Here is a 144,179-nt window from a genome sequence, read left to right as displayed (position 1 = left end):
GATCTTCTATCTCCAAATTCCCAATAGCCTAAATAGGCTAAATAAATACATAGGCTTACATAGGCTACATAGCATACATTAATAAATAAATAAAAAACTTTCTCCCTCTCTCTCTCTCCCGATCCCTCTTTCTTTCTCTCTCTCTCTCTCTCTCTCTCTCTCTCTCTCTCTCTCTCTCTCTCTCTCTCTCTCTCTCTCTCTCTCCTCGCATGGCGGACGCCCGACATAGCCTAAAATGTAGGTCTAACAAAACGCATTTTTATAATCATATAGGAAAATCTCTGGGAATTATTTTGTCCATCCCGAGAGGCTATTAGCCTATCAGAGTCTCTGCTGGCCAATCCAGGAAGTTTGACAATACTATTTGGACCGTTTCATTTGTGGCTGTGTGAACACAAACGAACCAAGGCACAAATGCAACAATTGTATCAATTAAGTACCTGAATCGGAACAAAGCAAACGACCTACAGGTGTGAATACACCCTAAGACAGAGCTTTCTCGCGGGTAAAAACACCAACGCTGGCGCCAAGCGGCAGGATGTGACGCAAGATGGAGTGTGTTCAGTCAGAGGCTCCAGCAGCTCTCCTGCACTAAAGAGCGTTACAGGACAACAGAGTGTGTTCAGTCAGAGGCTCCAGCAGCTCTCCTGCACTAAAGAGTGTTACAGGACAACAGAGTGTGTTCAGTCAGAAGCTCCAGCAGCTCTCCTGCACTAAAGAGTGTTACAGGACAACAGAGTGTGTTCAGTCAGAGGCTCCAGCAGCTCTCCTGCACTAAAGAGCGTTACTGGAGGTCTTTTGTGCCCACTGCAATGAGCATATATAATAAGTCACGTACATGCAGGGAGAGCAGACTCCTCCTTTCACTCCCTCTCCCTCTCTCCTCCACACCCCTCCCATAGATAGGCTGGTGAACCCTCATTTCATCATTGCTATTGCACAATCTGTATGCCACTTTATAATTATAATGATGTTGCACAATGTCCATTATGGCCACATAGAACATGTGTGACATTGGTTCTTTCTTGTGTGTGTTTTACTGAGATGTACTGACATTGGTTTCTGCTGTAACACAAGAATTTCCCCCAGGGGATTAATAAAGTACTCTATCTATCTATCTATCTATCTATCTATCTATCTATCTATCTATCTATCTATCTATCTATCATAAATAGCCCAATGGAGAGTTTTCCAATCTTGTAACAGCAAGGAACATTTCTGGTGGATTATCATCAGCATATTAAACAATGTGCAAAGGTCTGTGATTAAGACTTGCTCTGAAAGGGTCATTTTACATGTCGCATTGACTCAGCATAAACATGAAGAGAAGACAGAGATAGTGTATGTATGTGTTAATACCTGTTAGGTATTAGGGGCACGGTGGCTCAGTGGTAGAGCTGTCGCCTCGCAGTCAGAAGGTCCTGAGTTCGATTCTCGCCTGGGACACTGTGGGCGCTGTGGTTGTGTTCCCCCCCATATCTTCAGTGCCTACTGCCCAGGTGGGGTATCTCGTCGTAAGGGCCTTTCTGTCTGTGTGGAGTTTGCATGTTCTCCCCGTGCTCCCCCAGGGGGGTTCCTCCGTATATAACCCCCCCCCCCCCCCCCCCCACTAAAAACATGCAGAAGATCAGATCGTCATCGTCATCCGACCAATGACGACAACATCCGAAGTCGGCCCCCGGGCGCTGTACGAAAAAGCGACCACTGCTCCTGGCCTGCCCCAGGAGGAAAGGACAAAGCCAGGATGGGTTAAATGCAGAGGACAAATTTCACCGGCCACCGTCAGCATGTGTGTGTTGTGGCCCTCCGTGCATGTGTTGTAGTGTGTTGTGTGACAATAAAGACAGGCTGCCGTCTGAAATCGTTTTTTTTTTTTTATCGTTTTTAGGTCTGCGCTGTCCTCTGGGACACTGCCCTCTGCTGGACAAAAAGTGTCTCTACAGAATTCCTGTCAAGCTGTTGTTTCATTCTTCACTGATGGTGGTTATAACTGATTGATTTAACTGATTGATTTCCATTGTACTGTGCACCAAATGTAATGTATACATGTTAAAGTGATGTACTTAATAACACAAAATAATGATCCAGTGCTCATTCCTTTTGTTTGTTTTTAACTGTTCATTCTTTGAAAGAAAAACCCCTTTGTATGATTCTGAGGTGACACTAACTTTGTTCGTTGTTATATCGTCTCATAAGCAAATGTGTTTGAAATAGGCTCTTCTATACCTTTTTTTAATTCTCACCTACATAATGTGTCTGTGTGTTTGTCACCTTTTAAAACCCCTGATGTATTTGCATAAGCTTTTTATATGGTTTACAAAGGTTTCAAAAAGTTCATTATAAAATGAAGAATGCAAGATTGAATTCAATACACCCAGTATTTATGAAAAAAGCAAATATGGGGCAAAAACATTAATTCCAAAAGGAACCACATAAATGTAGCCTACACATTATCAGTGTGATTATTCAGGCACAAATCCCCCATGTGCCTGAAATTGACTTTTCACTTATGCTGGGATGTTTTGTGGCATGAACAATAGACCCTTTTCACGGGGGTGTTTTTTTGTGTAGAAAAGGCAGGGTAAACACAGGTGCAAGCAAAACACTAGTCTCAATGCCAGACGCATGAGAGTTCTTACGCTGATACACTACGTTACTGCATGCTGCAGATCTCTCTCTGGGTCTGGGACACTTTCCCTCAGCCGGCTGGTTATGGGAGGGAACCGTTCACTAGGCCAGTGATTGGCCAGTGGTGGATTCAGTCCTCCCCAATCAGTAACGACTTTGCGATCAGGCGACACGCCCATTTTTTAAACTGCTCTCTCATCGGTGCTACAACCTGTCACTCATTCAATTTAATTCAACAGCAGTGGCTGTGAAGTGGCACAGACTCATTATGTATTATGCGGAGCGCAACGATTCAACGTAATATTTGAGTCTGGGGAGAGACTAGCAAAACACTAATGAGGGTTTCCAACTTCCATGATTGGAAGTTTTGTTTGCACCTGTGTTTACCCTGCCTTTTGGACACAAAATGGCCACCATGAAGTTGAAAATAAGTCTGGGAGCTTATTATTTCACAAGATAAATATGGTACACTTTTTTCTCCAAATGCTAAAATCTATCTCCTCCATTTTCCTCCTCAGTAAGTCAGAGGTCTTCCTGCGGTGGAGGAGGCAGAAGGTTGTTGTCATTGGCTCAACGTTTCCGCCATAGAGTTGTTGACAAAACTTCCTCCAAGGAAATGAAATTTTCAATCAAATTGACATTGTGAACGGCATATGTGACCTGCTCTATAAAAATCAGTCACATTGATCGCAAAACACATTTTGAGTTTTATAAACTGTTGGAAAGAGGATAATGTAAGCTTTCTGCTGATATCAAAATGATCTTTGTACTCCAAATTGAGTGAGATAGTTGGGCTACTATAGAGCCGTGGGGCCTGCACTTTAGCTTTGAATGGGAGAGTCATGCTGGAACGATGTGTATCTAGTCTGATAGAGAGAAGCAGCCCAGCAGGCTCAGGCAGAGGGAAGCAGGGAGGGAAGGCTTCGGGCTAGGCTTAGGGCAAGGCAAGCCTCATGCAGCCAGAGAGAAAACAAAGATTGTAACTCCATCAGCAAACAGAAGCTGCCGTGACAGAAATACTGGCTCAGATGACTCATTTGGGAAAGTATCAAGTGGAAGAACCTTGGCCTTAAGGAGGGATGTGAGATATGGAGGCAATATTAGATTGTTTATAAGCATCGTTTGATGTGCTCCCATCTCCCCAAAATATCACCCCAAAAAGACAATGGTGTCTGTGTGTGTGTGTGTGTGTGTGTGCGTCTGTCTGTCTGTCTGTCTGTCTGTCTGTGTGTGTGTGTGTGTGTGTGTTTGTGTGTGTGTGTGTGTGTGTGTGTCTGTGTGTGTGCGTGCGTGCGTGCGGGCGTGCGTGTGTCTGTGTGTGCGTGTGTGTGCGTGCGTGTGTGGCTGGCAGCATGTGTGTGTTGGGTTGTCACGTGACAATAAAGATGGGTTTGTTTGTCTGACTTTGATTTGATGGATGCAGTGTATCTGTCTTCTTCCTGACACAGTGTTTCCACTGATGGAAGGAAATATTGAAGACAATGGCACTTTGTCTCACTCAGAAATCACACACACACACACACACACACACACACACACACACACACAGACACACACACACACAAGGCTCCCCCTCTTCTGTTGTCTCCCCCTCTATCAATCTCTATTGTTTCTCACCTAAAATCTGCCTGTTCCTCTCTCTCTCTCTCTCTCACACACACACACACACACACACACACACACACACACACACACACACACACACACACACACCAATGACGTTGGTTGTGTGGAGATGTTACAGACTGAGGCCCTCTGAACACTGGGCCCTATTCACAACCTCTCTCTCTCTCTCTTTCATATCTCTACCAATTTCTCTCACTGTCCTTTCAATTCAATTCAATTCAATTTTATTTGTTCAACAGGGGACAGTGTACATTAATGAACATTTTAGCAAAATGTAAATGCAGGACAATTGCAGTCACAAGGCTGATTTTCATTGTTAGTCCCCCAGTAGGGAAAAAGTGCATGGTGCAAATATACAGGATTAAAATAACATCTTATCTCTAAAGACAAGTGCAGCAAGAGAGAAATATAGAGATTTAAACAACAAATATGAAAATATTTTTTTTTTTACAGCAAACTACCAACATAGCCAATACAGTAGAACCGTTCTTGTTCTTTACCTCTTTACCTATGTGTACAGATTTGAGTGGACTTCAGCCATCTCTTCATATGGCTTTTAAACATGAAGTCTGGATCATGTCTGGCTAGCCAGAACAGGATATTTTCCGGTTTTACCTTTTTAAACATGAGGGGTCTTTGTTTAGAAACAACTGGATATGAGCCATTTTTTCTGCCAGTGGGCGGGGGGGGGGGGGGGGGGGGGGTGCGGTAGCATGTATTGATAACAAGAAATGTGATAGGAAACAGCTTTAGCGAATTTGTAACTAAACTCCATTCAAAAACATGCCATTTTAACAGAGGGTCCATTCCTGGCATTGTGCCAAAATGAGCGCAGTCAAAATAGTGGTCGCACCATCGTCAATCACTGTGGGTGATTTATTTTACAAGTGGCATTCAAGTCATATCTGACTAGTTTTAAATTTATTTCTCCCCACAAAAGTTAGGCTAGGCCTATGTCTCGATATAGGCTGTCAGTCAGTCAGCTCCTCTCCGCAGTGTGGACGCTCACAGTCACACAACACTGCCTGCCTCAAATGGCTGCCTCACACAATAGACTTGGCTGCATCCAACTCGAGAAAACTTCTCAGAAGAGACTAACGTTAGCGACAAATCTGGAGACTTTTTCTGACATGGGAATGATGGGATTATTACCAGCAAGCAGCAGTAAAAGCAGGCAATGACGATAGCTGGGTAAGTCCCGCTAGCATCGATGCTAAGTTAGCAAAGTAGCCTACAGCAAGAGCGCAGCTGAAGCTAATTAATATGGACATCCATAATATATATAGCCATGTGCTTGCGCGATGACATCATGTATTGGCGATGTCAAAGGGTGGCGATTGACGATCTGACTGAGGTCAAGATCGCGCAACTCTAGTAGGCTATCATCTCTCTTGTTGCATTTTTAAACTGGCAGATGGGGGATTCAACTTTTAGTTGTTTACTCACCTAATTTGGCTGTCTTCCAAATAATCCAGCCACGTAACTAACGCTACGTCCATTCATGAAAATAATGATGGGACATTAATGGTTTGTAAAGTGCCACCACCCGCCCACATAACAGCTAGATGATCTGGATCACGAGCTGCCAGAGTTAAACAGCAGCCGTTTTTGCGCTAATGCGGATCCTACACTGGGGACCGAGATGAATATGATACGGACTCGCGGGAGTGCGCGTAGGCCGGCTAATTGTTGTTTAACATGCAGGCCAACCGGCTAGGAGCGGGTTATAATATGGATTCCACCAGGGGTGAAAGTGGTTTGAATTTCTTGCAGGAACTATAGGCTACTACCCCAACCTTCATCGTTTCATATTGTTCTCCTCCCACCCCCATCACCTGTTCTTTCTTCTGAGGAGGGACCTGCTGCTTCTTGTTGAGTCTCCTCTTCCTCCCTCTGGCCCTCAACTGTTTTAATTAAATTAGAATAACATTTACAACTAAATTCATCAACAGTCAAACAGTCTCTGTCTTTGAATTGTCAGAACAGTGGGCAGATAAATTAATGACCAGATTATTAGTAAAATAAAATATCTCAAAATGTATCCTACAATGTGTAGGATACATACAAAATGTTGTACTGTATGCACACAGACTGTGTTCTGAGTAATCCACTGTCTAGTTTGCTAGTATTAAGCTAACTTCATGTCCATTCTCTGGTCTAAATTAGCATCATCACCTGTATTTGCATCTGAGGGTGGGTTTTAATTTTGCAGAGGCTCTGCCTCTTCCCTCTGGCCCTCAATTTGCTCTCTTCTTCTAACTTTAGCCCATTATCTGCTTCTTTATCTCTCTCCTTCCTCTTAAACATTTGAGTTATTGTTCGTTGCATGTATCTGCTCCTTTTGTTCTGAAAACAATGGCAAACATGTTGGGCTCGTTTATTATCCATCCTTGCCCGCTGCCCGGTGCAAATTGCATTAATAAAGTAGGTGCATTTGGTCGCAAAATGTCCGGGAACAATAAATCAAACGCACCTTTATACCACAGTTAGTTCCAGCCGAGTAATTTGATTGGACAAGAGTTGCCTACCGCCATCCATTTCACGTTAACAGTGCTGGCACTTCACTGTGTGTGTAGGCTATCACTCCATTTCACAGCGCTTCGTGTGTATCACTCCATTTCACTGCGCCTCCTCCAGCCTGTTAGCTTAGGCTACTCGCCCCACAATTGCCACAAAGTAAACCCATGCCTTGCGGCACATCGCTGCCTGCCTGCCTCTCAGTGGTTGGAAATATTACCGTTTCTGCTTGCTTGGGAACTACACTCGTGCAATCCTGGTGGAACTGTTTTTGTTGGCGGAGCGGAGGCAAGCCGCAAGCGAGACTAGACTTGACACAGCCCAGTGCAGGCAGCAGCAGCGCAGGCAGCAGCAGCGCATTCAGGAGCTGCGTGTTGGAAGCGCAAATCAGCATACACAGCACGGATTAAAAACCACTGACAGCCAGGTCTAATACACGGCACAATTTAGAAGCAATTTATGAGAGAGACTGTTGTTTATTAGTAATGTCATAACGTCAGCCATGCATTTCCTTGTTGGAAATTATGGATCGACTGCACTCTGCAACAATCGGATTTTGATTGACAGGCAGCTGCATGTCTTCCCCCAATGGCGTTCAGGCACCGAAAGTCTTACCGGAACTGCGCACCGGACGGTTCCGGCCCACTTTCACCAGTGGATTCCACTGCATGTTAAGAAGTGGCTCATTTGACCTTTAAACATGCTCATTCCTCTCAGACATCTCTCTCCCTCAAACACAAGTCTCTCTCTCTCTCTCTCTCTCTGTCTTGAGCTCTTTCACACCCATACTTGGAGTATTTGCAAGGTAAATAATATTGATCCAGTCTCAAGATCAAAGATCAACATAACCAGTCGCCTGAGGGATGAAAGCTGCTCTCGGCGACTTCAATTTCCATAGGCTACATCCTGTAGGATGACATCAGCTTCATACTGTGTGTGTGTGTGTGTGTGTGTGTGTGTGTGTGTGTGTGTGTGTGTGTGTACCCGTCCTCTCCTCCACACAGTTGCATCAGTAGCAGAGGTGCAGCGAGTTTGAAAACAGTGAAGTTCACACTCTCCCTTTTTTCTCCCGTTTATATATAATCCAATCCCCCCTGCTGTCCTGGTCGTTGCTCCACCCCCTCTGCCAATCTGGGGATAGCTGTAGAGACTATAGCACATGCTTCCTCTGATACATGTGCAGTCGCCAGCTGCTTCTTTTCCCCTGACAGCGAGGAGTTTCAGCGGCAGGATGTAGTGCATGGGAGGATCTTTAGGTTTAGTTAGGGTGCTTTCACACTGGCAGCCAGCTACCGTTCCCGAACACACATGTCCCCAAATTGACCCCAGTTTGACATTTGACGAGTGTGAATGTTGCGTTGCGTGTGAAAGCCAACCGTTCCGAACCACATAGACAACACACGGAGCAAGGATACACTGCAGGCATAGTTGATGACACAAGTGCACTCTGTTTAGTTTCCGAGCGCGGAAGAAATGTTGTAATGTGAAAGCTGACCAGCGGGGGGGGGGGGGGAGGGGCGTAATCGTTCCTGGGTGCAGAACGGAATGGAACGAAAGCAATCGTTCCCAGTGAGAAAGCAGCCTGGGGCTGGCCCCTCCCGCTCGCCGCGATCCCGGCTGCGACAGCAGCGGCGTGGCCAGAGCCAGCAGCAGCAGAGGCCGGCTGCTGCGGGTAGGGCGAGGGGGCAGAGCCGTACCTAGTTGGGGGTCAAGCCCACCGTCGTTTGGACTCAAGGTCCCACTTCGGTCTGGAGCTCCCAAGAGGACCTTGCCTTTGGAGTGCCCCTTGCCAGCAAAAGCCGCTCGGTGCACGGTGCCAGCATCGCCTCACACCTTTTACCCCCTCACAGTCTCCCCCAGCCAGCGCGTTGAGCCATCTCCCGATGGCCGACGACACAGACCGACTGACGCGCCACTGCCTCGAGGGGCCTGGCCCATTGCACGCCACTGGTTGGTCACCGGTATCAGTGTTGTACCTCTGCTTCCCGGCGAAAGGCCATCATTGTCGAGCAGGCTCCCTGTTTGGAAGCGAGTCTGCTTCCCCACCCCGTGGATTTTGCGTACCCTGAAGAAAGGCTACGTGTTGCAGTTTGCCCCCACCCCCCTCCCGCTTTCAATGGAATTCCCGTTTTGCAAGCGGACGAGGGTTCCATGGCCATTTTACGGGAGGAGGTCTCCTCTCTCTTGGTCAGGGGGCGGTACGCCTCATACCGGAGGCGGAGAGGCACTCGGGGTTCTACTACCACAGGTACTTCGCCGTGCCCAAGAAAGATGGATCCATGCGGCCCATATTGGACCTCAGGCCTCTGAACAAGACGCTGAGGAAGTTGCCCTTCCGCATGCTTACTCTTCCTCGCCTTTTCAACGCGATCAGGCCTGGGGACTTCTTTACTTCCGTCGACTTGAAGGATGCCTTCTTTCACATTCCCGTGGTGGAGAGACGCAGGAAATACCTCCGGTTTTCTTTCCTGGATGTAGCTTATGAGTTTTGCGTCATGCCCTTCGGCCTGTCCTTGAGCGCGCGGATGTTTACCATCTGCGTGAATGCGCCGTTGGCCCCCCTCCGCTCGAGGGGGATACGCATCTATGTTTACCTCGACGAAGCGCTCCTAGCGGCAGACTCGAGGGACCTTGCCATCGCGCAAACCAAAGTGGTGACAGACCATGCACCTGCAGGCCCTGGGTTTCTTAATAAACTGGCAGAAGAGGCCCTGTTGTCCCGGGGCAAGTTGTGACCTTCCTGCGACTGGAGCTGAATTCCCTGTCCATGCGGGCGCGCGTTCTGGAGGCAGCAGGGGCCCTGCGCCGGGCGCGCACAGTCTCAGTGCATCAATGCTCAGTGATGCTGGGACTCATGGCCGCGGCAGCCGCCGTGATCCCCCTCAGGCCGCTACACATGCGCCCGTTCCAGATCTGGTTTCTCAGTCACTGCCTGGACCCGGCGAAGCATCGCCTTGGTGAGTTGGCGCTGACGGACCATGCGCGCCAGGCTTTACCCACGTGGACGGACCCACATTGGCTCTCATCGGGCACTCACCGACGCCTCCCTATGGGGATGGGGTGCAGTGTTCAAGGGACTCTCTGCAAACGGCCAGTGGGAAGCCTGGGAGCTTCGCCACATAAACATGCTAGAGTTGGAGATGGTTCGCCTGACTCTACGCCACTTCCGGGATCAGATACATGGTCACCATGTACTGATAAGCTCCGACAACACCGCCACGGTCGCTTACATCAATCACCAGGGCGGTGTCCGGTCTCGGGCCTTGAACCAGTTGGCGACGGAAATACACCAGTGGGTGCACGCCCATCTGCTCTCTCTGTCGGCGGCCCACATACAGGGCCAGTTGAACTCGGGTGCAGATCTGTTGTCGAGGGGCAACCTCCGCATGTCAGAGTGGTGTCTCCACCCGCAGGTGGTGGAGCAGATCTGGGCCAGGTTCGGCCAGGCGCACGTCGATCTCTTCGCATCGCGGCGTGAGGCACATTGCCCCCTGTGGTTCTCCATCCATGGGGACAGCCCCCCTCTGGGGCATGATGTTCTGGCGCACGATTGGCCAAGAGAGGCCCTCTATGCATTTCCACCCATCCCCCTGATCCCGCAGGTGCTGGACAGGGTGAGGGAGCGGGGCCTGCAGCTCACACTGGTGGTGCCACTGTGGCCGACGCAGATCTGGTTCGCGGACCTGCTCTCCCTGGCGCAGGGGTCGCCGTGGTTGCTGGCGCATCAACCGGACCGGCGGAGGGGGAGATACTCAACCCTTCCCCCCACAGGGGGAAGCTGGCAGCTTGCTTCCTGAACGGGACCGCTTACTAGCTCAAGGCCTGCGGTTGAATGTGGTGAAAACTATACAGAGCACTAGAGCCACCTCTACTCGCTCTCAGTACGCATATAAGTGGCGGGCCTTCACGCGCTGGTGCGCAGAACGGGAGGTGGACTTAGTGTATTGTGGCGTTGAACCCATTCTGTTTCCTTCAGAGCCTGCGCGACGCGGGCCTGTCCCCTCAGTCCCTCAAGGTTTACGTGGCTGCGATATCCGCCTGTCACATGGAAATTGATGGCAGGTCGGTAGGGAGCCTCTTCCTGATCTCTCGGTTCATGAAGGGTGTTCGCAGGTTACACCCGCGGACGTGGAGCGTTTTTCCGAAATTGGACTTGGTCACAGTGCTGGAGGGGCTCTCTGGTTCTCCCTTCGAGCCCGTCGATACCATCAATTTGAAACACCTGTCCCTGAAGACTTGATTGCCCTCTCGGTGCAACAGTCTTGTATGATGTTCTCTGATGACAGGCACAGGGTTACGCTGCGGCCTAACCCTGCTTATCAGCCTAAGAATATCAATGCTAGTTTAGGGTCTATGGTCATAGACTTGGTAGCCTTTTGCCCTCCTCCTTCGGACCCGACGGAGGAGCAGCAGTTGCAGACGCTGTGCCCTGTGCGGGCGCTCCTAGCCTATGTGGACAGGATGTGCGCGCTGCGCACCTCAAACCAGCTCTTGGTATGCTTTGGGGCCCGTGCCCTGGGCAAGGCCCTGTCCAAAGAGCGCTTGTCACGCTGGATAGTGGAGGCCATTGCCTTGGCCTACTCTGCCGCGGGGAAAGTTCCCCCGGAGAGTATTAACTCATTGAGTGCCAGCCACTTTTGGAGAACGGACCGTGCCAACGGACAGTGCCAGAGTTTCAGAGCGTTTTCAGTGATTTCTCGAGGCCCACAGAATATTGTGTGATATTACTATGTAAACAGCGAATACGCCCAAAGAACGATGAGACTCTCTTCTATCATCAGCAAAAAAAAGTTTATTGATATCATTTTACGTTCTTTAGTTATCAGCCGGAGAAGATGGGTTGATTTGAGCAAAAACAGCCGTTTCAAACTAGAAGCTGAGATAATCACACTTTTGTGAAAGGAAACATTTCAAGCACATCACTGACTCTGAAGCTAATATTTTCTGATTTAGTGACACCTAAAACATTTGAACAGTCATTTCCTTCAATAAAACAGCAAAAACAAAGGAATTTTGATAGCAAAATATTATTTTTTAGCTGCAACCAGCAGCTCTGTGGGATCGTCACTTTGGCTGTTTCCAAAGTTTTTATTGAATAATTCAAAAACCCCTTCACCAAAAAAATTAAAAATTTACATACGGCAAGTAGAGACCATGAGTGACTATGCCAGAAAGAATGGCCAGGATTCATCCATAGGTGGCGCTATACACGTGTGTACAACACGTGTAAGCATTTCAAAATGCACAACTTTCTTGAATAATTCAAATTCAAATCCCCTTGACCAAAAATGTTCAAAGAACAGTTCAAATGGTAACAGAGGCCGCCGGTCCCATCTGTTTACCAGTAGTACCATCGTCTTCATCGATCACTCTACGCTGAGAGGAAAAGCGCGCCGTGCTAACAGAGGCCGCCGGTCCCATCTGTTTACCAGTAGTAGGGCTGTCACTTCTTCCCAAAATAAAGTTCGAATGAACTTTAATTGCCCGAAATTCGTTCGAATATAAGTTTTTTGGTAAATTAAAAAAAAAAAAAAAAAAAAAAAAAAAAATTCAGTCCAGGCCACCGGGCATCAGCCCGACGTGTTAGCTTGGACGCTCACAGTCACAACACTGCCTCACAAACTTGGCTGCATCCAACTCGAGACAACTTTTCAGACCCTGGAGACAATCTTTCTCAGAAGAGACTAACGCGACAAATCTGGAGACTTTTTCTGACATGGGATTAACATTACCAGCAAGCAGCAGTTGGTTAATTTTGGTTCATAAAAAAAAAAAAAAAAAAAAAAAGAAATCGAACAGTCAATTTACATATCGAACACGAACCCCTCCCCCACATTCGAAGTTGCATTCGAATTTCGAATGAAAAGTAACAGCCCTAACCAGTAGTACCATCGTCTTCATCGATCACTCTACGCTGAGAGGAAGAGCGCCCCGGTCTAACGTTAGCTCTGGTGGTGGGTGCCATGGTAACAGAGGCCACCGGTCCCATCTGTTTACCAGTAGTACCATCGTCTTCATCGAACAATTCAAATGTTCAAAGTACAGTTCAGTTATTTTGAGAAAAAAAGAAAATAAATTTGTACAGTTATGTACTGTATGTATGTACAATGGGATGCTGCAATGATGCAAGTCCAGTTCAAAGTTATTGTTATGATGTACAGTTATGTATGTGAGTAGTCCAGCTGAGTGTGGTAAGCTATGAAACACACTCCTGAGTGCAAGGGGACACAACAGGTCTTGCACCATATTTTGGTCTCGCTGCGCTGGCCCCTGCGTGCGCAGACCCTATACCTTCTTGCTGGTGGGCATCAGGTATTCCAGAATGTGTTTGCCAATCGGGATATTGAGCCTGCAGTCTGGGTCGGTGTTGTATGGTGCCCTGCGTGCCCCACCCCCCTCAACTGCAACTTCCTCCTCCTCCTCCTCCTCCTCCGGCACAGGTAGCTTTGAGGTCCATGACTTCACCACCCTCCGCATGAACTCCAAGAGGGTTTTACACTCCCCTGGGTTCCTGGCTTTGTAGAGGATGTAGGCGTTGAAGATGCACACTTGGAACAGATAGGCTACAAACTTCTTGGGCCAGTTCAGTGTCTTCCGGATGAAGGGGTAGTAGGCAATGTTTTGGTCCAACCTATCCACCCCATTCATGGATGAGTTGTATGCCACAACACACTCTGGCTTGAGCTGAGCAACTTTGTTTGTCTGTCCCTTCTGCCACACGTCAACGCTCTGCATGCTGTCTTTGTGGCAGGTTGTCACCATCTTCACCAGCCGTTTGTCCTGCCAAGCTAAAACCATAACCCTCTCATTGTGACGCACAACTTTTCCCCCACCCCCAGGTCAGCCTTTGTCACCTCCCTGATGATCTGAGGTTCCCCCCTATTCTTCCTCAGCGTTCCACACACATTGGTTTGTGCTCGCAGTAAACGCTCACACAGTGCAACAGAGTTATAAAAGTTGTCCATGTAGAGCGTGTAACCATGACCTTGAAGACGATCAAGGAGCAAGAACACAGTGTCTGGCAGAGTGCTAGGTACCCCAACATGGTTACATGCTGCCACTCCGACGTGCTGCCACTCCGACGTTCTGCCACTCCGAAATATCGGCACTCAGAAAGGGGGTCTATATTCCCCGTTTTTCACTAACCTCTCCCAGCCCCCACGCCAAACCTAACCTCCCCCCATGCCTAAACCTAACCTCCCCCAGACCCTAACCCAAAACCTAACCTCTCCCACCCCCACGCCTAAACCTAAGGTCGGCATTGCGGCTTCTAAGGTGAACGACCGCCAGTCCGAATAATGGAAGTTAACGTTCGGAGTGGCAGCATGTCGGAAAGGCAGAGGAACCCCCCCCAACATAAGGCTGCATGTTGAAGCAGTACCCTGTGGCAGAGTCACACAGTATGTATGATTTGATGCCATACTTCACCTGCTTCTGTGGGTTGTACACCTTGAAAGACAGACGGCCCCTCCACAGCATCATACCCTCATCAATGCAAATGTTTTGACCTGGTTGGTACAGCTCCTTGAACTTGTTGACAATATAGTTCAACACAGGACGGACTTTAGTCATTTTGTCCGTCGCATCCTGTGATGCATTGTCATTGTAGTGAAGGAAGCGCCAGATGAGTTAGAACCGGTTCCTTGGCATTGTCTTGTTGAAATAGGGAGTTGCATCTATTTCGTCTGTACTCCAATACAGTGCAATGCTTGGCTTCTTGATGTAGCCAGTGATGAACGAAAGTCCAAAGAATGTTTTCAGTTCTGGGACTGACACTGGTTTCCAAGCATTACCTCTGCTATGTGGCAGACTGTCCGGGTGTGCTTGAAAATAGTGAGTGGCAAAATTGTTTGTCTGTTCCACAATGTGTTGGAGCAGCTCATCCGTCAGGAACAGCTCCAGGAAGTCAGCTGGCAGGTCGGAATCCAGCTCCGCAGCAGCATTCTGGGGTCCACGGGTTGCAGTGAAGGGGATCTGGTTTGGTTCCCAGTCTGCCTGCTGCCAGCCTGTATCTTCCCCACCTCTGCTCGATGCAACTGTAAATGATTGAAATATATATAATTATCAAATACATTTTTTATTGCTTGGTTATGATGTGTAGATATATATATATATATATATATATATATATATATATATATATATATATATATATATATATATATATATATATATATATATATATTTTTTTTTTTTACCTTTCTTCCTTGAACTGCATGTGGGAGTGGGAGTGGGTTTTCTCCTCGATGTTGACGATGTAGGAGCAGTAAATTATTGAAATATATATATAAATTATCATAAATACATTTCATTATTGCTTGGTTTTATGATGTGTAGGATATATATATATATATATTACCTGTCTTCCTTGCACTGCCTGTGGAAGCCGTGGGAGTGTCTCTGCTCGATCCACAGTCTGTAGAAATATATACAATTATCAAGCACAATTGACCACAGTTTTATTGCTGCAGTTTTACTGACCATAATGCCTGAACCTGCTCAATCCATGATCTGTGGAAATATATCTACCATAAATATACATTGTGTTATTGCAATGTTATGGCTATTTAGAAAAAAAGTTTTACCTGCTCTGCTGCGTGTGTCAGGCGACGAATCTCTGCTACCTCCGTCAGGCGACGAATCTCTGCTACCTGCAGATCCCCATTCAGGCAACCACTCGTCGGACGAATCTGGATCCGGCTCACTGAATTCATCCGACGTATCTGAAGTTTCAGTTGTGAGCTGAGATTAAACTATGTCCGATTCTTGACCAGTACCATCGTCTTCTTCATCGCTCACTCTTTCCTCTGCACGCTGAGAGGAACCGCGCACTCCACCATGCTTCACTGTAGTGGGTGCAGAGGTAATAACAGAGGCCGCCGGTCCCATCTGTTGACCACCATCATCTTCATGGATCACTTGTTCTTCTGCACGCTGAGAGGGAAAGCGCACCCGCCTAGCTCTACCACGCTGCACTGCGGTGGTGGATACAGAGGCCGCCGGTCCCATCTGTTGACCACCATCATCTTCATCGACCACTTTTTCTTCTGCACGCTGAGAGGAAGAGCGCACTCCACCATGCTTCACTGTAGTGGGTGCAGAGGTAATAACAGAGGCCGCCGGTCCCATCTGTTGACCACCACCGTCTTCATCGATCACTTGTTCTTCTGCACACTGAGAGGGAAAGCGCACCCGCCTAGCTCCACCACGCTGCACTGCGGTGGTGGATACAGAGGCCGCCGGTCCCATCTGTTGACCACCATCGTCTTCATCGACCACTTTTTCTTCTGCACGCTGAGAGGAAGAGCGCACCGGTCTAACGTTAGCTCTGGTGGTGGTAACAGAGGCCGCCGGTCCCATCTGTTTACCAGTAGTACCATCGTCTTCATCGATCACTCTACGCTGAGAGGAAGAGTGCCCCGGTCTAACGTTAGTTCTGGTGGTGGTAACAGAGGCCGCCGGTCCCATCTGTTTACCAGTAGTACCATCGTCTTCATCGATCACTCTCCGCTGAGATGAAAAGCGCACCGGGCTACCGTTAGCTCCACCAAGTTGACCGTGGTTTCTGCAGTGGGAAAAGTTTTTTCCTGGTCGCCACCAGAAGTGGTGGCACCGGTACCACCACTAGTGCCTTCTCCAGCGATCGCCACACGTTTAGGCACAGAATACAAGCTCTCTTGCAGAGTAAGCTGCTTGTACTTCTCGGGTTTTCTCTTACGCTTCGCCATGGCTGTCTCATCAAAGGATCGCCGCTCACTACAAAGAACCACAGTGTTTCCGTTTCCCCAACCACTTCTTCTGTGTTTTTTCCTCAACTTTCTCTAATCTGGAGAGCACTGTCGCCACCTAATGGGTCTGTAAAATAGGTTATACACCTCCAATAGCTACAATATTTGTACAGGAGGCTTTGATCCACGTCCCACCGTCAAAATACGCATTTGACGTCGATCGACGTCCTTGGCACTCTACGTCACTATTTACTTTGACGTCGATCGACGTCCTTGGCACTCAATGAGTTAAAGGCCCACTCCACAAGAGGTGTCGCGGCATCATGGGCGCTGTTGTGCGGTGTGTCGGTGGAGGACATGTGTGCTGCGGCATCATGGTCCACTCACCACACCTTTGTGAGGTATTACAGTCTGGATGTGACCATCTAGCGCGCCGTTCGCGCACGCTATCTTGTCAGCCTCCAGGCGTTAGTGCCTTGCGGTCACTCGCTGTGCTGTCCGGGTTGCCTTGACCTCTGGTCATGTGCCCCGGGTTGCCATCCGTGGGTCTCAGGGTCTGTAACGACGCATTATGTAATAACTGCACATTATGTAATAAAATGCCAAAATGTAATAACATCTCACTTTCAATATGTAATAACGGCGCATTATGTAATAAAATGCGCAATATGTAATAAATCGCCTCAACGCAATATGTAATAGCGTTTGACGCATTTTGTAATAAATGTATTACATATTGCGCAGATTATTACATATTGCGGCGGTTGCATTTTTTCTGGTTGGCAATGTAATAAGTGGCCGCATTATGTAACAAAATTAGAAAATGCACTGACTTTGTCATGGGGGGGGAAGTAGGCTAATAAACATATTATGTGTCAAAACCAGTCAAGCAACTATATATCTAATAGTTGTTATTTTAGGCTACTTTATTTGATGTTATGGTAATTATTTTACTTATTGACTGTTCTACGCTAAGGAGATACTGTGTGATACGGTGTTATGTTATGCTATTGTGTTATGTGGATATTTCATGAGTGCGAGCTTGTCCCAATTTTACCCCCGGGGTGCATCAGTCCGCACCCGACTTGCATTTCAGTTCTGGCATTTACAAGTGATAGAAGCGTGGTTGACATAGCTGCATTTACTGCCTCAATCCATAGATTACAGGGCCATTTAAACATAGGAAATCCATTAAGAGTTGAGGATTGCAGAGATGTTTATGAATTGTCTGATATTATGCACGTACAGTTTTTTTGGCTGCACAATTCTGTTATTCGGCCTCTCCGCACCGCCCCCATGCTCCCCCCGCCCGCCCGCTCTACTTTGAGGATGGAATTGAGGATTGCAGACATGCACATTTGATTTAAATCGGCAAGCATTTAGACATTTAACTGCTGCCAGCCAGCAACATGTTATGGTTTTTTGTTCATTTAAAATTAGTTTTAATTCTATTTTGTTTGATGTTGCAGATGGACTTTGGCTGATCAAGAGGATATATATTCAGACTAGGGCTGTCACTTTTTCCCAAAATAAAATTCGAACGAACTTTAATTGCCCGAAATTCGTTTGAATATATTCGAAGTTTTTTGGTTAATTAAAAAAAAAAAAAAAAAAAAAAATTCAGTCCAGCAGCCTGTTGCACCAGCTGAACGTAAGTTCTGTCTTAAGTTAGGGTGTAAAGTCCACACTAACTGCTACGTTCAAACTAGTTAGTTTGACACTAAAGTTGTGTCTTTGTTTGGTTGCACCACAGAGACGTAAGGTACATCTTAACTAGTAGACCCTAAAGTCCATACTAACCAAAATAGTGTTGCAGACAATGACGTGTACAGTATCTGTGACCAATCAGTGAAAAGCACGGTGGAAACGGTGTTTATTTACGGTTGTTTAAGTAAGTGGAGTGAAAACAGGACATGTTGCCCACCGCAAATTAGTGCTTTCATATTTCATCAACACTAATCAAATGAGAACGTTATTGAGTAACGTTCGTTTAGGTTCATATTACTGTTCATATTAACGTTTATCTGTGAGCTCTTCATCAGTATTGTAGGCTATACCACCATCCTGCCTCACTAAATTGTTGCGGTTATTTTAATTTGTATGCAGTGCTGCAGCTTGTGGGAAACAAAAGCGTGAGTCATAAATATCAAAGGGTGTAATTTATCACGGAGAGCGCGTTGCGGACGCAAAACAACGATGCGCCACGGTGCCAAGTTGCAATCCGTGCCAACTGCTATTTTACGGAGGACTTTACACCTTGTAAGACGTAGGTGTAAATTTTAAGTTCTAACTTATGCCTACGTTGTAACTATTTCACTTAGCACAGCTGGTGCAACCCACTGCAGGCCACCGGGCATCAGCCCGACGTGTTAGCTTGGACGCTCACAGTCACAACACTGCCTCACAAACTTGGCTGCATCCAACTCGAGACAACTTTTCAGACCCTGGAGACAATCTTTCTCAGAAGAGACTAACGCGACAAATCTGGAGACTTTTTCTGACATGGGATTAACATTACCAGCAAGCAGCAGTTGGTTAATTTTGGTTCATAAAAAAAATAAAATAAATAATAATAATAATAATAAAAAAAAAAAAAAAAAAAAAAAAATCGAACAGTCAATTTACATATCGAACACGAACCCCTCCCCCACATTCGAAGTTGCATTCGAATTTCGAATGAAAAGTGACAGCCCTAATTCAGACTAAATCCTTCATCAAAACTATTGGAGAATGGGCTCCTGCCGCTCCTCAATAGGCTATGCGTTTCTCATGCGTTTGGCCCATGCTACACCCTTCCACCAATTTTCATGAAAATCAGTAAAACGTGAAACCACGTAGCTGCTTTACACCATCGGTAAGAATATTTCAGTGGTACCATCATCATCTGCCATCATTGTCTATCAGTGTTAGGATTTCCCCCGGCCATGCTGACCCATTGACCATGCGTCTATGAGGAGACACCTGAACGAATGGCTCTGGCAAAGGCAACATGTTGAAAGGCATGTGAATAAAATGTTTATCTGCAAAGCAGGATTTCGATTTAGAGATTTGTTTTTATATTTTAATCGAGCTTTGCAACAGGGTGTGTGTGACATGGGCAGACCATCGTCTGTGACAGCCTGTTGCGGTCCATCGGCATAGGTGCTGAAATGTACATCAATCGATGCATGCTTGCGCTGTCCTCGGTGCTGAAACATCTGAAGCATGTCTGTAAAGCGTCACTGTCCGCTTTCTTAGACATAGCCTACTGCATCACTTGGCTCAATACCTGACACATTGTGTTTATGGATAGGACAGGGGACATTTCAGCAATTTGATAGTTGTGACTTTTAAAAGACTCAGAAGGGCCCACTGAAAATGCCCCGCCACCTCTGGGCTGAGTGTAGCTCCACCCCTAGCTGCTTGTGCTCCTATAGGCTATTTATATATATATAAATATACTACATCTGCAGTGTAGCACTCTGTTCGTGGTATATATGTCAGGACACACACACACACACACACACACACACACACACACACACACAGGCTATAGCTGGTTAGAAACACATGTCACCTATAACATTACACTGATTTGCAGTGATTTACAAACAGTTTTGACTCACACGGTGCCGTCTGTCTGCCGAGGCCAGAAAGACTACAGACAGAAAAGCATCAAGCTCCTGCTGCTACTCATGAGAAGAAGAGGTCAGGCTATATCGATAAAACACATTTCTTGGATGATTGCATCATAGCCTTTGTTTTTGTTTGTTTTATTGCTGTTTAAATGTTATTTCTGAACGTAAATTCAAACCTGAACCGAATTAATTAATTAATTAACAAGTGGTGAGGCTCTCCTCACTAACTTTGCACTGTAAGCACAGACAGCAGTGCATAGATAATTATTTTGAAATAAACGTCAACAAAAATTATTTTAAAATTAAAAATTTGTTTGCTATAAATATTTTATGTATGTAAAAAATGATTAAATTGATCATTTTTCAATAGCTACATTTTGACTGGGTTTGTAAATATTCTATAAGGCCGGAATTCTGAGAGAGAGAGAGAGAGAGAGAGAGAGAGAGAGCTGCTCTGTCCCCGGCTGGAGCTGTCCCTGCAAATGTCCCCGATTTTGGTCACAAAGTCAAATAATAATACTGGCAAGAAACTCGATAACAGAGCATTTGCGGCACCACAACGTGCCGTGGTTTTCCCAGGACCCAGCCGCCCGCAACTGAAGCGGCCCCAGAGGTGACGAACGAGAGGCGGCATCTGCTTGCTGCTTTTGCTACCGTCAGTAACGTTTGTATGTACACCAAACTCCATTGAAAAAAATGTCAATTTTTAACATGATTGGCGATGGATCATTGTTATCTAGTCATTAGCCTACTCCCTAAATTGGCCTTCAGCCATCAAAACTTTGATAACCCCTGGTTTAAATTAACACAATTAATTGAATTGAAACCTTTATTTATCCCTGAGGGGAGATTCAGGCGTCTAAAAACAGCAACAGCAGCAGGGGTTAAAAATACAGAGCAGACAGAAAATAGTAGGAGATAAATAAAAACAGATAAAAACAATACAATTTAAAACAATAAGTTAGTCTATGTGCAAAGTCCGTGTTTTGTAAAGTGCAGGGCCATGGCCACTTATGGTCATATTTATCTCTAGATTACAATTTTAATCATTAAAATTGCCTTTTAGTATTAACATGATTTTTTTAATTATTTTGTCAGCATTTAATATTAAATTAGCAGTTAATATGGTCATGTGGCCATTGAATACTTGAAACTGGTGAGCGACACCCTAAACTCAAGGAAAGTGTTTACTGAGGTAATAAATCACTACTGTAATGTTTTTGTTTTGTGTAAATAAATTATCCACCAGTTGGTGATGTTAAAGAGAGAAGTTGTCCCTCTCTATGTTCCTGCTACTCTACACAATACACCAGTATTTCCCATGAATACTGGTCTAATTTGTGGTAAAATGTGCTAGATAACTAGTATGTAAACTGCTTCTTTTTCAATTGTTTCAAAATCACAAAGTTCTTCATAGATCTAGCCTCTTACTTTTGCTCTCAAAGTGCACCAGATTGATGCATTTTACTGTAAAATGTACACAATTTTTACTGCTGTGAAATAAATCGGAGCGGCCGAATAACAGAATTGTGCAGCCAAAAAAACTGTACGTGCGTAATATCAGACAATTCATAAACGTCTCTGCAATCCTCAACTCTTAATGGATTTCCTATGTTTAAATGGCCCTGTAATCTATGGATTGAGGCAGTAAATGCAGCTATGTCAAACACGCTTCTATCACTTGTAAATGCCAGAACTGAAATGCAAGTCGGGTGCGGACTGATGCACCCCGGGGGGAAATTGGGACAAGCTCACACTCATGAAATATCCACATAACACAATAGCATAACATAACACCGTATCATACAGTATCTCCTTAACGTAGAACAGTCAATAAGTAAAATAATTACCATAACATCAAATAAAGTAGCCTAAAATAACAACTATAGATATATAGTTGCTTGACTGGTTTTGACACATAATATGTTTATTAGCCTACTACCCCCCCCCCCCCATGACAAAGTCAGTGCATTTTCTAATTTTGTTACATAATGCGGCCACTTATTACTTTCCAACCAGAAAAAATGCAACCGCCGCAATATGTAATAATCTGCGCAATATGTAATACATTTATTACAAAATGCGTCAAACGCTATTACATATTGCGTTGAGGCGATTTATTACATATTGCGCATTTTATTACATAATGCGCCGTTATTACATATTGAAAGTGAGATGTTATTACATTTTGGCATTTTATTACATAATGTGCAGTTATTACATAATGCGTCGTTACAGGGTCACATCACATGAGGTGCTCCCTTGCAGCAAGGATGGTTGTACATCAGCATATGTGAGAATCTTCCCTCACCCGCTGCTTATGTGAAATAAAATCCTGGTTCACCTCAAACTTACTAAAATTAAACAGCGATAAAACGGAAATCCTCCTCATTGGCACTAAATCTACATTATCCAAAGTAAACAGTTTATCCCTCACCATCGACAACTCCTCAGTCTCCCCCTCCCCTCAGGTTAAGAGTCTGGGTGTCATCCTTGACAGCTCACTATCATTTCTTACACATAATGTCACCCGGTCTGCATATTTCCACCTACGCAACATAAATCAATCGTCTCCGCTTCCCCCCATTTCATATTGTTAACTTTACTCTGTTGTTGATTGTATTTGTGTTGCGTTCCCTCTATTGTTGCTTATTGCACTTGTTTTTACCTTGTAAAGTGACCTTGGGTGTCCAGAAAGGCGCTTATAAATAAAATGTATTATTATTATTATTATTAATAATCCGAGTTCGAAACAAAGTAAAACGTTAGGGTTGTCCTACAACCCAGGTTTTACGAGCGAGAACGAGGATTCTCACAAATTCGGCATTGCTGCCCTTGCTCCACTCGGGGTGAGGCTGAATGCTTGGAGTGACGATCGTCAGCCGGTCTGCACAGGTCATGTCAGAGACACGGGGGCGGTTGTGGGTGGCTGCGCCAATCACCGGCTGAGGTGTGCCAGAATGCCATGGGGGCACCTGGGTGGTTTTAAAGGTCTTTTTCAGAGGTAAAAAAGAAAGGCATTCAGTTCAGCGCCGCTAGGCGGGCTTCAGCATATGTGAGGATCCTTGTTCTCACTCATAAAACCTGGGTTGTAGGACAAACCTAATGTTTCCATTGTAGTCCTTGGTCTCTCCACAGATCAAGGACCATGCTATTTCCCCCAGGTTAGGTAACCCTAACTTTAACCTAACCTAACCTTAACTTTAACCTAACCATAACCTTAACTCATTGAGTGCCAATGACGTCTAAAGACGTCAATTCAAATAGTAACGTAGAGTGCCAATGACGTCTAAAGACGTCAATTGCGTTTTTTGACGGTGGGACGTGGATCAAAGCCTGATGCATCTCCTGTGAAAGTATGGTGGATGTTGAAGGTGTACAAGCTATTTTACGGACCCATTAGGTGGCAACAGTGCTCTCCAGATTAGAGAAAGGTGAGGAAAAACAGCAGAAGAAGCCCCGTGATGAAATGGAAACCGATGCTGGAGACAGAGCCGTATAGATTGCTCTGGCTGGAGCTAACGTTAGCTGCGAACAGCAGTCAATCCGCTCCCACAACTGAGCCCCTCTGTCTCTGCTGCAGAGTTTCTCCACACGATTAGCCGCCAGAAAAGCAGCACCCGACGCCGAAGGGCCAAACCATTCTCAGCAGTCCGGTTTGGCTTTTCGGTGTCGCGCTGGGAGCCGGCGCACAAAAACGGAGCGCTCCGAAAATAGACGCTGGGTGCGTGTTAGGCTGTGTGTTAGTGTGGGGATGAGTTTCTCCCAGCATCGCCGGCATGCAGGCTGTGTGTTGGTGTGGGGGTGAGTTTCTCCCAGCTCTGGCATGCAAGCTGTGTGTTGGTGTGGGGATGAGTTTATTCCAGCTCCATGCAGAGATTCGTCGCCTGACGCAGGTAGCAGAGATTCGAGCAGAGCCACCAGAGACACTCCCACGGAGGAGGAGGTTGCAGTTGAGGGGGGTGGGGCACGCAGGGCACCACACAACTACACCACGTCACTACATCAGAAAATATTAGCTTCAGAGTCAGTGATGTGCTTGAAATGCTTCATTTCACAAAAGGCTCATTATCTCAGCTTCTAATTTGAAACGTCTGTTTTTGGTGAAAACAACCTATCTTCTCCGGCTGATAACTAAAGAACGGAAAATGATATCAATAAACTTTTTTTTGCTGATGATACAATAGAGTCTCATCGTTCGTTGTGCGTGTTCGGTGTTTACATAGTAATATCACACAATATTCTGTGGGCCTCGAGAAATCACTGAAAACGCTCTGAAAGGGCTGGCACTGGGAGCATCCGTTTTCCAAAAGTGGCTGGCACTCAATGAGTTAACCTAACCTTAACCACTGACACAAAAATCACCTTTTTCACAGCTTCAGTCCCCAATTGACAAGCAGTCCCCATTTAACTGGTCTTAAGTCTGTCCCCCAATGTAGCTCACAAATACCACAAAGCATTCTCTCTCACTCTGACTCTGTTTCTCACAAACATCAACAAACTCTCTTTTTCTCTCACTCACTCACACGCACGCACGCACGCACGCACACACACACACACACACACACACACACACACACACACACACACACACACACACACACACACACACACACACACACACACACACACACACACACACACACACACACACACACACACACACACACTGTCTCTCACTTACTCGCCCCTCCCTCAGTGCCAGCCTACACACTGTCACAGTGTCCGCACGCCTACACCCCTGACTGGACAATAAACACACACACACACATACACGATGGCCGCGGTCTCTGCTGGTCTAATGCATTGGACCACCATCGTCTTCCTCCTGTCAGGTAAGACCAACTCACAGATTATTTTTGAGGAAAGCTACATTCTGAACACTTTTACTTCTACTTGAGTGAACTTTTACTTGACTGACTTTTGAATTCAGTTCTATTTATAGCTGCTGGGCAGCCAGAGTCTATCAGTCTGACCACTAATAAGACTCTAGGACATACGGCTGATATTTCGGGGTTTCCGGTGTAGAGCCGCCCGCGCCATGGCTTTCACTTCCGTGCACCGCGGTCATTGTTTACATTCCAATTGACGTGAGAATGGCATTGGAGTTCATCAATCAATACTTTTGGTAGGTGTTTTAGTTCCAGACAACATTTGGGCTAATCTCTGTAAACAGATAACTGCATATGAGGCGTCATCGGATTGTAAACAATGACGGAAGCGGAAGTCTTGGCACAGATGTCCGCTCTACACCGGAAACTAGGGGTCGACCGATATGGCTTTTTCATGGCCGATACCGATACCGATTATCGCGAGTCAAGCAGACCGATAACCGATATTTTGGAACCGATATATATTTGCAGTAAAATAGAAAATCTTGGTGTCAAAATTTTGAATAACACGACCGATTGTTAAAATGCATTTTCTTCAGTTTATCCAACTGCAATATTAATTGAAAATAGTCACACTATTAACATTAAGCAAAGTGGTGTGTGTGTGTGTGTGTGTGTGTGTGTGTGTGTGTGTGCTCAATATAGTGGAGACTTGGGCATATTATCAAGATAAAGCTGTGGACTTATACTTTTAACAAACTAACACCGACTCACTACAGTAACAAGATAATAGAGGGTTTCCCTCGCTTACACCTGATAACCTCACCCCCAGGCTCTCAAAGGAGAATACTGAAACAAACATGTTCATCCGTGCATCCTCCAAACAAACAGAGTCTGCTGACGAAATGTCTCCTCCTCGTTTATTCGGTTCCTTGTTTCATTCCAAACAAACAGAGTCCGCTCCGCTGACGAAATGTCTCGTCCTAGTTTATTCGATTCCTTGTTCCAGGCAGAGAACAGAAAAAAAGTCCGCTCTGCAGCTTGCCCAGACATGCCTGCCAATGTATTTTTCGGACACGCAGCGCGACTGGATCAATAAAACAGCTTCGCTACTGACAACAATGGCCATTTGATTCAAAAAGAGCTACGCTACACCGTGGACACGCTACTATGGTTTATGGAATTAAAAACTAGTGCCCCAATGCTTTGTGAGGTTACTGTAGGCTACTAGGCTATTGCCTTTTCAACAGCGGTGGTGATAAGTTTGCGTTGCACTTGCACAGCACTGCAGGCACCAACGTTACTCAAAGATATATTATGCTATCAGTACACAAATAATCTCTGTTATCTTGTTATCGTTATCACTGCAACAAAGTGCATGCGCGCATTTTCAATTAAACTGCTTCATCTCTCTCACTGATAGACAGACCTCTCCACACTCCACACTTTGCACTGTGCGAGGCAGCGCTTCATACGAATCGCTCATAAGATCGTGGTGTTTTTGCAATGTCAGCGTAGGTAATTATTATGTATATTAACTTTATTACAACTTTGGCATGGCAATATCTGCTGCTTTTCCTTAACACAGTGTGACTGTTAAGCCCTTTTCCCACATGCGCTTTGTACCGCAAAATGACCGGAACGTGGTCTAATGCCTGCATGTGAGAAAGGCGCCGTGCCGGTATAAGCGCGACCCCGTCGTCCCCGACATTTCACCAGTTTCGAGCCAGTCAGAAGAGCGGTATGCTCTTAACTCATTCAGGGCCAATGACGTCTTTGACGTGTTATCAGGAATAGCCCAGAGGGCCAATGACGTGTTTGATGTGTTTTTGTTTTTATTACTGCAGGGCGTAGTTCAAACACTTCCTCAGCCTGTGACATAGTATCAGGTCCCTAGCATCTAAGACAACACGTGAACAAACACATACCGCAGCTGTTGTTTTGAAATTGAGCAAGAGGAAAAGCAGAAAACGGATAAACGCTTCCTTGTGCACTATGTGCAGACAGGAGAAACGCCATTGAAACGCCTCTCGGCGCGCTGCAGGAGCTGGTCGCTTTCCTGTGTGCCAGCCGGAGAAAACGGGAGAAAGTAATCCAGAGATGCGTTTGATCATCGGAGGAATGAGGAAATGATCGATCAGAGGGCGGTGAGGACGTGTTGAATAGCCGAGGGGAAAACGGGAACGATCAAATAGCAGGGAGGATACAGGGAGACATGGACGAGGACGGGTGGACCAGAACAAAACAAAATAAACACACAAACAGCTAACAAGCCAGAAGCGGCAGTCACAGCAGCCCGCTGTCCGTTCTCAAGAGCTATTCAGTTGGTTCATGAAATCGCTGGGCTGCGTGCCCTCCAGTGTTGCTCCTGGCCAATCCCGGCGCCACAGGGCGTGGTTATTGCTTATCCTATGTGGGGTTAGAAATCACGCAACGAAGGGGGATCGTGTGTGTGTGTGTGTGTGTGTGTGTGTGTGTGTGTGTCTGTCTGTCTGTCTGTCTGTCTGTCTGTCTGTCTGTCTGTCGGTGTGTCTGTCTGTCTGTCTGTCTGTCTGTCTGTCTGTGTGTCTGTCTGCACACTCACTCACACTGCTGTATTGTTGAATGTAAAAAAAAAGCACTTCATGTGTATATATATATATATATATTTTTTTTTCATTTGTGTCATAACGAATAGTATTTACATGTCTGATGTCAATACAGTTCAAAATAAAAGAATTGAGAGCGAGTTCTGCTTGAGAATGTGTATTTTACAGAAATTGCCTTTTCTCCTGTTTGTCATCTCAGAGAGACCTTTTGGGTGAAAACAGGGTGTATATAAATGGATATAAGTAGAGTACAGAACATGCTAAAAGCTCACTTTTTTTTTTCCTGGTGAACCCAGAGACGTACATCTTAATTTTGAGGTATTGCAAATCACTCTGGTGCTAATAGATAATTTACTGTGGGTCTTGAAAGATGACCAACAATTATGAAAATCTTTGGCCTGTGCTAAATATTGGCAGTCCTAAACTGGCCATGAATGAGTTAAGGGGACGCAAGTGGAAACGGGTCCAGTCATTTTCTGCGACAGCGGTCCTTCAATCATGGGCGAGGAGTAGCCTACACACATTGCTTAATGTTCCAGCGGGCATAATCTAATCATTCGCGCACATTAAAGCAAACTGGCGAAATGATCTTGTGATAGCCTATTAAGAGCAGTATGTCAGCTTGCTGATTTCCGAAGGCAACCCCGGACACATCAAACGAAGCCAGTCTGTAAAAAGTGCTTCAACGCGACGCAGGTGAAAGGATAAACATCGAACCAGCAACTATTTCTCTCAGACACGGATCCCAACTTCTTCAAAGTGCATCATCTAATCATTCGCGCACATCAAAGCAAACTACTTTCACATTTCGCTTCGTGCATTTGCTTTCTCTACATACATACAAGCGTTGAGCAGCTTGCAAGCCTTTCTCGCTGTGTCTGTCCGTGGCTGCTGCTCTCGAGCAGAGAGGGGAGGGGGTAAATCGGCTGTGTTTATTACGCTGGCGGCTTGACGCTGCTCTTAAGTCAAACGAGTGTGATTTATTGTGTGACAACTGACAAGCGAACTTATTTCGAGTTTTGCCGACCCCCCAAATAAGCTCCCCCCTCCCCCCGCCCCCCCAACATACAGGCAAATTAGCTGATAGATTCCCACATGCGCGAGCCGAAGTGTGAAGGGAAATGTCCGATATTGACTTACAGGTAATTTTCCGGTACGCATGTGGGAAAACGGCTTTACAGTCACAGCCAACTAGTTGAGTCCGCTGCTCTCGCTACAGGCAGCCTCGCTCTGTCCCCCTAGGCTGCGCTGAACAGAGAGCACTGAGGTGAGGTGTCAAGATTTCATCTCTGAGCCCTCTGATAGGCTATTGCTTGATGTGTAACCAATCAGATAGCGCTGTGGGCGGGACATTGCTCCAGATCACACACAGAGGGAATTACTGTAGGAGAGGATTCTTCACGAGCGTCAAATGAGCAGGAATTTCACTTCCGGCCAGCAGGAATTTCACTCGGGTTTAATGATTTTGCCTTCAAAGTAAAAGCATGATAAAGTTCGTTTGTTTTAACCATAAAAATTGAAGTAGAAATGTAACTATGTCCAATATAATGAACATACGAACACTAAGATAAACCTCTAGTTTAATGTTTGAATGAAAATAGACATACTGTACAAAGGAGACCGTGTGTTATTTCTTGAAAGGCTTAACAGGGTGTGTCGCTAGCTCACACTGGTCAATAGAGGCTAGGCCTACCTCTCACCTGATTATGGCCTCTATAGGGAAGACATCAATAGAAGAGATTATCAAGCTATAGGCTAGGCTAGGTGACCCATTATGCAAAGCATGAACAATGTGGTCTTGTGAGAAGTAGGTAGCCTATTAAATGTTCTTTGTATCCTTCTTGGGACCACAGTGGAAATCAGTTGAACAACTGTCTGTGTTCTTTATCCTTGTACTACCTTTTGTCACATACTTTATGTAATACTATTGTACTAAATATAAATCAATCAATCAATCTATCAATCTATCTATCATAGGGAAGTCATCTTGAGGCTGGATGGGTGTCAATGTTTGTGTTTTGGACATGTATGTACAGTGTCAAGTGAGCAGGAATTTTATAGCTGCCCGCTCCCATTCAGAACACCATGAAAACGCTCCGATTCCAAATAAAGATTAAAAATCTAAAGTCAATTGTTCCAGGGTAAACTCACTTGATCCATGTAGAGACATAGCCCAGCTATCATAGCGAAGTCATCTTGAGGCTGGATGGGTGTCAATTTTTCTGTTTTGGACATGTATGTACAGTGTCAAGTGAGCAGGAATTTTATAGCTGTCCGCTCCCATTCAGAACACAATGAAAACGCTCCGATTTCGAATAAAGATTAAAAATCTAAAGTCAATTGTTCCAGGGCAAACTCACTTGATCCATGTAGAGACATAGCCCAGCTATCATAAGGAAGTCATCTTGAGGCTGGATGGGTGTCAATTTTTCTGTTTTGGACATGTATGTACAGTGTCAAGTGAGCAGGAATTTTATAGCTGTCCGCTCCCATTCAGAACACAATGAAAACGCTCTGATTTTGAATAAAGATTAAAAATCTAAAGTCAATTGTTCCAGGGCAAACTCACTTGATCCATGTAGAGACATAGCCCAGCTATCATAAGGAAGTCATTTTGAGGCTGGATGGGTGTCAATTTTTCTGTTTTGGACATGTATGTACAGTGTCAAGTGAGCAGGAATTTTATAGCTGTCCGCTCCCATTCAGAACACAATGAAAACGCTCCGATTTCGAATAAAGATTAAAAATCTAAAGTCAATTGTTCCAGGGCAAACTCACTTGATCCATGTAGAGACATAGCCCAGCTATCATAAGGAAGTCATTTTGAGGCTGGATGGGTGTCAATTTTTCTGTTTTGGACATGTATGTACAGTGTCAAGTGAGCAGGAATTTTATAGCTGCCCGCTCCCATTCAGAACACCATGAAAACGCTCCAATTTCGAATAAAGATTAAATTTCTAAAGTCAATTGTTCCAGGGCAAACTCACTTGATCCATGTAGAGACATAGCCCAGCTATCATAAGGAAGTCATCTTGAGGCTGGATGGGTGTCAATTTTTCTGTTTTGGACATGTATGTACAGTGTCAAGTGAGCAGGAATTTTATAGCTGTCCGCTCCCATTCAGAACACAATGAAAACGCTCTGATTTTGAATAAAGATTAAAAATCTAAAGTCAATTGTTCCAGGGCAAACTCACTTGATCCATGTAGAGACATAGCCCAGCTATCATAAGGAAGTCATTTTGAGGCTGGATGGGTGTCAATTTTTCTGTTTTGGACATGTATGTACAGTGTCAAGTGAGCAGGAATTTTATAGCTGTCCGCTCCCATTCAGAACACAATGAAAACGCTCCGATTTCGAATAAAGATTAAAAATCTAAAGTCAATTGTTCCAGGGCAAACTCACTTGATCCATGTAGAGACATAGCCCAGCTATCATAAGGAAGTCATTTTGAGGCTGGATGGGTGTCAATTTTTCTGTTTTGGACATGTATGTACAGTGTCAAGTGAGCAGGAATTTTATAGCTGCCCGCTCCCATTCAGAACACCATGAAAACGCTCCAATTTCGAATAAAGATTAAATTTCTAAAGTCAATTGTTCCAGGGCAAACTCACTTGATCCATGTAGAGACATAGCCCAGCTATCATAAGGAAGTCATCTTGAGGCTGGATGGGTGTCAATTTCTCTGTTTTGGACATGTATGTACAGTGTCAAGTGAGCAGGAATTTTATAGAACAATTGACTTTAGATTTTTAATCTTTATTCAAAATCGGAGCGTTTTCATTGTGTTCTGAATGGGAGCGGACAGCTATAAAATTCCTGCTCACTTGACACTGTACATACATGTCCAAAACAGAAAAATTGACACCCATCCAGCCTCAAGATGACTTCCTTATGATAGCTGGGCTATGTCTCTACATGGATCAAGTGAGTTTGCCCTGGAACAATTGACTTTAGATTTTTAATCTTTATTCAAAATTGGAGCGTTTTCATTGTGTTCTGAATGGGAGCGGACAGCTATAAAATTCCTGCTCACTTGACACTGTACATACATGTCCAAAACAGAAAAATTGACACCCATCCAGCCTCAAGATGACTTCCTTATGATAGCTGGGCTATGTCTCTACATGGATCAAGTGAGTTTGCCCTGGAACAATTGACTTTAGATTTTTAATCTTTATTCGAAATCGGAGCGTTTTCATTGTGTTCTGAATGGCAGCGGACAGCTATAAAATTCCTGCTCACTTGACACTGTACATACATGTCCAAAACAGAAAAATTGACACCCATCCAGCCTCAAGATGACTTCGCTATGATAGCTGGGCTATGTCTCTACATGGATCAAGTGAGTTTGCCCTGGAACAATTGACTTTAGATTTTTAATCTTTATTCGAAATCGGAGCGTTTTCATTGTGTTCTGAATGGGAGCGGACAGCTATAAAATTCCTGCTCACTTGACACTGTACATACATGTCCAAAACAGAAAAATTGACACCCATCCAGCCTCAAGATGACTTCGCTATGATAGCTGGGCTATGTCTCTACATGGATCAAGTGAGTTTGCCCTGGAACAATTGACTTTAGATTTTTAATCTTTATTCGAAATCGGAGCGTTTTCATTGTGTTCTGAATGGGAGCGGACAGCTATAAAATTCCTGCTCACTTGACACTGTACATACATGTCCAAAACAGAAAAATTGACACCCATCCAGCCTCAAGATGACTTCCTTATGATAGCTGGGCTATGTCTCTACATGGATCAAGTGAGTTTGCCCTGGAACAATTGACTTTAGATTTTTAATCTTTATTCGAAATCGGAGCGTTTTCATTGTGTTCTGAATGGGAGCGGACAGCTATAAAATTCCTGCTCACTTGACACTGTACATACATGTCCAAAACAGAAAAATTGACACCCATCCAGCCTCAAGATGACTTCGCTATGATAGCTGGGCTATGTCTCTACATGGATCAAGTGAGTTTGCCCTGGAACAATTGACTTTAGATTTTTAATCTTTATTCGAAATCGGAGCGTTTTCATTGTGTTCTGACTGATTGGAGCAAGCTTAATATAATAATATAGAAGTAGTTAGTACTACAATACCAAAGGATATATAGATATAAATGGAATATAACCTTTTCCATGTGTATTGTTATTCAATTTGTGTGATATCACTTAAATTTGTGTATTTTATCGAGTTTGAATGATCGCTTTTATTCTGAAAAATCCTGACCGGAAGTAAGAAATTCCTGCTCAGAAATTCCTGCTCATTTGACACTGGCGGATTCTTCCAGGTGCAGCAGCCGCAAATTAGCGCATTTTTTTATTAAATTATGATATCGGCAAACAGCCAATGAAAATGCCGATACAGATAATCGGCCATTATTTGCATTATCTTAAGGTAACCCCGAAATTACTACGTTGCTGACAGCACTTGAAGGCAACACCAGTGTTGCGCAATACATGGAACAGCATGGAGAAACACGTGAAAGAAAACGCTAATCGACGGAGCTCAACTTACGTTACCAAAAGCAATGCAGGGAAATTGATGGCATGGAAGCATTTCCACGATGTTTGGATTATGTAAAGAGTTCTGTTGACAACGGCTACCGCGGTCTTCACTTGAACTGAAGTCCCAGATGAGTTCAAGAGATAGGGGCTATTGGAAATAGACACGTCAATGGTAAGACTGAAATTGTGTTATATTTATACCGATTACGTGCGTAATGATTGTGTGTGACTATGTTTAATCAGCACCCGCCGTGGTGTGTGTAGTGTATTTGCAAGTTGTTGTAGTGTGTTTGGGATGTGGCTATGTTCAGGCTGGTCGTAGCCTATTTGCTGGGTTTGATAGAATTGCGTCGGTCAACGTCATCTTATTTGCAAGTGCATTGTTGCAGTGCCAAATGCCCCATTTAGTGTAACCATGGCATCTATTATTCAGGTGTGTGTGTGTGTGTGTGTGTGTGTGTGTGTGTGTGTGTGTGTGTGTGTGTGTGTGTGTGTGTGTGTGTGTGTGTGTGTGTGTGTGTGTGTGTGTGGGCTACAGGGTAGGTAGCCACGGCTGATTGCTGATTTTTGGTATCCTCCAAAAGGTGTGTGGGCTGACGGTGGCAGTTGATGGGAGTGAGGACCTTTGCACTAAAAAACATGCTGGACAGGAACTGTCACCGAATAATGGCCTGGTGCAGGTCGGTGCAAAAATAAATAAACGCCTGCAGCAAATAGCCGCCTGGTTCTTTTAAACGCCTGGGGTCCAAATCGATTTTGCGTATTAAACGCCCGGGCTACTATTTGGGGAAATACGGTAGTTACAGTTACTAGTTACTTCTCTCAAAAGGTAATTTAATTACTTTAAAGTTACCAGTTACTTCAAAGTAATTAGTTAGTAGGGAAAGTAACTTTTGCGTTACTTTTAAAAGTCCGCTTCGATTGTTATTAATGCACACATTATGTTAGTGTTGCTGTGCCACAGTGTGGCATTGAACCTTCGCTTATAGAGAGCCGCAGGGATGACGTATTTTTGTAGGCTGAATGCGGAAGTCCCGAACTTCCTGGTTCAACACTGTTTCTGTCTATGGGATTTTTGAATGGGTTTTTGGCGCGATGCTTCAAATAAGGTCTCTGGGCAACGCAAGATTAATTAAACGCGAACCAGAGTTCCGTCGGATAATCTTCACACATGAGGACCACTTTCATGAGTTTTGAAGCGTAAATGCGAGCCCTAGAAGTAAAATGCTCGAGCTAAGCTAATCCAGAACTACACACTGTCGCATAGGCTTCCACGTCACGTCAGCACTCAACCTGGACTGTTGTTGATGTGTGCACTGATTACCTCGGGCTGAACGGGGCTGAACCAGGTGAGGGAAAGAGAATTTCCGTGTTCGCCCTTTGAAGTGGTGACGTTATTGACGTATATATCCCCATCGACTCAAAAGTGTAGTCTCATTTAGCCGTTTGCTAGCTAGCCGTCCTTTTAACGGCAAGTAAAAGCTTCAAAACTCGTAAAAGTGGTCCTCGTGTGTGAAGATGATGTTACTAAACACTGGTTCGCGTTTGATTAAGCCAGCGTTGCCCAGAGAGATTATTAGAAGCATCGCGCCAAAAACCCATTCAAAACTCCCATAGGCGAAAACTGTGTAGAACCAGGGCTGTTAGCATCGATCATTTCCGGACTCGTTACTGCGGCTCTCTATTGGGGAGGCTTATAGCCTATCAAGGTCATTAGCCTCTGGGGCTCTGGCTGCAGCTCTCTCCCCGGACTAGGTCTGAGGATCAGAAACTGGGTAATCCTCTGAAGTTGTCCGTTATTTTCATGTCCTAAAGTAACTAGTAACTAGCCCAGTTACTATTTTAGTAACTGTAAATGAGTTACTGAATTTGAAAAAGTAATTAGTTAGATTACTAGTTACTGAAAAAAGTAGTTAAGTTACAGTAACTAGTTACTTAGTAACTAGTTACTCCCAACACTGGTGAGGGGGGAGGGGGGGGCGGTGGAGCAGCTCCGAGCGAGGCGCTGAAGGGGGGGAGGGACCGGTGGAGCAGCTCCGAGCGAGGCGCTGAAGGGGGGGGAGGGGCCGGTGGAGCAGCACCGAGCGAGGCGCTGAAGGGGGGGGAGGGGCCGGTGGAGCAGCTCCGAGCGAGGCGCTGAAGGGGGGGGAGGGGCCGGTGGAGCAGCTCCGAGTGAGGCGCTGAAGGGGGGGGGGAGGGGCCGGTGGAGCAGCTCCGAGCGAGGCGCTGAAGGGGGGGAGGGCTTCTTGTGTGACTGAAGGGCAGAGAGGGCTTCTTGTGTGACTGAAGGGCAGAGAGGGCTTCTTGTGTGACTGAAGGGCAGAGAGGGCTTCTTGTGTGACTGAAGGGCAGAGAGGGCTTCTTGTGTGAACGGTTAAGCGTGAGCTCAGGTTCAGCGTGCCTCAAGCTTCAGCTCTGCTTATGTTAAGTGTCTGGTGTGAACAAAGGCTTAGTCATCAGACTGATAGAAATTAGCCTATTTCACAAAGCAGCCATTTTGTGTTTAAAATGCAGGAAGTAACACAATATAAAAATTAGATGGCATGCACTCAAACAACGTACATTGATAAGAAGTGACACTCAATAGATCGCTCGATTGCAACATCAGCACGCAGCAGCAGAGCTACGCCTCCGCCATTTTGGCCCCTAAGGAGACTACTTAAAGGGGGACTTACCCCCCCCCCCCCCCCCCGAGATATGTGACAAAACAGCATGCTGCTTGATTTGAAAAAACCTATGGTAAAAACCAAGAAATTGACGTCTCCTCTTGTCTCAATACTTTTTGTCTGTGGTAGGAAAAGGAGAAAAAAAAATCGGAAAACGACGCCATGACAGTTTGCCCACCGCCTAAAAAAAAAGTTATATGTATGAGAGCTGCAATATCTTTATAAATATCAACAACTAGCCAACGCTGGTGGCCTGTATGGAAACAGCGTTGCTCAAAATTGTTACTGAAAACTTAATCAATTTGGTCATTCAGTGGCGAACTAGAAACTGCCATTGACTCCCATGCATGTAAGTATCATTAAAAGAGCCTGCTGACGTGAGCCTGGTTATCGCCGGCCGCAGCACAGCACAACAGTCAGGACAAACCCTCCGCTCTCAACACGTTCTAATGTAATCACAATGGGAGATTTCTGCACGTTATTAACTTGTCCAACTTATCCTCTAGAACTCTATGCAGTCAGTTTTTAATTTTTGTTTCTCCCTTTTTCGTGATTCTTGTCAAAAGGTGTAGTGCGCCATCACCCACACATCACATCACCATCTGCTTTTTCCTTGTCTCGAGCGCGAGACCAGAGAAATCTCCCTGCTGTCGCCTGTCCCCACATGCCGCGCCACCTGGCATGCAAATCTACTCTGTGCTCAGGCCCATAAGAGTAGCATTATATGTAGGTAGACAGGCACAATGACCGATGAATAAAAACTTGTTACCGTAGTAAGTTGTTACCATAGTTTTGCACCGCTGTCAGTCAGAAGCTGTAATTAATCGTCCTACCTGTCCGTCATGCAGTGCTGTGGGGGGATGAAATCAATCCTTTCCAGTCTGTCCAGACTTAATACCGATCTAATCTCAATATGAGATGCAGGGAAATATATTAAATTATTATTTTATTATTTTCATTATTCAGTTTTAACCATCAATAATTGTTCCTTTTCTCATTATTTCATTTCTCAGAGTAAATACTGTATATTTATTTTGAGATTTTTGTCAATTATTTGTGCTGTTATGGTTATTATTAGCCTAGTTACTCACTTCTACATTAGCTTAGATTGTGTTACTTATGGATGGCATGGAATTATAGTGAAAATAGATTATCCCCCCTTTTTGCTGGGGACCCCACTTTGAAAACCACTGGCTTAGGCTACTGTTGCGAGAAGGTTTCAGGATTTATCTCTATGCATTAGGCTGTGATTACTATTTATAGAAATCGATAGATAAATAGATAAATCTATTTAGATATAAATAGATTCATGATAACGTATATTATGGTATACAGCCTACCTGTGACATCAATGTTTTGATTAATCTGTCTAAATGTAGCCTATTACTGCATGACTGATCCTATGATGTCATTGTAATCACACTCAGGTGTGTGTTTCACAGGACAGGTGTTGTCCATTCAATCAGCCCACCTGTCTTTATACTGGCTGTCTTGCACTGTGTTTTTATGAGACTTGACAAAGTCTACGGCCGATACTGTTGTCAAACAGCGTTAAATTACACTTTATTGCATCTGGAACCAGAGTGTGCCTTCCCCTGCACTATCAACATACTCGTTTAGTTACATTCCAATTCATCAACTTTGGAGCGTTATTTACACCCCCTTCCCGACATGCTAGGTTGACATGCTTCGTCCCAATCGATTCCTTATTTCTTCTACTTTCATATGGTATAAAGATCACCACTCACGCTTTAAAAACGAGCTCGCAGTCAGCGATGGATTTACGGGCCAAATTCAGTTTAAAAATGTGGGAATTTAAGGTTGCGGTTTTTATTAGGAAATATGACGGCATGAAACATAAATACGAAAAAAATAGCGCTGCTCGGCGAACCATTTCACAATGGCATAACCGACATTTACAAATTTACATTGGAAAATTTTGGTTAATTTGAAATGTTGATATGCTACGTATTTTGGTTCACAAACGTTGAATGTCATATATAGGCCTATCTGTGGTTTGCAGAAACTGACAACATTTTATACTGGTGACATGTTGGTCTATCACTGTGGCTCTTTAAATGTGATTTTTTTGTGTGTTAAAATAAGTGTTATAGCTCTACATTCCGATAGCCATCACTGATATATAGTCTCACTTGCCAGACTATCTCTGTTTTGCGCTGTACCCGTGCAGGAGAGAGTCTGGCTCCTCTTACTCTCACTCTGGTCTAGCGGGTAAAAAGGCTCTGTTATCTTTACAACATCCACCAAAAGTACCAAGCAGGTCTGCTTTATTGCACAATCCAAATCTTCGTCAAAACTTGCCACTTTCAGTGTGTAGCTATGCTAGCTTGTAGTTTTTTTTAACAGCGGTGGAGGCATTTGAGATGGTCGGAGCCAATAGCAGAGCTTAGACCCGAAGCCTGCTTCCATTAGTCTGGGGCCAAAAACCCTGTTCCGTGTCATCCGGCACACCACGACATCCGCCAGGAACCAAAGTGTAGCAAATTCCGCTCAATCCTTGCGTTCTGTTCAGAATACATGGGAGATGTGAGTATCTAGCTACCCAAAAAGCTAAAAAACAAACAAACAAACAGCTAAAACCAAATAAGGGCATCGCCGTCTGACACACCGGTCAAAATGGTCAAATGGGGAAACGAAAACACTGTGGCACACAAAGCGGAACGACCACCGGAACACAGGGCGGGTCTTCCTTCTTGTAGTAATGGTACCAGGCTCTCTCCTTTGAGAGAGCCTATAGAGCCTGGTGGCACGAGGTTATGCTTCCATTGAGTCAGACTCTCACTGATATAGGGTTTGGTCACTGACCTAGGTATCCCAGTGCCTCCGCTCTGCAGTAAACAGAAAATAAATTTGTGGAATCCTCTCTCCTGATTGGATAAAAGTGTGATGGGATCCCAGAATATGTATTTTCTGGATACTGGAGAGCAGAGGACCCATGTCCACCTACTGTCCAAACACTCTATATCAGTGATGGCTGCCAGAAAGAAGAGCTATGTAACACTTATTTTTTTATTTTAATATCACAGCACCTATAACCTTTCCTCTCTGTCTCTCTGGCGTGCAGCCTGCAGGTTGCTGTTGGTTTCTTCCTTCAAAGTGCCAGAGGGGGGCACAGCCACGCTGTCCTGTCAGTACTCTGTGGCGCGGCTTGGCCTGAGCCGCGTGTGCTGGGGCCGAGCCTGCGGCACCTTCTGGTGCAGCAACATCCTGGCCCAGACCGACGAGAACGGAGTCATCTCCAAGGTTACGTACCCTAACACTGTGATTACTCTGTTGTACTACGTTACTAGTGCTGGAAGAAGTGTCACTATTAATGTTATGAGAAAAACTAGGCAAATTTGAAGAAATTCCGTCAAGGCGTTCCTCAGATATGGCGTTAACGAACATCGGACGGACGGATGGACGGACGGACAACGCGGATCCATAATGCCTCCGGCCTGGCTATCGCTGGCGAAGCATAAAAACAAATGTGAACAAAACATTCACTTCAAACATCAGAAAATGCTTAAAATATTATTTTATTTTGAAAGTTATAACAGGAAGTGGTGGTGTTTATCTTTGCTAACTTGGCATGGGTCAACGTGAGTCTACTAAGAAGAACTTAGCGGCATGTGTCAAGTGAATAAGAATACACAGCCACAAAGGAAACTTTTCCAGCTTCATCATGTGCAAAAGTAGATATTTCGTCTTTCATTCCCTGTTGCCATCTATACTATGGTCGGAAGGCTTTGACTTGGAAGGCAAGTAACATCAACAACACTGATAACTGCATCTACCAAGTATTTAATTGTCAATTGAGCTAACGTGATCAAGACCATCTGCAAGTAGTTAACGTTATGCTGACGTTTTAAACGAACAACATAACAGAATTAAATAGAATATGTAAGTGAGAAGGTCTAATGAGGCCGAATCATTCACAGACATCTAACGCTAACGTTATGTAGGCTACTTCACGCACACTTCAAGACAGGGTTATCGACATGTCCATATTATTGTCTCTGCACATGTTGTCACGGACGCTATTGTGGGGAAAGCGCTTGTAAATGCGCTCGTTAACTATAAGTTACATTACTACAGAGTCCGCTTTAAGGGCAGGCAGCTGCGTGTGTGGAAGAGAGGGAGAGAATGTGTGTGACGTCACCTTATTAACATTATATATTGAATTTCAGCCCAATTATGGCAAATTCTGCAGTATTCCACGTTTTACAGTAGATTCCATTTTTATTGGTCAATTCCGCAATTCCGTGAACGCGGAGTTCATATGGCTCTAGTAGAGGTCATGAGGAAGGTTGCATAGAATACATCTGTTCATTTATGCTCTGCCAAACTTTGCTTGATCGAGAAGATGAGGGGTTTTCAGAGTTGCTAATATTGAAAGATGGTATTTATGACCTTGAAAAGAACCACGTAATTGCCATAGACTATCCACCAGTAACGTCTGAGGTTGAGGTTAACATGCCGACACAAACACCTACATCAGTATCTAATGTGGGTCAGTCATACACTGGTAATCTACCAGCTCATACAGCCCACAATAGCACGGGCCAGTGGCCGACCAATGTGACCAGTGCACACCACAGTTTAGCTCAACTTGACAAAGGTGCAGCTAATTTTAGTGTTGAAATGCAAGCACTTGAATACCAACCGTTACTGTCGAATTATGAGGAGCTAGGCAAGAAGCTGGCAGCATGTCAGATATCACCAGCTTCAACCACACACGACAAACCCTCTTCCACAGTACATAACATGACACCTACTCACCATAACGTGACACATACCACTCTGAAGGTGCATCACACAGTAGGGCTGATACAATGTACTCCTTAAGAGATTTGTCGTTTTTGCAAAGTACACGGGGGTCAGGTAGGTGACCATTCATCTGACATCAGCTACAGCAACCTGTGCAAGCAAATTGAAGGAGGACAGAAGAACAACCACAGTGAAAGTGAAATTATTCAAGGGGTCTTCTGTATCATAAAGCCGGGGCAGTTCAAAGAAATGCTCATCAAGATGGATGATATGACCGTGACTGAATTGAGTTAATGAGAACCCGACAACATGAAAATGAGACACCTCAGCAGTTCCTTTATAGATTAATCAGACTTCAACAAAAAGTGATGTTCACATCAAGGCACGCTGCTGCTGATATCGAGTATGACCCACGTAACGTCCAAAATGTCTTCTTACGAACTCTCCACCAGGGCATCGCTTCAGAAACTAACTGAAACCGCTACTCGCTGATCACAGTGTATCAGATGAAACACTGCTTAGGCAGGTGATCAAAGTCATGAGTGATGAGAACGAAAGGCAACGCAGATTGGGTCATACCTAACGTCAGAAGGTGACAGTAGTCCGAAGTGCTCAGCTTGAATGTGCACCGGTGGTCAAACAAGAGACAATCCCTGATAAGAACCAAAATAAGACAAAGACTATACAACAACCTACCTATACTACAACCTAACAGCTCAAGTCGAGGCCCTCACCAGCGCCTTTTGACAAACAATCAAAACATACAGAACACTCATGTAGTTGTACAGACAATAGACTCTTTTACAGCCGACGTCACAGGGGTAGTTGCGCACGCATCGCGGTATGCACAACTTCGTGGAACTCAAGCCGAAATGAGAGAGATCCCCGGAATACAGGAAAAAGACGTCTTGTGCCGTATGAGTATAACCGCTGGACATTCCCACTAGGAATATGACGATGTGCGGCACTGCAACTTTGGCGATGTTTGGATCCTAGACCCATCCTGACAGTGAGTACGGGTCAAGAAACCTCACCCCATTGAAAGAGTTAGCTTATTTGTGTAAGGTAACCTGCGAAGCTTTAAAATACATAGAGGAAGCGTCAGGATATTCCATATTTAGTTGTAAAGTTGTAAATTTCTGCAACAAATTTGGCTCCGCCCACAGAATACGTCATGCTCTTAACAAACTGTAAAAGGGTCTATAGGGTCTACCATCATTCCGCAGATAATCGAGACCACGCGGATGTCCAAGGTGTGTTGAACAGGGCATCCCCAATTGTCCGCACTGTTATGGCTGTGGAGAAGTAGGGTGTTTGAGAAGGGAAAGGCAAGGAAACATTCCCGGCCCTCAGCAGAGCCACCACGGGCAGTTAATCCTCATAGTCAGGCCACGAATCAAGTCGGTCAATGCAAGGCAACCAGAGATCTGTCCCTCCCTAACCTATTGTATGTATGTCTGTCTCCACTCATGATCCACAATACTGACTTGGGAGCCTGTATCAAAGAGTGCTGTAGTAGCATATCCATTCATGTAGCACTTGAGTCGACATTTCTTCCCCACTAGTGCTGCTACTTTCACATGTATGGGCTGGGTTTCACTACACACCTGGGTTGTAGCTGTGCAGGTGGTGTTTACATTGTTTCTGACATACATACCTGGCCATCGACTCCGACCCTTGGATGAATTGATGGGAAACAAACCTCTCTCTGAACGTCTCCAAGACCAAGGAGATCATTGTGGACTACAGGAGGGGGGGGCGCACACCCCCCAATCACCATCAACGGCACAGTGGTGGAAAGGGTGGACAGCTTCAAGTACCTGGGAGTCAACATCCACCAGGACCTGACATGGGCCGGTCACACCGCCACTGTTGTCAAAAAGGCCCAACAGCGACTACACGGACTCAGGCGCCTAAAGAAATTTGGGCTAAGGCCAGAAATTGTTAGGGACTTCTACAGAGGCACCATTGAAAGCCTGCTGACTGGCTGCTTCACCACCTGGTACGGGAACTGTAGCACCATGGACCGCAGGGCACTACGAAGAGTGAGACGCGCGGCCCAGCACGTAACAGGATGTGAGCTGCCAGAACTGCAGGAACTATATAACCAGCGGTGCCTCAGGAGGTCCCTGAAGATCATCAAAGACACAAACCATCCCCACAACAGCCTGTTCTCCCTGTTACCCTCAGGGAGGAGATACAGGGTCCCAAAAGCACGCACAAATCGCTTGAGGGAGTTTCTTCCCGCAGGCCACGAGACTCCTTAACATACACAAATAGTGTAGTAGATGTACCGTAAATTCCGGACTATAAGGCGCACCGGTGTATAAGCCGCACCTGCAGAGTTGACTGTTTTTTACATATATAAGCCGCACCGGTCTATAAGCCGCGGGTGTTTTGATGTTTAATTACCATATGTAAGGGTTCGTGCACAGAGGGGATTGTCGGAAAAGAGATGGCTGTTTGGGGAAGCTCCCATTTATTAACATTTCAACAAAACAAGTTGCATATTTGCATAACGTATTCAAGTGTTACCATTTAGTGCAATAGTAGCTACAGAACATGTACTGTGCTGTGTAAATTTAGGGGTCCTTGGCATGAAAAAGGTTGAAAACCACTGATCTACATTATAGCCTACAGTAGTACCATAACAAAAAACAAAGCTTACAGCGCTTGACGAGGCAATATCAATGGCTAAATTAAATGTGTTTTTTTTAAAGTGCAAAATAAAGTGCCTGTAACACGACAGTAAGCGCGTAAGCCTAAAGTTGCAGTAACACGGCTGCTTAAAATATACGGTAATCAGCCTACCAGAAAAGTCATTAATCCTCGTCTTCATCTTTTAGGCTAAGGTGCAGTACACGGCTGTAACCAGAAAAGTCAAGTCATTAATCCTCATCTTCGTCTTCTTCCTGCGTACTAAAACCACCAAAGTCCTCATCTTCAGTGTCGGAAACGAACAGGCTCAGGGTGGCTTCGTCAGCCACTCTCCTCTCTCCTTCGTTGTCGCTCTCAAAACCAACGAACTCCTCTTCGTCACTGTCGGAATCGAACAGCCTCTGAAGGCCCTCAGCTGGCGGCGTCCTCCTCTTCATCACGCAGCAGTCCAGCCTTTCGGAACCCGTTGGTGATCGTGGATGTTTTGACACTCCTCCACGCTGTCAGGATCCACTGGCAAACTTGAGCCTTCAGTCGGATCTGAACGGCACCTCGGCCGTCTGCTCTCTGTGTCAACACCCTGATGCCAAGGTTACGTGCTGCTGCTCGATTTCCTTCTTTCCTTCTTCTTCTCGCCGCCATCGTCGTAACACAGCCAGTTCTCCATCTTTTGAAGCATGATGTTAGATTACAACGAGCTAGTTGTGTGGCTTAGCCTTCCAAAATGTTGCTGTTAGTTTTTTAGAATGTAATACATAGAATTGGGAATGTTACATTCAATTTCATTCAGACTGTCTTTCAGGCTCAATCGCTGCCTTTTTCCCCCCGGAGCGAGGGAGGAGGGAGGGTGTTTTACCGTAGTGGCTGAGAGAGCGTAGTGGCACAGTGCTCCAATCAGGTCGCGAGGCACATTTTTTGCAACATCATCCAATCAGGGTCTCGCTCTCGTAATGTCTGTCTTGCTCTCGTTCTGCCTCATACCAACATCCATAGATTTTGGAGGTTCCCGAGTGGCCGTTTGCTGAAAAAATCCATAGATAAGCCGCACCGTTATATAAGCCGCAGGGGCCAAAAAAGGCCAAAAAACGGGAAAAAAGCCGTGGCTTATCCGGAATTTACGGTACTGTACCGCACTGTAGATGCTACCATTATGTATGTGTAATGTTTAATTGTATGTTTAATTAGGTATATGCTATTTGCACCTGTACGTCAAATACGTCGAATTTAAAATGTTTAAATACGTCCAAAGTACGTAAAATATGTTGAATTTAAAATGTTTAAGTATGTCCAAAGTATGCACATGACATGTGCACCTATGTGCAGTGAATATGCCACTGTCTCTGACTTGTGTCTTATCACTCTACTGCCTTATTGCTTGTTGTGTCTCTTGTTGTTTTTGCACTCATATGCCCTGTTATATTTGTACTATGTTGTAAACGGAGTTCACAGCACAAGAATTTCACACGTTATACTTGTACTACGGAGTGACAATAAAAAAAAAAAAATCTTGAATCTTGAATCAAATTTGCTGTTACTGGTACCGCTGTGCCTTATGATGGATGGTCGAAGTGACCATGAACCTCCCCCGGCAACAGTGACCCCAGCCTATCAATCCAAGTGGTAAATGGTAAATGGTAAATGGACTGCATTTATATAGTGCTTTTATCCAAAGCGCTTTACAATGTGCCTACATTCACCCATTCATACACCGAAGGCGGCCAGCTGCCACGCAGGGTGCTGGCCAAGGACACTTCGACATGCGGACTGGAGGAGCCAGGGATCGAACCACCGACCTTCTGATTAGTGGACGACCCGCTCTACCTCCTGAGCCACAGCCGCCGCAAGTACCATTTCTGGTAGGAAATGTGTCCCTTGAGTGTCCGCTCTTGGGGTTCAATGTAGTTGAGCAGATCGCCTTGTGTCCACTCTTGTAAGCCTGCTCTGTAGTGCTATGGAAATCAAGGAAAACAAAGCCACCACCATAGTAAACTTCATCCAGACACAGAAATTCAATGGAGTTGATGAAGCGATGGTCAAAGTCGGGCTACATGATGTTATAATCCGAGCAGGCCAAGTTGCACATGTTAAATGTAAAATGCCAGCTAACCTTGACTTCACTGATCCCGTTGTCCTGTTTGAGCCAAACGAAGACATACAACTCCAACAACTGGATGTAGGAGATGGTTTGATTGAAGTCTGTAACATCGGACACTCTTTTGTCAAAGTTCCCATTGGGAATAACACATGCAAAGATGTGGTTCTGCGTCATAAGACTGTGCTTGGAAGCATCCAACCAATAGTAAAAATAATAGAAACAGACCAGCCTGAACAGCCTAAACAACCAAACAGCGCAGCAGTTAACAGTGTCAACTCACACACTGACCTGTCCTGAACAGTAACAACAGTGATCCGGCTGCAAAATGGGATCCTCTAGTTGACATAAGCCACCTTGACAAAACACAGCAAGACATTGTGAAGAAGATGCTGTTCGAGGAGTCACTGGCATTTGCTCGCGATGACAATGACATGGGACTATTCCAAGCCTACAGATGCCCATAACACTGAAGGATGATATTCCATTTCAGAAATTATACACCTCAGTGCCAAAGACTGTATCAAGAAGTCAAGGAATACATCCAAGATCTCCTGGTCAAGGGCTAGATTGTAAAATCAAAATCGCCATACGCCGCCCCAGTTGTATGCGTCCGGACTAAGGACGGTACACTCCGGCTGTGTATAGACTACTGGCTCTTAAATCAGAAAACTGTACCAGACCGGCACCCCCTGCCCCGGATCCAGAACCTCATGGACACCCTCGGGGGCTACAGCTGGTTCTCAATCTTGGACCAAGGAAAGGCGGCTTCATAGCAGAATGTTCACATCATCTGACGGCATTCATCACGCCTTGGGGACTCTACGAATGGGTCCGAATTCCCTTCGGCCTGACCAACGCCCCAGCCGCATTTCAACGGAGTATGGAGGAAATGCTGGACTCCTTGCGGGATGAGTGCTACATTCCATACTTCGATGATGTCCTCTGCTACGCTCGAACCTTTGAGGACCATGTTGAGGGGCTGAGGAAAGTCGTTCAGGCTCTACAATGCCATGGTGTCAAGTTTAGACCAACTAAGTGCGAGCTGTTCAAACCAGAAGTGTGATATGTGGGTCGGCTGGTGTCCGCTGCTGGTGTCCAGATTGATCCTAAAGATTTAGATGCCGTGCATGTACTGAAAGACAAGACACCTGCCACTGTTGGAGATGTCTGTCGAGTGCTTGGGTTCCTGAGCTAATACCGAGCATACATTCAAGATTCATCCCGGATCGCAAAGCCAATCTAAGAGTTACTGCAAATCAAAGATGGCATAGCCGATGCCCAGCAGAACAAACTCAAGAGAGGAAAGAGGAAATGTGGCCAGATACCATCAAAAATGCCGGTGGTGTGGTTTGATGAACTCTCAAAAAGTCCTCTGTAGGCTGATCAACACATTGACAAGCCCTCCTGTCCTTGCCTACCCAGACTTCAAAATGCCCTTCACCCTGCAGACGGACGCATCCGAACGGGGGCTTGGATCTGTCTGTACCAACGTCAGAATTGGAAAAGGAGAGTCATTGGGTACGGTTCAAGAACCCTCACCACAGCCGAGAGAAATTACAGGCTTCATTCTGGGTAACTGGAATTCCTCGCCCTCAAGTGGTCCATATGCGAGAAGTTCAGAGATTATTTGTTTTATGCACCACACTCCACGGTGTATATATGTGACCACTCTGTTTCTGTCCTGCGTGTTGACCCATTTATGGCACGGGAGTCGAGATGGATGGAGCACTTCAATATTTATTTGTCTGTCTGTACAGTGGGACACACACAACCAGCAGGGCAGCACTACTGCGAGAGGATCGGCAACTTGCTCCAACCACAGTTTGCTGTTGTCTTTCACCTCCCTGGACAACTCAGTAAAAATTTACAAATACGCAGACGACACCACCATCCTCGGCCTCATCACAAATAACAATGAATTAGCATACAGACGAGAAGTAGAGAGAGTTGCAACATGGTGCTCTATCAACAACCTCCTGCTCAACACCTCCAAAACAACTGAAATAGCCATAGACTTCAGGACTGCAAAAATGACACCCAAACTCCCACTGACAATATCCGACCAACCCATAACCCTCACAGACTCTTTCAAATTTCTCGGAACCCACATCAGCAATAACCTCAAATGGGACTACAACATCACCACCATCACCAAGAAAGCACATCAACGACTCTACTTCCTCAGGCAACTGAAAAGATATAGGATTAAACAACGCCTACTGCTCCGCTTCTACTCCGCCATCATACAAAGCATCATCACCTCATCCATAATTGTCTGGTACGGTTCAGCTGATCAAATATCCAAATCCAAATTACAGCGCATTATTAATAAAGCAGCAAAAATCATTGGTTGTGACCTCCCCACCCTGGACTCCATATACACCTCCCGAACCATCACCCGTGCCGAGGGGCGGACTGCATAATCGGGCATGTCGGGCAAATGCCCGGTGGCCTGGCCTGGCCTGGCCTGCAAAAAAAAAAAAAAAAAAAATTGCAGGCCAGGCCAGGCCACTCACTGAACAGCAGGCCAGGCACCGCCTACTGGTTTACTAGTGGTTTTATTACTTTATTCAGGGTTAAAGTGGGTGCATCTCATTGTAAAATTGGACTTGGCCCAAATTGGGCTTCAAACGGCCCAAATCGGGGTTCAAACGGCCCAAATCTGGCTTTAAATTACCCAAATTGGGCTTCAAACGGCCCAAATCTGGCTTCAAACGGCCCAAATTGGGCTTCAAACGGCCCGTATCGGCCTGGCCTGCTTGGTATCTAATGCCCAGCCTGAATTATGATCTCAGTCCGCCCCTGCCCATGCCTGTAAGATCATTAAGGACGCCTCCCACCCAGCCCACCCTCTGTTCCAGCCCCTCCCCTCAAGGAGACGATACAGATCAATTCCCACCAAAACTACCCGCTTCAAAAACAGTTTCTTTCCCACAGCCATACTGACTCTGAACTCCCTCAGCACCCCTCTCCCTCTCCCCCCTCCCCCCTCACCCTAACTATACGTCTATTGGTCTTGTATCCTGTATTTATGTATTTATTGTTGTCAAATTGTCTAAATGTATTGTAGCGTTCCTGGTATTTATGGAATCATGAGGCTTCTTGTTGGTACAGGGTTCTTTATTCACAGTTAGTTATCTTACAACTCTTGGCGGTTGTCACGCACATAGCTAGCTAGCTGCTTCTCTTTTGGCGGTATCTGGAGACTGACTCACGCATGCTCTGTCTGACCGGAAGTCTCCCCCAAGCATAGTGTTCCCCCCCAGTCACACTCCCACACATCAGTTCCTAGCTGCAATCGAGACACTTCTATTGCTCACCACATTATATGTAACTCTGGATCGCTACATACTCCCCGCCCAACAATAAGGCCAGCTCCCACGCTGGCACCATAACCCACACATCCCCCTGTACCAAAACACACCCAATACTCCTTTCTTTTTTTAGCAACTTTTCCTTTAACACATTCTATCCCTTCATTCTCCAGCCTTTCTCCCACATCTTTCATCCCCCACAATATCTCATGCCATGTACATTATCTTTTCTTTTTTTACATCCATTTCCAACCACCACCATCCTCTTTTTTTTTTTTTTTTTAATAACACTCAAAGTCCTGGAACCGTCCCGGAGCCCGTGGCTCTCTACGCGGCCGTGTTACTCCCTGTGATTCTGTCTCTGAGACCTCAAGTCCCTGGGTGGTGGCCGTCCGGTCATAACCGGACGCCCCTCTCTGTGGAAACAGATTCCTTCTCCCAGCACGTCTAGGTGAGACCGCAGGGTACACCCCCCCCGGTACGGGGCCAACCTGTCCCGGTGGAGTACCTTCCTGCCACCAAGTGGCATCTGCACTCGGTACACCACCTCCCCCATTCTCTCCAGGACCCTGCATGGGCCTGTCCAGTGACAGTCCAGTTTAGGGCATCGCCCTTTCTTCCTCCGGGGTGCGTACACCCAGACCAACTCCCCCTCCCGGAAATGGTTTCCCTTCGCCCTCACATCATAGTTCCTTTTTTGTCTCATGCCCGCTTTCTCCAGCTGGCCTCGAGCGAAGTTATGAGCGGACTCTAACCGATCTTGCAGCCTCCTGGCATACTCTCGCCCCGGGGGCGCATCCAGTGCGTCCGGTGGTTTGCCGAACGCCATCTCCGCTGGTGTCAGCAGTTCTCGGCCTAACATGAGCAGAGCGGGTGTGCAGGAGGTGGACTCTTGGGCGGCAGATCTGTAGGCCATGAGGATGAGGGGCAGGTGCGTGTCCCAGTCTTTCTGGTGCTCCTCGGTGAGGATGGCCAACTGCTTTTTCAGTGTCCGATTGAATCTCTCCACCAGGCCATCGCTCTGGGGGTGCAGTGCTGTGGTCCGCGTCTTTTTTATGTTCAGTTTCTCGCACATGGTGGCGAACACCCGTGACTCAAAGTTCCTCCCTTGGTCACTGTGGAGGGTCCCCGGTGCTCCGAACCTACTGAACATGCCCGCCACCAGTGCGTCAACCACCGTTCCCGCCTCCTGGTCGGCAGCGCGTATGCTTCTGGCCATTTTGTGAAATAGTCCATGGCGGCCAGGACGTATCGATTCCCATTGTCCGTGCGCGGAAACGGTCCCATCACGTCCACCGCCACCCTCTCCATGGGAGCTCCTGCTGCTAGCTGCTGGAGCGGGGCGCGAGACTGGTCTAACGGACCCTTGTACGCTGCGCAGAGGTCGCAACGGCGGCAAAAGTCCTGCACGTCTCTCCTCATCCTCCCCCAATAAAAACCCTGCCTAAGGCGACGGAGGGTTTTGTTTACCCCAAAATGTCCGGCCCCTGCAGTTCCATGGCAGCTCCCGCACACCGCCTCTCTCAACGTCGTCGGCACTACTTTCCGCCACTTGCTCTCTCCCGTCGCTGGCTCTTTTCAGGACTTCATCAGCACCCCGTTGCTCAATCTCAGGGTTTCGAACTCTGACCACAGCCCCTTGGTTGCGTCGGTGACCCCGGCCACCTCTTCCCACGGCAGCTTCTGGCCCTCTTCTACCCACTGCAGTACTGGCAACAGCTCCCTGTCGTTCTCTTGATGGGCCCTCCAATCTGCCGCTTCTGCCACCTGCAGCGCCTTGCACACTGGTCCGTCCCCCGTATGGTTAGGGCATATCCTCGCTTCCTCTTGGAGCTCTCTCTCCCTTCCTTCTCTCTTCTCGCAGTACACACACCCTCTGCGCAGGGCCGTCGTGACAGGGCCGTCGTGACAGGGCGTCTGCGTTGACGTGGCGCGCCCCTGCCCTGTGCTCTATGGTGAAGTTGTAGTCTGCCATCCTTTCTAACCAGCGGCACACCTGTCCCTCCGGCTCCCGGAAGGACCACAGCCACTGCAGCGCCGAGTGATCGGTCCGGATGGTGAACCGAGGCTGTCCCAGGAGGTAGTATCGGAAGTGCCGTAATGCTTCTACGACGGCGAGGAGCTCCCGGCGGGTGACGCAGTAGTTTCGTTCTGTTTTGTCAAACGTTTTGCTGAAGTACGCCACCACCCGCTCCCCGTCCGGCCCCGTCTGGGACAGCATGGCCCCCATACCCCCATTGCTGGCGTCCGTGTCCAGTAGAAACGGCAGTGTGGGGTCTGGTGCTCTAAGCACCGGAGACTCGGTCAGCGCTTTCTTGAGGGATTCGAAGGCTAGGTGGCATTCTGTCGTCCAGTGGAAGTCTGTGTTCTTTTCCTTTAGCCAGAACAGTGGCTCTGCGATTTTAGAAAACCCCTTTACGAATTTCCTATAGTATGAGGCTAACCCTACGAAGCTCTCGAGTTCTCCTTTGTCTCTGGGGGTGGGCCACTCTATGAGCGCCCGTGTCTTCTCTTCCAGGGTGCGGATGCCCCCCGCGCCGATGCCATGCCCTAAGAACTCTACCCTCCTCTTCAGGAAGTGGCACTTATCTGGGTGTAACTTCAGACCCGCCTCTGCTATCTTCTGCAGGACCTTCCGTAACGCCCCCACTGCTGCCTGAAACGAGCCCCCGTGTGTCAAGATGTCATCGAAGTACACGACGCATTCGGTTTGGGGAATGTCTCCCAGCAGTTTCTCCATTAATCTCTCGAACGTTGCTGGTGCGTTGCACAGACCGAAACTGAGTACTCGAAACTGCCACAGCCCCCTCTCGGTGCGGAAGGCGGTCTTTGGCTTGGCATCGTCGCAGAGGGGCACCTGCCAGTACCCGCTGCGGAGGTCTAGGGATGAGAACCAGGATGACTCCCCCACCGCATCTAACAGCTCCTCGATGATGGGCAGCGGGTACGCGTCTTTCTTAGTCACTCTGTTCAGCCCCCTGTAGTCTACGCAGAATCGCATCTTCGAGCTATTTTTCTTCTTTACCAACACTACCCCCGACGCCCACAGGCTCTCGGACGGCTCAATGATCCCCGCACGCAGCATGTTCTCTACAGCTTCGTTCGCTATTTCCCTCCGCGCTGCTGGGACTCGACGGGGATGCGACCAGATGGGCCGCGCCCCCTCAGTGTCTATTTGATGTTGCACCAGGTGGGTACAGCCCAGCTCATCATCGGACATCGCGAAAATGTCTTTATATTCCTCTAGTACTCGCCACAGTTCTTCGCTCTGTTGGGGTTCTAAACCCTCACTCTGGCGTTGATGCAATCTTCTCAGCATCTCTATCCTCTCGGTCTCCCCCTCCGCCTGTAGCGGTGGCTGAGGGAAAGTGTTCGGAGGTGGGCCAGGGGCATGGTTTTGGGGAGGGGTTTGGTGCGGGGCAGGGGTCTGGGTTGGGGGAGGGGCTTGGTTCGCTGGGTGGGGCTCGTGCTCAACAGTGACGCGGTGTACTGTGATGCTATTGACGTTTGGTTGCTCCCCTGGAGCGGTGGGAGGGTGACCCATCTGGACTACTGGCCCCCCTGCGAACGTGAGTGTGCTCTTCCCTAGGTCTACTGTGCATTGGTTTAGCGTCAAGTAGTCCTCCCCCAAGATACAGGGCCCCGCCATCTCTACTACCCATACTGGAAAGTTCACTGTCTGTCCCCCCACAGTTATCATCACGGACCCCCTTCCCCTCATCGGCATCAACTCACCGGATACTGTCCTCAGCAGCTGTGTCGCTGGCTGCTCCAGAAGCGTTCCCTCAGGCATCATGTTGGCGTTCACCAGCGTTGCCGTACACCCCGTGTCCACCAGGGCGACACAGTACCTCCCCTGCAGGTAGACTGGAACATGGCAGCCGTTCATCGTGCGTGGCCCGTTCTGCATGCTGACAGCTCCGGCGATGTCGTCTACTTCGGGGGAAGGCGGAGCCCCACCTCCCCGTTGATGTCGGTGGGCTCCCTCCCGCGACGACATGGCTGCGGGGAATATGACATCGGAGGCCCGTCTCGCCCCATCTAGACGGGCCCCGTGCCGTTTCCCTGGTTCCACGTTCTCCGGCGGCACTCTGCTTCCCGATGTCCGGGGCGCCCACAGCCCCAACAGATCATGCTCCCCGCCCCTCTGGTCCAGTTATTGTTCCGCGGGGTGGGCTGCCGAGCGGGGGTGGGCTGCAGGGTCGCGCTTCGGAGCAGTTGTTCTTTTAGCTGCTGCACTGACTCGGACAGTTCTCTCACCATGTTGCCTTGCTCCGCCAACGCCATCTTCCACGCTGGCTCTTCTTGTAACGGGCTCTCCGCCACCACTCTCACCACGGGGGCGGCTCCCTTCGTGCCGCTGCTCACGGCCCAACCCTCCACTGTCTCTCTTTCAAGCGCCAACTCCAGCGCCACCTCCAGTGTCTTTGGCCGTTTCAGCATTACTTGATCGCTTAGACTTAGCGGCACGATTGCCTGGATAAAGTAATTTCTGGCCAACTCATCCAGCGACTCTGGCAGCAGCCGGCTGTATACGCGCCGGCTGAGGATCTCAATGTCTGTTGCCAGTGCCCGCAGCGACTCCCCCGGTCGTCTACGCCTGTTACACAGTTCCGCAACCACGATGCCTTCCTCTTTGCATTGGCCGAAACGCCTCCGCAGGGCCGCCATCACCACATCTAAGTCTTTTGTATCGGCCATCGCCGCCACGCACGTTATAGCTTCGCCTTCGAGGGACATCACCAGATGACTGGCTCTCTCCTCCCTCGACCAGCCATTCATGTCCGCTGCCACGTTAAACATTGTGCAATATGGCTCCCACTCGCTTTACCGTTGTATTTCGGCGGAGTCACTTCCTTCTTGCCTCGGCGGGCGCCGTCCCGCGACGTCTCGATCCGCGCCACTTCCCCGTCACTGGCCCGCAGGCTAGCCTCGCTGGGCCGCGGAATAGCCTCCATGGCTACGGCGACAATGTCGTCTGGCTCGGTCTTCACTCTCACCAGCCCCTGGCTTCCCACTGCCTGTCCCGCTTCACTGACCCGCGGGCTAGCTTCGCTGGGCCGTGGGATAGCTTCCGTGGCTACGGCGGCAGCGCTGTCTAGCTCGGGCTTCACCCCCACCAGCACCCGGCCTCCTACTGTCTGCTCCGCTTGGATCTCTGCAGGAGCGGCTATGTCTGCCCGGTCCTGCTCCTCTTCGGACGCCTGGCTCTTTCTCTTCCCGCCTCTCGTTTGATTCTTCTCCGCTCTTTCCTCAGGAACTTGTTCACCATCTTGCCGATACGGAGGCAATATTCACAGCTTAACTTCTGACGCCAATGTAGCGTTCCTGGTATTTATGGAATCATGAGGCTTCTTGTTGGTACAGGGTTCTTTATTCACAGTTAGTTATCTTACAACTCTTGGCGGTTGTCACGCACATAGCTAGCTAGCTGCTTCTCTTTTGGCGGTATCTGGAGACTGACTCACGCATGCTCTGTCTGACCGGAAGTCTCCCCCAAGCATAGTGTTCCCCCCCAGTCACACTCCCACACATCAGTTCCTAGCTGCAATCGAGACACTTCTATTGCTCACCACATTATATGTAACTCTGGATCGCTACAGTATCAATGTCCTGTTTCCATGTTTTGCCAGAGCTATAACATGTACTGAAACTAAATACCACCAACCTGGTTGCGTGGCAATAAAAGTATCTGTATCTGTATCTGTATCTGTATTCTGTCTGACTTAACATTGTGATCGTATAGTGAATTACTAATCCATAAAAATAACAAAATCAATCTCATAACAAAAATAAATTATATTGTCTAGCCTACCAATTTACAGTAACATTTTATAGCCCAATATTCAACATATTTGATAGCTAAATAAAATGTAAACACTCCACACATACTGTATAGCCATATCAGTTACAGCAAAACAATGAAATGCAGTTTCAACAGTAGTCAACAGTCTCATCCCCATACTTGAAATGCCCATCGTTTTTTTACAAGGAAATCTAATATATCGTGCAATGCTGCCACCTTCGGTGCACAAAAAGAACTGCAGTCACATTCCACAAACAGAAATGAATGGCTTCTGCCTATTAACATAGCGAACTAAAACAACGTGGTGATGCTATTTAACATACATATTGACATACCTGTACAGTGGGACACACACAACCAGCAGGTCAGCACTACTGCAAGACGATCGGCAACTTGCTCCAACTTTGTTCAAAAGACAGAAAACCCCACATTAACACGTTCACTGCCGTCGACGAGTTGACTCGTCAAAAAAAATCCAACGGTTGACTGCCGTTGACGAGTCAACTCGTCAAAAAAAAAAAAAAAACCCATTCCACCGACCCACTAAGTGGCGACAGTGCTCTCCAGACTAGAAAAAGCCGAGCCAAAACTGCAGGGGAACGCGCAAGGAAACCATTCTCATACTGTAAAATGGATTGGCGAAAACGCTTTCGCTTTCGCGCTGGGAGCTGGCGGTGGGGGATTGCAAATTTGCATAATAGATTATGGGTGCAACACACTTTGAAACACCGGCAGAAAGCCCACAATCGCACGCAGCTTCATTCCAGCTGAGCTCACAACCGAAACGAACGAGCCCCATGCAGACTCGCCCAAAGAGCGGCCGCCAGCAGCCAGGCAGCACAGACAGGCAGAGCCTCGCTTGTACCGCTGCAGCCACGGAGGGAGGAGGAGAACACACACGGAGGGAGGAGTTTGAAGGAGAGGGGGGTGAGGGTGCTGCTATGGAGGAAATTACTGTTCAAAACTATTGTTTAGATGTCTGACGTCTTACGCCAAAAATAAATGGTTAAAGTGACTGTTCTATCGAATTTCACAAAAAGCCATTTATCTCAGCTTAAATTTTCAGACGCTGAAACCATGCTGTATTCAACTGCTAATGCCTACATAACTACTAACTCTACAAACTAACTCTTTTAGACAGAGAAAGCACACATTCTATTAGTTCTTTTGAGATATTTTGTGTTCACAAAATCTTAGCAGAAAATAATCCTCGGCTCTTGAAAGATGAGCCAGAATCCTCAAAGAAAAACCTTGGCAGAAGCTACCTACAGTAAAAAAAAAACTGCTGCCAGTGAATGTGTTAACAAACTAGTCGCACCGCAGGTGCATTACAATGCGTGCGTTTTCATCACGTTTCAATCAGCAGTAATGCATTTTAGCGAACGATCAGCTAACCAAAGTGTGGTCTACCTGAGTTACAGTAAGACACAACGTGATGCTGATTACTTTTCCACACTGTGTGATGACTTAAATTATATTTTTGACAGTTTTTACACAGCTGCAAGGAGCAGACCAACTTACCCACAGTTTGCTGTAGTCTTTCTGTGGGATTGACCACAATGCACCTGTGTAGGCGTGTCCCAGCTGTGTCCGTGCGCCTCTAGCCTATCAGCTGCCTCTCGTAAGTGTCATTTTGCGCTCTGGCGAAGATACCGTCGCTATGTTCCGAGTGTAAACAGAGGTTTGGGTGTTGCCCGTGCCAAAATAGGCGTTCCAGCACAATGTGTTAGAAAAAAGTCCTTGGGTGATCTCAATTTTAACGCCACCAAATAGCAGGTCTTAGCACAAAAAACCCCACTACGCCAGGCGTACGCCTGAGCTCAGACAGTATTCTCCGCGCAGTGCAGGAAATCCTCGCTTGGATACATTACGCACGGCACGATGTCACTCTCTCGCGCGTGGACACACACTTCCCTCCTCAGAATGTCACGTTGATTTTCAACTATAGCCTACACTGCAGAAAAAAACACACGATATAAAAATGAGAATTCGTTTGTCATGGTTTTGTGCCAAAAAGTGATTTGCGTTTTGAATTGGATTACCAGGGGAACGAGGATCTGGCGGGGCGGGAGTCTGTGTGTAGCCCGGGAAAGAGTGCTTAAGTGTGGGGTGTGCAGGTTCGGCTAGTGTGCCGGGTCCTGGAGGGGGGTCTCCCCGGGGAAGGTGGGAGCTGGGTAGGCAGGCTGGGTGTTTGGGGTGGGTCATTGCACTGGGTGTCTGCACTGGTTGCACTGGGTGTCTGCACTGGTTGCACTGGGGCCGGTCATGGGGCTCACAGGGTGGGTAGGCAGTGCTGTGCGCGGTCCCAGCAAATCACTTTTTGGCACAACACCGGCCAGTAGGCTATACAGTAACCTCTCTCCCTGCAATTGCACCATGCAACAATAGCTTAACCCGAGTGGACAATTATCGTATAGGCTATTGAAATAGGCTAGAATTAAAATCTCACACATCCCTACCCTATTAACTCATTCTCTGCCAAAGACGTACCCGGACGTACTTTTAACAATGGCGTTCTGTGCCAAAGACGTACTCGGACGTACTTTCATGTTTTGGCTGTTTACATTACATCAGACACTTTCCCAGCCTGTGACATTGTTTCAGGTCAAACTGATAAAAGGAACCCGCTAGTTTAGTATTTATGGGTGGAGCCTGTGGTCGAAACAGAGTCCAACCCAGAGTTCTCGGATGGCGACGATGGCGAGGAAGACACCAGCGTTTTTGTTGTTGCTCCACGACGGAGCGCCAGGGCGAAGAAGGCTCCCCTTCACAGCGTTCTGATCCGTCTGACACAGATGAATCGGAGGAGGAGAAATGGGTGCCACTTGGAGAGAGCGATGACGATGGTAAAAAGTAGCCTATTTTTTGTATCGCGTTGGAGATGAAATGATCACACACACAACATTCGAGTATAATTGTCACGCATTGTTTATAACTTATGCCGCCGGCATGACTCGCTTCACGTTTCCTCTTGCCAGCTCTCCCTCTCAAGGGAGAGCTCTGTCACACTCAAGGGAGGGGGAATCACATGGATACGTCAAACGCGTCAAACCGCGTCACACACCCGTCCCCAGCAACCAAGGCGAAACATGTGTCACATAAACATTTCAAAGTTTACAACACTAACGTAGCTATTGTGTGATCTTCTGTGCTAACGTTAGTTATGAGAGGTAACGTGACAGCAGGTAACGTTACAGCACTCGTTATTCCTGTGTGTGTGTGTGTGTGTGTGTGTGTGTGTGTGTGAGAGAGAGAGAGAGAGTGTGTGAGTGTGACCACATAAGGGTTCGTTCCATTTGTTTATGCTTTTATCAAGCTAAGCTAAAAATCCACATGGCAACTGTAAAAGTAAATTATTTATTTGATTTTGTGCACATATTTATCATACTTTGATAAATACTGCGGCCAAGCCTCATCTGTCAAGAAACCCCAGGGGCCAGACTCTCTCTCTCTCTCTCTCTCTCTCTGTAGCCGCTCACTGGGCGGGATGGACCGACACAGCTCCCTCAAATACATTCTCTTATTTATTTATTTTTATTTGGGAAAACAAATACTGTATAATGTGTCTGATGTGTCACTGAGGCAAAAAATAAAAGGCTCAAAAGAGAGTTCTGCTTGAAACGGTGTCCTTCACTAAAAAACCTCTTTTTCTCATATTTATGTTCCAAGGAGGGCATTTTTAGTGAAAACAAGCTAACTTCCACTGCTTGTAACTAAACAAGGAAACATGGGAGAGTTTCAGTTTTTTACAAGGGGTAAGAAGAGAGTGCTGTATATTTCATACTAATTATGAAATATGACTATGTGAAATATAGTTACAATATTAAATTCTGAATAAACTCGTTTAGCATTTGACTGAAGAAAGGCCACTCTTGACCACTGCAGGCCATACAGGAATGTGCCCTCTATTCTGAGGCATCGACAGTAATCTGAGCAGAGGCAGAGAGCAATGTATTTGATGTAGGAAGATCTCAGTGACCTCTGCCCTAGAGTAAACTAACCATAGCGTAAATGACAGTCAAAAAGGGGTTTACTGATAACCAGGATAATTTCCAGATGGCATTTTATTATCTTTAAAGTAGGATGGGTTGATAGATGGGCAAACAACTGTCAGAAGTGGCGTCAAGGCACGGCACAGACAACTAGACTGACCATTTGACCATCTGGAAAACATAACACCTTTTAGGGCAAAGTCAGCTAACTGTGACATCATTTACTGGCGGTAAAACCTACTATAAGACTGTCTGTTTAGAGCCAAGAGGTAGACTTGACCATTTCGGCCCATCTCGTCTCCTCAGCATCTGCAGCGTTGTGATCTGATACCAGTATTGCTGTTGAAGAATAAAACTATTCTGTTTGCATCAAAACTGTGTGTCGCCGCCCTGCTGAAAAAACCAGCATAGACCAGCATGAATTTATTGCTGGTCTATGCTGGTTTATGCTGGTTAGTGCTGGTCTGATGCTGGTCTATGCTGGTTAGTGCTGGTCTGATGCTGGTGGACCAGCATTACCTTGCTGGTCCACCAGCTAATGCTTGCTGGTGAAGCTGGTAAACTACCATGGCCTTGCTGGTGAAGTTGCTGGACCAGCATGGTGAAGCTGGTGGACCAGCATGGTGAAGCTGGTGGACCAGCATGGTGAAGCTGGTGAAGCTGGTGGACCAGCATGGTCATGCTGATGAAGCTGGTGGACCAGCATGGTGAAGCGGGTGGACCAGCATGGTGAAGTTGGTGAAGCTGGTGGACCTGCATGGTGAAGCGGGTGGACCAGCATGGTGAAGCTGGTGAAGCTGGTGGACCTGCATGGTGAAGCTGGTGGACCAGCATGGTCATGCTGATGAAGCTGGTGGACCAGCATGGTGAAGCGGGTGGACCAGCATGGTGAAGCTGGTGAAGCTGGTGGACCAGCATGGTCATGCTGATGAAGCTGGTGGACCAGCATGGTGAAGCTGGTGAAGTTGCTGGACCAGCATGGTGAAGCTGGTGGACCAACATGGTTGTGCTGGGGATTGCTTGACCAGCATGGTCATGCTGGTGGAGGAGATTGTGAAGTGCTCCACAATGGAAATTACCTCCTCTGTACCCTGCTGGTCCATGGCATGGATTTAATTTTAACTTTCGTGTCCAGGCCAAGCCCAGGTCCCTTTTTGGGGTGTTTTACAAAAGTTAATTGTGTTAGTGTGTGTTAGAGAAGCAAATGAAAATGTAATTAATGTAATGAGAATATAATTAGGCCTATCAAAATCTTGGGGACAATTTTTGCCCCTTGATCATGTTTTTTTGGTGCATTCTGAGATTTATTAGAGCATATTTGGCCTTGCCCCTGGCTAATTTCCTACATTGGATCATACCATGAAAACATACAGTAAGGGGTAGACATCACCTTTTCTGTCATCATGTTTGGTTCAGGAGATTTGATGCAAAAATAATTAGGTTATAGTGGAAAGTAAAATGGTCGCCATGGCAACCATGAGGAAAACATCTAAAAGCAAAAGTTTTATTGGATGGGGGACCCTGGCACAAAATTGGGGGTCTGTGGTCTAGTTTAGGGGACCTTGATGTGAAAAAGTTTGGGAAACAATCTGGCCCATCACCCATCCCCTATGGGTTATAGGGTGGGTTATATTAGCCTGGGTAAACCCAGCCTCCACGTGACCTGCTCTCAGACCTGCTCTCAGTCACTACGAGAGCAGAGCAGGTCTGAGAGCAGGTCGCGTGGAGGCTGGGTTTACCCAGGCTAGGGTTATATGCCTTCTTTTTTATATTTTGTATCGTCTTCTGGCCTCCATTGACAGCTTGCCAGATAAAATAAATGGTACAGGGCCAAGTTATAACATAAGCAACAAATAACGCAACACACAAGAAAAAAGTTTTAACCATGCCCAACAAAACACCTTACAGGGTAACAGGGTAATATAACACAATACAAGAGGCTAATGCAATTCTATATCAAGCATAGTCCTTTAAAATAACATTACACATGAATGTATTATTATTATTATTATTATTATTATTATTGTTGTTGTTGTTGTTGTTGTTGTTGTCGTCATTATTATTACTATTATTACTTTCAAGCTATGTTATGTTTTCTACTGTAACAGAGGCTTTAATTAAACTCTAGGTGGCCGTGGGTCAGACTCATTTCTGAGGGCAGTTTTCCCATATAGAGGGTATGCACGTGATGTCACAGGCAGAAGTCACTGCATGGTCACGCCCACTGAGTGACAGCAAGACTGATTTTGAATGCAGTAATCAGCCTAGATTAATGACACCTACTGCTCCAAACAACAGAGAACCTGCTGAATGTTTTAGGTTTTAGGTTTTGCCAGTCCCGATTGAGGGGGTATGTTCCAGTGGGAAAGTGACGTCCGTGCTGCATACCCTCCATTCAATTGGAACTATTTTATGGAACTGAGTATCACTACGCCTCTGATATGCTGCGCGAGACCATCTCCAAACTTTCGCGCGGCTGGACCTGTCTGCACCATTTGTCAATTCTCAGTACAGCACTCACTGCATCGGTCTTCAAATAAACTCCAGAAACAACGAACCGGCGGCTTGAAGCAGATTATTTGTGGAGGTGAGTGAAGTAGGCTTAACTTAACGACAGAAAGAGGTTATTCACGTCAATTACTTGTAAGAAGCAGAGGGGCCGCTGAGGGGGGAACACTTTTTTACCGATAGAGCGCTGCTCTCACCTTCAGCTCTGTGTGTGTGTGTGTGTGTGTGTGTGTGTGTGTGTGCGTGCGCGCGCGCGCCTGTGGTGGCGTGGCTGGGTGATAATTCTATATTGTAACAGGTTAGTATTTTGGTTTAGTATTTAGTTTAGTATTTTGGTTCAGCTGTCAATCAAATCTTCATTACAGGATCATTTTCTCTTCCAAATGAAGGCGAAAATGGCGCCTAGTGCCTGTCATCTGGCAGAGTTTCTAGCCCATAAACTAACTACTAACTTGAGCAATTATGCAAACTAAATCAAACGGTAATGTCTAAGAATGCAAAGAAATGTAACTGGCTCGTTAAAACACGCATTCCAGGAATATTATTTACATTTATAACGATAATGGCGCGTGTGCAGAAGGATCAGAGTGACGGTCCGTGCGCAGCGCGCTGAAGAGTAGAGAAGTTGGTTTGTTGTCGATACTTGTTGCTAGGCAACACTTAGTTCCGCTTCCGGTAATAAGGACGGCAGTCACGTTCCGTAAGATGGCGGCCTAGTAACAATATAAGAATGTGTCCTAGCTGTATTTGGTAGCTAAAAGTCCCTCCTGTGATTATAATCCTTTCCTGTGTGCGTTTTTGAATTACAACCACACACATCTAGAACATTGAGAGGACAGAAGAAAATACCTGTGCCTGTGTATCTCCATATCTTTATATAAAAACCCTCAAAGAAATACCCGATTCCGTGTCCTGACTCGACACCCCATGTTGATGACATCATTCCTAATCAGTGATTAATAGCGTCAGTACAATTAATGGTCCTCCGAGCCGGATAGAGTCACCAATATGGCCGCCAGTAAGCAATGGTCCAGTCTTCCTGCATCGCCAACTGCACGTCCTACACGCAGAGTTGGCAAACCAAGATATTTGGATGATTATTTAGTGGAGTTCCCACCACTACGAAGAGGAGAGCAGATACACAGGCACGAAGAGGAGAGGGAACCGCCCATTGCAGCAGAGCAGAGGAAATCACCCAGACAAATCAGTGAGCACATCCTCCCTGCACCAGGAGTTGACCGCACATGAAGCCATAATGAGACAAGCTATGGAGACAGCGCGGCAACAGAGTGAGACGGCCCAGAAGCAAACAGAGCTTTTGGAGTTGGTCCTACAGCGCCATTCCCAACCACCTTCAGTTCGATCATCAAGGAGATCATCACGGCGTCAGTCACCAGTTCGCCTACATCAAGCAGAGAGAGTAGGTGAGCTGAATCCCCTAGCCGGTATATCTCACCGTTCCCGAACTGAGGATCACCCACCAGCAGCTGAAGAACTGGCTCATAGGCTAGAGGACTTGAGTATTCACCGCCAACTGTGGCCATTACCACCACCTCCTAGCCGAGAGACTCACCTCCCTCTACACGCGCTTGATCCAAGCCAGGGCTTCCGCTCTACCCAGCAAGAGAACCAACATTTCTCAGCTCCGTTCCCTTCAAGCCCGCAGTTCATGCCTCCACCCACGTATCTGAGAGCACATCAGAATTATGTGCCCTACCCCTCCTATTCAGGGAACCCAATCATGTCAACTCCATATCCCCCCATGATGTACGCGCATGCAGCCCCCAATATAGAAGGACCCATGTTTCCAGACTTCACTAAAGAAGATAGAGCCCAGTACGTGGAGCTTCGCCTTTCGCTCAGCACCCTCCTACATCCCACCCAGTCTGAGCATTACAAGTACGCCATCCTGCTGAAGCATGTGAAAGTACCACAAGCCCATCGCCTGGTGCTAGCCCATGCAGAGTCTAGTATGCCCTACTCTGAAGCTCTGAAGGCACTGGATGAGCGTTACGGACGTCCATATCAGTTCGCTCTGAAGGAGATAGAGGACATGGAACGTTTACCCCCCATCAGAGATGATAAGGCCCTTGACGAGTTCGCCATCAGAGTGCAGTCACTAGTCGGGATGCTGAAGTCTCTTAAAGGAGAAGGCCGTGAAGAACTCCACTGCGGCTCCAACGTGAAGCGCCTTCTCAGCAGGCTCCCCAAACAACAGCAAGAGAGGTTCCGTCGACAACAATACAGGAAGGATCCTGATCAGATGAAGCTGTCGCTCATCGACTTCTCAGACTGGCTGAAAGCAGAAGTCAGATGCCTGGATATTGAGCCTTCCCTTCCAGCTTACAGCGAGAAAGACAATAAAGATATAAAGTACAAACCAAAGGTGAAGGTTACCACAGTGATGCTCGGGACAGACAGCTCCGAAAATTCCCAGTCAGACGTGACCTACAAAGCAGCTCCTCACATCCAGAACCGAGGTAAAGCTAAGATATATTGCCCTTACTGTGAATCAGAACACTATCTCAGCCAATGTGAGAGCTTCGCTAAGCTGACCAAAGCAAAAATGGTGGATTGGATTAAGACTAAGAGAAGGTGCTGGAGATGCGGTCGTCCTCACCTAGCCTCCGCCTGCGACCTGAAGAAGCCGTGTCGAATTTGCAAGTCTAAACATCTCTCCATTCTGCATGAGGTCAATCAGAGAAGCGAGAATGAGCCCGCCAGCACAGCGGCCATCACCTCGACTGCAGAGACTCACTACCTAGATCAACCAAATGGATATAGCCAAGTGCTGCTGAAGATCGTCAGAGTCAACCTGCACTACCAGGACAGAGTGTTCAACACCTACGCAGTGCTGGACGATGGTTCGGAGAGAACTATCCTGCTCTCGTCTGCAGCACACCATCTTGGAATACAAGGGGAAGCAGAAGATCTGACCCTTCGTACCATCCGCCAGGATGTCAAGACACTGCCAGGTTCACGCGTGTCCTTTGACATCGCGCCAGCGACACAACCCACCAAGAGGTTCTCCATCCAAGGTGCCTTTACAGGTGACCACCTAGGCCTGTCTCAGTACACCTATCCAGTTTCCCAGCTCCAGAAGAGATATCGACACCTAAGAGGCTTGCCGATTCCACCCATTGATGGAGCTCAGCCAACCCTCCTGATCGGATCGGATCAATCAAGCCTGATTGTTCCAATCGCGCCAGTGCTCCTAGGCCCCCCTGGTGGCCCAGCAGCAGTTAAGACTAACCTCGGCTGGACACTCCAAGGTCCAGCTAAATACCTTAAGCAACAGCTTCACTCCGCACAGTGCTTGTTCACAGCAGTTACGTCTCCTTCTGCCCAGCTGTTTAGTCAAGTCGAGCGGCTATGGCAGTTGGACACACTGCCTTTCAAGAATGAGAAGTTAGTGATCAGATCCAAACAGGACAAGCAGGCAGTGGACCTACTGGAGGCAGAGACCACCCGTGTAGAGGTCAACGGAGTGCATCGCTATGCTACTCCCCTCCTGCGGGCCCAAACCATGCCCAAGCTGCAAGTTCCGATGGATCACGTGATGAAAAACCTGCGGAATACAGAAAGGAGGTTAGTTCACCAACCACAGCGTGCATCTACCTACAAGGAAGAGATCAAGAAACTAGAGGTCGCTGGATATGCCACTAAGCTTGATTCTCAGGAAGCTGACACATCCGAAGAGTCATGGTTCCTGCCACACCACATGGTCAGACATAATGACAAAGACCGCATCGTGTTCAACTGCAGTTTCCAGATCGGCGGGCAGAGCCTAAACAACTACCTCCTCCCTGGCCCCACCTTAGGAGCTTCACTCCTTGGAGTCCTCCTACGTTTCAGGGAGCACCGAGTGGCGATCAGTGGAGATATTAAATCGATGTTCCATCAGATTCGCCTGTTGGACAGAGACAAGCCCCTGCTGAGATTTCTTTGGAGGGACCTGAAACCCGATGAACCACCCTCAGTATACCAGTGGGAGGTCCTGCCCTTCGGGACTACATGTAGCCCCTGCTGCGCGATCTTTGCGCTGCAGAAACATGTCACAGATTCCAGCCAACCAGGAGAGGACGTTCGTCACAGCGTGGAACAGTGCTTCTACGTAGATAACTGCTTACAAAGTCTCCCCACTGAAGATGAAGCAAGGAGCCTAGTGACAAAGCTGAGAGCCCTCCTGGCCAGAGGTGGTTTTGAGATCCGCCAGTGGGCCAGCAACCAGCCAGAAGTGATCCGACACCTACCTAAAGAGGCTAGGTCTGACAGCAGCGAAAGGTGGGTTTCCCAGACCCCAGGTGAACCTCAGGAGATGACGCTAGGTCTCAGTTGGCACCCCAAGGAGGATACGCTCCACTACAAGCACCGCCCGGTAGCCCCAAATCAGACTACCATGCGAAATATCTATAAGATACTAGCAAGCCAGTATGACCCCCTAGGTTATATCTTGCCCTTCACCACAAGAGCCAAGGTTTTGGTCCAGAGACTGTGGGCCAAGGACCGCGACTGGGACGACCCACACCTACCTGCCGACCTTTTGCAAGCGTGGAACATCTGGGAAGAAGAGCTCCCTCAGCTCCCAGCAGTCAGCCTCTCCCGGAGCTACTTTCCACCTGGCTTTGAAGCAGGTGCCATCACCCTCGAGCTTCACGTCTTTTGTGATGCGTCGGAGTCTGCCTATGGGTCAGTCGCATACCTACGCGGTGAAGATTCCCAAGGCCAAGTCCATGTGGCCTTCGTGCTAGCCCGCTCACGGGTGGCACCGAAAAAGCAGCAGTCGATACCGCGCTTGGAGCTTTGTGCCGCTCTGACGGGAGCTCAGCTCGCCCAGGTAATACAGAAAGAGCTCACCCTTGAGCTGAAAGAGACAGTGCTGTGGTCTGACTCCACCACGGTCCTCACCTGGATACGTTCTGAGTCCTGCAGGTACAAGGTGTTCGTGGGGAACCGTGTATCCGAGATTCAAGAGCTGACCGACCACCGGTCATGGAGGTATGTGGATACACACAACAACCCTGCAGATGCTGTCACCAGGGGGATGACTCTGTCTGACCTAGCCAAGCCGAACCAGTTCAGTCATGGTCCCGCCTTCCTTCAGCAGACACCCGGCAGCTGGCCAACCTCGCCAGTTTTCGATGACATTCCAGATGAGACAGAGGCAAAGAAGTCTTCGTTCTGTGGTCTCACATTGACCATCTCCGTTCCTGAGATCCCACCTGCCGAGAAATACTCCACCTTTGAAGACCTTCTCGAGGCGACTAGTAGGTCACTGCACGGGGCGGCCTCCCAGTCAAGAGCCCTCAGTGCGGATGACTACTCAGAAGCTGAACTCCGAATCCTACAGAAAGCGCAACGTGATAGCTTTCCAGAAGAGATTAAGTGCTTACAAGCAGGGAAAGCGGTCCCATCCAGCAGTCGGCTTGTAACACTCGCCCCAGAGTACGATGTCTCCAAGGACCTCGTCCGTGTAGGCGGTAGGTTACGCCGCTCTACCAACCTGGAGGAAGATGTTGTGCATCCAATCGTGCTGGAACCGAGACACACTGTCACCAAGCTCATCATACGGCAATATGACGACAAGCTGCTCCATCCCGGCGCGGAGAGAGTCTTTGCAGAACTCCGGCGCAAGTTTTGGATCCTTCAGGGCCGTGAAGCTGTGCGTCGTCATCAGAGATCCTGCTCAGAGTGCCAGAAATGGAGAGCGAAGCCAACCATACCCAAGATGGCAGATTTGCCCCCGTGCCGTCTCCGCCTCATGAAGCCTCCATTCTATTCCACCGGAGTGGATTGCTTCGGACCGTTCCGGATTAAGCGAGGTCGGGTCACAGAAAAGAGATGGGGCATTGTGTTTAAGTGTATGACCACAAGGTGTGTCCACCTGGATGTGCTACACAACATGGACACCAGTTCATTCCTCATGTCGCTTAGAAGGTTCGTGGCTCGACGAGGAACTCCCTTTGAGCTTCTTTCCGACCAAGGGACCAACTTCAGGGGAGGGGAGTCCGAGCTCCGAGCAAGCTTCCAGTCCATGAGTGAAGAGTTAAAGACCCAGCTGGCGAAGCACCAGATCCGCTTCCAGTTTAACCCTCCCAATGCGCCACACTTTGGTGGGACTTGGGAGCGAGAAGTCAGGTCCATCAAAGCAGCGCTATAGGTGACCTTGGGAGCACAGACAGTGAGCGAAGAAGTTCTACAGACAGTCCTCACCGAGGTAGAGGGAATTTTGAATTCCAAGCCGTTAGGCTATGTGTCTACGGATGTAGCAGACGTGGACCCAGTAACCCCCAACTACCTTCTCATGGGGCGGCCCGACTCCTCGCTCCCCCAAGTGGTTTATCCGGAGTCCGAGATCCTCAGTCGGAAGAGATGGCAGCATAGTCAAGTGCTTGCAGACCAGTTCTGGACCCACTTCTTGAGGTACTACTTGCCCTCCCTGCAGCAAAGACAAAAGTGGGTGAAGGATACAGGAAACCTCACTACTGGTACGGTGGTCATGGTGATCGATCAGCGGTTACCGCGAGCGCTGTGGCCTGTGGGAAGGGTCACGAAGACCATCACCAGCTTGGACGGGAAAGTGAGGACTGCTGAGGTTCGAGTGGATGACAGGACCTACACCAGACCAGTGGCCAAACTTATCGAGCTACCAGCCATCCCAGAGGATACTCCAACCACGGCCCCGGTGGACATTGAGCCTTCAAGGAGCTGATTCGCACGGCGAATCAGGGGGCGGCTGTGCAGAAGGATCAGAGTGACGGTCCGTGCGCAGCGCGCTGAAGAGTAGAGACGTTGGTTTGTTGTCGATACTTGTTGCTAGGCAACACTTAGTTCCGCTTCCGGTAATAAGGACGGCAGTCACGTTCCGTAAGATGGCGGCCTAGTAACAATATAAGAATGTGTCCTAGCTGTATTTGGTAGCTAAAAGTCCCTCCTGTGATTATAATCCTTTCCTGTGTGCGTTTTTGAATTACAACCACACACATCTAGAACATTGAGAGGACAGAAGAAAATACCTGTGCCTGTGTATCTCCATATCTTTATATAAAAACCCTCAAAGAAATACCCGATTCCGTGTCCTGACTCGACACCCCATGTTGATGACATCATTCCTAATCAGTGATTAATAGCGTCAGTACAGCGCGCCTCCGAGCCTGACAGCCTCCCTGGCTGTCAGGGGTCGTCTCTCGGAGATTCCAGGCGGGCGGGCAGCACCTATGAATCGGATTGTCCGCTCGCCCCGCACGAAGCAGCTGGCTCCCTGGTACTCTGCGGATCCCACTCGTGTAGCATGACAACAGGCTGAATCCCACTGGATTTGGGGGTGGAACACGCCAGGATTGGCCAATGCCAAAGCCAGTCCTCAGAATTGTCAAATCAAATCATCGACACGTATATGGTCCGCCTCTCAATTCGTTTTCAGTGTCTGACGCTCGCGCTGGTGCATTCCGTTCCGGTTCACTTCAACTTTAATGGTGGAGCTGATTTAATTACTGTATAAATATGAAAACAGGGGGAAAGCTCTACCTTACCTGGTATTTGTGATGTGTAAAGTAAAGCTAGAGAAACTGACCCAGACCTTTTTTGTTGGGTTTCACTTTTCAATTGTGCAAATATTACACTCACTAAACTGTTTCCCTGTAGGCCTGCTCTGTAGATCTTGGATGTGCATGAGAAGCCTGGTGATGCCTCCTAAAGCAGACTGGACAGAGTGCTACAACATCAACTTCTCTATACAGAACCAGCTGCAGCTGACCGTGGCCTCACCCACTGCCACATGTCTGTATGTTAACTACAAGACTTTATCCACTATCTTTCTCCTACTAATACTGTCTCCTACCACTACACCATTCCACTCCCCTCTCTATCCCTCCATTTTTCTCTCTCATTGTTCTCTCTCCCATTGTAGATGATAACGGAACGCTGAACTGCCAGCATTACTATGGCATTGGCCAGAAGGCCATGCTGGACAAGAAGGTGGGTGCTGTCATCCACGCCGTCAACCTCAGGAAGCTCCTGGGAGCCAAGTGCAGGACGATACGGGAGGAGATGAGAGCGAGGAGGTCAGTGGCATGTGTGGAAACATACACATGAGCAAAGTGCACACAGACATACCAGTGGCGCCGGAACGAGTTTGCAATTAGGGGGACATTTTTATTTTTTTTGTCAATTTTTTTTTTTTTTTTATTTTTTTTTTTTCAATGTTTTTTTGCCGGCTCCCGTCAGGGCGCCTGCAAGAAAAAATTATGTTTTTTTTAACGTCTGGATGATTTTTAGCCATATTTAGAGGAATATCTAATTTTAAATTAACATTAGGATTATACTGTAGTGATGTAATTATTCAGTATTTTCTCCTTTTCTCACTCACTTGGTGACCTGCTCTCCCTTTAGGTCATTTTACAATTACACTACAACAGACAGCAACACAGGCAGAAACACTGAACTTATTATTATTATTATCACTTCGAAACACAGTGCAAAACTTGTCATCTCAACACAAAAATAAAATAACAATAACCGTATACGATTATAGCAGCAGCCAATGACAGTGAGTGCAAACAGAGTCCAGGTCTGTCTGTCTCTCAGGTGTAATAATCCCACAATGATCACGGCTTTAACAAGTGTCACAGGCTGTGTAAACAGTGTAAAGTGGGCTCTCTGTAATTTGATCCCTGGGTCTGTCTGTCTCAGGTGTAATAATCCCACAACGATCATGGCTTTAACAAGCATCACAGGCTGTGTAAACAGTGTAAAGTGGGCTCTAAGCGTCAGGGGCAGTTGCCCCCTCAGATTAAAAAAAAAAAAAAAAAATTTTTTAGGGGGACCAAATTTTAAGGGGGACAAAATGTCCCCATGACCCCCTTGTTCCGGCGCCAGTGAGACATACAGTACAGACAGACTGGATACTTGGTGAAAGAAGAGTGGCCAACTAAGAATCTTTCCCACTTCATACAACTGCTAAAATTTTTTACCTTTATTTATCCAGGGTAACCATAATGAGATTTCCATCTCTTTTTCAAGTGGGCCCTGCTCGCACTCACACACACATTAAGGGGTTAAGGGCCTTGCTCAAGGGCACCTCAGTGGTGGTAATGAGGGAGGGGCAAGTGCTGCTTTTCACACATGCTTTTCTAATGGACACTGTCTCTTTGTCTATATACTGTGTGTGTGCAGGTTTTCGATGAGATATCATACATTGAGGGAGAAACAGCCAGTGGAGGACACACATTAATCTGTTAAGTAAGTTGAGAACTTTTCTTTTCTCAAAAAACCTATTCCTGTGGTCCTCTAGGCCCACTTGCTTTTTATCCTTTCTGGAAAGGATTTTATTTTATTTTATTTTATTTTTATTTTTTGTGTGTGCTTTGAGCACCACAACATGGCCGCTGTCTCCAAAACTCAGCAACTCACACCAAAATGATCTAGATGGACATATCCTGTGGGTGGCTGTAGTTTTAATTAAAGGTGACTGGCTTGTTAAATAAATGATTTGTGCACATAGCTGATGCCATGATCCCATGGAACCTAATGCATGTGTCACTGCATTTGGACTCTTATTTACCAAATTGTAATGTGTCTGGAATGGATGAGCTGTTTTACCAGGTTCCAAGGTGGATCAGAAAGGTGCGATTTAACGCCCCCACTTACAGTATCTGACTTATCAACTTCAAGATGAATTTTAAAATGTGTTGCGAACTTGGGACCAATCGGGCTGTGAGCCAGAAAGGTCTTTGTACAGCTAGACCCTGGGCAGACAGTACAGTGAAATAATTTTTAAAGTAGCTCATGCGTCATGCGTCACTTTTCTGTAGCACGTTTTCAAACAGCAGTTGAAATATTGACCAAAGAACAGTGTTACTCTGCCACTAATTTATCTCTGTTTGCTTTTCAGTTTGATACAAAGAATGGCTCCAGAACCAAAACCTGGGTGAAGCAGATGTGGAAGCTCGAGTGGGGAAGCCTGGATGCTACATCACAGAGAAAATAATGGACATAAACAAACAAGCAAAGAATAGCACTTGAAGGGACACTCCACCGAAAAACAATGCTGATTTATTTTGCACATAATCTCACACATATCCAAAAACTGTAAACCGTTTTGCAGGCATTCATTTAGTTTGACAGTTATTGAGAGTTGATTTAAGTTGTGATTTGTGAATGACATCACTGGTCCACGACTGAACTCAAATCAACTCTCAATAACTGAAATTAATTAATTACGGTAAATGAATGCCTGCAAAACATTGTTTTTTTCCATAAAGTTTTTAGGATTGTGAGATTTTGTGCAAAATAAATCTGCAATGTTTTTCAGTGGAATTCTCTACTTCTGATTTGACTTAAGGCCTTTGCTCCTCAAGGGAGCATAGGCCATTGACAAAATGTCGGTGGTTGACGGTTCTTCCCTGTTCTCCCCAATTGAGCCTGCTCCCAGACATTTCTGCCTGCACACCTCTTCTCCAGCTGTTCCTGGGGTGACCTCTTTTCTTGTCGGGTGATGTTGCCTGTTTGTTGTGTTATTGTTAATTAGTCAGTAGTTTTATTATTTAATTTAGTTTAATTGTAATGAGTCTTTAATTGCCTTCAGCACATTAATTGAGTTGAGTCACACTTTTACTTTTAATACTTTTGACATAAAGACAGGTACAGGCTGACTGTTCAGGTGCACTGCTGTATGTGCGGTTCTCTCCCACTCCCTCTCTGTGTTGCTTTTATTTAATAAATAATTATATTGTTATGTAAACCTGAAATAGTCTTCATTTAACTAGTTCAAGAAAGATTACTTTTGTGATGTTTATCTGGTCTGACTACTCTCAGCATGGGGTGCTGGTTAACAAGCATTCAACCATAGACCAGCATGTTGTGTTTTGACACCAGAATAGCTGGTGTATGCTGGTCACACCAGCATCTACACCAGCATAGGTGTACTGGTGTATGCTTCCCATGCTGGTCACAAGACCAGCATATGTGACCAGCATCCCATGCTGGTCACACCACCAGCATACCAGCATCATCGCATGCTGGTCACACCACCAGCATCCCATGCTGGTGGTGTGACCAGCATGGGATGCTGGTCACACCACCAGCATACCAGCATCATCGCATGCTGGTCACACCACCAGCATCCCATGCTGGTCACACCACCAGCATCCCAGCATCCCATGCTGGTACACCAGCATAACTTGTTGTGTTTTCAAAACACAACAAATTTACCAGCATCCCAGCATGCGATGCTGGGATGCTGGTACACCAGCATAAAAAGCTATGCTGGTGCATGCTGGTTTTTTCAGCAGGGCGGAGCTTCATTTAATCTCAGAGACCAGATACGATAAGAGTCTCTGCTTTATTGTGAGATATGTTGTGTAATTTTATTCCTAGCACAGAATATTCTGTGGGTCCTGGAAGATCAGGAAATATGCTCAAAATCCTGGCACTGGGAGCACACAGACCGAAATGACCCTGGCAGAGAATGAGTTAAAGAAACAAATATTTTTCAATGTGTATGTTATAGCCTATCAGTGTTGGGCAGTAGCTTGCTACAAGTAGCGAAGCTACATAGCTTAACTACATTTCTCAGTAGCTTGGTGGTAGCTTCACTACTTTTGAACCAAGTAGCTTGTTCAGTAGCTAAGCTATTTATATACCCAAGTAGCTTGTAGCTTCCCGCAAAAGCTACAAGCTACTTGCCAGAGAAAATCCATGAGCAAAGCACGCAGTGGAGATTTCTGCTGCGGTTTGGATTAAACAGGAGGAGACATTGCATATGTCAAGTGTGCCTGTGTAGCTAATAAAGCACTTCCAGTTCCATTATGACGGACAACAAGTGTTGTTGCCCCATCCTTGCTTTTTAGCATCCTTGCCTCTCTTGCAGCAAGACCCGGCAATACTCTGCATCTGATTGGGTTGGGTTTAGGCAATGAAGACTGACGATTGGTTAAGGGTAGGGCAAAATATGTCATGTGCTGGCGAAGTCACATCAGCAACGAACTTTGAAAGATGGCAGAGCCAGAGGGAGCCACTGGCAGTGATGAAGAAGATGTTCAGGTTTTATTGTCTGTTTTTGAATATTGTGCCAGTGAGTGTTTTATAATATAATAAACAATCAAAATGAGATTTTTCTTTGCCTCCTTATTTGTTTGCTGGAAAGTTGTTCTTTGACATGAAGTTGATTCAATGTAGAAAAAAAGTAGCTTTGATGTAGCAAGCTGCTTTTGTCATGTTGCTCGTAGATTAGCTATATTTAATCAAGAGTAACTGATAGCCTAGCTTACTACATTTTCCAAGTAGCTTGCCCATCACTGTAGCCTATATGAACGAAACGACTAATTACAGTATGCGCACGCTTTGGGACATGATGGGGATATTCACTGCGTAACGGCACGGCGGCCCTTTGGTGTGTTTCAAATGGATCGTTCCATCAGCATCAATTTTCGTTACGAATCCAAACTGGTTCATCCTCCAATTCTCTCCCTCTCTCGTTCTCTCCCCCCCTCTCTCTTTTCTCTCTCTCTCTCGCTCTCTCTCCCCCCCCTCTCTCTTTTCTCTCTCTCTCTCACTCTATCCCTCTGCTTGCACTCAGCAAGAAAGAAGCTGCTGTCACAGACGTGATAGACGTGATGTGGGCGGGGGCCGGGTCGGGGGGCATCGGTGCTCTTCATCACTGGTCGAGGGCTGCCGGTTGGTTTAGAACAGCTTAGGTAGGCGATAGATTAGCTACAGCCTAAGGCTGACCTGTTAGTGTTCAGGCTAAAATCAGACTAGAGCAGGGTAGGATAGGCCAGATTAGGCTGTAGATTAGCTAGATACTATGTCCCAGTTAGCTCTGGTTAATGCTTAGAGTAGTCAGTTGTCTGATCTTCTCCCCCCCCCCTCTCTCTTTCCCCCTTCCCCCGCTTCTTCCCTTCTTCCCCCTTCTTGTTCTCCTCTCTTTCCATGCTCTTTCCTCCCCCACATCCCACCGCCCCCCCCCTCCCTTCTCCTGCTCTCTCCTCCTTCTCCCCCCCTCTGCTCCTTCTCCTCTTCTCCCCTATTTTCCTGAATCCCTGCCACTTCCTGCTCTCCCTTCTCTCACATTCCCCCTGCTCTCCTTCCCCTGCACCCTCCCACCTCTCCTTCTCTGCCTCTCTCCTCCTCTCTGTCCTCCCCCCTCTCTCACATTCCCCCTGCTCTCCTTCCCCTGCACCCTCCCACCTCTCCTTCTCTGTTCTCTCCTCCTCCACATTTCCCATTTTCTCCCCACCCCCGCCCTAATCCGGGCCCGTATCCTACTCCCTCCCTCCACCCTAGACCCTACCTCTACTCTACCTCCCCTGTACCCTTCCACCTCTCCTTCTCTGTTCTCTCCTCCTCTCTGTCCTCTCCCCTCTCTCACATTCCCGCTGCTCTCCTTCCCCTGCGCCCTCCCACCTCTCCTTCTCTGTTCTCTCCTCCTCTCTGCCCTCTCCTCCCTCTCACATTCCCCCTGCTCTCCCTCCCCTGCACCCTCCCACCTCTCCTTCTCTGTTCTCTCCTCCTCCACATTTCCCATTTCCCCCCACCCTCGCCCTAATCCGGGCCCGTATCCTACTCCCTCCCCTCCCCCAACCCTAGACCCTACCCCTACCCTGGCTCTCCCTCCCCTGCACCCTCATCTCTCCTCCTCTGTTCTCTCCTCCTCCACATTTCCTATTTTCTCCCCACCTCCCTCCTCCCTCTCCCTCCCTCCTCCACTCTCCTGCTTTCTTCAAATGTTCAAATGTTATCTTTATTCTGTATATTCTTGTTACTGTGTGTTAGCTAGAATCAGCTAGACATACTTTCTGTGAAGCCCTCTGAGACATGCTTGTGAATTAGGGCTATATAAATAAACTTGACTTGACTTGACTTGATAGCGGAAGGGGAGTGATCACACACTTGTGAATACTGTTTTGGGCATAAACACGTCTATGGAGGTTTGCGCTGACATGACGCGAAGCTCAGCGGGCCGACACGCCCACACATGGGCGATTATTATAATTATTTATACAGGGGGAGTCTCACTGAGAGCAATGCTCTCTTTTTCAGGAGTGCCCTGTTCAGAATGTGTTGTCATATCCTAATAGCATTCAGTGTCTCCTATACAGTTATCTATTTGTGGAGGTACACCACAATAGATTTTGAGCACCACAAATAGATTTTGACTGCCACATATTAATTTCAAGTAGTTGACTGCAAACACCTGCTTTAGGAGCCCACTAGATGGTGCTCTGAGGCCCACCAGTGGGCCACGGTTCAGTGGTTGGGAAACACTATCATGCAGATAGAATAGGCTATATAAGGAGACAATTATTTTACGTTAATAAAATAACTTCACTGAAGTGAACTTCACTTCACTCTCCATAGTGAAGAGGATATTAATGTGATGTGTGTAGTTCTTCATATGTACTATGTTCAAACAAACTGGCAATCAGCCAGTAGCGAGCACACTCACCGGTGTTTTTAAAGTTTCGGTGCACGGCACAGGAGAATACTTTGTAGGATACTTTGTGTGCTGGCTCTCCTTCTCCTACTTCATATCTACTAGCCTCTTCATTTTGCTCTCACAGTGCCCCAGATTAATGCATTTTATTTTCAAATTTACAACATTTCTTTATCCTGGGGGGGCACAGCATTCCTATGTACATGCACTAAAAATAAGAGCTCAAAGAGTTAGAATGTCAGAACCCTATTTCCTTTTGTTGGGGAGCGTGTGACACCCTAAATGTATCATCACATTTTTGTTTTTATAGTATAGGCCGAAATTAATTTAATTGTACATGTTTCTATAGTTTCTTTAGTCTAGTTTACACCACAGGGAGATGCTGTGAATTCTACAGTGCGATCTAGGTCCCGGAAGCTGCCGTCACCTCAGAGTTGACAAGAGCAGCAGCAGAGAAACCACACTTATCTCTCTGTCTTGTCTTGTCTTTCCCCCCCTTTTCTGTTAAATACAGGTTAGTATGAAAACACACTGCTAGATAGAGAATCTAAGGTGTTATACATCATGATCAATAATAATTATACTAATAATGAATTGTATTTGTATAGCACACTTTAAAATCAAACTGACATCTCAAGGTGATTGACAAGAGAAATACAAGCACACACTTGAGTAGAGGATTAAAACAGGCCCTAGTCGAACGCAGCATGAAAAAGGTGGGTCTTTAGGCTGCTTTTGAAGGCAGCAAGGGAGTCCGAGGCCCGGATGGATCCTGGGAGCAGATTCCACAGGCGTGCCCCAGTGCACAAAAGGCATGATTTCCCATGGTTGAGAGCCTTGTGCGTGGAATTGCAAGGAGATTTTGGCTGCCATACCTGAGAGTCCGGGATGAGGTTTGGGGGGAGAGGAGGTCCCGGAGGTAGGTCGGCCCGAGGTGGTTGGTGGCCTTGTAGACGACCAGGAGGGTTTTGTAGATGATGCGCTGGTTTACTGGCAACCAATGGAGGGAGTGGAGGACTGGGGTGATGTGCTGGCTTTTCCGGGTTTTTGTGAGGACACTGTTTTGCACATACTGAAGTCTCTGGATGTTTTTGGCTGGGAGGCCAAAAGAGAAAACAGCATGCACACTGCGCATTAGTCAACATAATGTATATATATATATATATATATATATATATATATATATATATATATATATCAGGGGCACCAATTGTAAGTGAACTGGGAACTCTCTGCTCCAAGGTGGCAGACCGGTACCGGTTCACGGGAGATGTTCTGGATGGACAGATGGACCTGGCCATCCTGAACGTCAGGCAGATGGACAGTGGACCATACTGCTGCAGGGTGGACATCGATGGCATCTTCAATGACAAGAAGGTGGTCATGAATCTCCGGGTGATCAAAGGTCTGCAAACAGCCTCTGAGGTGAAATCACCTCCTAAAACATTGGGGTTGTCCTACAACCCAGGTTTTACGAGTGAGAACAAGGAATCTCACACTATGCCAGGCTGCTCCCTGCAGCGCACCTACTGGAAAATGTCTAAAATCTTCTCAAAATTGACCCCTATAAAACCATCCATTGCACCTGAAGGCGTCATGGCATCTGGCCTATGGCGCGACCACCCGCTCTGCCTCACGTCTGCGCCATATTGCCCAGATCTTCACTCAAAACGTCCAGCAACCCGCTATTCCGAAGAAAGCCCATGTCCCAGAATTGGTTTGCAGCGAGCGTAAAAAACACAGAGACATAGGCACACATGATTAAAACAAAACATAAAAACAAACACAAAGCAGCAGTTTAGAAATGCTTTGTTTTAGAAATACTGACCCAAATACTGACCCAAATACTGAGGAAGTCTGAGATTTAAGTACGTCAAAGTCACACTAAGAAGGAGTGGGAGTGTGTGGCGGACGGATTTGAAGGACTTGTAAGCTGGCCTGAGCCCCGACTCAAATCATAACCCCAACCAACTTGCTTTTGTTGCCTAAAAACGCAACCGTGTTGTTTTACTTGCCTAAACTTAGTGATGTCTTAGACTAATTTCAAGCATGTAAACCTATGCAGCCAATGCCCAATTCAGCTTATGACCCCATTCATTGAAATGCACACCCCCTCTCAGGGGCAGACTGGGACCATAATTCAGGCCGGGCATTAGATACCATGCAGGGCAGGCCAGCACACATGGATACACATGAAAAATCTGGGCCGTTTGAAGCAAGATTTGGTGAATATAATGCTAACGTGATGTTACATGGTATGTTACCTACCGTATTTGTTCACTAATAGAATTCAACATTGCCTAGATAACTGCAAGTATATGAAGACGTAAAAACAAAAACATGCCTCTGTACAAAAGCTTCACAGCAAACTTCATTTAAGGAAGAGTGCAGTGTCCTGTCTTGGCTTATCTGAGGTTAAATGCAAATACAAAAAAATCTAACTGCTTCATCTCCACTTGAAACTGTATTGTGCAGTCCTACTGATAATCCCATAAAGCACATTAATGTGAAAGCAATAAGCATATAGCCTACATGTTTCACTTTATGCTCTGAAATTGTAGCCTACCTGAAGGTTCCTGATTCTGATAAGTTCAACACCACCTCCAGCTCTGCAGGAGCACCTGCTGCAGTGCTAGTGCTGCTTCTGCCTCCTTCTCCACTTTTGTGAAGAAAACCCCAAAAGCAATCCAACCCATACTTTCAGTTTAGCCACTGCTGTTTACATTTGACCAATGGGATTTTTTTTATATAGCCTAATATAAATACATAAATAAATAAATAAATAAATAAATAAATAAATAAATAAATAAATACAAATCAGTGTTAATTTAATTTATCTCGAATATTCTAGAGGCAATAGACAATTGACCTATCACTAAGCCACGCCCCGAACGCAGACGAGCCAATCACAGCACGTGCAGCTCTACAATACACTCGGACATTCTCAGCTTAGAGTTCCATAGAGAAGCACTAGAAAAAGCGAGTTTTCTCTGGTTTTATGGGGTTTTATTATACTATCAATGGGTTTTATACATTTATAAATTGAAAAAATTGTCAAACGATGTGCATGGGGGTAAATGCAACATTACGAGGTATCCTGGGAGGCCAGGCAATTGATAATATTAAACTAGTAAACGTAGATCCACTCACATCCACAATGCTACTGTTTTGGAGTTAAATCTGCAATCGTGGTGACCGCAAGATGACGAGTCTTCTCCCTCATTTGACTTCCATGATTGATAGGAAAGGATTTTTCGGTACCGGTCCAACCTAGACAGAACTGCCCGCACCGGTCAGAAGGTGTTGACATATGTTAATACCTTTCCAGCGTGTCCAATTATTCCAGATATATGAAAAACCAATATGACAAGCAATTCTGATATTTAGAACATTATTTTATATAGTGAATATTGCATAAATCATGATACAGAGCAAGTCAAGTGATACCAATTACCCCTCAGAGATCTCCGGGTGGATTTCCAGTGGTCTTTCCTAACAGCCGATATCAAGAAAGAGACATTTGAAAACCGACCAATTCATTCTCTTGTGGTGGGCTTTTAAAGTGCATTTCCTTGGGGGCGTTGTCTTCTGGTATGGGCTGGTCTCTCCCCGAAGGTTCCTCCTCCATCTGGTGACACCCTTCACTGCTGGGCTGACATTGGTAGTTATGCGAGCTCCCCCTCTCTCACTCCTATTTGGCAGGTGTGTTTTCTCCTCCTCCGTGGTCCGCATCACGTGACGTGGCTCTTCCACAGGAGGTCACATGCCATTACTGTTCTAAACACACTCTATCATAAGAAGCCTGGCCATAATGTTTTCCAGACCTGCACTAAACAGGGATTAACATAAAAGCTTGTCGCAAATAAAGCATTGTGCAACTTATCAGCTAGACCATTTAAACCACTCTTCAGGGCCGCATGTCCCCTTGCAGCTCACCCAAGGACCTAGAGGTGTATTTCAGGAACAGATATATTTGAATTAGCAAACTATAACATCATCTCTGTAATTGCATATTTTCACATCAGCTGGGCCTCCATGCTGAGGTATCCGCCCCCTGCTGAATCCAATCTGGGCTTAATGAGGAAATGTTTGATCATAAATTAAGTTCTTATCAGGAAACCAGGGCCCGTATTTATCAAGCTTCCTAGAATTACTCCTAAGAACACTGCTAAGAGTACACTTATGAGCAAAAAAATTCCCAGCCAAAAGCTGCACTTAAAAGTCAGTTATTATGCATCTCACTCCCTCTTTCAGCGAGGTGTAGGACTGAATCCTAATGCCTACCCCACACTACAGGATAATTTGCAAGATTATGGCCAAGATTCCCCCCTCCCGATTTTCTCGGGGGTGCTCCCGATTTGAAGCGCGTCGGGCAGATAATCTTCCCAAATGATCCTGTAGTGTGTGGGGTTCAAAGATTCACAATCGGGAAGACTGCCTCTTCCCGATTGTGAATCGGGCATATCTAACATGTTAGATATTTACAACTCGACAGGCGATTGCATCTTGAGCAGAGAGCCAGTAGTAGCTGCGTTTCCATTACAGTTTTTCGCAAAATAATCTGGTCCGCGTCCGCTCGCAGCCCCGCACAGAAACAAAGAACGAGGAAATTGTCATCGAGGTGAAATACCCGTGCGTCTTTGAACGGGACGGAAAACTAAATGCTATACTGCAAAGCATGTAGCCTACAATTAACAAGCGCTTAGGTCTCAGCTTCCCGCATCGGCGAGTGTCCGCACGGAAAAGTGAGTCAAATCAGCAGACGCGCCCCTCCACAAGACACCTGTGCAGACGGTTTTCGCCTGGCCGTGCACAGTAGGCCTACACCCCGAATGGACGCGGCTGTCCGCGCAAATATTAGTTAAACAAATCCTTTCAGTGCAAATGCATTATAAAAACAAAAAATAAAATTTGTTTAGAAAACGAAATGACACTACTACACCCGGTGCGCACACTGAATAGGCATTTTAAAAGTTAACGTCGAGCCCTGCTTCCAAGGTGAATCTTCGCATAATCTTCTAGTGTGTGGGGTTGCGTTTGAACAGACGCAATTGTGTGTGTGTCCCAAGATTGAAATGTTAAAAAATCGGCTCTCTCTGTCCTGTAGTGTGTGGGCTCTCAAGATTTTTATAATCTTCAAGGATTTGAAAATCCTGTAGTGTGGGGTAGGCATAAGTGTCAATCTCAGAGCTGATTTACGACAGGTGTGTGTGCCGTAAAGGGAAATGTTGATGACGCAATTCCAAGTACACAGGAATGGCCAATCGCTGAATGGAATCCCTTATGCACGAATATCCTAAATAGAGATGATTCAACAATGAAATGCACAATGGGAGTGTAGCATATATTCACCAATAATTTCAGAAGAAATTATCAACAAAATAATACAAGATAGCCTACATTGAATATGACTCAAGAATAGGCTAAATGTTTCCTAATCCACCCAATTGACCTAATCCAAAAGAAAGCCGAATTGGAGGGAGGATGACACGCTGTGCTTAGTGGAGTTAGTAGAGCAGAGGAAACAAATAATCAAAGGAAAGTTCAGCCCAACTCTCACCAGTCGAGACAAGAAGAAGGCATGGGAGCATATTGCATTGGAGCTGAATGCATCACAAGTACATTGTGTTCGCTCACCAACAGACTGTGAGAAGAAATGGTACAGTGTCCTATCAACATTGCCCTGCTGGCAACTCCTAACCACTTAGGACACCTCCTGAGGACTCCTAAATAGCTGGGGGAGTAGGAGTGTTTCCTAGTCTTAAGAAGGTTGATAAAAAGCTTTTATTCTTAAGTGTGAGAGTAGGACTAAATTTCACAAATTCTCAGCACTTACGACTAAAATGGCACTCTGAGACGCTTGATAAATACGGGCCCAGGGATCTAAGGAGAGAAATCCTATCATGATCCAAAAGGTATCATAAAATCATCATGGTATTCAGAAAGTCGGCAAAAGAAAATGCTGAATTATGCGAGTTTCCAGTCATTACGTTATGCGCGTAATGGAGTTATTGGTGAAGAGATAGAGAGGGGAGGCTGGCCACCGAGACTAGTGAAGAGGAGACGCATTGATTGATGTGATTATAACATCGCTAGACACCAGTCAAACCCTAAAACGAGGGTATTTCGTTCTCCAAATAAATGTGAGGTAGTCTAAAGAGAAAAGATCCAGGAGGAAAACATGTTAAAAGCTGTAAGCTATGCCTCTGCTGATCTGCTACACCACCACCCATGCGTGCGTGCCGTTGTCTCGCTATGAAAAACATCTACACTATTTAACGTTTCTTGATTATACAGAGGTACATGAAATAGATTACCAGGTGCCACTCTTCAATTCGGCATATGCTATATAATCCACGGAGAAGTTACTCAAAGTGAGTCGCTTGTTTTCCCCACCCGCTACAAGATTCGCTACAGCCGTTTCCAGGCATGCACGTATCGCATTTCTTTTTATCGATAGCTTTAAATGTTGTACATTGCCCTCCATGGCATAGTGAAGTACCTTCTGATGGCTTCTAGATGATATCAGGCCTCAAAAAGTTGTGAAGAGCGTCTTGGGATATAACTTTGACAGTGACGGCTGCCATTATTCTAGTCAGCCTGCCCTGTGTTTGTCCAAGTGAGCACGGTGGGTGGGGCTTAGCGATAGGTCAATTGTCTACCACTGATATTGTAGTTTAGGCCAAGGCACAACATCCTCCTTGCTTTCCACCTCTCTGCACCTCTTTTCTTCTCCATTTTGGCACCATTGAACAGCAAGCCCCGCCCACCCGCGCCGGGGTCTCAGCAGCTTCTGACTGAAAAGTTAACTCATCCTCCCTGCCTGGCTGCCTGCAGCCTCCCTGCCTGCAATCTGCGCAACTAGGAACACTTATACATACTGGCCTGCTGTTCAGTGAGTGGCCTGGCCTGCACACAAAAAAAAATAAAAAAAATAAAAAAATTGCAGGCCATGCCAGGCCAGGCCACCGGGCATCTGCCCGAAGCGCCCAATTATGCAGTCCGCGCCTGCCCCCTCTCATTCATGCTCCCTCCTCTCATACACTCTCCCTCGGACAACAAATTCGCTCCCACAGTACAAACTCTAAACATAGATTCTCAACATAGATACATAATGTAAAGAAGATACAGTAGCTCCTATAGGACGAATCAGCGTGACACATTACAACCACCCGGAAATGCGGAACCACTGCAGCAGTTAACTAGCATGAGTTGCGACAAACAAACGTTAATCTCAAACACTATACATCTATACATCACATCGCTTATATTTTGACATTGTGAGAGCAGAAGTAGCTCAATAATCTGATGTATATGTATGTTGTGTTAAAGTTGTGTGAACTGTCGCAGTTTTTAAAATTAAGTGAATTTAGTAAAAAGCACATCCTTCTATAGTGAGACACTCAAGGCTGGCTCCATAGGGTACATATACAGTTGCCCCCACTAAGCCGTTTGTTTACCAACACTGATCCCTCGTATTGATACACTATTAAATCAATGGACACACAAAAAGAGTAGCTTCCTACTATAGCACATTATGGCGGGTTGTGCAAAATGCAATAAAGTGACCAAGTGCAGTAGAGTAATAACAATTAGCCTAATTGGAAAAAAAAGTAAGGTTAATAATTAAAGTGCTGTATTGTATAAAGTGCCTAATGCAAAGTCCAGACTAAACACTTAACAGGTCAGTAGGTGCACTGCCTGAGGGTAAAAACACCTTTCTTCGTTTGATGTAAGGGTGCAGGAATACAAATTGGTTTAAATATTTCACTTATCACCATAGCTTCAATGACATGTTAGACTTAGAGCGAGCAGATACAGAATATGTATGTGTTGTGCAGTATGGAGCATTTATTTTGAAGCTACTTAAGAGGGCGTAATTCAGTTGGAATGGCCTTTCTCTCCCTCAGTTGCAGTGACTAGTCCCCCTCCAACCACGACCACGCCGGCTCCTGTCACACAGCTTCCCTCCACAGGTGAGTGTGTACGTTTAGGGGCGAGGCTCAGCGCCAGGCCCACCGGCTGTTTGACCAGCACATTTTGTCACTCATGCAAATTAAGGCCTGCCAACATAAGCTACATTATATCAATTCGTATACAGTATGACATACTTAATAATGTAGACAATGTTTGTAGAGTACACCATTGTATAATGAAGGATACATGCTTCGTGCTCTCTCCTCCTCAGTATTGGATGCGTGACATGCACCCAAATATTTATATTTTCCTTATTTGACTGAGAAAAATCAGGACCCAGGTGATCATCACTTGGTGCTTGGGTATCGCATTTGGTTCACAATTTGGTGTCTTTTACGGTATTCACATCGTTTTTGGTCTGTCATCAAGTTTGATTTTTTCTCTGCTTTTCTGCTACATTTTATTTAATATATTTGACTAATCTCATTCTATTTGAGGACTAAGCCTAGTCTATTCTATTGTATTCTAGAAAGCAGAGCAGCCTGCAGTCATCTGTGGTTGTGTCAGAAGTGTTTTCTGTCTGTCTGTGTAGCTGACTGGAGAGCCATCCTGTCATCCCAGCTGGACCTGCTCAGGAGGAACTCCACCCCGCTGCAGTCTGAGACCATCATGGTGAGGAACCATGTAGGGATGTCGACGGTTAACCGCAGAGAACGTCTTTGGTCGGTTAAGCATGTCGGTTAAACGGTCAATTTCCATGTTAATTTGCATATAACAGTGTTGCCAATGTGGCGATTCCCCCCCCAGCAAGCAAAATTACGTCATGATAACGTTATGATGACGTCTTTCAGTGACGTTCAGGACTAGGCCGGATCACAGGGTGATTTGGGGATGATTTAGACGTCTACGCCAGGACGTCATCTAGACGACTTTTCAATGACCTAAAACAGCCCAGTTCTGTGGCCAGTTAGGGTCATTAAAAAGTCGGCAAGATGACGTCCTGGCGAAGACGTCTAAATCATCCCCAAATCACCCTGTGATCTGGCCTAGTCCTGAACGTTACTGAAAGACGTCATCACAACGTTATGACAATCTTCTTGCTCTGAGACCAAGGTGGAAAAAGTTAACTATTAACTTTAGAATTTTGCCAAAAGTAGCATCGTGTAAAAATACAACCAATAAATCTCTCAACTAGACAACTTGATGCTCATTTAGACTCAATTTAGCAGTACAGCAGTAGATTGTGAAAATATGTATTTAATCAAACTTGAACATTAATACAAATTTTCCATAAACATTTTCAACTTTAGTCAAACATGAACACCTTTAAAAGGGATGTATTTTATAAAACTTTAAACTTTTATAAAAAGTTTAACATTAATAAAACTTTAACTTTTTGAATTTGAAGATTTTCCTCCACCCATGCACCAGAGGAATATATCTAAAAGTATTACAAACAATTAGTTTGCCAAACAAACATTTAAAACAAATAAAGGGATAGTTCACATACTATATCCTTCATCCATGAACAGTGAGGGGGAAAAAAAATTGTATAAAGAATTACTTTCAGATTAGAAAGAATAACTTTCAGATATAAACATAATGTAAACAGGATATTTCACATTTTTTATCCACACATGAACCAGTGAGAAAAAAGAAGAAACATGACTGAAACAACTACCGTAAATTCCGGACTATAAGACGCACCGGTGTATAAGCCGCGGGACCAAAATTGACTATTTTTTTCTTCTATAAGCCGCACCGGACTATAAGCCGCGGGTGTTTTGATGTTTAATTACCATATGAAAGGGTTCGTGCACAGAGAGGAATGTCGGGAAAGAGATCGCTGTTTGGGGAAGCTCCCATTTATTAACATTTCAACAAAACAAAACAAAAGTCAGGTCACTAATCCCCAGACAAAATCACACAACAATAGGCTACCGTATATGTGCAGCAAACCTGTAACCAGAGAAGTCAAGTCACTAATCCTCGTCTTCCTCTTCTTCCTGCGTACTGAAACCACCAAAGTCCTCATCTTCAGTGTCGGAAACGAACAGGTTCAGGGTGGCTTCGTCAACCACTCTCCTCTCTCCTTCAGGTGCCATGGCACGAGTCCGATACCTCACGAGTCCGACACCTCACGAGTCCGAAAAAAGAGGCTAACTTCCCCCAGACCCTAACCCAAAACCTAACCTCTCCCACCCCCACGCCTAAACCTAACATCCCCCAGACCCTAACCCAAAACCTAACCTCTCCCACCCCCACGCCTAAACCTAACCTCCCCCAGACCCTAACCCAAAACCATGAGGTGTCGGACTCGTGAGGTATCGGACTCGTGAGGTATCGGACTAGGGGGCAGTCCCCGTGGCGTCATCCTCTTCATCCCGCAGCAGTCCAGCGTTTTGGAACCCGTTGGTAATTGTGGATGTTTTCACACTCCTATAATATTCCGTGATCTTCCTTTGTGTGAATTCGCCGAAGTTTGTGATTTTCTCCTGATAGTCGGGAGGGAGTTGTTCAGTAGTTCTCCCCCGGACGGACAGTCCCTTTTGCCCAGGTTACGCGCGGCTGCTCTGTTTGATCGGCGGCTGCTCTCTTTTAATGCGAGATTGACTGCTTTCAACTTGAAAGCTGCCTCGTGTGAATTTCTGCGTACCTTCCCCATGGTAAGTGAGAGTGTTGCTTCTACTGCTGGTCTTGTTGTGAATATTCCTTGATCTTCCTTTGTGTGAATTCGCCGAAGTTTGTGATTTTCTCCTGGTAGTCGGGGGAGGGAGTTGTTGCCCGAGTGGCCGTTTGCTTACCGTAATTACCATATGTAAGTGGTCACGCACAGAGGGGATTGTCGGGAAGAGATGGCTGTTTGAGGAAGCTCCCATTTACCGTATTACAACATTTCAACAAAACAACATAACACAACACCACCGTTGTTTATTTTTACAGTGCACACAGTGTCCGCGGTGTGGTGAAAAGAGGGCAAGAGAGGAAATTAAAACAGAAGTGGATTTATAGTTAGAAAGAGTGCTAAAAAAGAGAGATTTTTTTTTTTTTTTTTTTTTTTTCTGAAAAAATCCATAGATAAGACGCACCGTTATATAAGCCGCAGGGGCCAAAAAACGGGAAAAAAGCCGCGGCTTATAGTCCGGAATTTACGGTACACTATGAGGTATCATAAGCAGCGTTATTGGCAGCACTCATTCTATTATACCCTCCACCACCAGACCTCCCAGGGGCATGTTTGAGGTAGTCCCCGACGATTTGGCTGATTGCGTGGTCGGTTGCCGAGCTGTCCCACCGTTTCACAGCTTCTGTAATTGAAAAGGAGTAATATGTTGTCAGAACTTCAAAAACTAACTTTTAGCTAAAGAGCCAATCAATATCATTGTAATTACCTGAGACAGCAGAGAACAGGGTTGTAGGGCTGAAGGCCATCTTGGTCCCCGTCCCCCTCATATTCATCCCTGCCATGAGGCTGTTTGTGAACAAGCTGAAACAGCATAAAGATATCCAATAAAAACACATAACCGGAGGGAAACAATAGGATGACCACCACGAGATCTGGGTAACCGACGGAAAAGTTATAGTTTTCATGATGTATTATTGAGTTTGCATATTTGAACTTCAGTATTTAATGTGTTAAAATAGTTGCACATACCGATCCAATATGTTGGTGAGGCAGTCCCTCAGGACTTTCCCTCCCACTCTCGTCAGATAAGCAATCTGTGGATAGCAATGTTGAATGTCAGTTGATCGGACCTATTAAATACACCATTAACAATACAGACAATTCTAGTGGCACTGCAGATATATTGAAATATTAATTTAAGGACACAAATGACAATACCAGCATTTCCTTGTGTCCTGGCTCGTCTTGCAGTTTGGCCTCCAATTCCAGGAACTCCTGGATGGAGTCCATCCGAGGGAGTGAGAAGGGCGCTGCATTCTTGCCCCTGATCTCCTTGAGCAGGTCCTCAAGGTCCAGCATCTTGCTGAGGACTTTCCGCTGAAATTCTGATATCAAAATATAAATCACCATTACAGCAATACTACTCCGTTGTACTGTGTACAATATAATCATTAACCTCATTGTCTATGCATGGTTATACTTACTTTCCTCTGACATTGGGAAGGTCCGTCCTTTTGGTTTGGAAAGTGTGGGGGAGGGGAGTAGAACAACAAATAAGTTTTGCAATTACTCACAATATAGACAATTATGGCTGTGAGGGTTACAGCATTACTGTGGTCATCTGACACTTTCCGCGGGGTAGAGCTCATTATGTCATCACTGCATCTTAATGTACACTATTAACATGAAATAAAATATAGCAAAAAGGGACTGATGAATAAATATTTAAAAAAAAATCTAAGTTATATTAGCCCTTAGTTGTGGGTGTTTTGCAGGGAGAACATGGTAAAAAGATTGTTTTCTTTCTGAAAACACAAGCCTTTAAAGCCTAAATATTTCAAAAACTGACTCAGTTTTTGATATATTTTTTGATAAATTCCATTTTTAAATCTCAACCACAGAATCTAAATGGTAAATGGACTGCATTTATATAGCGCTTTTATCAAAAGCGCTTTACAATGTGCCTACATTCACCCATTCACACACCGAAGGCGGCCAGCTGGCACAGCCATCGGGAGCAATTTGGGGTTTAGTGTCTTGCACAAGGACACTTCGACATGAGGGCTGGAGGAGCCGGGGATCAAACCACCGACTTTCTGATTGGTGGATGACCCGCTCTACCTCCTGAGCCACAGCCGCCCGAACTACTACTATTGATAGATATATCAATAGCATACTAGAATACTAAATAGAATATTTATAAACATAAAATGTTGCTGCGTCTGGGGTTGCTGGTAAACGGGGGGTGGGGGGGGGGGTGCAGTGTTTCACCGTGGTAATAAAACTGCTGTCACAACCCTATAGACAATGTGGTGAAAAATGTAAGTGCACTGCTGCACGCTAGCAGAGCAGGACTCAATTTCCCCCTCGGGTTCAATAGTTATTCTGATGCAAATATGGATGCTTACCTGCCATCTTTGACAGCTTCTTGGCAGGGGTCTTCATAGGGATATTGGCAGCTGGCTGCAGGTTCTGCTTCTTCCTAGGGGATCTCCTCACTATAGTTGAAGCATAATGTACAGTGTAATGAAACTGAAGGTATTTTTATTGAGAAAAAATGTACACTGCCGCATGAGCCATACTTCCAGAGTGACGCTTACACTTGGACTTTTCTCACATGGCAGCCATGAATGTCCATCTACAATCACTTCCACAGAATTAGCTTATGTTAACTATGTGGACCCCAAGTACATGCACAGTAGTATTTCAGCATGCTGACCATCATGGCCACAGTATAGGGACAAAAAAAGTACCCTTCTATTGAAAGCTGCCCAATGACATTCCTGAAATGTTCCCTTTATTTGGGCGAATCGTAAATGAATGAGGCCATAATCTGGCACTTACATGGGATGCCCTGGGGGACTGGAGCAACTGGCTCAAACTCCAGGTCACTGCTCTCAGTCGACATACCCCTTGCTTCTGTAAGAATAGGGGGGTTCCTTCCGTTACTCCTCTATTTGAAATGACTCACTTGCTCACAACCTTTATATGTAGATAGTTTTATGATGCTTTAATCAGACACTACCAAACTGTCAAAGAGTTTACCTGAGGACCCCTTTGGTGCTGGCCAATTTGATGCCTTCTGCATCATCAAAGGCCCAGCCTTGGAGGTATCTGGAAAGACAGTAGTTGTGTCTCAAACAAAAATAGCTTTATGGCAGTAACCAACCAATGACTTCGGCAACACTCAGCCCTTCCTGCTATAGAGATAACTTCCAACACTAGTGCTGAAGCCATTATTACAAGTTGATTTTTACTGACAAAAGGTTCCCTTTAAGCCAGGAAGATTTTAAAATCTTAGAATAGGCATACTTAATACTAAATAAAATATTGATAAACAGCAAAATGTTGCAGTGTCTGGGCTTGGTGGTAAAAGGCCAAACGGCAGGGGGGCGCTAGTGTTCCATCATGGTAACAAAATTCAGTGCTGTCACAGCCCTATAGACAATATGGTAAAAATTAAAGTGCGCTGCTGCAAATATGGATGCTTACCTGCCATCTTTGACAGCTTCTTGGCAGGGGTCTTCATAGGGATAATGGCAGCTGGCTGCAGGTTCTGCATCTTCCTAGGGGATCTCCTCACTATAGTTGAAGCAGAATGTACAGTGTAATGAAACAAGCTATTTTTATTGAAAACAAATGTACACTGCCACAGTGATGCTTACAATTGGACTTTTCTCACATAGCAGCCATGAACATCCATCTACAATCACTTCCACAGTTATCTCGGCTATGTGGACCGCAAGTAATGCTTACATAGAGACAATATGGTTAAAAATTAAAGTGCGCTGCTGCAAATATGGATGCTTACCTGCCATCTTTGACAGCTTCTTGGCAGGGGTCTTCATAGGGATAATGGCAGCTGGCTGCAGGTTCTGCTTCTTCCTAGGGGATCTCCTCACTATAGTTGAAGCAGAATGTACAGTGTAATGAAACAAGCTATTTTTATTGAGAACAAATGTACACTGCCACAGTGATGCTTACACTTGGACTTTTCTCACATGGCAGCCATGAACATCCATCTACAATCACTTCCACAGTTATCTCGGTTAGTTAACTATGTGGACCGCAAGTAATGCTTACATAGAGTGGTATTTATAGCTGGCAGTGGCTCCACCCCCTTGGATGCCTTATTCTTCATTGAAGCCATAGCTTTTGAAATGTCTGGAAAGACAGGTTAAACATGAATGGCAGTAACTAGGGATCTTCGATATTGGCTTTTTTACCGATATCCGATAATGTCCAACTCTTAATTTCCGATACCGATATCAACCGATACCGATATAAGCGGGCTTTTTTTTCCACCAAAATTTCACGTAACAAGTTACATAATGTAGCTTAATGTAGCTGAAGAGTTTAATATATAATATGCATGTTGTGTTAAAGTTGTAAGTGTTAGAGAAGCGAGGTTGTGACCAGAAGGTCGTCGGTTCAATCCCCGGGACCGGCAGGATAAATCTGGGTGGGGAAAGTGAAAAGGCAGCGCTTGCCCCTCCCTCATTACCACCACTGAGGTGCCCTTGAGCAAAGCCCTTAACCCCAACCGCTCCAGTGGAGCTGCTCAGTGGCCAACAGATCAGACTGTGGTTGTACTGGTCAGCTTCCAGGTATGAATGTGTGTGTGAATGTGAACAGGGCACTCCTGAAAAAGAGAGCATTGCTCTCAGTGAGACTCCCCCTGTATTAAAAATATATATATATCGGCATGAAAACCGATACTTTCCGATATCGATTTTTTTATGCTAATATCGGCCGATAATATCGGTAGGCCGATAATATCGGACATCCCTAGTAACCAAAGCATTCAACAACACTCAACTCTCAATGCAATAGGAATAACTTGACATAATCTTACCTTTCTTAAGAACCAAGGGTGGGTCCTCTTCATCTGGCTCTTCCTCGCTGGTCTCAATCACTTGAATATATAGAGAAAGTGTCAATTTTCAGAGCGAGATCTCAAATAACTCAAGTCATTATCTGCACAACCCTTAATTTTAAATAATGGTGTCATGACGCTGCAATCAGAGTAACACTAACAATCTGTCAAAAGAGTTACTTACCTGGTTGGAGCAAAAGGCAGGCTTCAGGCACTCGTACGTGGAGCAAGGAAAACTAGTTAATTTAAAGTTAAAAAGCCTTTATTATTGCATGACTTTACCTGTAGAACAATTAACAATTAAAAAACCGACCGGTTTCGACCGACAAGGTCTTCATCAGGGTATCTTTGTAACCCTGATGAAGACCTTGTGGGTCGAAACCGGTCGGTTTTTTAATTGTTAAACATGTAAAGTAATGCAATAATAAAGGCTTTTTAACTTTAAATTAACTACCGTAGTTTTCCTTGCTCCACGTACGAGTGCCTGAAGCCTGCCTTTTGCTCCAATATGATGAACCCTTTCTTCAAGAGCACCTACGTTCATTTTCCTTGAGACACCATGAACAATCCTCAGAGCACACCACCACCTCTGTTCACAAGTTACTTACCTGGGTTGGTCTTTGGTACTGGGCCGCTGGATGCCTTTTCCTTCATTGAAGCCCCAGCTTTTGAAGAGTCTGGAAGACAAGTTTAGTCTCAAACAGGAATAACGGTCTGGCACTAACCAACACATTCAGCAACACTCATCTCTCCCTGCAATAGGAATAACTTCTACACTACAGTGTAACATCATTCCAAACTGATTTTTTTACTGACATTTTTACCTTTCTCAAGAGACAAGGGTGGGTCCTCTTCATCTGGCTCTTCCTCGCTGGTCTCAATCACTTGAATATATAGAGAAAGTCTCAATTTTCTGAGCGAGATATCAAATAACTCAAGTCATAATCTGCACAACCCTTAAAGGAACACTCCGCCCATTTTCAACCAGCTTTGTATCATTAGAACATCAGTAGTATATCAGAAAACTGTAAACTGTTTTGAAGTCTGTCATTTAATTTGACAGTTATTGAGTGTTAAAGTGTGGACCAGTGACATCACTGGTCCACACTAACTCAAATTAATAACTCATTAACTCAAATCAACTCTCAATAACTGTCAAACTATTCATCATTCATCTAGTTTGACAGTTATTGAGAGTTGATTTGAGTTAACAAGTTATTAATTTGAGTTAGTGTGGACCAGTGATGTCACCGGTCCACACTTTAACACGCAATAACTGTCAAAGTAAATGACAGACTTCAAAACCGTTTACAGTTTGCTGATATACTACTGATGTTCTAATGATACAAAGCTGGTTGAAAATGGGCGGAGTGTTCCTTTAACTTTAAATAATAGTGTCATGACGCTGCAATCAGAGTAACACTAACAAACTGTCAAAAGAGTTACTTACCTGGGTTGGTCTTTGGTACTGGCCCCCTGGATGCCTTTTTCTTTATTGAAGCCCCAGCTTTTGAAGAGTCTGGAAGACAAGTTTAGTCTCAAACAGGAATAACTGTCTGGCACTAACCAACACATTCAGCAACACTCATCTCTCCCTGCAATAGGAATAACTTCTACACAGTGTAACATCATTCCAAACTGATTTTTTTACTGACATTTTTACCTTTCTCAAGAGACAAGGGTGGGTCCTCTTCATCTGGCTCTTCCTCGCTGGTCTCAATCACTTGAATATATCGAGGAAGTGTCAATTTTCAGAGCGAGATCTCAAATAACTCACAATCTGCACAACCCTTAATTTCAAATAATAGTGTCATGACGCTGCAATCAGAGTAACACTAACAAACTGTCAAAAGAGTTACTTACCTGGGTTGGTCTTTGGTACTGGCCCCCTGGATGCCTTTTTCTTTATTGAAGCCCCAGCTTTTGAAGAGTCTGGAAGACAAGTTTAGTCTCAAACAGGAATAACTGTCTGGCAGTAACCAACACATTCAGCAACACTCATCTCTCCCTGCAATAGGAATAACTTCGACACTACAGTGCAGGACAATTGTTCCAAGTGATACATACCCTGAAATAGAAAGGTTACCAATTGTGATGCAATAACATACAATGAAATCGCCCCGAGTGACACGGCCTATATGATCAACTTAGTCTGTGTCCCCTTGCCTGACCCCGTTTGATTTGATTTAGCAAATCTGGGATAAACATGATCATAGATAAGATCACCGATACTCATGTCATGGTGTGAGGACAATGGTATGCCAAAAACAAATAGCTACAATGATGAGTTAAGACTTATTACTCGTGCTAAATGTTCAGTCCTGGTTACCTACAGTAGAACTGGATTTAAATGCATACCTTTGGCTTCATGCTCAACAAGGGGTGCTGCGAAATGCTTTCTGGGAGGATTTGGGAAAGCTGATAGTTTTCCTTAAGAAAAGAAAATACACAATAGTTCTCCAGTCTGAACAAGCAATTACAGTAAATGAAATGCAGCCCCTAATACAGTAGTATTCAACTTACTTCTTTTTTCCATCTTTTTCATGTTTTCTTCAGATAGGTCTAGGACAGACAAACATTGAATAGATCACATTAATCAATAATACTATCCTATGTTTATATAAATGCCTGCCTAAATAATAAAAAAATGACTCACTGTACTCATAGCTGGGGTCCTTTTTTGGAATTATTCTTCTCTTCCCCCCTGTGAAATAATGCATGGTTGGTTGTAGTTGTACTGCAAGTACCCCATTGGATTGCTGTACCATGTATATTTGAGAGCATACATACCTGAGGCTTGTTCTTTCTGCATGATCTGTGGAGAAATACAGTTGAGAGCTTAAGTAATTACATCAGAGTGCACCCAATTTAATCTTTCAAGATTGCAGTAAAATTACACAAATTAGTAGGCCAATGGTCACACATGCACATTCATATTTTGTTAAGTTTGATTATAACTCCGATATCATGGCATGCTTCTTGAAAATGCAAGAAAAAAAAAAACGAATAAAAAAAACATTTGCTGCCAGCAAATGGGTCCCCCCCCCCCATTAACTTCAATTATTTGCTGTAACTCAATTTCCCTGGAAACCTCAATGAATGTTTTGTGGAGTAAAAAAGTTAGTATGTTAGTTTCCCCCTGTTAGTATCACAATTGCACTCCTTTGAGTGGCACCCGGCTCTGACAGGTTATTAGGTTAAAGGGTATGGCGGTTTAAGGGTTTTGGCAGCACAGTGGTTAGCACTGTCGCCTCACAGTCACAGCAAGAAGGTTGTGGGTTTGCACGTCCTCCGTGTCCTGTGGGTTTCAATCCTCCCACTGTCCAAAGATATGCTGTGTCTGTAGTATGGTAATCCAGTCACATGTGTCGTATGTATACGATGGATGTAACCTAGGTTGTGTGTAGATATAGGATGTAGTATTACTGTGATGATGCCATGTTAAGCCCTTTGAGACATGCTTGTGTGATAAGGGCTATAAACATGAGGTGCCCTTGAGCAAGGCCCTTAACCCCAACTGCTCCAGTGGAGCTGATCAGTGGCCAGCAGATCAGACTGGTTGTACTGGTCAGCTTCCAGGTATGAATGTGTGTGTGTGTGTGTGTGTGTGTGTGTGTGTGTGTGTGTGTGTGTGTGAACAGGGCACTCCTGAAAAAGAGAGCATTGCTCTCAGTGAGACTCCCCCTGTATAAATAAAGGTTTAAAAAAAAAAAAAAACATAACGGAACTGGTATTAAGAAACCAAAAAGTTATTGTAGTTTTGAGTACGGTAGTTCATTTAGTGCATTACTATTTTTGTTAGTATCATCATTGCACTCCTGTTCGGGTTGAGCAGGCACATTACCTTAAAATTATGTTCAACCCTGCCCACATTAGCAGAGTGGATGGAGCAGCGATCGGGACCGCGTAGACAGGGGAAGATCTCATGTTGTGTACCAGGCCAACACATTATCGCTCCATGTTATGGAGAAGTGGGAAGACCGCATAGCCTTCCAAATGAGGCAGACAGACACACTTTCTGTACAGTTCCTTTTTCTGTAGCAAGCATCTTGTGGCTCCATTCATGAGGCTGTGTTCCACATAAACAACATTGATGAGCTTGGAGTTGCAGGGTTTCTTAAAAAGGTCCACCGCCTTGTCCTGTGAGATGATGTCTACAACAACGGTGCCTTCTTGTCTGCTCTCTCGGACAAAGGCAAAGTCGTCGTTTCTCTGCAGAAAACAGAAATTTAGTGGCTTGGCTGACACAAAGTGGCGTTTGTGTTTTGGGCGCAGTATGTCGCCCAGCACATGCTGCCTTTCAGCCACTCGCTTGGTGACTTGCGCAATCGGGTTGCGGCTATTCCTGACCATCTTCTTCAGGGACTGGAGGTGGTTCTCAAAGGGGAAGCAGGAGATGTAATTTAATGAACAGCCAAAAAATCCAACATCATCTGCCACATGCCTTAATGAATGTACATTGTACACAGGGAATTCATCACTGTACAGCTCTGCACTGTTGCTCACAAAATGTTGCATGAGCTGCTTGGCGTAGGCAAGATAGACCTGTCTTCTTGCATCATCTGACTCCAGGAGAATGGAGGTGGCAACTGAGAGAGTCAGAAAATGCTCATAGTAAGCATCTTCAACTATACCGAAAAGAACAACAGACCCAGTGTACAGAAGGAATTGCCGCAACTCTGTGGCCTTCCACCGGTCCAGCTCTTTCAGAGAGCGTGGCTGCCTGGCGAACTCAGCTGGCATCGCACCCTGCAGCATGACCAGTCTTTCAGAAACCTGCTCTCTTGCTCGTGGGCTAGGTTTGCAGACATCAGGGCCAGACAACAAATAATGCAGCAATCGCTTCGTCACTCCAAGGCATATGAGATGCATGTAATCCAGTGCAAACTGCTGTACACAGAGTATGCCAGCATCAATTAGAGGAGATGGCCCATGTTGATGCTCTGGATACTGGAGCTGACTGAAACCGAGATCAGTCCTGGATTCATGACTGGCTTTGGAAAGGAATGTTTGTTTGTGGCCTGATCTTACTGCATTTTCTACACAACGCTCACAGCCCTGGATGGCATTGTGGCCCTTGATGTTCTTCAGAAAGGCCCTGGCAGGAGCATCACAAAGAAATGCCCTCACTCTGAATGTATGTTTTGTGCCGTCATGCATAATGCCATGGGTGTGCAGGTGTTTCAGCTCTGCAACCAGGTCCAGAAGATAGTCTTCAACAGGCTTTGGCTTTCCTGTACCACAATAAAGTGCTACCAGAAACGGTTGAGAGTCATCGAAATGGGCAAGTATTGGCCACAACTCTGTTTTGCTGGATTTGAATAGTGGAGTCCCATCAATATTTATGCTCAGTTCTATGTCGCCTGTGAATTCAGGGCATACTGACATGTAGCGCCTAACTCCTTCTTCCACACTGTAATAGATGTACTGGCCATTGCATTTCTCCCTCACTGCCACTTGCCGAGGAGTAGCAAGAAGTGTGCGCTTGTCTTTGGGAAGGTTGTGTCCATGCCTTCTAAGAATGGCAAGGAGTACATTTAAAGCTGTATCCGTTTGCCTAGTTTCTGTGGCCCATTTTGCCAGCTCTCTGTCTATCGTTTCCACTTCTAGAGCAACGCCTGCACCAAGAAGTTCTGGTTCAGAGTCACTTGACTCAACTTGATCGTTGAAGCCATAGTCATAAATGATGTCATCATACTCAGTTGGATTTATGACGTCACCCTCATCCGTGGTATTGCCATCGCGTGCAGCCCCATGTGTGGCGTCACCTGGTTGGTCAGTTGGGGTAATGCCCTCTGGTGTATCACCCTCTAGTGACGTGTCAGTTTCATCATCTGCCTCCACAAAGGCACTAAGCCTCCTGTTAGACCGTTTCCAGTCACGGGCATAGTTGCGATCCATTGTTCAATGACACTTACCAGTCAGTAGTCTCACTCTCAGTCAATCAGTTTTGAAACCTGAGAGACAAAGAAAGCAGATGTTATAGCAGATAATTTTGTATTTGTGTTGAGAAAAAGTAAATACAAACATTTGCTGAAACATCTCCACATTATCATTATCACAGGCTAACATTAGTTTGACAAAGACAAAATAAGTCAAACAATTGACTTTCTGGGAAGTCTCATGCATTAACCTACACAATCTGGTACCAGCAAGGCTAATAGCATTGCATTTTACAAGCAGTGTTGGGAAAGGAACTTTGAATGCATAGCAATTACTTCACACTGGAAGTAGTTGAAGTACAGCAAAGCTACCCTAGGGTGACATTTATTTTGGTTAACTAAAGCTATTTAGAAAAAGTAGTTCAAACTCCTTTGTGAAAACATCAGATTAACATGTGATTTTAGATTAAACAAACTACAATACAACAAAAGGTCCCATGCCACCACAAAATGCTAAACATGCCCCCTTGTCCATGGGTCAAACAAAATAATTAAAAAGTCACTATTCATAGGGTAATAAAATACAAGTATGTTTTTCATTGCCCAATGTGCTTTTTTTAGATTATGTCAACTGCACAATAAATGGGGGGGGGGGCTACTTGAATCACCGTTCAAATAGCAATGAAGTAAAGACCCCATATGTTGAGCAGCAAGCTACTGCAAAATGCAGCTAAGCTAATTACATGTAGCGTTAGCTCACTATTCCCCATCACTGGTAACCAATAATATTAACTATTGTTACACATTGTATCAATTTAATTATGCCTAATCATGAGTCTAACGTTAACACGGCTATTGGCACGTGGTGAACATTAGCTAGCTATAGCGTGTCGCACGTTAATTTAGCATTATGGCTATTAGCTAGCCACATGGTGATTAGCCAAAGCAGCATGAATAGCAACTGAACACCATTTTTCCACAGGCACATCGGTGGACCCAAACCAAATAGTTTAACGTACCTTAACTACTTAACGTTAAACCCCTTGAGCGAACTCAGTACCACACAGTGGCAGGCAAGGTGAACACTAGCTGGTGCTCGCATGCCAGCTTGCTAGCATTAACCAGTGAGGCCTGAGCTAACGATAGTTCGCAACGTTAGCGTCTCACTGGCTAATGCTAGCAAGCTGGCGTGCGAGCACCAGCTAGTGCAGCTACTTTAACTATAATAAGTGTCACTTCCTTGCCAGTCCAGTTAGTTTTCCCATGATTAACGTTAATTTAATGAAACCATGCAAGCTTATGTAGTGGGGAATGCTCCCCAACATGTAGCGTTGCTGAACGCAGCCCCAGGCCTGACTCCACCTCTCACCATCACTTTCCACCTCACGCCAATCACCTTCCTTCCTCTCACCAATTACCTAATCAGCCCAGAGTATATAAGACACCTGTGAGCCTTAGTTTCCCTCTCCCTGCTGCCATTTGTCCCACAGAGCTCCCTTGCGGGTGCTCCTGTCTCCTGGTGTAGGCCTTTGTTCTCCCTCTGTGCTCCTCATGTGCCCTCACTGGAGCGTCCTGGTTGGTGTGTTAGCATCCTGGTTGGTGCCCCTGCCCCTATAGGAACCTATTGTCATACAGTGGCCCCTACCTGCTGCTGTTTTGCTTAGTTTTAGTTTGTATGCACAATTTTAACCTTTGTATAACCAACTGGTATAGTTATTTTGTTTAATTTGGTTTGTAGTGTTTTTCCTTTTGATTTAGTGGAGCTGAGTGCCAGTCCTCTGGGGGGGCTAGTCACTCTGGGTGCAGTCCCTTCACTGCTTGCTGTGACTATAGGCACTGGGACACACGAGTTGTTCACCTGTTTGCTGTGAGTGTGTAGGTTGTTGTGACTTCACGTGTGGTGAGTATCTGTTGAACCCCTCTACACCCCCTAATAGTCTGCCACCTCAGTTGCCGGCCTCAGCCTACTACTTTATTTATTTGTCAATACCAGTCATAGTAACCGTGAATTTGGAACACATGTTAAATACATTTTAAAGAATTGTTATTGTAATAAAGTAATACGTTTACAGTTTATAGAAAGTAGTGTGCTTCAATTATTAACTGCCGCTCTTTTGTTTTTCAGTGACTTCTCCACATTGCTAATTTATTGATGCAAAATAAAATCAAGGTTTATTTTGAAACACGTCTCTGTCCCTCAGTGAATGAATCTGTGTGTCTTACTTATGTACTTGTGAACATCAAGGGTTATTTGGTACAAAACTGTTTTCCAGTTTACCTATTTCTTGGGGTGGAAGTCCCCAGGTGGCGTAGTTGGTTTTTTCCTCATTCATATATCAAATCTCATTCCTTTGCCCGCACCCCGCCACACTTACTTACTTGAAAAGTCGGTGGACTGTTTTGCTGCTCCAGCCGGGTGTGCTGCACTCACAGTGTGGAGTGGTGCTGCCGTCCGCTGCTTTGTTAGAAACGAAACCATCTGCAGAACCGAAACCACCCAACCCCGCCCATCCTACATTCCAACTTTGAGAGAGAGCCAGCTATGAGGAGAGAGCCTGTCATGTCCAGTGCCTGATGCGAGGCATCTGGCAACAAGATATAGATGAGACAATTATCTCAACCCCGGTCGCAATGAGACTTTCCTCCTCCCACCTCCACGAAACCAAACAGCTTGTTAATCAGCGCAGATTGTTTCCAGGAGTGCTGATCAGACACTCAGATTTTGGATAAGAATAGACCAGACTGAAAAATATGTGATTTATTTTACATTGATTGCAACCATTTTCCTCATGGATATTTCAGTGGTGAAGTTAGTTGAATATGTGATACTCTTGGCCAAATCTGACTCGTCATGATTATGACGTGATCTGCCCCCCCGTCAAGTCTTTGTGGATCGCACATCACAGTGTAACCGTCTACAATCTGTATAAGCAGAACCCCGAAACACATTAACGCACAATGCTACAGCATGCAACTTCCAACTCAAATGTATTCGCCTCGCAGTGTATTATCTTTCTTTCAAAACAATCTGGCAACAAGATATGCAAGTGAGACAATTGCAGGATTCCCCCGCAATTCATCTCCTGGTAATCACACCTCCACGAATAAACAGTTTGTTAATCAGCGCAGATTGTCCAGTGTCCACATGCAAGTGCTGATCACTCGGATTTTGGATAAAAAATAGCCCAGGCTGAGAAATACGTGATTGATTGCAACCATTTAGTTATCCTCATGGATATTTCAGTGGTGAGTGAAATTAGTTGGATAGTGATACAGTGATAATCTAGGGCCAGATCTGACTCGTCATGATATGACTTGAGCTGGCCCCGATTGGGCTCTCTCGATTCGTCCGGGTCCGTCCGTGCTTGCTGGGCCCCCCCTCCTTCGTGGTCAGCAATGTAACATAAGTATATGGGCAAGTATTAATCAAGCTAGATTTGGAAATAAACACATGGTTCATGTTGATTTTATCTACCTGATGTCTGATCAAACGCATTCCGCAGCGAAGCACACACACAGCTGAACACCTGCTGCAGCCACAGTGAAGTGAGCGCACTGACTGCCCCGCCCCTCTGTTGCTCCTGTCTGAGCACACAGCTCAGATGTGCTCTGTGACCATTTCAGAATGATTAATACACCCAGCGAAACAATTAGCTCATACATGTTCTATAGTTTTGTTAACTCCGTGTGTGCTGTCATTAGCCTACTTTTTCTTCACTGTCTCATTCGGATAAATTGTTTCACAAGAGACTGCGTGCGGAGTGCGGACTCGTCTTTATAATGTTGTGGAGCCCTGCCAGACACAGAGAGCACAGCCCTCGCCGCGTGTGTGAAGAGAGAGAGCGAACGGGTGAGACAGAAGCAAACTATTTTTTGCAGATCTCAAAAGCAGGTAAACCACTGTGGGATTAGTGAGACTATTGCTAAAAGAGAAGATACTGTAGTGATGCTGCGCACTTTGTCAGTGCGCCCTGCAGCCTGGGCTGTCGTCCGCTCAAACACTACTTCACGGGGCGGCTGCGTGTCAATTGACGTGTCCTTAATATGCAATGCGTGCAGCTCTAAGCAAGCAGTATAGCCTATCAGAGGAATGTTTTTGTTTAGATGGCTGGAAGGTTCAACTTGTCTTCTCGTTTTGTTAATGTGTTTTTTTCTGCTTGTAGATGTAAAAATAAACGCTTTCTACTGAAAAAAAATCAAGCATTTGGTAGGCCTAATGGTTTAATGGGGCACAGACAGTAAAATAGCGCATTTTAATCTTCTCGGTTAACCGACAGTTGTCGGCTAATGAGTGTCGGTTGTCGGTCAAGAAAAATTATGATTTTCGACATCCCTAGAACCATGCAAGGAACTAGGCCGGACCCAGCAGGCCAGAGCTAGGTCTGGCTGACCTGGAGTGAAAACAACCATAGCTGTAGACTGACAGTCCCTGGGCCCTATCGTGCCACTGGCCTTAAATTAGAGCTTAGCGCCAGGCAGCCTATATTGGTGGGCGTGGACCGGCGCAGTGCCTATTTTCGTGTCGGCGCTGCACGCGGCCTTAAGCATTATAACCACGCCTTTTAAGAGTAGAATTATTCACACTGTGCTCATTGGAGAAGTGCAGTAAACAAATCACGATGTCCCTTTCATGTTCCATTCCACGGAGCGATCGAATCCGCTCAGAAAAGTCCGACCAAAGCGCTCTGAGCTCTCCCCTCCCTCTTTCATCTCTGTCTGTCTCCATATATATTATTCCATATTATTATGCTTCCCAAACCAATCTCACTGCAGTTTAAATACAGCAAGCATGTAAATATGCTACACTATAGCACCAATCTCACTGCAGTTTAAATACAGCAAGCATGTAAATACGCTACACTATAGCAAGATCAAACTGAAAAGAATGTTCTAAACGCATCGGATAGAAAAATATAGCCTATCCCTGGATGTCATGATGAGATTAGATTGGTGAAAGTTTGGGCAGAATGATATCGTTTTCTCTCGCTACCTTTTCTTCTCCCCCACTGCACAGGTAGGATGATGCAACAGTCTCTGAATGACGGGCTCAAAACTACGGTATAACAACTTTTTTTTCATAGGTCATTGTGCCTGTCTGATGCGCGAGAGAGAGGGAGTGAGAGAGAGGGGGGGGGGAGAATGTGTGAGATCGGCAGAGAGTTGCGCGTAATTACGCACAGTAATATCCGCAGGGCACTGAATAAGGCCTGGTTTTGAAAAGCGCTAAGCGCTAAATTAACGCCAGGGGGGAAGATAGCGTTAGGCCGGAATTTAAGGCCGAAATGCCCATTCTGGCCTATTCTGGCACTGCGCCACACCTCTTCGGCGTAAAGTGCATTTAGGGCCTAAAAACATGATGCTATCTTCCCGAGTCAGACGCAAAGCGAATTGTTTTGCGTTTAATGCCAGTTTAGCGCCTAAGGCCAGTGGGAAGATAGGGCCCCATGTCTCCAAATTGCAACACATTTATTACATGTCAGAAACTGACCTCTCCATCTCTTGCCCTCTGTCTTCATCTGTGTGCGTGTGTGTGTGTTTGTGTGTGTGTGTGTGTGTGTGTGTGTGTGTGTGTGTGTGTGTGCGTGCGTGCGTGTGTGTGTGTGTGTCTCTCTCTCTCTCTCTCTCTCTCTCAGGTAGAGGACTCTCTCCCCACTTTATCACTCCAGATCTATGTTCCGGTTCTTTCTCTTTCCCTCTGTCTGCTGCTGCTGCTGGTGGGAGCATTGCTCTTTCTGGCCTTCAAACGTATGTACATCTAAAGCTTTTCAAAATAACATGCTCATCAAGTGTTTTGTGTTTTTTTTACCTGAACTCTGACTTAAATTCTGCCTTGCAAGCTTATTCCAATATATTCTAGTCACATTATCTATTTTCTGGTTACAACTTAGTTCCCCTTGTCCGTCTCCGTGTGGTTTCATGATTCAGCTGTATATTACAGCCCACTCTATTGCCCACTTTGTTTTGTCCCCGTTGACAACCAAGAAGGTCCTGGGTTCAAACCCTGGTCCGTCCCAGGTCGTTTCTGTGTGGCTATGTTCTCCCTATGTTTGTGTGGGTTTCCTCCGGGTGCTCCCGTTTCCTCCCACCATCAAATACATGTATGTTAGGGTTAATACTCCTGTCAAAGACATGTATGTTAGGGTTAATACTCCTGTCAAAGATATGTATGTTAGGGTTAATACTCATGTCATTGCTCCTGACCAAGGCTCTGACAAAAGAACTGGAGTTGGTCCCCGGGCGCTTAACTGTGGCTGCCCACTGCTCCTAGATCTAAAAAGGTTCCTAGTAGAGGATTTGATATGATTTATTTGACATTAGGTTAAAAACACATGAAATACAAAAAAGACATGCACCTCAGGAAAACATCAAGGATAGACACAATAAAGTCAGACATGCGACCTCACCTTGGAAAGCATCAAGGGAAAGCATCTCTTAAAACCTTTCCAAACACATTTGAACTAACTCTGGTAGAGCCATGGGGAGCAAAATGAAAAGCCATACAGCAATGTGCAAACTAAACATGATTGATGTATTTCTTCATGTGTAGACTTCATGCTGAAAAATGTGGTTATATTGTGCAGTTTAGAATCAAAAGTCAATTTTCTTCTTCAGGTGGAATCCATAGAAGAGCTTTAAAGACTGGCTGGTGAGTAGACATGGTGGAATAGTTGCACATTCTGGTAAAATTTGTATTTATTGGGCTCTTTTCTCCCCCTGGCCTTAGGCGCTAAACTGGCCTTAAATGCAAAAAAACTTATCTCAGGAGGATACCGTCATGTTTTTACGCCCCGAAATGCGCTTTACGCTGAAGAGGCGTGACGCAGTGCCAGAATAGGCCAGAATGGGCGTTTCGGCCTTAAGTACCAGCCTAAAGTGATCTTCCCAAAGGACGTTAATTTTGCGGTTAACGCTTTTCAAAACCAGGCCTTATTCATTCCCCGTGGATGCACATATAATCACTCTCTCTGCCGCTATCTCACTCTCTCTCCCCCTCTCTCCCTCACACTCGCGTGTCAATTTCTGCCCCTATAGCGCACTGCAAGCATCAGATCTGAAATGTAGGCTACACCACAGAATGACAGAACCATCACTATTTTGGGGGAAAGGCCACTAATTTATATAGGCAGGCACAATGGCCGATGAAAAAAAAGTTGTTATACCGTAGTTTTGAGTCACTGTCATTCAGAGACTGTTGCATCATCCTACATGTCTGCTGTGCAGAGGGGGAGAAGAAAAGGCAGCGAGAGAAAACGATGCAATCATTCTGTCCAAACTTTCACCAATCTAATCTCATCATGACATCCAGGGATAGGCTATATTTTTCTAGCTGATGCGTTTAGAACATTATTCTCACTTTGCTCTTGCTATTCACCTTATGTTCCAACACAGGGGTCAGCCAGTTACTTCCTATGTGTTTACACTTCCTGTGAGAGTACAGTACTAGTGACCAGGTAAAACAGACTGTGTTTTGAACAGGAAGTCATAACACAACTTGGTCAAGTGGGCGGGGCTACATAAGGTGAATAGTGTAGCGTATTTACATGCTTGCTGTATTTAAACAGGAGCATATCGAGACAGACGGGGATGAAATTGGGGAGAGAGGGGGGGGGGCTCAGAGCGCTTTGGTCACGGGGGCTTTAGGGCTTTTCTGACCAGACTGGAGTCTCTTGGTTCATGGATCGGAGCTTGGAAGGGAATAATGTGATTGGTTTAGTGGAGCTCACCAATCCAACACTTGTGAATAATTATACGCTTAAAGGGGGACTTACCCCCCCAGATATGTGACAAAACGGCATGCTGCTTGATTTGAAAAAAACTATGGGAAAAACCAAGAAATTAAGGCAAAGTTTGTCTCCTCTTGTCTCACTATACTCTTTGGCTGTGCTCAGACAGGAAACTTCGAACTTTTTTTACTGGAAAACGACGCCATGACAGTTTGCCCACCGCATCAGGAAAAACGTTATGAGAGCTACAAAATCTTTATAAATATCAACAACTAGCCAACGCTGGTGGCCTGTATGGAAACAGCGTTGCTCAAAATGGTTGAAAGTTATATCAATTTGGTCATTCAGTGGCGAACTACTTAACTGCCATTGACTCTCATGTAACCGCAGCAGAGCACAATAGGCAGGACAAACGCCCCGCTCTGAACACGCTCTAATGTAATCACAATGGGAGATTTCTGCATTGAGGTAAACACGTTAAATTGTTCACAAACTTGTCCTCTAGAATGCTATGAAGTCCGTTTTTCATTTTTGTTTTTTTTGTTTTTGTGATTCTTGTCCAAAGGTGCAGATTTGCATCTGAGAGACCAAATCTCATCATATGGGGTCCATTGCCCCAATGTGAACTAAATTAGGGCTCCTTAGTATGAAAAAGGTTGGGAATGATTTACAGCAACACAATGCCATTTCCTTCCTTTTATTAGTGGCCGGGCCAGCGAAGCGGCACTTATTGTATTTGTCCAAATAGTCAGTGACTGGAAGTCACGACTGGTGAGCACTCTCAAAAGTTTCAAAAAGTTACGGTGCACGGCGCAAAAAATAATAAGAGAGGGGCAAAAAACCAGCACTCAAAATAAATCCTTTTGGGTTGTTTTATTTACCTTCAAGCAGATTGACAATGACAATGAACGTTTCGGCGTGGAGCCTTCCTCAGCATTGTGCTGACAGAAGACGGACATGACGTATAAATAGTGTCAAACCGGAAGTACAATCAATTACATTATCAAGTACTGGAAATATCTCACAACATAAAATAACAACGAATATAATATCAAAAACATCAGAGAATATCAAAAAAGAGATAAAGGTACAATTTTAAACAGTATACTTGTATATAAGTCTGTATATATTACACAGCAGGAATGCAATAATGTTTTGCAAACGAGAAGAATGAGGCTGGATGGCCACACTTGTGTTAAATAAGCACAGATGGAAAGTCAACATATTAGAATAACAAAAATCAGTAAGAAAATATTAAAATAGAATTAGAAAAATACATAATAAAATGCATATAAGTGAATGCATCGGATAGAGATACTGCAGGTCCACACATGTCATCATGTGTGGACCTGCAGTATCTCTATACTAGATATTTCCAGTACTTGATAATGTAATTGATTGTACTTCCGGTTTGACACTATTTATACGTCATGTCCGTCTTCTGTCAGCACAATGCTGAGGAAGGCTCCACGCCGAAACGTTCATTGTCATTGTCAATCTGCTTGAAGGTAAATAAAACAACCCAAAAGGATTTATTTTGAGTGCTGGTTTTTTGCCCCTCTCGCACTTATTGTATTTGCCTGTATTATTATTCTTCTCCCAGTAAGTTCGACTTCCCATGCATGAAAACTAACCAAACTTTGCACAAAGGTCCAGTCCCATGCCAAATGTTTTTGACGCAAATTTGGCGCCAATAGTCCTAACAGCGGCACTACAGCGACCGTCTAAATTTTCAAACTTTGAAAATTCATAAAAAATCAGGCATACGTGCTACAGCTTTGCAACTTTCACCGAAATGTGGGCCCAAATGAGGAGAAACTTTTGTACAATGCAACCTATGGCCAATTATGAAGTCTAAAGACCGCAAAACTGCAAAAACTGTAAAACTAATTAAACCCTACTCCTCCCACATTTTTTCTTCAAACGACACCAAACTTCAGCATCTGCATCGTTAGACTGTCCTACACAAAAGTATCAAACAGATTTTCGACTGGTCAGTTGAGCCCACAGTGGATCAAAACGTTGAATTCTGCCCCCATGTATAGCCTAATTGCCTTAATTACCGAGGGCAATTAGGTTGTATTTGTGATGTCATCAGTCACTCAAGCAATTGTGATGCCATCACTGATGTCACTCGAGCAATTTTGATGTCATAATAGCTCAAAGCCTTGAGACTTGCCCGGCCACGACTCATTGCTGCACAGCAGCTATAATTTCTATTTATGATTATAGTGGATTTTATTGATAGTATTCTGTTACATCACCACATGGCCATCTTGGTAGGAAAATAATAGGCGATTGTAATCAATTAACAGGTGATTAACAGGTCAAGTGACACAAATAGCCAATGAGCTGTGTGTATTGTAGCGCCATATTGGTAGAAAAATGCTTGTGACATCATAGTAATACTATGAATAGGCTTGGAGTTGGGAGGAGCCAGGAAAGAGTACAGGGGGAGTAGGGGAGTTACTATCTTGAAATCCCATAGTCTTTGGTTCATCATGACATCAGGTTGTACCACATTTTGAACATTTCTGAGGGCAAAAAAAGCAGGTTTGAACCCATAGAGGGCACTTATGCGGCTGAAAATGATACAAATGGTACAATGGTAAGAGTTTGGTCTCAAATGTAGAAATTCTGACCAGAAATTTTCACACACCACCCCAAAAGTCATATTGGTTAAAAGCTGAAAAAAAGTGTTTTGGGGGTTAGTTACACTTTAAAAAGGCGTGGTTAAATGGTTAGCGCCGCGCATTCTGGCGTATAGCCTCAAGGAAAAATTAGGGAATGCGTGTGACCACGCCCACTAATAGCACTGGGCCAAGCCATAAACGCAAATGTATGGCCAGAGGGAGAATAGAGCCCAACTGTCTTCTCATTATGTTAGCCATCGTATTTTGCTATCTCCACCCAAAATAGTAGGCATGATAATAGAAAGTAATAATGTCATTGTAATGCAAGAGTCTGATAGCATAACTTAGTGCAAGCACCTGGATGGCCCATTAGTATCTGTATCATTACCCACCTAGACAAACGACTTTACAACATTGTACTCTCTCTTCCAGTTTCTCATCAGATGAACCTCCTCATATCATATACGAGATCCGAATGAGAAGACCTGTACAGGAGAACATCTACACTTTGGACTAGTCACAAGAGCATGAGAACCAGGTTTATACCTGGCCCTTCTTGACTTCTCTAGGCTAGCTAAAACATCTACGGAACTCTGCTAGAGAACCTGTCTGTCTTTGACTATGATGGAGATTCACAAACGTTTCATGTCAATACCAGACAGCTATTTGATGAGATTTAATCCTTGGAACCCCACATCTAAGAGCATTTTATTTGTTAGATATACAGTATGATTTAGTCCACAATTCCAATTCCATAGTCTAGGTGGTCTGATTGCAGCACAGAGTGAAACCCGTCATCAGGATAGTCATTCATTGTTTAAGATGACTAAGACGATGCGCCATGGGCACAACATGATGTGGAAATGTTTGTTTGTTTGAGTACAGGATTACAGCAGCTCCTTATAGACGATGTTGTCTGTTATTCCCTCCTCATCACCTTCAATAAGTACTTTCAGGCTGCTGGCTGGCTTTCCCCTGGAGAAGGCGGTGTACTGTAGCTTGCCCTGAACTTTGTTGATGGTACTGCTGTCTGACAAAGGTGAAGAAGCTCTGCAAGCTCATCATTTCTGTCATGGTGAGGAATTATTGGCAGGAAGATCTGTTCACCCTTGTTTGTCCCTACAGAAATCTCATATTGAACCACCTTCTTGTCCACCATCTGCACCACCACCATCCGGGTGCCGTTCTTGAGAGTACGTTCAGGACCTGCTTGTAGGTTCCTAAGCAGCATGATTCGAATTTCGAGCTCCTAATTTCAGTTTGATGTCATGGTCAGGCACTCCAGAGGGCATCTGTGAAGGAACTCTACAGGCAGGGTTGGTTGGGATGGGAATGATGGCTTCCCATCATTGCAAGGATCAAATTCAAAACACTTGTTCTGGCCTACTCAGCAGTTCACCTCACAGCCCCCCCATACCTACAACCCATGGTCAGTTTCCAGATCCCTCACCGCTCACTCCGACCCTCCACTAGCTCAGGACGCCTTGCCCCTCCCCCCCTACGTGGTTTTAACAGCTCCCAATCACGACTTTTTCCTCATCTTGCACCAAAATGGTGGAACGAGCTCCCCTCTTCAATAAGAACGGCCGAATCACTACCCATTTTCAAAAAACAGTTAAAAACCCATCTTTTCAGACTACATGTTGCCCCCCTGTAAACCCTCTCTAGCTCCTATGCACTCTCATCCTTATGCATTTTTATCTCTTCTCTCTTCTATCTTACTATCCTCCAATTCTTCTTATCCGCACCTCTATTGTCTGTAAATATGTTTTAATTTAGATTGCTGTTTATATATTTGTTCGCTTAAAACTTTTGTTTATTTTTCTTATTGCTGTACTGTGTTATAACCTGGTTGTATGTCGCTTTGGATAAAGGCATCTGCTAAATATCAATAAAGTAAAGTAAAGTAAAGGGTGTCTTTGTGATTGTCTTCCAGAACAGAGTCAGCTGAAAAGAAAACTTTCTCTTCTCCAGGGAACTAATCTAAGCAAATGTTGTTGATGCATTTGATGTCCGTGTTCAGAGGAGTGTATATACTGCCCTGCAAAGCTAAAAGGGGGTAACTCGCCAGAGTGTAGAACTGAGAAAAATGACTTTAAAGTTTTGTTGTTGTCCAGCCAAATGTATTGTAGGAAGAAAACTGGAAATGTGTTAATTATTTGTTTATTTAATGTAGTTATTTATCTACATAATTTTTTTTAGCTCAAACTTGACCTTTGACCCTTATTTGGAAGTTAACTTACTCTGGCTTTGCATTGTCTGCAAAATAATAAGGGGTGATACCAAGCAAAAAGACAGTAACTTCAATTTGATCCTTCACTTGGTTGCTTATCACTATATAAAACCAGTATATATGATAATAATGATAACATAGACATGAAGTCTCATGTTCATGACACAATTACGCTTAATATAATATACGTATAAATATAATATAACTAGATTATCAGGCCGCTACACATCCTTCAAGCCTAGTTTGGTGGGAGTCTTGTTGGCCCGTTGTGTTTCTGTGTGTTGGCGCCTCGGGGGTTAATGTCATATGAGCTGGCTCCTCGGGGGTTGATGTCGTATGAGCTGGCACATCTGGGGTTAATTTCATATGAGTGGCACCTCGGGGGTTAATGTTGTATGAGCTGGTACCTCAGGGGTTAATGTCATATGAGCTGGCGCCTCGGGGGTTAATGTTGTATGACCTGGTAGCTCAGTGGCTAATGTCATATGAGCTGGTGCCTCGGGGGTTAATGTCATATGAGCTGGCACCTCTGGGGTTAATTTCATATGTGCGGCGCCTCGGGGGTTAATGTTGTATGAGCTGGTACCTGGAGGGTTAATGTTGTATGAGCTGGCACCTCTGGGGATAATGGCGTATGAGCTGGCACCTCTGGGGTTAATTTTATATGAGCGGCACCTCGGGGGTTAATGTTGTATGAGCTGGTACCTCAGGGGTTAATGTCATATGAGCTGGCGCCTCGGTGGTTAATGTTGTATCAGCTGGTACCTCTGGGGTTAATTTCATATGAGCGATGCCTCGGGGGTTAATGTTGTATAAGCTGGCCCCTCCGGGGGTTAATTTCATATGAGCAGTGCCTCTGGGGTTAATGTGGTATGAGCTGGCGCCTCGGGGGTTAATGTTGTACGAGCTGGCACCACAGGGGTTAAATTTGTATGAGCTGGCGCATCAGGGTTAATGTGGTATGAGCTGGCACCTCGGGGGTTAATGTCGTATGAGCTGGCGCCTCGGGGGTTAATGTCATATGAGTTGGCGTCTCTGGGGATAATGTTGTACGAGCTGGAGCCTCGGGGGTAAATGTGGTATGAGCTGGTGCCTCGGGGGTTAATGTCATATGAGGTGCCTCGCGGGTTAATGTATAAGGGTTAGGGGGTTAATGCCATATGAGCTGGCAACCTTGGGAGTTAATGTGGGTGTGTGTGTGGGTGTGTGTGTGGGTGGGGGTGGTAATTGGTCCGATGTCACAATCATGGCATTAGGCCTGCCCAGTAATGTAACTCATACCTCAACTCAACCTGTGCATTCTGGTGAGTTACCCCCTTTTTGCGTTGCAGGGCAGAGCATTCAGAGTGCAGTCAAACCAAACCAAACAACCGTAACTGATGTTACCTTAGTCTTGCTTGGCTTTTCTAGGGCTTTTGGAAGTTACTGTAAATATGACCGCCTATTTTCTCCAAAAAACAACACAATTAACTCAAGATATTTTTCCACATGATAAAGCAGATCTTCAATGTTCCAAAAATGACAAAAACTCATTTTTGACAAAAATTGAGTTACCCCCTTTTAGCTTTGCAGGGCAGTATAGTGCCTTTCAGAAGGTTGTCTTTGTCATCACATCTATTTTGTAGGTTAAGGAAGGTCTCCGAAACCTCCTTCCCGGAGGAATCCTGAACTGAACTGAACTTTCATCAGTGATGTCATAAATCACTGATACATTGAGACATCATCAGTGACGGATAATGTCACAATGTCTATGACATCAGTGACATCATCAGTGATGATGTTTGATGATTATTTCTTCTTCTTCTGTGGTGTTTTATGGCAGTTGGCATCCTTTATGTTGCATTACCACCTCCTTCTGGATTCATTCATCCACTATTTCCCTACATCTTCCCTTTCGTATGCTGTGTCTCTCCACAGACCTGTTGATGATTATGTCACTGATGATGTCACAATGTATATGAGTTATGTCATCAGTGATGTCATCAGTGGGCTGATGGCATAGTCTCTCTCGCTTGCAAGAAGTCTGGCAGCGCTGATCTCCATTCTGGAATTGCGGAGGGGAAAAAATGCTCTGTTTGGTTTAACCTAGTCTCGCTTACCAGATGCTCTCCCTACAATGGGGGATCCATTACTTTTCACCATCTAACAACAAGCTAGCATTGTTAGTTAGCATTGCTAGCTTGCAAGAAGTGGAAAGGGATTTTCTTCAAATGGCAGAGCTGATACCAGCAGCCTGTTTCCATGCAGCCAGACTTCTCTCCCGGCAGGGAGGGAAGTCTGGCAAGCGAGACTACTGATGACATCACTCGAACGATTGTGATGTCACAATGTCTATGTGAGCGTGAAGACCTCAAAAAAACTAAAATATCGCTGTAGTGCCTGATTGGTTTCCCTGCCTTCCAACTTCCTGACCAGCCCCAAAGATCAAAGGGAGGATAGGTGATTCAGGAGAATGAAGTCAATGAAACTACTCATCACTGTGCTGGGGACCCCCAGAGCGCCAGAATCCACTTCGTGATTCAATACTCTACAACCCCAGAACAAAGAAACTACAGTTTCATCAAATGACACAGTTTAATGACATAAAATGTGATCTTCCCAATATATCTCAAGGACCACAATTTACCTAAAACACTGACAGGCTACACTAGAGAAGTGGTTCCCAACGTGGGGTCCGGGGATCTCCAATGATCCTTGATGAGGTTCCTATTTGTTTGGCTGAATAGCATCACGTGTGATGATTTACAGCGCATGCATTGGTGTGTGAGCTTCCTGGCAGATAAACCAGTACCGTAAAGGGTAGAAAAGCATGTGCCGGTTAAAAAAGAAAAGCTCCGTGAAATGTAATAATTCTCAATGATTTGAGGTTATAGGGCTCGGTCCGGATAGGATGGTGTCTGGGTCCGGATGCGGACCGGAGTCCGGACTTTGAGGATCGCTGCTCTAAAGCATGCCACTCATTCTACTCTAAAGCATGGCATCCCCTCCTTTCCCTGTTCTCTCCACATACTCTCTCTCATACTCCCCCTGCTCTCCCTCCCCACCTCCTCCCCTTCCTGATCTCTCCCCCCCACAATTCTAGACCAGCTCAGTGGCCTTGTGGTCTGAGTATCCGCCCTGAGACTGGGAGGTTGTGAGTTCGATCCCCGGCCGAGTCATACCAAAGACTATCAAAATGGGACCCGTTGCCTCCCTGCTTGGCACTCAGCATCAAAGGGTTGGAATTGGGGGGTTAGATCACCATATGATTCCCGAGCGCGGCGCTGCTGCTGCTCACTGCTCCCCCAGGGGATGGGTCAAATGCGCAGAACAAATTTCACACATTGTGTGACAATCAGTGGGACTTTACCTTTATGGCATGCGTTATATTCTAAAGCATGGCACCCATTCTCTTTCTCTTTCCCCCTTCCCCTGCTCCTTCCCCACCTCTCCTCCCCCACATTTCCCATTCCCTCCTCACCTCCTCCCTTCCCATGCTCTCTCCTCTCTCACATTCCCCCTGCTCTCCCTCCCCTGCACTCTCCCCACCTCCTCCCTTTCCTGATCTCTCCTCCCCCACTATTTCCCTACTATTCTAAAGAATGGCACCCATTCTACCCTAAAGCATGGCACCCATTCTATCCCATATTTCCATATTTTCTATATTTCTCTATCAATTGTTCAATGTGTTATCATTACTACTGTAATGTGCTACTGTTGTGTCAGCTAGAATTAGCTAGACATATTTTCTGTGAAGCCCTCTGGGACATGCTTGTGAATTAGGGCTATACAAATAAACTTGACTTGACTGTTGTTACTGTATCCTCAGCATTATATCTTATCTCATTGGAAAGCCTGGTCATATTTCCTTTTACAATGAGGCCCCATGGATCATGGATTTGTGGGATGAGCAGCACAGCAGCTGCTGATATTGGTTTGATCCTGAAGTATATTTCATATTCTGTGTTATACTATTTATCTGTAATTGATTGGAATGTTCCCTTTTCTTGACACACACACACACACACACACACACACACACACACACACACACACAGGTTCCAGACAGTCCATGGTCCCATATGAGTTGACGACTCACGTTGTGGGGTAACTTACGTATGTGCACATGTACAGGAATGACCTCTCACAAATACTAGCATAATACTTAGAAAGGATGAATATTCAACACCATATTTTGAATAAGGGTATAAAGCATACATGGGCCCCTGTGTGGCCCGCGATGGAATTGCAAAAAAAAAAAAAAAAAAAAAAACTTTTACAGTTCACCTGAACGCAACATGCAAGATACCCGCTGAATAAGTGTCCAAATGTTCATGTCATTCTGGCCAATACTCTTCTGTTATAGCATTTCAGTCTGGAATATGGAATATCTTTCAATAATATTTATGACTAAAAGGCTAAAAGTAATTTCATGTGTAAGAAATTACTGTTCTACATTGAAGTAGAAATTTAAATAATTAACTTGTTGGTTTTGGATTTATTTAGCTTCAAGAGTGCATTTTTGTTCTTGTGTGACCCTCAACACAGGCTTTGAGAATCCCGGGCCACTTCCTGATACTTATGCTTAAATTAACCCACTCATATTCTGGTTTATTTCAAGAAAAACATTTTGGCTAGTGGAAATTCTAATTGGCTGGTAACTTTAAAATCTAGCAGCCATATTGGCAGGTGGTGAAAAAAGTTAATTTCAAGCCCTGCAGGGAGAGCAGGTGGTGACATAGGAGTGAGTGAGAAAAGGATCAAATATTGGTGGTTAAGACTGAATATTGACATCACAACTGTTAATTTAAAATTAGTTATTCCTCTAAACCTGGCTTCAAATGCCCAAAATTTTTCGCGCTGGCGCCGTTCAGCCCTCAGCAAAAACTGGTAGCGAGGACATTTTTTTGTGGCCCTCTCTATCATCAAAGTTGCCCATCCATGGGTTATGGCATGACAATATTTGTTCGGCCCCCGGCAACAATCTGGGTTTCTCATGTGGCCCCCCATGAAAGATAGTTGCCCACCCCTGGTATAAAGGCTTGTCTCCTTTTGTGTGAGATTCAGAACGACCATTCCGCTGCTCTGTTCTCCAGATGAACTGCAGACATCTGTAAATACCAATGCTGCACTTGCATGAAGTCTTTCTGTTGCACCCAAGCTTGGTATTGTCAGACTCCTTCATTCATCCCAAGACACTTTGAAGACTCAGCTGAATTAACGACAATCCCAAGTGAAATGTGGGAAATGTCCCTGCCAATGTCAAACAGTTTATTCACCTGTTGCTATTGACTCTATTGTTGCCCTGGTATCATCAGGGCATGACCATATTAACTCATTGAGTGCCAATGACGTCGATCGGCGTCAAATCAAATAGTAACGTTGAGTGCCAATGACGTCGATCGGCGTCAAATGCGTTTTTTGACGGTGGGACGTGGATCAAAGCCTTGTGCATCTCCTGTACAAATATTGGAGCTATTGAAGGTGTATAACCTATTTTACAGACCCATTAGGTGGCGACAGTGCTCTCCAGATTAGAGAAAGGTCAGGAAAACAGCAGGAAAAAGCCGTGATGAAAGAGAAACCGATGCATGCTGCAGCCAGAGCCATATAGATGGCTCTGGCTGGAGCTAACGTTAGCTGCGAACAGCAGTCAATCCGCGCCCACAACTGAGCCCCTCTGTCTCTGCTGCATAGTTTCTCCACACGATTACCCACCAGAAAAGCAGCACCCGACGCCGAAGGGCCAAACCATTCTCAGCAGTCCGGTTTGGCTTTTCGGTGTCGCGCTGGGAGCCGGCGCACAAAAACGGAGCGCTCCGAAAATAGACGCTGGGTGCGTGAGGCTGTGTGTTAGTGTGGGGAGGAGTTTGCAGCTGAGGGGGGGGAGAGGGGGGTGGGGCACGCAGGGCACCACACAACTACACCACGTCACTACATCAGAAAATATTAGCTTCAGAGTCAGTGAATGTGCTTGAAATGCTTCATTTCACAAAAGGCTGAATATCTCAGCTTCTAATTTGAAACGTCTGTTTTTGCTGAAAACAACCTATCTTCTCCGGCTGATAACTAAAGAACGGAAAATGGTATCAATAAACTTTTTTTGCTGATGATACAATAGAGTCTCCTCTTCTTTGTGCGTGTTCAGTGTTTACATAGTAATATCACACAATATTCTGTGGGCCTCGAGAAATCACTGAAAACGCTCTGAAACTCTGGCACTGGCGTCCGTTCTCCAAAAGTGGCTGGCACTCAATGAGTTAAAAAGCATTCTAGCTGATGCCCCACAGTGATTACAGTGACCGTTGAAGGGAGACTTCTTAAAAGGTATAGAAATAGCAGTCATCATCATCATTATTATTATTATAGGGTAATAAAGACACAGCCTGGATTCCGTAGTCTGTTTAAGAACCTCAGAAGGGGGGTTAAGGTAAATGTCTCTAAATTAGCCTAACATCTTATAAACCTGTTTATCCATTCTTCTTAAGACATTTTGTTAGACTATTATATTAGGAGAGGTGATGCATTGTTATGAACCAAAACTTGAAAACCACTTGAACAATTTCAATAAAAGAAACCAAGAAAAGGAAAAATAATAGAAAAGGTGACACACTAAAATATACAATGATTATACATTAAAATCTATAATTAGCAATTAGATGTATTTACATTGAAACCAGCGTAAAAGTTACCAGGACAGTAAAAAAAATTCTCAGCTTAAGTTCGTCTTGGTGGCTAAAAGTGGTGTTTTAAAGACTGAGCAATGGGACAGTAAAGTTGGTCTTTATTTGTAAAGCAAGTATTGGGACACCAAGCTTAAATCATTGATTGCATATTGATCTACCGTATATACCCTGCCTCTCCAAAGGTACTGCGAAAAACATGTACAGTATGTCCTACCACAGTGCAATGTGCTTTAGGCAACGCCCTAGTGAAATGCATTATTACCGGTACTCACGTAAGCTACTGTTGTGTGCTTAGTCAACTCACAAAGTTAAACATGTTCTTAGTCAAATAGTAAGTGAGAATTAAAATGTTTAACATAGAAGCCTGCACAAAAGCAGAGGTGTTTGGGGGTGACTGTCACATCAGTGTCTTCAGAATCTAACGAGGAATACTGAAAGCTGCTGACCTGTGACCTGTGCACCTAGCTGCAGGCGGAGATGGTAGCGCTCAAGTCAACTCTGATGGCCTGTGAGTACACTGCTCTCTTGTTTAGGGGGATGGTTCAACTGGAGCTAAATCTAGTCAGAGGTGTGAAGACTAAAGACTCACCTTTTCAGGCTCCATCTGGGCCCTTCTTGATCTAACTTCGTTCTCTCTCTCTCTTTCTTATAAAAAAAAAATTAAAAAAAATTATACTAACCTAAACTTGTACCACTGTTCCTTCAGAAGTTGTAGTTGTCATAGACTGTACTCCATAGTTGATTGCTCTATTGCTGACAAAAATGTGTTATTGTAAGTCGCTTTGGATAAAAGCGTCTGCCAAATGACGTAATGTAATGTAATGTAATGAAGCAAGCTTTTTCTTTCAAATGGGCAATTGTTTGAACAAGGGAATAATATATTTCCATTGCAGAATGGCAAATATACACTCAAATGTGTAGACTACCATTTCAATTAGTTTGAAATGTTTTCCTGCTGGAAACTGGCAACAGAGAGAACAACCAGAACAAGGAAATTTGACCACATTACCTCTACACTCATAGCCTTGCATTGGCTCCCGATACAGGCTAGGGCCGATTTCCGGGTACTCCTTCTGACCTACAAGGCCTTGAATGGACTTGCACCATCCTATATCTCCGATCTAATTAAACCCTACATTCCTGGACGGTCACTACGCTCTCAAGATGCTGGTTAGCTGACAGTCACCAGGTACAAGAAAAAGACAGTCGGTGCCACAGCATTCTGACACATGTTTAAATCTAGGCTCAAAACCCACCTTTTCTCTCTGCACTATGGCTATTGATGTTTTCTAGTTTTCTGTTGACTGTGTGCTACTCTTGTCAATGTGGATATGTCTCTGCATAGGCTTGTGTATTGTGCGTGTGTTTGTGTGTCTATACATACAGTATATTCCGAATTGCTTTGTTGTGAAGTGTACAGAGACCCCTTGGGGTGATGTCGCACTATAAATAAATAAAAACTAAAACTGAGAATGTCCTGATGAAGGCCAAGAGGCTGAAACGTTGGCATGTGTTTGCTTGGCATGGCCAAATAAATTGGTGAAATAGAGATTTCCTTCTCCTGAAGTTCTGTGAGTGCTACCTTGTGCGTTTGGTACTTTTTGATTCAAGCCTTCCAGAAGAATCTCCAGTCTATCATCACCCTCTTGTCGATTTTTATTTTTTATATATCTTTTTTCTTTCTTTCTTTCTTTCTTTCTTTCTTTCTTTCTTTCTTTCTTTCTTTCTTTCTTTCTTTCTTCTTTTTTTTACAGCATTTTCTTTTCCTGCTGTTGGTGTGTACTGCTTTACACTTTTTTTTTATCAAAAAAGTATGGTGGCGTAGGGGTGTCACTACAAGGGCCCAGAGCATTTACATCAACCTGGAGATGAAGCATTTGATAATATTAATAGGGGCACAGCCATCTTCCAACAATCTAGGCCAGGGTTTTCCAATAGGCAGCCCCCGGGTCACATCCGGTCCACAAAAGCAAAAAGCCTGGCCCGCGCCGACCCATTGGCACTTACATGTGAACGCACCTGTCCTAACATGTGAAATAAAGTGCCAAACACAAATACTGTGAAGTGCGCTCCTCCACTTTATTTTGACCTCATCCCACACCGTACACTTGACCTGGCTACGCCCCCATAGCAGTCCTCTAGAGACTGTCTAGAGCATGGCTGCTCTAGACAGCACGAGCAGCCATGCAGTCAACCCATCTGTCATCGGCCGCCTGTCGTCTAAAGTGAATGAATGATTACCATTGACCTGGCTACGCCCCCATAGCAGTCCTCTAGACCACACATGGGCAAAATACGGCCCGCAGGCCGCATGCGGCCCTCGGGCGCCATCTGTGTGGCCCACGATGGAATTGCAAAAAGAAAAACATTTTTTTTTCTTTTTTTTTACACAGTGCACCTGAACGCAACATGCAAGATACCCGCTGAATAAGTGTCCAAATGTTCATGTCATTCTGGCCAATACTCCACTTCTGTTACAGCATTTCAGTCTGGAATATGGAATATCTTTCAATAATCTTTATAACTAAAAGGCTACATTGAAGTAGAAATTTAAATAATTAACTCATGGGTTTTGGATGTATTTAGCTTCAAGAGTGCATTTTTGTTTGTGTGACCCTCAACACAGGCTTTGAGAATCCCGGGCCACTTACTGATACTTATGCTTAAATTAACCCACTCATATTCTGGTTTATTTCAAGAAAAACATTTCGGCTAGTGGAAATTCTAATTGGCTGGTAACTTTAAAATCTAGCAGCCATATTGGCAGGTGGTCAAAAAAGTTAATTTCAAGCCCCGAGAGCAGGTGGTGACATAGGAGTGAGTGAGAAAAGGATCAAATATTGGTGGTTAACTTAAGACTGAATAATGACATCACAACTGTTCATTTAAAATGAGTTATTCCTCTAAACCTGGCTTCAAATGCCCAAAATGTTTCGCGCTGGCGCCGTTCGGCCCTCAGCAAAACCTGGTAGTGAGGAAATTTTTTGTGGCCCTCTCTATCATCAAAGTTGCCCATCCAAAGTTTTGTTTTTTTGCAATTCCATCACGGGCCACACAGATGGCGCCTGCGGCCCGTATTTTGCCCATGTGTGGTTTACGGCATGACAATATTGGTTCGGCCCCCGGCAACAATCTGGGTTTCTCATGTGGCCTCCCATGAAAAATAGTTGCCCACCCCTGCTCTAGACTGTCTAGAGCAGCGATCCCCAAAGTCCGGACTCCGGTCCGCATAGATAGATAGATAGGGAGCTCACTTCTCTCAAGAGAAAAGGTGGAGTAAAAGGAAGAAAAGAAGATTTTCTTTCTCAAATTAAAACACTTTTAAGACGCACATTTTCCCAAAGCACTCTGTTGTATGTTATTTTTAAATGCAGCCATTATTTTACTTGAAATGAGAAAATAACATGTATTTATTATTATTGTAGGCTAGTTATTTATAATTAATCCAGTTAAATATGAAAACTAAATAAACATTGTTGATGTTTATTTTGATTTAACAGTCAGTCGTTGACTACATACAGACATTGTACCATTAGGCTACTGCAATCATTGAAGTAGCCTAAGTTCAATGGCACTGAATCATAACGCAAGCTACTGTACGTTACAATGTTCCGGACCTTTGCTTGACGACATTTTCTCTAACTGGACCTCTATGAATTTTAATTGAGTGCCCCTGGTCTAGAGCATGGCTGCTCTAGACAGCACGAGCAGCCATGCAGTCAACCCATCTGTCATCGGCCGCCTGTCGTCTAAAGTGAATGAATGATTACCATTAGTCTGTCCTAAAAACAATATAGCCTGCGCGAAAACAAACAAACAAAGCAAACAGAGCAACTCTTCCCAAAAAGGTCTTCCCATCAAAACATCTTGCGAACACAGATAGCGTGTTCTATATGAGTCCGGTTACAGGACAACGCTATGGCTAGTGATATGGCTTCTGCTTTCTTCAAATCGGTGAGTCCCCAATACCTTAACAGGCTTGACTGTTGAGAGGTTTGACAGTAAGATAGTCAAATGGCTTTTTATGTTTTCAAGAAACAGTTTTCTCACATTGTTGCTTTACAGAGAACATAAAACATACATTTAAAAACGTATCTGTCTGTCTTACAGTGTTGGCTGTTGGACTCATCCTGTCTTCAATAACCGGTGAGGACTAACACCATACCTACGATGTGTGTGCATGGGTGTCCAATACTTTTCCTGTACTGATCATTATTATTATGTACACAGATGCAGAGTCTAAACCTCTTGCTAAAGCTCAATCTCCAGCCAAAGCTCAACCTCCAGCCAAAGCTCAAACCCCTGCCAAAGCTCAACCTCCAGCCAAAGCTCAACTTCCTGCCAAAGTTCAACCACCAGCCAAAGTTCAACCTCCAGCCAAAACCCAACCTCCTGCCAAAACCCAACCTCTAGCCAAAGCTCAACCTCCTGCCAAAGCCAAACCTCTTGCCAAAGCTCAACCTCCAGCCAAAGCTCAACCTCCTGCCAAAGCCAAACCTCTTGCCAAAGCTCAACCTCCAGCCAAAGCTCAACCTCCAGCCAAAGCCAAACCTCCTGCCAAAGCTCAACCTCCAGCCAAAGCTCAACCTCCAGCCAAAGCCAAACCTCTTGCCAAAGCTCAACCTCCTGCCAAAGCTCAACCTCCAGCCAAAGCTCAACCTCCAGCCAAAGCTCAACCTCCAACCAAAGCTCAACCTCCAGCCAAAGCTCAACCTCCTGCCAAAGCTCAACCTCCAGCCAAAGCTCAACCTCCAGCCAAAGCTCAACCTCCAGCCAAAGCTCAACCTCCAGCCAAAGCTCAACCTCCAGCCAAAGCCAAACCTCTTGCCAAAGCTCAACCTCCAGTCAAAGCTCAACCTCCAGCCAAAGCTCAACCTCCAGCCAAAGCTCAACCTCCAGCCAAAGCTCAACCTCCTGCCAAAGCTCAACCTCCTGCCAAAGCCAAACCTCCTGCCAAAGTTCAACCTTCTGCCAAAGCCAAACCTCCTGCCAAAGCTCAACCTCCTGCCAAAGTTCAACCTTCTGCCAAAGCCAAACCTCCTGCCAAAGCTCAACCTCCTGCCAAAGCTCAACCTCCAGCCAAAGCTCAACCTCCAGCCAAAGCTCAACCTCCAGCCAAAGCTCAACCCCCTTCCAAAGCTCAACTTCCTGCCAAAGCCAAACCTCCTGCCAATGCTCAGCCTCCTGCCAAAGCTCAACCCCATGCCAAAGCTCAACCCCATGCCAAAGCTCAACCTCCTGCCAAAGCTCAACCTCCTGCCAAAGCTCAACCTCCTGCCAAAGCCAAACCTCCTGCCAAAGCCAAACCTCCTGCCAAAGCTCAACCTCCAGCCAAAGCTCAACCTCCAGCCAAAGCTCAACCCCCTTCCAAAGCTCAACTTCCTGCCAAAGCCAAACCTCCTGCCAATGCTCAGCCTCCTGCCAAAGCTCAACCCCATGCCAAAGCTCAACCCCATGCCAAAGCTCAACCTCCTGCCAAAGCTCAACCTCCTGCCAAAGCTCAACCTCCTGCCAAAGCCAAACCTCCTGCCAAAGCCAAACCTCCTGCCAAAGCTCAACCTCCTGCCAAAGCTCAACCTCCTGCCAAAGCCAAACCTCCTGTCAAAGCCAAACCTCCTGCCAAAGCTCAACCTCCTGCCAAAGCTCAACCTCCTGTCAAAGCCAAACCCCCTGCCGAAGCTCAACCTCCTGCCAAAGCCAAACCTCCTGCCAAAGCTCAACCCCATGCCAAAGCTCAACCTCAAGCCAAAGCCAAACCTCCTGCCAAAGCTCAACCTCCTGCCAAAGCTCAACCTCCTGCCAAAGCTCAACCTCCTGCCAATGCTCAGCCTCCTGCCAAAGCTCAACCTCCTGCCAAAGCTCAACCACCAGGCAAAGCTCAACCTCCAGCCAAAGCTCAACCTCCTGCCAAAGCCAAACCTCCTGCCAAAGCTCAACCTCCCACCAAAGCTCAACCTCCCTCTAAAGCTAGACCTCATGGTAAAGCTAAACCTCATGCCAAAGCCAAACCTCCTGCCAAAGCTAAACCTCCAGCCAAAGCTCAACCTCCTGCCAAAGCTAAACCTCCAGCCAAAGCTCAACCTCCTGCCAAAGCTCAACCTCCAGCCAAAGCTCAACCTCCTGCCAAAGCTCAAACTCCTGCCAAAGCTCAACCTCCTGCTAAAGCCAAACCTCCTGCCAAAGCTAGACCTCCTGCCAAAGCCAAACCTCCTGCCAAAGCTCAACCTCCTGCCAAAGCCAAACCTCCTGCCAAAGCTAGACCTCCTGCCAAAGCCAAACCTCCTGCCAAAGCTCAACCTCCTGCCGAAGCTAGACCTCATGCTAAAGCCAAACCTCCTTCTAAAGCTAAACCTCATACTAAAGCAAAACCTCCTGCCAAAGCTAAACCTCATGCCAAGGCTAAACCTCGTGCCAATTGTTCTCTATCTCCCTCTTTATCTCTTTCTACCTATTTTCTCTCTCCATTTCTATCTTCCTGTCTCGCTCTCTTCCTCTCACTCTCTGTGTCTCTCTTTCTCTGAATCTGTCTTTGTCTTTCTATCTCCCCATCCATGTGTACACGTTTTCACTCTTTTCCACTACAGTAGATTACACGGAAAGAAAGCTGAACTTATGTTTAAAACTAGTACTGTAACTCTTAGATTTTGATTGGTGAAATTCAAGTAAGCATTTCTCTCTCAAAGTGAAGATGTGTTCTATAAGTTAAGCTGTCAGACATTTAATATTAATGTATTGTGTAGCAGCAGTAGTACTTTACAGTATATTATTATCAAATGTTAAGCATATTACAATAAGAACATGACACTAAATGTAACCCTTTCGCCTTAGGCTTGTGGTATTTGAATAATGTAATTGTATACTTCAGTCCACCATCTAGTAGCCTACTTTGATGATAGAGAGGGCCACATCTTCTTCCTCATTACCAGAGGGCTAGATTGTGACCATGTCCTTGCACTAGTAGGATACTAGATATGTACTAGATTCTAGTACTTTATGTGTTGATTTATTTGGTGATTTAATGATGGTGATTTAATCGTGATTTATTTGGTCATTACTGTATGTACAGGTACAGCGGTTGTATGGGACGGCGGCTCTACTGTGGGCTCTATTCTCCCCCTGGCCTTAAATTTGCGCAGTGCGGCGCTATTACTTGGCGTGGTCATGCGTATTCCCAAATTTTTCCTGCCAGATTGCACGGCGCTAACCATTTAACCACGCCTTTTTAAGCGTAGAATTATTCACAACTGTGGCCATTGGGATCTGCAGTAAACCAATCACATTCTTGCCTTCCAAGCTCTGATCCACGGACATCCAGTCCGGTTGCGGCTGCATGCTGTCATCTATCCATGCCAGTTTGGAGATCTCAGCGCATCACAGATCATAGCCTAAACACCTCTCCCACACACACGCTGAAGAAGGACTGCTGCCCAAACGTCTGTGTGGCAATAAAAGTATTCAACTTGGAGTGCTGTCCTCCTTTCTCAACGGTCCTAAAAAATCTAATCCGACCCAACCCAACCCTCTTGAGACGCAGACCGAGATCAACTCGCCCGCCGTTGTCACATACTCAAACTCAGCCCGAGACCAAAACAAACAAACAAACAAACAGTTATTAGGACATTATAAAAAGTGTGCAATTAATGCTGTCGCGGCTCAAATAATGGGAACGGTATGTATGTGTTACTGCCGTAAATGTTTTTCAGCTTTCATGCTGTTATATGGACGTATGCTTATCCCTTTTCGGGCTCTCTCTCCTGCATCTCTTCTGCATCTCCACTGCGTAATTACGCACGCAGCCCCGCATTTCCCACCAATTTAAAGACTTTGCACACAGAGTCCGTTTTTCCGTCCGAAATTGACGCACGGAAAAAAAAAGAATACGACCTATATTGTGTCAATCATCATTGACACACCGAGTCTGACAATTACGTCCATCATTTAAGTTTTCGGATGAGGTTCGATTTTCTGCGTTTTTCCGCGTCCATGAAAAGCGTTTTGAGAGTTGTTTGACCACCCAGAGCCGCCGTAGTGTTGCTATTCACAATGAAAAATTACGTCTGAGAAGTTAATTCACTTCGTCTCCCAGCACAAAGCATTTTATGACAAAGCAGGAATACAGAGATTCGGAATTAAAAGACAGAATGTGCCGGGTGATTGCAGACCAGCTTGGAATGCGGGATGGGGTGTGTGTGTGTGTGTGTGTGTGTGTGTGTGTGTGAGTGAGAGAGAGAGAGAGAGAGAGAGAGAGAGAGAGAGAGAGAGCCACACAGACACACTGCCAGCCGCTGTTCTGGATCAATAGGATCGCTGTAGTTTTATTTTCGTTGCGAATTTTCGCAACGAATATTGGATAATTAACGCATCGTGTGCATCGGACTCAGTGTGCAAGGTATCTCTGCGTGACGTTTTTTTCGGATGACGGATTAAAAAAACGCAGCGAACAATTCAGACTCTGTGTGCAAAGACCTTTAGTCCGTCATTTTCTCCTTGGCGCACATAAAGAAACATGCTTCTGTCACTGTCTGCTTGATGAGACTTCAGCTGTAGGCTACTCGTGACAAAACAAGACATCGAATTTTCAACAGTTAACTTTTGCAGTAGCTAGGCCTAGGTTATTATTGGCTATCCCGGCGCACTGAATAAGGTCTGGTTTTGAAAAGTGTTAACCGCAAAATTAACGCCCTTTGGTAAGATCACTTTAGGCTTGAATTTAAGGCCGAAACGCCCATTCTGGCCTATTCTGGCACTGCGCCACGCCTCTTAAGGGGAACGCGCATTTTGGGGCGTAAAAACATGACGCTATCTTCCCGAGTCACGGGTAGGCAGGCGCAAAGCGTGTTTTTTTGTGTTTAACGCAGTTTAGCGCCTAAGGCCAGGGGGAGAATAGAGCCCCCTGGCCTTAAATTAGCATTTATGGCCTGGCGCAGCGCTATTAGTGAGCGTGGTCAGGCGCATTCCTTAATTTTTCCTCTGCGCTAAAGCCGGCGCTAACCATTTAACCACGCCTTTTTAAGCGTAGAATTATTCACAACTGTGGCCATTGGTGATCTGCAGTAAAGCAATCACATTCTTCCTTTCCAAGCTCCGATCCACTCGATCCAGTCCGGTTGCGGCTGCATGCTGTCATCTCTTCATGCCAATTTGGATATCTCAACGCATCACAGATTGTAGGAGCCAAAACAGCATTTATGTTTTTTTTTGTTTAAAAATACTAATTATAATTTCAACACTTCCCATATTTTTGTTCTAGTTCTAATTCATTGATTTGTTTGTCAGTTTGGCCAATGATTGGCAGCTTGGCCACTGATTGACAGCTTGGCCACACCCATAGTAATTGGGTGTGGTGTCAGCTAACAAGGGAAGTGGGGAAATGTTTGTAGGACAATGGAGTCCTGGCTTTAGTTGAGAGCAAACAGTTTTTTAACCATCTCATCTCATCTCACCATAGTATCATCAAATATATATCATCTACTTTCTCTCTTTTACACACATTTGAACATACACTTGACCATGTTTATTATGCTGGCCTACAAGATTTTGGTAGGATATTTTGAGTTTATTATTTTCAAACAATGAACATCTGCATGGTGCCTGGATCTACAATCAAGGTGCGTTAAAACCAACTCTTCTATTGCTGGGGCAGTGGCTATAATTTTGAACGGAATAGCCACTACATTAAGTTAAAAAACTTTTGCATTGGATTTTCCTGCACTACTTCTTGGACTTGGGACATGAATGGAATTCAAACAAAGGTGGAAATAACAGAGGCAACTGGACTTTGGGACAAGAGGTAAAACAAACAATATTGGATGTGCAATGAAGCATATGCTGAAGTGATCATTGTATGTGAAATAAGGAATTGTTTGGTATTGGATGTCCCATGTGCTGCTGCTGCTGCTGTTGAAATTGCTGCTGTTTGTTGGATGTCTCATGGAGGATTTGTTGTGTATGGAAATCACTGCTTTGAAATCTTGGTTGGAAATGGAGACATTGTATCAGTGCGTCTGATCAGCGCTACTGAATTAATTGTCAGATATTGTGAATGGTGTGCACATGGAGCAGGGATTCGGATTATTCTAGGCTACATGTATTGCTGTTAAGATGACTGATTTGAAGGACCAATCAGAGAGCAGGGAGCAGCCTGCTGAGACTGGTGAAGAGGAGATGACTCTTGTGAAATTGATTCACTCTCGCAGAGGAAAACTGGGAGTGTTGACACGTAAACAAAATGAGATTCAAGCTCTTTTGGATGAATCTGGACAAGCCGATACACACATCATACAGCAGAAATGTGAAATGCTTGAAAATGCACTGGAAGAATTTATTCAGTTTCAAAATTCTGTCTCAATGCTCATGTCAGAAGAAGAAAAAGAGTGTGACCAAATGGACTGGTTTGAGCCCAAGAAAAAGAGGTTCAAAGATTTTTTGAGGGCTACGGAGAAAAAGATGGAGTTGGCTGCTTATGAGGAGAAACTTAAGGAACATGATGATGTTGAGCCAGACGACAGTGTGTCACGCAAAGGGTCCATTGTCCGAAGTACCGCATCCTCAAACAGCAGAAGATTAAAGGCACAGGCTGAGGCAGAGAGAGCAGCTTTGTTGGTGCGTGCAGATATGCTTGAAAAGAAGCTTCAAATGGAAAAGGAAGAAGCAAGCATCAAAGCAAAAAAGGAAAGATTGCAAGTGGAAGCTGATATAGCTGAATCAAATGCAAAAATAAAGGTTTGGGAGGAATATGAAACTTCATCTCAAACATCGCAAGTTGATGTAAAGAAGACTCCAACTGATGGCATGAATGCTTATATGGAGCAAATGGATCGGCTTCAAAAAAGGCCACCGAGAACATTGGAAAAGTATAACCCTTCACCACCCATATTCATAGAAGAGAATCTCAAAGAAGACCAAAGTCAATATAGCATTCCTCCTGTAGGAGGCCCCGTCTACACGCTCACCAGCTCAGGTGGAGCCACAGGTGGTACTAGAACCAAGACTCATCTACAGCAACAACCTCTGATGTCTGCAGGTGGCGCCACTCAGTCTTCTATTGGTCTCCATGATGGAAATACAACTCTGGTTGATGTGTTGAGCAGGCAAAATGAGGTTTCTGAGCTAATTGTGAAGCAGCAGCTTTTGTCTTTACTTCCAGTCAAAGCAATAACAACATTCTCTGGTGAACCACTGCAATATCAGGCTTTTGTTCAGGCTTTTGAACATTGCATTGAAAGCAAAACTGACAGCGAACAAGACCGACTATACTTTTTAGAACAGTTCACAAGTGGACAAGCAAAGGACCTAGTCCGCAGTTGTCTGCACTTGTCACCCACGATGGGTTACAAAGAGGCCAGGAGGCTTCTATTGGAGAACTTTGGCCATGATATGAGAATCATTGCTGCCTACATTGATAAGGCGCTCAGCTGGCCAACCATTAAAGTTGAAGATGCAAAGGCCTTGCATTCTTATGGACTTTTTCTGAGAGGTTGTTATAATGCACTACAAAGTGGTCAGTACATGGACGAAATGAATACGCCCTCCAACATGAGAATAATTATTTCCAAACTCCCTTTCAAGCTCAGGGACAAGTTCCGATCTGTCGCTTGTGACATACAGGAAAGACACAAACGGAGAGCAACTTTCAAAGACTTGGTGCACTTTGTTGAAAAACAGGCTAGGATCAGCTCAGATCCCATCTTTGGCGACATTCAAGATCCTCGCCCACCCAACAAAGCTTATGGACCAAAGATCTTTAAACCTCCCAGCAAAGGAAGTAGCTTTGCTACTGCAGTAACTACTGTGTCTGAAAACTCAAAGAAAGAAAATAATACTTACCCATCACCTGCCATCAATCAGCCATCGGAGGAGCCTGTGAAAAAGAAAATGACTTATCAACAATCAGAGAAAAGCAAAAATACGTACCTGAATGAAAGACCTGACAAGAGAATTGCTATTCAAAGACCATGTACATTCTGTTCAGGAGAACACACATTGGAGTGGTGTAGAAAATTTAAAGCAAGACCACACAAAGAAAAGGTGGATTTTCTCAAGTCAAAGGGTGCATGTTTTGGATGTTTAATATTGGGACACATGAGCAGAGAATGCAAAAAAAGGCTCACATGTGACATCTGTCAAAAGAAACATGCCACTCTACTGCACATTAAGACCGAAGAGGATGGCTTTCACCAAGAAGTGAAATCAGCTGGAGAGACATCCAAAGAAAAGCTAAGCAGCGCTCTGGTCTCCATGACGATCGGTGACCATACCGGGGCCGGTAAAGAATGCGCTCTTTCCATTCTGCCTGTACAGATTAAACATGCCAAAGGGAACAAGGTTACCCAAACATATGCTTTTTTAGACCCTGGTAGTACTGCAACATTCTGTACTGAGAAGTTGATGAACCAGCTCAACATCCAGGGGCAGAGAACAGAAATTCTTCTAAAAACAATGGGGCAGGAGAAACCTGTAAGCAGCTACAAAGTAACTGGCTTAGAAGTGGGCAGTCTTCAAGATGACACATTCCTGAAGTTGCCAGAGGTATACACTTACTCAGAGATTCCTGTCACAAAGGAAAATATTCCCACACAGGATGACATAAAGAAATGGCCGTATCTCGGTGAAGTTCAGCTGACTACTATTGATAAGGAGGTGGGACTGCTCATTGGACAGAATTGCCCAAAAGCTCTGGAACCATGGAAGGTTGTGAATAGTGAAGGGAATGGCCCTTATGCAGTAAAGACACAACTTGGATGGGTAGTAAATGGACCACTCAACAGCAGCCCCTGCATGGATGAAAATGGACGGCCATATTTGAAAGCAAACAGAATCTCAATTGCCAACATTGAAGAATTACTTGTTCGACAGTACAATCAAGATTTTCCTGAACAGCGTCACAGTGAGAAAAATGAGTTATCTGTTGAAGATAAACAGTTTCTAAAGTTAGCCTCTGACTCTGCTACATTAAAGGATGGACACTACTACCTCCAACTCCCTTTCAGAAAGAATGATGTGAAGATGCCAAAGAACCATCACATTGCAGAACAACGTGCCCTTAACCTTGTTAAGAAGTTCAAGAAAGACCAGACATTTTTTGAGGACTATAAAAGTTTCATGGATGGGGTCATACAGAAAGGTCACGCTGAAAAGGTTCCAGACAGCCAGCTACAAAGAGATGATGGACGGGTATGGTATATACCACACCATGGTGTGTATCACCCACAGAAGAAGACCATACGTGTGGTTTTTGACTGTGCTGCCACGTACAGGGGCACATCTTTGAACAAAGAGCTGTTACAAGGCCCAGATTTATCCAACACGCTGCTTGGAGTTCTTCTCAGGTTTCGGCAGGAACCCATTGCCATGATGGCCGATATAGAGGGAATGTTTCATCAGGTCAGAGTACCACCTGAAGATGTTGACTTCCTTCGTTTCCTTTGGTGGCCTGATGGTGATGTAAGCAAACCACTGGCAGAGTACAGAATGACTGTTCACCTGTTTGGTTCAGTCTCATCTCCTAGTTGTGCTAGCTTTGCCCTGAAGAAAACAGCAGAGGATAACCTGGGAAAGTATGATGTAAAGGCTCTCAATACTATCAGGGAAAACTTCTACGTGGATGATTGTTTAACATCAGTTCCTACTGAGAATGAAGCCATAGCCCTCGTCAAGGATCTTAGAGATGTCTGCTTGGAAGGAGGATTTCGATTGACCAAGTGGATAAGTAACAGCCGTGCTGTCCTGTCCTCACTGCCTGCAGAGGAAAGAGCAAAAGAGGTGAAGGAGTTAGATCTGGACAGAGAGAACCTACCTGTGGAAAAGGCACTGGGAGTCCATTGGAATGTAGAGACTGACACACTCTCATTCAGAACAGCCACAAAGATTCAGCCAATCACCAGAAGAGGTATTCTTTCTGTAGTCTGCTCTGTATACGACCCTCTAGGATTCCTTGCTCCTTTCATCTTGACAGCAAGGAACATACTTCAAGAACTGTGCAAATCCAACTGCAGCTGGGATGAAAAGATACCGGACATATTTGCTATGCAATGGAAACGATGGCTCACAGACCTGAGCCAACTCACTGGTTTCTCTGTTGACAGATGCATAAAGACAAATGGATTTGGTAGGATAAAGTCTGCACAGCTACACCATTTCAGCGACGCCAGTGAGTCGGGGTATGGTGTTGTCACCTACCTGCACCAAATAAACATCATGGGTGAAACTCACATCGCATTCATCATGGGCAAAGCAAGAGTCTCCCCGCTCAAGCAAATGACCATCCCAAGACTTGAGCTTGCTGCAGCAGTCCTTGCAGTCAGAATGGATGTAATGCTGAGAACAGAACTTCAGATGGTGCTGGAAGAATCAGTCTTCTGGACTGACAGCACATCTGTCCTGCGCTACATTGCCAATACAACTAAAAGGTTCCACACGTTTGTGGCAAATCGAGTCTCTGTGATCAGAGAATTGTCAGCAACTCAGCAGTGGCGGTATGTGAGCTCCAAGCAAAACCCGGCTGATGATGCATCACGGGGGATGACCGCAGACGCATTCTTGAAGTCTACAAGATGGATTCAGGGCCCAGAATTTCTTTGGAAGGATGAAAGTCTTTGGCCAGCATTGCCTGAAGGGCTGAGTCCCATTCCCTCAGATGACCCAGAGGTCAAAAAGGAAGTGATGGTCAATCACATTTCAATGAAGGAGGAAAATGATCCTACCAGCAAGTTTTTGGAACACTTCTCAAAGTGGGGTGATGTCAAGAATGCAGCAGCTTGGATGCTGAAGCTCAGACAGACGCTACAACAACTGGGCAACAAAAGAAAAGAGTTTACAGAAAGGCTCAAGAATGGCGATGGCAAAGAAACTGTTGAACAACAGCTGAACAAGTTTAAAGGAACACTGGGAGGCCAAAAGCTTTCAGTTGATGACATGACACAAGCCGAGAAGGCAATAATCAGCTATAGTCAAAGTCAATCCTTCCCAGAAGAAATGTCTGCTATGAAAAAAGGAAACCCTAATGTAAAGAGAAGCAGCGCCATCTTCAGGCTAGATCCCTTCTTGGAAGATGGACTGTTAAGAGTTGGGGGAAGGATAAGCAAGTCAGCGATGCCACAGGAACTCCTGCATCCAGTCATCATAGCTAAAGAGTGTCACATTGCTAAACTTATTTTGAGAGACGTTCATGAACGAGTTGGTCATGGAGGAAGATGCCATATGCTGTCTCGGCTGAGACTGAAATATTGGATTCTACATGCGAACACAGCAGCAAGAAAAGTAATCAATAAATGCATGTTCTGTCGTCGGCAAAGGGCCAAAGTGGGAGAGCAGAAGATGGCTGATCTGCCCAAGAGTCGTGTCACACCAGACCAGCCACCTTTTACGTTTGTTGGTACGGACTACTTTGGACCGATCGAAGTGAAGCGTGGACGAAGCTATGTGAAAAGGTATGGTGTGATATTTACATGTTTTACCAGCCGTGCCGTACATCTGGAAATGGCTTCATCTTTAAATACAGATTCCTGCATTAACGCCATCCGCAGATTTATCTGTAGAAGAGGTCAAGTTGTGGAAATGAGGTCAGACAACGGCACAAACTACGTCAGCTCAGAGCGTGAGCTCAGAGAAGCTGTTAAGGAGTTGAATCACAGCAAGATCGAGAAGACCCTGCTTCAGGATGGGATAAAGTGGATCTTCAATCCTCCTTCTGGTTCCCACCATGGAGGAGTGTGGGAGCGCTTGATACGGCAGGTAAAGAACATACTTACCTCTGTTATGAAGCAGCAAACATTAGATGATGAAGGCTTACAGACAGCACTTTGTGAAGTGGAAGCAATTCTCAATGACCGTCCAATAACAACTGTGTCAGATGATCATAATGACTTGGAAGCCCTCACACCAAACCATCTGCTTCAGCTTAAAGGAAAGCCAATAATGCCACCCGGACTCTTTCACAAGGAGGACTTGTACTCCAGGAAAAGATGGAAGCAAATCCAATACCTGGTGGATCTTTTTTGGAAAAGATGGGTCAAAGAATATCTTCCCTTGTTGCAGGAACGCCAGAAATGGAATATTTCGAAGAGAAATCTTGCTACTGACGATGTTGTGCTCATCGTGGATGACAATGCTCCACGCAGCTCCTGGTTGATGGCCAGAGTCATCAAACCATTACCAGATGCAAAGGGCCAAGTAAGAAGTGTGCTACTGAAGACAAAGACAAGCACATTAGAACGCCCTGTCAGTAAGCTATGTCTGCTGCAGGAAGCATCACTCATATGAAGAGTGCTCATAAAAATAAAAAAAATAAAAAAGTTACCAAGAAGGCTCCTACGCTACATTTAAGTAAGCGTAATTGTTTTGTTAATCACAGCCACAATTAGGGGCCGGAAATGTAGGAGCCAAAACAGCATTTATGTTTTTTTTTGTTTAAAAATACTAATTATAATTTCAACACTTCCCATATTTTTGTTCTAGTTCTAATTCATTGATTTGTTTGTCAGTTTGGCCAATGATTGGCAGCTTGGCCACTGATTGACAGCTTGGCCACACCCATAGTAATTGGGTGTGGTGTCAGCTAACAAGGGAAGTGGGGAAATGTTTGTAGGACAATGGAGTCCTGGCTTTAGTTGAGAGCAAACAGTTTTTTAACCATCTCATCTCATCTCACCATAGTATCATCAAATATATATCATCTACTTTCTCTCTTTTACACACATTTGAACATACACTTGACCATGTTTATTATGCTGGCCTACAAGATTTTGGTAGGATATTTTGAGTTTATTATTTTCAAACAATGAACATCTGCATGGTGCCTGGATCTACAATCAAGGTGCGTTAAAACCAACTCTTCTATTGCTGGGGCAGTGGCTATAATTTTGAACGGAATAGCCACTACACAGATCATAGCCTGAATAAACTATTCAACCTACAGCCAGGCAAATACAGATCTGTTCAGCAGGGCTGATGGTCTCCCTGTACAATAGAACACTAACTATCGGTGACATTCCTGATACCATCCACTTCCATGATCTTTATATGTTGTAAACACATAACTTTCACAATAGTGAACAAGCCTCCCCACTCGGCTCATTCAGGGCAGGCGTTTTATAACTTGTAGGCTACCTGCTGCTCCTGCACATCACAGCACAGGTTAATGATGCAACATAAATATAGCCTACATTATGTAAAGTCATGGCATAAATGTGTTTTTATTGAAAAAGTATGTGTCAAGTAAGCTAAGTCTTGTTGGAGTGAACATCACAGTACAACCCTGTTACGGTGGTGCCATGGCACTAGTCCGACACCTCACGAGTCCGACACCTCGTTAACCCGACAACGAAAATCTCACTAATCCGACCGCTCATTAGTCCGAAAATAATGGCTCTGAGCCGCGCAAGAGTCACTTCTCATTCAGTCTAGACTGAATGTAGCCACAAAACGGCAAATGTCTCTGCTGGTGTTGTGGGGCTGTGAGAGTGTATTTGGACCCAGGAGCAGAGACGACAGAGGCAGGAATCAAATAAATGTCGTTTTACTTAGACTTGAACAAAATGAACAAATAAACAAAGAACAGCAATTAAGCTTTCAGCTAAATCTAGCCTATACTGGATGTCAGATGGCCGACAACTAACTAAAGTTTCTTGGCAGAGTTTGCACAGGGAAAAAGTCCACTGAAGTCTTTCAGTATATGTCGAACAGGAGCCAGGGCACAGCAACAGCAAGGCAACTATCAGCAACGGGGTCTGCAAGCAGAAGTGGTTATATTGCCAACCAGGTGCAGAAAATCACAGTAAATCAGTAAGGTTATGTCATGGCAATTTCTATAGGATATTGTCTCCCACCGCTGTTATGAGCGCGGGATCTCCGTTCAGCACCATGGATAGTGACGGCCTGGTCCCACGCGTCCTGGTTACTCGTGCTCTGGCCGGTTCAGCACCTCGGACAGCTCCTTCACCACACCCTGATGCAGGGTCCCTGGGCCGTGCTCCCGAGGGTGTGTCAGCTGGTTTTCTCTTCTTTCTCTCTCACCCCTCCTTCCCTCCTCTCTCTCTCTCTCATGAACATAATGTTTTTGATCAGTCAATAATTCCAGTAGGCTGCATGGCACTGCACTGCTAGGCTATATAATGTCCTGATGACACGGAGGTCTAATTTATTTATATAGGCCTATTGTGTCTTTCAGAGCACTGCCAAATTGTCAAGAATGATAACATTTGTTATAATAATAACATATATATATATATATATACATATATATTAGCTTGACTTGCAAATATTTTATAGCTTTAAAGGTCCTATCCGTAAGTTTGGCCAGAAAATAAACGTTCACAAAGTGTTTTCTATTACCAATGAGTGAATGCGCCATTCCTTAACTTAAAAAACGAGCCCAGGCGCGTCTCTCTGCGTTCACCCATTGCAAAGATATTGCAGGATTTTCATGCTTGTCACGGGTTATACTTTCCCTGCAAATTTGACAGCTGTGACGTTCTGCGCGTTCACGAGCCTGCTTCTTGTCCTCATGGCTGCGTCGGAAATACCAACGAAGAAGACGGCTAACAGGAAGTGGCTAACGTTACGTTCGTCGCTAGCTGCCAGCAAAAGCAATCAACAACAACACAGACTCCAGAAAAAGTCCACACAAAATAAATAAATATTTATCTAATGAAGCCCGTCTGGCCAGACAGCAGCAATGTGATCGACATTGGGGGGAAACTAGAGTCGGGACTGTGTTTTCTGTTCATGGAGGGACCTTGCTGCTTGTAGCTGCTGTAATGTAGTTTTGACCAGATAACGTTAGCTGCTTGCTAATGGATTTACCACCTGGTCAGAAACTCCGCTAACATTACCGTCTTGTGTGAAGTAATGCAACAGTCGCAAATATGCCTAACGTTACTACAGTTATGCTTATGGTCATGGACCATTATTGTTTGACTGCAGTTAGCTGCGGTGGTGAGACTGCCTATTATAACGTTAGCTTGATGCTATACGCGGCTAACTAATAGATTTAGCTATATTTATAGAAATTACCACCAGCCCCTCTAATAGCCTAACGTTACCGTCTTGTCTTGATAATGAATGTAACAGTCGTAAATATGCCTGACTGTTCAGTTTGGTCAACTATTAGACGGTACCGGGGGAGAAGGCTCTGACTGCAGACTGTAGCTGAAGTGGGACTGCACATTAGTATAACGTTTGCTTGATACTAATCGCGGCTAACTAATATTGATTTACATTTATAGAAATTACCACCGAGCTCCACTAATAACGTTACCGTCTTGTGTGGATATAGGGGTGTCACGATATTTCGTCGCACGATATATCGCGATATCAAAACGTCACGATATGTATCGTCAGAAAAAAATGACGATACAAAAAATATATATATATATATATATATTTTTTTTTTTTTGCTCCTGAATAATAATAGAACAAATTTAGCAGAATCAACACGCATGAGTGAGGGGGTAGACTACTACTGGCATGGCAAAACAGCTCAAGGGGTACATAAGATTACATAAGTTTAGGGACCATTGAGCATGAGTTATTTAAGAAATAGATTGTATACTTTATTTTTCTTTCACCATGGAACAAACATTTAGTTTGTGACAGTGTGACACATTCTATTGCAAGAGAAGCATTATCTTCCATGTTGTTTTATAGTTATTATAATAACAATTTCCAAAAACAGCATTTGTTTTGTATTTTGTGTATTTCAAATGAAAGACTATTTTTCCAGTATTTTCCCAGGGCTCCCTTGAAAAGAGGTTTCGATTTCAACGGGACTCACATGGTTAAATAAATTATAAATAAATACATAAAAATTATTTACTTTTGTTAAAAAGAATATTGTTAAAATATCGTATCGTTATCGTGAACCCAATATCGTGTATCGTATCGTATCGTGAAATTAGTGTATCGTGAGACCCCTAGTGGATAATGAATGTAACAGTCGTAAATATGCCTAACGTTACTGTTATGCTTATGAAACAGTTTGATTGTTCCGTTTGGTCAACTCCAGGCATTACACGGTACCGTGCAAAACAGGGGAAGCAGGGTAGTTCCTGACTCACGGTAACGTGAATATCCTATCCATTTACCCGCAGCCAATGTAAGCCAAAACACGGCCAAACATGCCACAATAACGTCCGATAATTCATCCAGAATCCTTCGTGGGCATCTCGAGGCTGATCTGACCGATAAATTGTCCAGGTTGTCGTTTTCAAGGTTGCCGTTTGGTATGCTGCTGCCACTCTCAAAGACATCAACAGACTTCAGCGCATCATCCGCTGCACTGAGAAGATCCCTCCAGGACCTGCATGCAGCCAGGACACTGAAGCGGTCTCGCAAGATCATGGCTGACCCCTCCCACCCTGGCCACAAACTCTTTAAGACACTCCCCCACGGCAAGAGACTGAGGTCTGCCAAGACCAGAACCACCCGCCACAAGACCAGCTTCTTCCCAACCGCCATCAGCCTCACCAACAAGGCCCGGAAACCCCTTGCGCCAAGGACCTCACCAACAACCCCCCCCCCCCACACACACACACACACAAACTCACTACCTCCTCCTAAACTCAACTGAACACCCCCCCCCCCTACCATAAAACTGGAACTCATATCTAATTTAATGCCTGTTTAACTGGGACTGTAAATTTCATGTACATTCAATGTAAACTCTTATTTAACTCCGACTGTAAATCTCATGTAAATCCAACGTACATTCAATCATATTTATCATCCACAGAACACTTCACCACTCATGTAGCTACATAATATATATTTACTCGATTTGATTGCACTTGCAACTTTGTGATTGTCTTTAGTTATCTTCCTACTTCTTCTTTAGTTATCTTCTTACTTCTTATCTCTGTATATTGACCGCTACGCTGCATACAGACACTAAGACAAATTCCTCGTATGTAACTTGCATACTGTGGCAATAAAAGTAATTCTGATTCTGATTCAAGTGACTTTTATGAGTTAACATTACAAAGCAACCAACAGTCTGCTGTTGCCAGGCAGCTGCTTGTGCCCGTGCGAGTATGGTGCCCGCACGTCAGCTCATTCACACGCTGCCTGCAGTTACTCTAACGGCCACCGGTGTCAGTAATAGTTAGAACTTACGGATAGGACCTTTAAGGCATTAGGAAACAATGCTATGGATTTTTTCTTTGTTTGTCTTTCATCATAAGATAAGGAATTCAGACCAAATGTAGCTACAACATGCCAATTGGTTAGGAGCAGTTGTGTCAATTGTGCAAAAACCTTGAGAAAACAAATATTTACAATTACCTATGTGAAAAAATAAAACTTAGCATTTCATTATTACCTTATCATATCATTGACGTTCCCCACTAAACATCGTCACACAGACTGCCCATTTTGATTGCCCAAATTGATGCCCATTTTTAAATATAAAAACACGTTCCATAAATGTGTGCCATAAATGTTAACATACATTATGTAAAACATATTTCTGTATCATCGTATACCTGTTGCATTACAGAGGTGTTGGTTAAATCATATAATCATAGCCATTGAAGTCGGCAATGCTATATAGCAGTGGCGGCTGGTGAGATTGGAAACTTCGGTCGCCGCCGGAAAAAATGTGGGCGTTTTTTTTTTCTCTTTTGCAGTTTGAAGACAGATTTAGAGGAATATCTCATTTTAAATTAGCATTAGCATTAGACTGTTGTGATGTCATTATTCAGTTTTAACCATCAATAATTGTTCCTTTTCTCATTATTTCATTTCTCAGAGTAAATACTGTATATTTATTTCGAGATTTTTGTCAATTATTTGTGCTGTTATGGTTATAATTAGCCTAGTTACTCACTTCTACACTATCTTAGATTGTGTTACTTATGGATGGCATGGAATTATAGTGAAAATAGATTATCCCCCCTTTTTATCCCCCCGTTTTTTTTTTACATTTTTTTGCCATATTTAGAGGAATATCTCATTTTAAATTAACATTAGATACTGTTGTGATGTAATTATTCAGTATTTTCTCCTTTTCTCACTCATTCAGAGCAAAGAGGGAGATATATAGCATGATGATAATGCTCTATATCTCCCTATTTGCTCTGAATACACCAGTTAACATGACACAGACTTAACATGATAGAAATATTATCAGCAAACTTAATGACTAGACTAATTATTCTGATCTGAATGGCATATATCAAGAAACATTGACTCCTCTCTTTGCTGTATAGTGGGAGGTGCATTTTTGAGTAGGCTATAAAATAGCATGTCAAGTTCACATTTCTTTATTGCCAGATTAAACAATTCGTATTGGTTGTTGGTTGGTTCAACACAACATGTGCGTGCATGCGCGCTTCTTCTTCTTCTCTAGCCTACAAGCATGTAACTTCCTTGATTGTTATTGTTGATAATTCTATTTAAATAGGCTACATTTTCATTTCCTGAAACATTCTTAAACAAGAAAGGAACATAGTGCACTGCAAAATATTTTTAACACGTTCACTGCCGTCGACGAGTTGACTCGTCAAAAAAAATCCAACGGTTGACTGCCGTTGACGAGTCAACTCGTCAAAAAAAAAACGGTGGGACGTGGATCAACGCCCCCCACGTCTCCTATAAGAATATGGGAGCCACCGAACGTGTACAACCCATTCCACCGACCCACTAAGTGGCGACAGTGCTCTCCAGACTAGAAAACGCCGAGCCAAAACTGCAGGGGAACGCGCGAGGAAACCATTCTCATACTGTAAAATGGATTGGCGAAAACGCTTTCGCTTTCGCGCTGGGAGCTGGCGGTGGGGGATTGCAAATTTGCATAATAGATTATGGGTGCAACACACTTTGAAACACCGGCAGAAAGCCCACAATCGCACGCAGCTTCATTCCAGCTGAGCTCACAACCGAAACGAACGAGCCCCATGCAGACTCGCCCAAAGAGCGGCCGCCAGCAGCCAGACAGCACAGACAGGCAGAGCCTCGCTTGTACCGCTGCAGCCACGGAGGGAGGAGGAGAACACACACGGAGGGAGGAGTTTGAAGGAGAGGGGGGTGAGGGTGCTGCTATGGAGGAAATTACTGTTCAAAACTATTGTTTAGATGTCTGACGTCTTATGCCAAAAATAAATGGTTAAAGTGACTGTTCTATCGAATTTCACAAAAAGCCATTTATCTCAGCTTAAATTTTCAGACGCTGAAACCATGCTGTATTCAACTGCTAATGCCTACATAACTACTAACTCTACAAACTAACTCTTTTAGACAGAGAAAGCACACATTCTATTAGTTCTTTTGAGATATTTCGTGTTCACAAAATCTTAGCAGAAAATAATCCTCGGCTCTTGAAAGATGAGCCAGAATCCTCAAAAAAAAACCTTGGCAGAAGCTACCTACAGTAAAAAAAAAAAAACTGCTGGCAGTGAATGTGTTAATTACATTTGTAAAAAAAAAAAAAAAAAAAATGTGGAAAAAATCTAGGGGGTGCTGCAGCACCTGCAGCACCCCTACTTCCCGCGGGCCTGTCTGGAACGAGAGTGTGCCTTCCCCTGCACTATCAACATACTCGTTTAGTTACATTCCAATTCATCAACTTTGGAGCATAATTTACCCCGCCTTCCCGACATGCTAGGTTGACATGCTTCGTCCCAATCGATTCCGTATTTCTTCTACTTTCATATGGTATAAAGATCACCACTCATGCTTTAAAAATGAGCTCGCTGTCAGCCATCAATTTCCAGGCCAAATTCAGTTAAAAAATGTGGGAATTTAAGGTTGCAGGTTTTATTATAAAAAATTACAGCATGAAACATCAATACGACAAAAATAGCGCTGATCGGTGAACCATTTCCACGCCGAATTTAATAGAAGGCCCGGATAACTTGAAATCAATTGACTTACTTGCATATCCATGCCGTCTGTAGTGGAACCGCTGCAGCTGAGACGTTGCAAATATTCCAGTTTTCTGACATTGCAAATATCCCAGGATCGCGCCGTAGCAAGGCTCCCGCAACTCGAAAATCATTTTGGCTCGTAATCCAATGCAACGACTGTCTGGCTTGTGAACACTTACTGATTGATAAAAAGTAAATAAAAATAAGGGGGAAATATAATATGCTGCTACTGTCGTCAGTAAATGTCGTAAATCATTCCTGTCAGGTCATCACATGGGTCATCACAGCAAAGTGGATTTCACTTCCTACTTCTACTTCTACTACAAAGTCAATCTTAGCAATCTACCCAATCAACAACCAATGTGGTTGAATAAATTAATTGATTGGTATTGATTGGTAAGGGCGGGCCATGCTCCAGCGAAATCTGATTGGTTGAAAAACACATCACTCTCACATCTTTCTCTGTGAATTGCAAGTGTTTTTCAACCAATCATATTTGTGCATTAGATAAATTAGCAAATAAATGAACGCCCACAGGGGTAATGTTTTTTTACCTACCTCCTGCAGGCTGGGGCAAGACTCCTGTCTGCATGGAGCTCTCCTTTCCATCAGTGCCATACAGGTCACTGTTATTGAAGCATTTTAAGAATATAATGGATGAAAAAATTAGCGTCTGCACATCAGAAAAAACACATTTTGATTGATATTTTATTATAAAAATATGAAAAATGAAAAATGAAAAAAAATATATATATATATAAAAAATGATAAAAAAATATATATTATTATATAAAATCCCCAATCTAATAGAGGAGGACCATCTTCCTATGCCTCACTGGAAAAACCTCCTCTGCATATAGCTATATTTAGAACACGGCTCTCTTGAATACTCGATTCTGATTGGTCAATCAACAAGATTCACCAGTCATTATTTCTCGACAACCGACCGCTGCTCTGCCACACCTGGATTAATCAGTTGATAAGAGCCTTTTGTCAGCAAGAAACTACTAATTAGGCCAACCAGTTGCAGCTGTGGTGTCTTGTGTGCCAATTATGAATGAAACCGCTTTGTCGTTGAAAACGCTATTAAAAAATCTATTTGAATAATTATTTTTGTCAGATTATTGAATGATTTAGTTGTAGGCCGTGTTCTAACCGGCTCACTATCCCTTACATATTCACCATGCTAAGTGCGCTTGGAGCTGACAAATAGCTCAGTGGCTAATGCGCCTCATCCTTCACTTTGCGGCTTGCGGATATATATTTATCCATATATTTTCTTATGTCGCATAAATAGTTACATTTGGACATAACACTGCCATATACGGTTTAAGGAAGATTCAGAAAGTAATATTAACATAAAAATAATGAAATTGCGTGCAGAGGCCTGTTTACAGTACACTGTAAGCGAACCTGTTTCCACGTGATGCCACCGGCCATAAAGACGTGGCCTGAGGTCGGCTCCCAACGTTCTGCCACCGTTAAAAGCCACTGTTGAGCCACCGCTGGGCCAACTGTCATTGATATCTGGGTACAGTCTGAACACATAAGACCCTCGCAGGCTCTATTCTTCCCATGGGTTTCCGTAGTGTAGTGGTTATCACGTTCGCCTCACACGCGAAAGGTCCCCGGTTCGAAACCGGGCGGAAACATATTTTCTGCCCCCTTCGTCATTTTAAACATTTTTGTTTTTTGCTGTTCATGTTCTGTTGGTGCTCTACTGCACGCCATTTCCCATATAGGTGGCTATCGAAAATTGCCTGTAAATCTATCATGAAATCTCTTGCATGTTCATTCCCTCAGCAGCACCTAGTCTGGTAAACCAGCCGGTCACGTGAACTCACTAGCTCATCCACAAATCCCATCAGTAACAGCCGTGTCCATGTGTCCCTCACCAGCGGCATATAGTTGTTTCCGCCGGGTACCTTTCGCGTGTTAGGCGAACGTGATAACCACTACAACCAATGAATTCAATGCTCATGCACGTGATTAAGAACGGAGACGAGAGGCGCAAACAGCTGCGCCTGTTTGTGCCGATCTCTGTTGTGATTCAAACATGCAACATAATGAAAGAGTAGGCAGCGGTGAGAGGTTTGGAACCTGACCATATATTGTAGGTAGCCTACAGGGGAGCTGACTGGTGTAGGCTACTGCCCTGTAGGCCAGAACCAGTGTCTTGAATTTGATGCGTGCCGAGATGGGAAGCCAGTGAAGGTCCTGGAAGAGGGGAGTGACATGAGAGAATTTGGGTTGATTGAATACCAGACGGGCTGCAGCGTTCTGAATGAGCTGAAGCGGTCGGATAATGATAATGTCACCGATAATGTGTTGCAGCTATTTAGCCTGAAACAATTTCATTTGAAATGTTTAAATCAAGTGTGAACATGACTGGCTTGTAGGAGATAAGCTTAGCTTTGTTGTCCAAATCATGAGGAAATATCACAACACAACACCCCACTCTCCAAAATCATGTAATGATGAGTGGAAGGGGTGAGCCACTAGATGGCAGTATGCGCAAACAGATATCCACTTACATCCACATCTAGAAGTGAATAAGTTAGGGCTAGGCTATATGATGCCATCCCAATACTACTTCCTTTCATGAAATGCTTGGAATATGCTTTTACACACACACGCACGCACGCACGCACGCGCACGCACGCACACGCACGCACACACACACACACACACACACACACACACACACACACTTCACACACAGGACTGAAGTTGGTGCTGTTTGACCCCTCCTAGGTCCTACCATGATTTTAATGTAGGCTAACTAGTGCAGTGCCCGTTCCCCCCCATGCACCGTGGGTGCTTCCCCCCCCCCCCCCCCCCCCCACACACTGCACTCCATCATGTCCCCCTAAGCGCACTCCCCAAGTTAGTTAGTTGCAGTGTTGACAGATACCGGTATATGGTGAGTTTCAACCCCCATTTGGTGCTCCAAAGGGCCACAAACCTGGCAACCACGCAGTTTGTGAGGGAATGGTTTTGACGTGATTGTATTATTTCTATCAGCTGCGAGCCGCGAGCCGCCAATGAAAGAGTCTAGAGCCGCCATCGTCTCGCGAGCCGCACAAAGAGGATCTAGGTACTATGGTATAGGCTACTATGAGCCTCATAGTATGAGGGGTGGAAAGTGCCACTGATGAACTTGCATGCTGCTACCACAAGTGCAGTCAATAGTAAACACTCCATTAATGTATTTTTGAATAACTTCTGCATAGACCCTTTTCCCGGTGGCCATTTTGGGTCAAAAGGGCAGAATAAACACAGGTGCAAGCAAAACACTAATGAGGGTTTCCAAATTCCAAACATGGAAGTTTGAACCCCTCATCATTACGCCTACATTCCACTAGGTCCGTGTTCGGTCCGTCTGCGCTGCGGAGCCGATACGTTTCCACTCTAATCATTGTGTCAACTCCCACCTACTCCGCTGCATTGCGTGTCTACTCCGTCCCAGCTCCGACGACCCGGAGCTCTCCGAAAGAAATACGCAAGGCTTCTATTTTTCACGGATGACGGAGCAAAGCTGCAGCAAGTTGGGCGGAGCCAGGCATGAAATCAACAGGGCAGAGGTGTTTACAGCATTCAATATCAAGCCAGAGGACAAACATGTATGAGGAAAAGTTCATAATTGAAGTGGAAAACCACAAAATAATTTATGACACGACCCATCCTTTTTACAAGGACAACACCAAGCAAGTCCACCCCTCCTCTGCTTCTCCAGTTGGGAACAATGATCTTCTGCCTGTTTGTCGTCGTATTTCTCCCACATACAAATTGTCTCGCGCGATTTTACCATGAGAACCTGTCGGTCTCGTCACTCCAGCTGTCTGGCGGAGCGGAGCCGTGACGTGCTCTGCACGCAGCCGGTTAGTGTTGGCGGAGCACAGAGCACGGAGCAAAACCGGAGAACAGCCGCAACACAACGCAAATGCAACCAGTGCAATCCCGGCGTAAGTGCTTTGCTTGCACCTGTGTTTACCCTTCCTTTTTGACACAAAATGGTCCCGTGAGAAGGGTCCTATGTAGCCCTTATTGTAGCATTTAATCCACTACCTTTATTTGATAACTTAAAGAGTGTGGTGCAGGTAAAACAAAATAATAATAATACCGTTAGGACTCAAGATTCTTATGAAAATACCTCCAAAAAACAAAAACAAAATCAAAACATGCCCCCAGGGCAGAACTATGGAGAAAAAGGTGGCATTATAATACACATGTTAGAAAAAATGCCATCTGTGCAGCTAACACCTGTGATGACACTTGGGCTACTGTACTTACTGTAATAATAATAATATACAGTCAATGTGTACAGCAGAAAACTTTCCAAAACACCAAATGTACGATAATTATCATATTTGTACGATAATTTATCACCAAAACCAATAGCATTTTGACCCTCTGGTACGATAATTCGACACTTCGGTAAAGGCATGGTGTACCTTAGTTATGGCAAATGAGCTAA

The 144,179-nt window shown here is 45.1% G+C and overlaps 1 protein-coding gene across 1 annotated transcript; it reads left to right on the top strand.

Annotated features, from left to right (window-relative positions):
• Positions 1–24,893: 24,893 nt before the first annotated feature.
• Positions 24,894–107,463, top strand: LOC310789985 (hepatitis A virus cellular receptor 2 homolog; the record flags this gene model as incomplete). The annotated part of the gene is made up of 7 exons (XM_083651707.1): positions 24,894–24,951; positions 38,797–38,975; positions 76,531–76,693; positions 83,199–83,264; positions 83,798–83,877; positions 102,223–102,338; positions 107,379–107,463. 7 exons carry the CDS (start codon positions 24,894–24,896, stop codon positions 107,461–107,463), a joined length of 747 nt encoding a protein of 248 aa, XP_083507833.1.
• Positions 107,464–144,179: the final 36,716 nt, after the last annotated feature.

This window comes from Poromitra crassiceps (genome assembly GCF_964638095.1).
Source record: "Poromitra crassiceps genome assembly, chromosome: 1".
Lineage (NCBI taxonomy): Eukaryota > Metazoa > Chordata > Actinopteri > Beryciformes > Melamphaidae > Poromitra > Poromitra crassiceps.
Note: the sequence above shows the minus strand (reverse complement) of the source record. Positions and strands in the feature narration are given on the sequence as shown.